At 46.6% G+C, this 144,179-nt stretch overlaps 1 protein-coding gene across 1 annotated transcript; it reads right to left on the reverse strand.

The window, feature by feature from the left end:
- Nucleotides 1-15,580: 15,580 nt before the first annotated feature.
- LRRC73 (leucine rich repeat containing 73) lies at nt 15,581-107,417 on the reverse strand. The gene is made up of 6 exons (XM_085610318.1): nt 106,999-107,417; nt 73,233-73,393; nt 68,798-68,920; nt 66,618-66,718; nt 38,534-38,726; nt 15,581-17,272 (listed from the first exon to the last, which is right to left on the reverse strand). The coding sequence occupies exons 1-6, from the start codon at nt 107,268-107,270 to the stop codon at nt 17,202-17,204; spliced, it is 921 nt and encodes a 306-aa protein (XP_085466444.1). The 5' UTR covers nt 107,271-107,417; the 3' UTR covers nt 15,581-17,201.
- Between the last annotated feature and the right edge of the window lie 36,762 nt (nt 107,418-144,179).

The raw sequence follows: 144,179 nt of genomic DNA on the forward strand, positions 1-144,179 counted from the left end.
GAACTGCACAATGCACGAGTTCGGAAAGCTCTAAAATGCGCCTACATGTTACAGAAATGCATTCTTTGAACTTTAAAGACATTTGATCATGTATTAAATCCGAGCTTAATCACAGCGTCTCAGCTTCCGCACTGTGTGATTTTGGCCAAATTCTTTTTCACGAAGCCGCTTTTGTGCACATCACAAATGACCGCACCTTCAAATGCGCGAGTTCGGAAAGCTCTGAAATGCGCCTACATGTTACAGAAATGCATTCTTTTAACTTTAAAGACATTTGATCATGTATTTGTTTGTGTCACAGCTCGCCAACCTTCACCCCGTCCCTCGCTCGCTCTCTCCCTATTCCCCGCCTCTGCTTTCTCCCTCCCCTCACTTCCCCTTCCCTCATCTCCTCCACAATCCGAGCTTAATCACGGCTTCTCTGCTTCTGCACTGTGTGATTTTGGGCAAGTTGAACTGCACAATGCACGAGTTCGGACATGCTTTCCTGCAACATGCAGCGCCATGTGCTCTTTCACTTTTCAAGCAGCCCGGGGAAATAGCGGCCGCTTCTTTCAAAGGAAATAGGTCTTGCATTTACAGGAGATGAGCTATTGGTATTGTAAATGACAATGTCTTTCATTTATTTGTTAATTATAACAACAGATAAATAAAAGGTATTCTCAGTTACAATGCCAATAGCTTAAACTCTTGCAAATGCGAGACCTATTGCATTGCAAATGCTGGTTTCATTTTCAAGGGGCTGCGGGGTCAGTAGATGGGTCCAACTCCTCTTCTGATTTCAGCGAGAATGACAGTGACCCAGAAGGGGATCAAAGGGGGCGAGCCATGACAGCCCGCAAGACAGGCAAGAAGGCTGTTCGGCGAGTATCAGAGGGGAAGGAGTTAGCCTGGGATTATACACCTACAGAACACTTAACCGGCTCCCCTCCTGGGATGCCACAAGACATTGGAGGCTCTGACTCCCCTACACTGGACTATATCAAGCAATTTTAATGCATCGAGAGGAGACGTGCCAAGATAGCTGCTTTAAGGAAAGTGCAAGGGGTGGTGAGAGAACTTTCTAAGGCATGCAATGTCATTGGAGAACGCCTGACAGATTTAGAAACAAGAATTACCTCGACTGAAACAGATCTTGCCACCATTCAGGCACAATTGGAGGCACACGAATCCCAGCTAGTAGATATACAGTGGAAGCTGGAAGAGCAGGAGAACCGAGAGAGGCGCAATAATCTTCACTTGTTAGGGGTCTCAGAAGGGGTCGGACATTTGGGCATATATGGTGGAAAATGTACGTAAAGCCCTCCCCGAGTTAACAGGTTGGAACTGGTCACAAGAAGTTTAGCAGGCCCATAGAGTACCCTTTGTGTTGAGGCAACCACTTAGGGAGGGCGCTAAGCCACAGGCTATTCTTGTCTACTTCGGAAACTTTCTTCTAAAACAAGCAATCTTTGAGAAAGCAAGGCCTGAAGCAAAGCGCTCCAGTGGTGAAGTTTCTTTTTTTGTGGAACGGGATTTTTGCCACACCACCGTTGAGCGAATATGGCGGCTGCGGCAGCTAATCCAGCCTTTTCAGGACAAATGTGCACAGGCCTATTTGGTTAACCCCACCCGTTTAAAAGTGGTCGGGGGGGAAAATGTATTTTTTTGTTCGAGATTAAGGCTAAGGAGTTCCTAGACTGTATTAAACCATAAGAATAATAAGAATAGGGTTATGCCTGTAACCAATCACATCTATATTAGACATTAGATGCTAGATTTAGGGCTAGGACTAGGGCCAGTTATCTTTTTCTTCTTTTTTTTCTTTCTTTCTTTACTCGGTCCTTCTCCTGTCTTCTCTGTTCATCAGGAAGAAATGTTTGTATAATTTCATGGGTCACACCTGCTGCAGCCATCTCTTCTCAGACTGCACCGCAGCAGTCTGCCAGCTTCTCATGGTTGGGGGGAGGGCATAGAGTGGGGGGAGAGTGGGGGTTTCTGGGAGTTGGACCTGGGGTGGGAGGGAGAAGGGGGGAGGGGTGGTGCGCCGGGGACACAGGGCCAGGGCACATGTGCCGAGGGGCGCAAATTAAAAAACAAAATACTCTGAGATGGAATTAAGGCAAACACAATGTATCCAGTACTTGGCAGCGTTGTGATTAAGAACAGGCAGGTTATTTTAGAATGGACTAGATGGGTAAAATAATTATATGTTCAGTAAATGTGGGAGGGCTCAATAACTGGACGAAACGGTCAAGGGTGGCCGAGTTTGTGAGGTCGATTGCCCCCATAATGACTGTATGCAGCAGACACATATGGCTATAAGGGTGTAGAATTTGTTGTCCTGTTCTTCACAAAGCTCCAACATTCGTGGGTTAGCAAAATTAGCCAATTCCTAAATAGGGCTGATTAGGCGTAAGCACTCTGACTTGCTGGGGAGGTGGGCACTGGTTGAGCTTGAGGCAGGACTTACAGTCTGAGTAATATATGGGTCGAACCAGGATGATCCGATGATATTCGAGGATCTTGAGATTGAGTTAGCATCCTGGCCATGCCTGCTGGTCATCTGTGGAGATCTCAACATACACCAAGCAGCTGAGAAACAACGACCCCAGCAATATCAGGGGAAAAAACCTTGTGTATATAGGACTTTGTCTTCCCTTATGGATAGTCATGGCCTAGTAGACATATGGAACATCAAGCACACGAATGATCCAGGCTATACCAATTACTCCTGCCCCCATAAGAAATATGTTTGAGTTGATTATTTTCTAATAACAGCAGGATTGCGAAGCAAAACTGAAATTAGAAAGCTTCCGAAGGTAATTTCAGACCATAACCCTCTGATCTTGGAGGTTGAGGTTCAAACTGCCACTAAGCGTTGCTATAAGTAGACATTTGATAGGAAACTGTTGGCGAATGCAACCTTTGTCGAGCATATCGGGAACTGAACGCAGGGGTTCTTTGACATCAATAGGTACAGTGCTTCACGAGGTACAGTTTGGGATGCCTTTAAGGCTGGCCTGAGGGGCAAGATCATTAGCTTTGTTGCCCACGAGAAGAGACTGTGTCAGCATGAGAACGAGAGGCTGATGGGGGAATTGGCTGAGGCCGCGCAAGAAAATGTGACACGTAGTGCGCGGGGCAAGGGGTGGCACAAACCCAGCTCAAAACTATCTCCTTAAAAGCAGAGATTAACAGCAGGCTAACTCCAAGATCGGCTGAAGAATTCCAAACTCATAGGAACGAAATATATGAGTATGGAGTATCAGTTGGGAGAAAGCTTGTGCTACGCACGCGACAGAACACAGCTAGAAGTATGATAACCTCTATTAGGAAGGATGGAAGAACCTATTCAGAGACTAGTGACATACTTCTAGTGTTTCAGGGATTTTATCAGGCATTATATAAAGGAGATGTCAGGTTACCCCCAGATATCTCTAGAGCAGCTTAGGAGAGGATATAACACTTGAAGAGGTCCTAGCAGCGTTAAATTATCTTTCTTCAGGGAAAGCTGCCGGTACTGATAAAATACCTCTTGAGTTCTATAAGACACTTCAACCCCAGCTAGCCTTAGACTTGTTCCTGGGGGTACATCACAATGGGTCTCTACCTGAGTCCTGGCAGGGTACTGATATCATTATATTTCCCAAGAAGGGCAAACCCCTGAACTACCCAGCCTCATATAGGCCGATATCATTAATAAATTCCGAAACTAAGATCTACTCCAAACTTTTGACGGGCTGGCTTGGGAGGGTCATAGCCAATCTGGTATCACCCTGGCAGCATGGTGTCATACCAGGCAGAGGAAAAACAGACCATATAAGACGGGCTATAACTTTATTTGATATCATAGCCGAGACACAGGGACAGATGGCTATGGTTCTCCTCGATGCTGAGAAAGCTTTTGATCTGGTGGCCTGGAGGTTTTTGTGGGGGATACTTGAATTAAAGGGGTTTGGCCCCCCGAATGATTACCGCTATTAAAGCTATGTATTCTAATTCATATGCACAGCTTCAGCTTTTGGGTGAAGTGTCGGAAATTATAATTGTGTCGAGGGGGACCAGGCAGGGGTGCACCTGCTCTCCCATCTTGTTAGCCCTTTCTATAAACCCATTAATTGAGAAGATCTTAAATAACCAGGGGATAAAAACCAATTATCTGCGGAGGATATGAGACTGAGGTGCTCGCATATGCCGATGACATTGCCATTGTCACCACTGACCCTGAAGGAGCAGTCGGGAAAATCAAAGCCGTGGCCAGAGAGTTCGGCCTAACCTCTGGCTCTACTCTGAATAAAAGGAAAACACAAATTCAAGATACAAGGCGTGTGGATATAGCTGTGTATCTTGTCCGCATTAGTCACAAGGTAGACACTATAGGAAGGATCAATTTGAATCCCCTGGTAAAAAAAATATCTAAAGACCTGAAACTTATAAATGGGCTACACATAACTATTGGTAGGGGCAATGTCCTAAATATGACAATGCTTCCTACGATCCCTTATTTCTTTCGGTCGCTACCAGTGGCTGTAGATGAAGCAATATTGACAACTCCAAAGTCCACTTTTTTACATTTTATTTGGCAATAGGGGAAGGTGAGGCACTCACTAAAGTATCTGTCTCTCCCACAGGGACGAGGTGGGCTGTCGGTCCCTAATATTACGTTTTATTATTTGGCGGCTATACTACAGCAAATATGAATTTGACTTACTATAGACAATGGTGAAAAGACAGATCAGGAAAGCCATAGTGCTCCGCCCACAACTTATGAGTTAGCCCTAGGGAGAAAGGGCCTTCTGTTGCGGCAACTGGAGCCAAGCTATTATAAGAAAGTCAGATTCAAGATAGTACTTGGAAAGTATGGAGTAAGGCTCGCAGAGTTATGAAGATCCTGAAAAATTGTACATATACACCACTGTGGCGTTCCTCCCTTTTCCCGCCTCTGTTTTATGATGTGATGGGAAGACAGTGGGAGCAGCTTGGCCTGACAGTAATAGGGAATCTTTATCTCTTTAAGCAGATATGTCCTTTTATCCATTTGCAGCAAGGGTTTGACATCCCTAATAATCAATATTTTAAATACCTGCAAATTAGGGAACAACTCCGCAATTTCAGGGCGGCCATATCCCTAGATAAAATACCACTTGTGGAGGTAATCGTCCGGGCTGACTGTAAGATGAGAAATCTATAGCATGTTCCTGGACAGTCTGCCGGATGATCGTGAGAAGACGGAGGCAAATTGGGCTAGGAAGGTAGGTGACCCTGATGCCGATTTAGATAAGGCACTAACAGCCGCAAAGATGTTTTTGTCAATAAACCTGAAAGCCCAGCGTTATAAAATTTAATCTGTACTTCACCCCCACCAAATTGTTTGCGTGGGGTAAGAGAACAGACGATAAGTGTCCTAGGTGTGGGGAAGGCCCGACCACGCTGGTACATATGTTTTATGACTGCACCAGGAAACTGCCTCTTAAGAATGGGCTGGAGCTCTTCTGGGGGGATCATTGGGGCGCAGTAGAAATCTTAGTTCATCTTTGATGATTTTAGGACCTGATAGCAACAGCGGCATGGGTACCACACAGATGTATTTTGTATTTGTATTAGTAGCTGTTGCTAGGATATTAATTGCTGTCGGATGGAAGGATCCAGAGCCCCCCTGGTTTCAAACCTGGCTGCTGGGTATCTGCAATCAAGAGATGGCACTGTATGAATGTAGGGGCAGGCAGGCCAAGAAGCGGGGGGAAAAATGTGGTCTCCCATTATGGACTGTGTAATCGATCTGCCTGCTGGCCACCTATAGCTGTTTTTGTTTTGATTTACCAACGGAGAATACTGTTTTATAGGATAGCCAGCAGGCACCGGAAGGGGTATTATCATTTTATAGGATTTATTTTCCCTAATAAAGGGTGGCTCAATTTAGCTCTTCCTAGGTAGCAGCTGGTAAATTATGTATTGTGAAGATGGATAAATGTATTATTTATGATGTTCTTATCGCTATTTTTATGTATGACTTGTAACTATATTGTATTATGCATGATACTTGTATATGTCTGCATTTTACTTTGTACAACTTATAATATTCATTCTCCGGGTATACAAAAATAAAAATAAAGAGTTAACAATGTACTGTTGTTGTGGTCATCTCTAAGTTAGCTAGACAGTGCCACCTTGTGGAAGACTGTCACAGGCCCCGGTACTGACAATTAAGTGCCGGTGAGGAGCACTGGAAACCACTGGCTCAAATTAAGCACTGGTACAGACTGATGCAGAACAACCACTGTTCATGCACAGCTGTCTTTAAAGGGAGCGAGGACTGTGGGAGGGAGAAGCAGAGTTGACGTCTTCCCATCCACCCCATCGGGAAATGTCGTCTGGCCCTCATGCAGCCTGGGTCAATGCATTCACCTGTGACAACATTTGCCAAGGCATTCATTCCCTCTGGGAGCTGTAGTCAGGGTTGTGTTTTCCCGGTGGAGTTTTTCAAGCCATAGTCCATTAGAGTTACTATTGTGATATGTAAAGTCCCGGAGAGGCTGGCTGTGTGAAAGTTTACTCTATACACTCATTGCATCTGCATTCGTCTACTTTAGTGAGCCACTCAATATCTGAGAGTGGTATCCGGCTTGTTGGTTGCCTCTGGGTTGGTCCAGATAGAAGGGAAATGCCTGCTTAGGGTCTAGGCGATGAAGTAGCTCTTCCTCCTTGAAAGGGTGAGGCGGGACATAGAAAGCCAATAAGATGATGGATTGCCGTATATGGATGGGTGTGACTACCTTGGGACAGGAATGCTGCTTTTGTCCATAGGACTCATTTGTCTATGTAAAAAGATGTATATGTAGGGACTGAGAACAATGCCTGGAGACCGCTCACTTGCTTGGCCAATGCAATGGCGATAAAGAATGCTGTCTTGATGAAGAGAGCAAAAGTGGATGGGTTCGAAGGGAGTGCACATCAGCTAGGTGAGTTCCAAATAAAGGTGCCCCTGTGGAATAACAAATTGGGTTGGCAGGAACATATGGACCAGCCCCATCAGAAAACCCCATCACAATAGGTGATGCAGACCCTTCAAAAATACATCTGGTGACCTAAAGAGGAGCAGCTGGTCAGGTAAACTTCAGAAGGCCGAAAGAGACCAGATGTAACTTTCAACTTTTGCCACAGAAAGACCTTTCTGGGCTAGTGACAAACACAACAGGAGACAAGTATGCATTCAGGAGTTGTATGTCTTAGGAAGAGCAGCAGACAAACTTTTCCCAGTGACCTGCATAAATCGATTTGGTTGATGAACACCTGACTGAAGTTCCAGGTACCACACTCTCCTCGACCAGTCCAGGGCCACTAGGATGAATTGGGCCTGGTCTCTTCAGGAGAAGGCCGGGCAGAAAGGCAGGCAGGAGTTCCAACCTGCAATGCAGTGGAAGGTGTCTCAGAGGGAGCAGTGCCTTGGGAAGTCCAACACACAAAAGTTTTGACACTGCACATTCTTTGCGGTAGCGAATAGATTGAGCAAGGTTTCTCCCTATTTTCGGAAGATGCCCTGTGCCACCTTCGGATGTAGCTGCTATTCGTAATCCACTGGGCAATGTTGGCAGTGAGGACTGGCCTGACCGGAGACCCCCCTCAGTTTCATGAGGCCAGGGGGGCACTCCAGAGGGATCTGGTGTGACACAAATACATCTCTATACAAAACAGGGAGAGGGGGGGGGTGACCAGGAGCTTGTTTTGGTCCAGTGTCTGTGCTCCGTATATCGTCTGTATCAATCAAAAAGGGAGACACTGTTCCAAAAAGGGAAGGCTCAAAAAGGTTTTGGGAAATAAAGTCCTAGGGTATTGTAGGACCCAAGTGTGAAAAAGGGAAGCAGAGCTTAATTTCTCTTGTTGCCCTCACACACCCCGAAGGATGTCATGCTTCATCATTGGGCGTTTTGCTCCTCGTCGGGCCGGCGCTGCAATGCCCTACGGGTCCCCCGAAGGGTCACTTTAGCGGAGATCTTTTAAGAGAAAACGCTGTTTGGTGCATGCGGGTGTGTGATTAGGGTCCTAATAAAAAGCGAGTAGTGATGCAGTGGTGTATGTGACGTGGTGAACTAAAAATGTCTAAGGGTTGCTTGTAGATTTAGGATTTAATAAAGACAAAAAGGTGGCACCCTTGACACACTAAAAAACCCGTAGGTTAGGTGTTACCTTAATGGTGGTAAAGTTCCATCAGATAACTAAAATGTGGTCAAAGTGGTCGACATGTTTCGCGCCCCTGCGGTCCAAACGGATCCGTGGCGCTTCCTCAGGACCAACTAAAGGATTTGTGAAGTGTGAAAGTGAACTGGGGGTACTACCCACAGTATATATCCGGGCGTCCAGGGATTAAATGGCCCTGCTATCTGTTATGTCAGAGTCGCTCCTGGATATAAGCCTAGGTAAACGCAAAGAAAAAGAAAGAGAAGAACATACTATATATTAAAATGTTCATCAGTCCATCAACTGGACACGAGATAGGAAGAAATGAGTACATAATTACAATGAGACCAAAAGCAACAACTCCACTCACGGGTGATTGGCGTCATGGGGTCTCAACGATAAGCCAACGGGTTGCCAAAACCAGGGTAAATATCCTGGAGTGGAGGCCTCCCGTCGCCGATCGGAGTCACCCACTAGTCAAAACACTGGCCGTGGAGGGTATGGTCGTAGATGTACAGGTCATTAAACAGCGTAGGGTAATGACGGCTCATTATCCAATAGTGTCTGAGCTAGCAAGAAAATACCCCTTGGGCCGAAGCTTGACAACAGTCACCTAAATATAGGGAGAACGATGCTCCATAGACTAGGGGACGAGCATACACACCTTCTTGTGATGAGGAGACAAAAGGGATCTCCCAGTAAACCAGACATGCGGACTCCGCGCATGCGTATTCGAACAAAGACTACGGCTGAGAGTAGTTGGAGGATACATATGTGTGGTACACATGCGCAGTGGAAAAACTACCTAATTCCACCGTCTTCTGATTCAGGAATGGCGCAATATATGTGTAAAAATACATACTGATATCCTCACAGCAAAAACGTAGTAAAGCATTACTACTCCACAGTTGGTTACTTTCCAGGACTGTCCACCTGATATCATCACATGAGTGAGCTTTTTCAATGTAGTGATCAGTGAGTCTCGTGGCTGTTCTGACCCGATGGTACTCCTGTGTTCACTGATCCTCAATTTGACCTGTCGTGTAGTCATCCCTATGTAGCGGAGTGCACAAGGGCAGGTAATGAGGTAGACACATAGTTTTTAGTGTTACAGTTCGTATGTTTCCGTTGATCCCATGTGACTTCGTCTAAGTCAAGGGATGTAGTGTGTTTGGTAAAAGGACACGCACTACAACTCCCACATGGATAATGGCCTTTCACAGCTGGGAGGGACCATAACGTGGATTCCTGGCGGTTTGTCTTGGGTCGTGGTCTAGTATTGATCAGTTGGTCACGTAGGTTGGTAGTTCTCCTGGATGCAAATCTAGGGCGTTCCATCGTGAGACTTCCTGTGTTGAGAATTCTCCAGTTGCGATTCACAATGTTTTTGATTTTGTTTGAAAGAGGGGTGAAGGCGGTAACGCATGTGATGATGTTATCAGCCTCCTTGGTCCTATCTTCCAACAATGCCTGGCGGTTGTTATTCCTGGCTCGTTTGCGTGCTTGTTTCACAATCGTTTCCGGGTAGTTTCTCTGTTTTAGATTTCTCGTCAAGGTGTTGGCCTGGGTGTCAAATTCATGAGTGTCACTACAATTCCGGCGGATTCTCAGGAATTGTCCAAAGGGTAAGTTTTCCCTCAATGTTTTAGGATGATGGCTATGAAAATTCAGCAGGCTATTGCGATCTGTTGCCTTTTTATAGATGGTAGTATGGAGTTTTCCATCGTCCAAAGTGATCAAAAGATCCAGAAAGGGGATTTCTTTCTCACTCTCTGTTTTACTGAAGCGTAGGTGGGGGTTCAGATTATTTATCCACTGATAGAACTCTTGGCAAGTATCCGCATTCCCTTTCCATAAGATGAGCTCATCGTCGATGTATCGTTTCCAGGTCACCATATTATCTTTATAGGGGTTGTTATCCGTAAAGATGTTATTGGCCTCAAAGTGTGCCATGTATAACCCTGCCAGGCTCGGCGCGAATGTGCTCCCCATGCTAGTCCCTTGTATTTGATGGTAGATGGTGGTCTTATACATAAAGAAGTTATTCTTGAGGGCTAGCGTAATGAGTTCCGTGATAAAGACCGCTGGAGTATTGGTAGGGAGGTCTGTCTCGTGTAGAAGTTGTTCTACTACTTCAATGGTGGCGTCCTGGGGGATGTTAGTATACAGTGCCTCCACATCTAGGGTTAGGAGGAGGTTGATGGTCTCGGTGTTGTTGTCGTTAATCTCCTGTATGAGATTAAGGACGTCCCTGGTATCTTTTAAGTAAGCTGGAGTGGCTTGGACCAGGGGACGTAAGAAAAAAATTGCTGAACTTGCTCAGGGGTTCCAATAACGAGCCTATGCCTGAGACAATTGGTCGTCCTGGAGGTGGAGTGATACCCTTGTGGATTTTGGGTAACAAATAGAAATACGGCATTCTGGGGTCCTTGTTGATAAGGAACGCCGCCTCATGAGGTGTGATCCAACCTTCAGTTGTTGCTTCATTGACTAAGATACGTATGCGTGACAGAAGTCTCTCAGTGGGATCTGTCTCCAACTTTTTATAGTATTCGGAGTTCCCGAGTTGTTTAACACAGTCTTTATCATAATCATCAACTGATAAGATGACGGTGGCCCCACCCTTGTCTGCCGGTTTTATAATGATGGTTTCGTCGTTGGTAAGTGAGAGTACTGCCTGACGCAGTCTTTTAGGCAAGTTATCATAGACGTGCTGTCTTTTCAGGTTATTAGCCTCCTTGAGAACTGCCTTTTCAAATGTCAACACTTCGCTGGGGACCATGCCAGCCGATGGAGTGAATTTAGAAGGTGGTCTGAGTCCGGTGTCCTGACGTTCTGGGGTGGGACTGTTACTGAAAAAAGATTTAATGCGGATTTTCCGGAACAGTTGTTGCAGCTCTTCGTTCAAACGGAAATTGTCCTCCTTGGGAGTAGGTACAAAACCTAGACCCATTTCGAGGATGGTGGTTTCATCTGTGTTCAAGTGTCTGTCTGTGAGGTTCACTATCAGGGTCTCGGGAGTGTCGAGCTCCGTGTTGTCCTCTGCTGTGTCTCTTGATCCTGCCATTGAACCTGTTTTTTACCTCTTCTTCTTCCTCTGCCTCGTCCCCTGCCTCTGTTCTGAAAAGGAGGAGGTGCATTAGGGAAGAATGGTTGTTGAAATCCTGGGTGTGGACCTGGATATGCTGGATACCACATTGGGCCCTGTTGAGGATAAGGTTGCTGAGCATATCCATACATGGGTGGCATCGGAGGTGGAGGGAGAAGTCCTGGTTTGTTGGTGTTCCTTCCCCAGCTACTGTTGCTGGAGTTGCTGTACATGGAACGTCCTGAGTTGGTTGATGATGTGGAGCCTTCATCCGAAGCTGCATCACTATCTGATGGTCTATAGTCTTCCTTGGTAAAGGGATATACCCTTTCGCTGTCGACTCTTTTGATGTCTTTCTGTAGTTTTGACACTTTCTGCTGTAGTAGGTAATCTCGATGGTCGGTCATTTCCGCATTTATTTCGGCTAGGCAGGTCTTATAGGCTGAAATACTGATTCCGGTTTTCAGCCCGTTCTCTGCAATGTTGATCTTGATGATTAATGTCTCAGAGAGACGTTTTGCAGTACCAATTATTAGAATCAACCAGTCGCGGGTGCATTTCCATGCGATCTGGCTCCATTCTTTGCGGAAAATGAGGTCTTCCAGAAAGATTCTCGGTGCCGTACGGACAATCAGGCCATTGGGTGCAGCACTTGCTCTTAGGTATTCCGTCATAATTGTGCCATGCATGGCAATTTTGACTTGTAACTTTTTCAAGGATGCCATAGAATTCCAATCGCCTTGTGATGATGTACAAGCCATATTACCCTCACTATCCAATAGTGAGGGAGTTCTCAGGATTTCGGCCACAATATCATCATCAAAACCAAGTCCCAGGTTGTCCCCCATATTGGAGGTTGACATGTTTAAGTACTCAAGTGGAAAAGAAGAGCTACAAAGGGAAAGAAAGGTAGGGTCCCTCGGCTAAGCCGCCGTGCTAAATATCTATACAAAAAAGGGAGAGGGGGGGGGGGGGACCAGGAGCTTGTTGTGGTCCAGTGTCTGTGCTCCGTATATCGTCTGTATCAATCAAAAAGGGAGACACTGTTCCAAAAAGGGAAGGCTCAAAAAGTTTTTGGGAAATAAAGTCCTAAGCTATTGTAGGACCCAAGTGTGAAAAAGGGAAGCAGAGCTTAATTTCTCTTGTTGCCCTCACACACCCCGAAGGATGTCATGCTTCATCATTGGGCGTTTTGCTCCTCGTCGGGCTGGCGCTGCAATGCCCTACGGGTCCCCCGAAGGGTCACTTTAGCGGAGATCTTTTAAGAGAAAACGCTGTTTGGTGCATGCGGGTGTGTGATTAGGGTCCTAATAAAAAGCGAGTAGTGATGCAGTCGCGTATGTGACGTGGTGAACTAAAAATGTCTAAGGGTTGCTTGTAGATTTAGGATTTAATAAAGACAAAAAGGTGGCACCCTTGACACACTAAAAAACCCGTAGGTTAGGTGTTACCTTAATGGTGGTAAAGTTCCATCAGATAACTAAAATGTGGTCAAAGTGGTCGACATGTTTTGCGCCCCTGCGGTCCAAACTGATCCCTTTTTGATTGATACAAATACATCTCTTCCATGGCTAACTTAACTTGACGTAGCTGGGAGTGGCAGGACGAGGGAGACCTATGCTGCGATTTTTTTATGTTTATGTCGCATAAAATACCCGAGGCCAGTGACCTCGATGTTGAGCAATCATGGGAGCGCATCCATGCCCTTGACTTCGACCAGGACCGCTTTTACTTCATCCCGGAGCATTTTTTGGAATTCCCATGTCTGGCAACAGAGAGTTTGGCTTCACGTCGCGGCTGGCCTCTTTGTTCATCTCAGGGTAGCACAGAATCAATGCCGAGTCGTGTTTCGAGCCAGGACACCAGGGCCGGCTTTGGGGCTGGGGGCACCCGGTGCAAAAATCACTTTTGGCGCCCCCACGTCTCATGACTGCCTCCTCGGATTCTCTCCCTACCACCTGCAAAAGTGCCCTTCATCTCTCCTATTATAAGATATTGCTAAACACAGCGCCCCTCTGAGGTAACAGTGCCCCCTCCACAGGTCAGCGCCCAGTGCGGCCGCACCAGTCGCACTGCCCTAAAGCCGGCCCTGCATGACACCAGTGTCAGATGTCGTAGGCAGCGCCAGCCGGCACAGGTAAGCGCGGTAGGGCTGGGCAGGGCGACAGAGCAAAAAGAGTACACCACTGCAAAAGCAACAAAAAGCTGAAACTCTTCCGAACTTCAAACAATAGAACTAGCCCACACCCACACATTATGCAAGGAAAATCGATATAATAGAGCGCAGAAATATATATTGCTTGGACTGGAGGAACGTCATCACCCAGAGAATAATGTGCTGATCGGTATAAAGTAATAATCGCAATTGGACATTGGGCAGAGTTGCATCAATGGGGGGGCGCTATCACCCCTCAAGGTAAACCACGCCTCACTCAGCAGAATGTCCCAACTGGCAGAGATAGGGTACTTACACAGGCCCCTAATACCCCTCCCGATGCAAGGCCGAGCTTCCGGCTCAAGTCCAGGCATCCATGGAGTGTGCCCAGGCAGAGTGTGGGGGCAGTGGGAGATTTCCATCTGCGAGTGATCAAGCGCCTAGCAATAGAAGAGCCAGGTCTATGAACAGCACAGTTGCTCTGTTCCTTTCGGTCCGGCAGAACCTAGCGAGCAGGCACTCTTCCCATGTGTGTAGCGAGGGGTTCCCCGTGCACCTTGCGAAGTAAGTTGTGACACCCGGCCAATACCAGGAGAGCGAGGGCCACACCCAGAACATGTGCTGAGCAAAAATAAATGTGTCCTTGTGTAATGCAACTGGTGCCTATGTAAATCGCTGCGATACCTGATACCTTTGGGTCAAGTTTGCGCTATATAAAACTCCTGAAAAAAAAATGTTCAGGAAATCCGCATCTGGCAAGAGACAGATGACGCCGGCTGTTGACGTGCAAGGGAATTGCTACAAATATTTCCGGATCCAGTCTAGCTCCTGGGCAAACTCACAAGGTGAGGAATTTGAGGTTCTATAGCAGGTTCTATTAAAGATAAATATATGTTTGGATTAAGAGGGAGGGACGTGAGCGGAGATCTGGGCCATTGTTAAAAGGGAGGGATGTGAGCAGAGGTCTGGGCCATTGTTAAAAGGGAGGGATGTGAGCAGAGGTCTGGGCCATTGTTAAAAGGGAGGGATGTGAGCAGAGGTCTGGGCCATTGTTAAAAGGGAGGGATGTGAGCAGAGGTCTGGGCCATTGTTAAAAGGGAGGGATGTGAGCAGAGGTCTGGGCCATTGCTGTGCTGTGCGGAGTATTCCAGCTCTTGATGTAAATGCCGATGGGATTCTATCTCACTCCTGCCAGACCTGATAAACACATTCATAAAAGGATCTTGAATTGTTCCTGGTTTTTTGTACACATCACTGAACAGGAAAGTTTATGAAAGCCTCAAACAGAGAGTTGACCGAAATTCAATGAATATGCGGTTTAGTTTGATGGGCATTGTCATTTGTGTCCTTACATATTCACTGGGCTGGAAAAGCACATTTGTGTGTGACCCTGTCAGCAGACATTAAAGCACCCAGATAGAGTTCTCGAGTGTGTGTGGATCGCAGAGAACCGTGTTACTGTTCCAGAAAAGAAAGAGGAGTGTGAATATTTCTATCATCCTTTAGTAGTGTTCTGCATTTCACTTGGGCGGGGGGCGTCTCCTCGAAGGTCCAACAGAGACCACCTCTCACCGTCGCACAGAAGACCAATGACACAACAAGGTTGTTTACAATATAACTTTATAAAACTTCCATAAAGAGAAAGTCCATCACAGATTTTTTTCCGTAAGCATCAAAAGGAACAATATACTATTTATATATATCATTTATATAGAGACTTTGTTAACAAATATACAAATTCTAATAAATATGGTTTTCATAAGTAGTCAGAAATCTATATCTACTGTAGCGTGATGTGTCTCAGCAAAGGATGTTTACTACAAATGTTGGCAGGTGTGGGAAGTGTCCTTAGGGGTGAGTTCAGGGAACTCTGGGGTTTGGTATGAGTGGAAGGGTGTGCGCCATTTCTTCAGGTTAACGGCTGAAGAAGGCATGAAGGCATGGGGAAAAATACTTGATTCACAAGGCATATGTATGAGGGTGTGGGGGAAGCCTGAATGGTAGTGCAGTGTTAGTCAATACAAAACATCTGGAAAGAAGATTAGTGCACACAGTGGGGCTTGTTTTGATTAAAGGTATCTAACATGTGGAGTCCTTTAAGGTGAAGGGGAGGTGAAATGTGACCAATGGGACATCTCTTTAGAGAATGGCCAAGAAATTAGATCTATCCTTATTTTGAGTGTGTGTGTGTGTGTGTGAGAGAGAAGAAGGGCGTTACTTGAGAGGAGGCATAACCTATTAGGGTAGTTAGACATGTCTTGGAAAGAGTAGTGTAAGGACCGGTGTATACCTTGGTTTGAAGGACAAGTGGTTTGTGGGACGTTGGATGAATTTTAGGGCGCTTTTCTTAGGTGGGTCTGGCAACACTTGCAATATCTCAGTGGTCATTCACAGAGTTGGAAATCTCAATGTGAGTGAAAGTGAGGTATGGGACGCCCGTCACATGGGGGTTGTGTGAATCACTGGCCATTTAAGAGGAACTTTGCGTGGGAAAAAAATACAGAATGTTTGGTATGATGAATGAACTATTGCACGTCTTAACAACAAGTTAAAGTGGAGGTTTGAATAGGTCTTTAGGTGACAGTTGAATGAGATATGCGTTATTCCTCAAGAATGAAAGTAGAGTGATACATTTTCCCTGTATTAAGTCGAAAGCTGAGCCTTCTCATGGTGGAAGCAGCTCGAGGAATTCCACATTAGTTTAAGATGAAGGCTGAATGAGGAGTTGATCAATTCTTTGGATGAAAGTTAAGGAAACTGTTAAATGTTTCCTAAACTAAAGAATTGATAATGAACAAGGGACATCTCTGAAAAGGAAGACGCCATAAGAGGACCTTTGGGTGTAGATGACGGATGAGTGAGGCGTCAGACATACGTTATGTTAAAGGATAAGTCAGGAGTAGCACACTCCTTAAGATGAAGGTTAAGTGTGGGGTAGGGGCCCCTTAAAGGTTAGAGAGGCGTGGGTAATTTTCTTAAAAGGAATTTTGAGTGGGATACCGCTTAAAATGAATGTTTAAGATGAAGTCCAGAGGCAGGTAAAGGCATTTCTCAAGATTACGCTGAGGAGTAGGGTAAATTGTAACATGGAGAATCACTGAGGAATGCCACACTCCTCAACATAAAGACTGATTGAGGTACAGGACATTTCTTAAGTTGTGATTTAAAGAGTGGTTGAATATCTTTTGGCAAGAGGATGTGGGCCAGGTGGAGAGCTGTTATTTAAGGAAGGCGGCCGTGATAGCTTGTAGGACTTCTCAGAAGACAGTTGTGCAGTCTCATCAGCAGGTGTGCAGCCTGCCTCATGAGAGAGAAAAGTGCAAGGCCTATCACATGAGGTGGTGTGAGCTCCCTTATGTTTAGAAAGATGAGGAAGTGGATGGAAAACCTGTTTCTCCGTATGTAGGGAAAGGTGCACAGCCTGCCCTACAAGGGGTTTGGCGTCAGCGCTCCGTCCTCTGTGGGAGGGGATATAAGGCCAGTCTCAGAGGTGGATAAGGAATGTTGTTCCACCCTCCCACATGGTGGAGAGTTTTCTAAGGCTTGTCTTGTGATGGGGCGCAAGGGGCAAACAACATGCAGCATTTGTATCACCACAGTCAGTTGACAATTCAAGTAACAAATACAAGCACACAACCAACCCATCACGATGGAAAGAAAAGGGCAAATAAAATGTCATGTGAGCTGCATGTGAAAGCAATTGTGCTAAAAGTAAGTTTTTGACAGTACAGCACTTCCAATGATGAATAAAAAGGTGCACACAGGCTCTTGTGCTTCCAAAGGATGAAGATGATGACCTGGTCACATCTCGGTTTCCGCAAACAGGTTGTCTCCCAGACCAGAGGTCAGCAGCACCATCTGAGAATTGGAATCTAGAGAGGAAAGTGAACAAGACATGGTGGTTAGATACACTGGATAGTGAGCAGAGTTTCCTTTTTCTATTGCCTTGAAACCTGGGTTGGATATCTTTGGAAGTAAGAGACCAGTGCTCTGCAGATGGCACAGTCACTGTTGGAGGCGCCGGGCCCTGCGTACGAGAGATCAATTTTAACAGGAGTCCAATTATCGGATAAGAACCTCATTAACAATGATCTCACACAGCAAGTTTGCAATATTAAGTTGTTGTTCTTCAATAAATCCTGAGCAATCGCTGTATGTATTAACATTGGAGCACGTATGTGCTTGAGGTCATACATAACATAATTTAATATACTTCGGAAGCAATTTATATCGCTGGTTGGTTCAGCAGTAAATTAGGATTCATTTACAGGGTCCACCTTTCACCGATGCTGCTGCATGTTGCGCAAGAGAATAATTTGGCAGCTATCTTTGAAACTATCAAGTAGGGTTACCAGGATAAACATCTCACCTGCTTTATGGCTGGTGGGTTAAAACACATTCCTACTTACAGGACTGCAGTACCCCCCCAAAGGCCCCAAGAGATCCCTGCACCCCCAATGGGCATCCATTCCTCCCTGCCATGCTTTGAGGGAGTGGGATGTTATCTGGGAGATGGGGGGTGAGAGGTATTATGGAGCCTTGGGGTTGTAATAAGACAGCAAGTAGCAGCTTGCTGGGTGAAGAAGAAACCTGCTGGGGGGGATATGATGTCTGCAGAGAGGATACAAGGATTCTGATCACAAGAGCAGAAAGCAGAAGGAGCGGACCTTCACGGTTCGTGCACCATTTGTACCATTTTAATATTTAGGGCGCTTACTGCCGGGCAATGTGGGCGGGTGGGCGTTTGTCACGCATCCCGCCACTGCATGTGGCTACATGGAGAGGGTTCTTTTGTTGTTGTGTACTCTGAACAGTGTGCATGCAAAGCTATGAAGGCACTATGGGTTTGCCCAGTACACTACGAGCACTGCAGGGTTATTCCAAGTTCACACCAGATGGGCATGGTGGGTGTTGTGGAATTGTGTTGTGTATGTGCCATTTTGGGTGATTTGGCAAAGTACTTTGGGTGAAGTGCTGCTTGCCAGGTTTTAGTTTTATGAATGCTGTTAGTGTATGTGATGCTCTTATGGGCTGGTTTTTAGGGTGTGTTTATATATTAACTGTGTCTTTGCCGAGTGTAGGACATTTTCAGTTTGTAGGTGTTGGCAGCGTTTCATTTGCAGGTGTGTTTCCCTGTCTGGTGTTGTCTATGCACCGTATGGCTCCTCCACTTGCTTTCAGCAAGCCATGATCTAGTGTTTTCTCTGTATGATGGTGTCTATGGATTTCTTGCCTGCTCGAGGACATGATACAATGTTCCTCTGCATAAGCGTGTTTCATTTTCTGCTGTGCCCGAGTTGCGTGAACTTCCAATGACAAGGACTCCATGCCAGAATCTTCAAGCAATTCCTAGACAGACTCCAGTCAGACCATCCAGAATGCTGCTGCCTCACCTCACCTCAGAGAGTTCAACTGACTTCCCAGCCACAAACACATCCAATTCAAGCTCATCACTCACACATACAAAGACTTACACCACCCTGGTCCACCACACCTCAACAACCGCATTCACTTTCACCTGTCGGACAGACACCTGTGCTTAGCCTCACTCTCACTTGCACAACAAGCGCCTGGATACCCTCACGGGTGGTTAGAGCGCTATACAAATAGACTTAACATAACATGTTGCAGGTCGTGACCTTGTTCTCATGCAGAGGTGTGTTTTCCTTGCCTGCAGGTCGTGACCTTGTTCAGGTGCAGAGGGGTTTATTGTGCTGGTTGCACATATTATGCACAGGTATGATGCCGGAAATATTTTACTGTGAAAGAAAAGAAATGTACAGTATATTTTTATTGCTGTAGTTATTCCCCCATGCATTGTGCGTTTGTGTATATATATAAAATGGGGATTTTTTATTGTTGTTTGCTGTCTGAGCGATGATATGGTGAGCTGTAATGCTGTAGAATGTGGAAGTGTGGGTGATGGTGCACCTTAGAGGCGTGCAGGGGTGGGAGTTCGGAGTGTGATGTAAGACAGTTTGGCCAGCTCCAGTGGGACTGGTTTTATTTTTTGGCACTTTTATATAGCATGAATGCTTTGCATGAGCACTAGTTACTTTACACAAGGACACACAATTTGTTTTAAATCATAAATACTCCTTGTGTACTATTGAGTGTTAGTGGTCACTTTGTTACAACTCCAAAGCCCTGAAGTGTGGAGGAGCGAAGTTTCGATGCAATCCCTGCTCCTTCCATTAAGGAAGGCCCCTGACAGTCTGCATGGGTCATGGGCGCTGAGCCGGACTGCCCCATTGATTTAGCCCCAGGTCTAGAAGATTCAATGGCAGGATGGCCTCATCGCTACATAACTGTAAATGTAGGTTAAGTCACGCTAGGTAGGGGGCGGGAGTTCTCAGAGGCAAGCTCGACAACCATTTTGGAGCCCCTCCCTTCCCGTGAAGTGATTGGCCCTCAGTCGTCCTGAGGAAGGGAGCTCCGCTCGTTCTGTGAGATCCGCAGAGCAGAGGGAACCGGTGCTAGGTTTCTTCGGGCCAGTGTGGGGTTCAGTCAACTGGCTGCCCCCGGGCATGAGGGGCATTTATTATCAAAAAGGTGGGTCTAGGGGGGAAGAAGAGCCTTAGACTACCACAGCAATAGTATTGTAACGATATTTTTCTGCAAGTTCACTTAGTTAAGCAATAAATGCACTTTTGTTTCCCAATTACATTCAAATAGTGCAGAAACGGTTCATGACGATATGACACATTATTTACATTAGTTGTAAGACCAGGTGCTCCTACAAAGTGACGACACAGTGAGAGTGATAAAGTGTGCTTGTGCTAAACACAAATATATGTACATGTGAATGATTGGGATGATATGTTATTGTATATGGCACCCATACTATGAGAGTCAAAAACCTCAACCAGAATTTAACGTTTCGACCCCTTTATACAATTACTTAGAACAGGGTCATCATCAGGACAAAGTAAGAACAGGAGACACCAGAGGATTGGAGTAAAGGTACCCACAACCATAGATGGTTCAGTCTTAGTTGCGTGGGGAAAACCTCAGCAAACTGTGAGCAAGTAGAACAGTCGGAGTACTGCCATACGTATAGAGTATATTGATGAATGCAGTTAGCTAGTGGGATCCGGCTAGAGGGGGCTGCGAAGGGCGCAGCCTGCTGTTTTCAACCTCTTCAGCTTGGAGGCCACAGATCATCTACCCCCAGGGCCAGCTTGCATCAACAATACCTGTCAGATCTATAAAGCTTTCTAACAACTGATGCCGATTCATAATTACGATATTTTAAATTTGTTGTTTGATCCTGGACAGACCCAGCTCCTTCAAGTTGTGGAGAGAGTTTGTGGGGAGCTCTGTATTACAGCAGGAGCTTTTCAGACATGAGATGCTATACGTGATGGATTAGAAGGTGTGTTTAGTCTGGCTTAGACAAACTACAGAATCCAGGATGTTGCAGCCATCGCTCTGGGAAGAATTTCCCCCAGCCAGTTTGGTGTTTGTGAAACAGCTTTTATCCAAGGACACAGAGCAGAGTTTGTGGTATTGTTCCTCAGATCCCGTTTGAGCAGAGGCCAACCTGAGAGCTATTCTTTTAATTCAGTAAAGTGAAATCCTCCAGCAGAATGCCCTCAGCTTTACTGTTCTCCGGTTGATTATTTTAGGGACTCAGTATGTCCTTAGAGGATTTTTACATGCCTCTCAACTCTGTTCCGATGTAAATCTGTGAAGCGCTTCATGGTAGGTCTGAGTAACCTGAAGCAGCGTAAAAGTGGATTTATTGTTCACACAACACCATAACTGATTAAGACACAGAAACTCTAATGTGCACCTTACACATGTCTGGAAAAACACCAAAAAAGTGTGCTTGCATTCGTAGAAATAGAAGAATATAAATGCAATAAATTCAACATTCTTATGAATTGGGTGTTACAACAAAACAGTTAAGAAAATTATTGATAAATGCTTTATTGACAAAATAGTGTAATTCTCTAAAATGAGACTTAGCCTCTCTATTGCTTCCATTGTAATGTATTATGAAAGAGAAAAATGGTGCAAAATTAATATGCTGAAGGTTACATGAATGGTTTTTTTAGTATTAATACTTGACATCATTAGAATCATAAATACATAAATCGATTTTTGTAAAATGGTTTAAGAATAATTTACATGTATGGCCTAATTCAGCCTCAGACATTTCTATGCAATAGTCACTGACAACGTTACAATTATTTCTCTATATGATATGCTTGATTTATTTCATTATATTTTAATATAATAATGAGTTCATTTTATTGAATAAGAAATGCTATCTTTAAATGCATTGAATTGCCTTTTGTCCCTTAGGCTGCATTATTTCATATACACAAGCAAGAAAACTGTGAGTCAAAGGAAGTTAAATGACCGTGACATAACCACTTCGTAAATACTGATCCAAATCTACCTGCTGTCAACAAGGTGCCAAATATACAAATGGGTGCGTGTATGTATGTATGAGAAAGATTCCCATCACCCACAACAAGTGGCTCGCTTCATCATTTGGGAACCTGGGAACTTCACCAGAGAACCATACTCTACCAGATGGACGTAGATATTGGTTCAATGTGTGTCCCAAATGTATCTGTTGGTATAATGTTTAGATCGAAGGAACCACAGTATAAATGATAAGGAGTGATGTATGCAGTGCTAGTGATGAAGGTATGTGGTAGTTAAAATTGGTTACCCAGGCACAAAAATGTTTTTAATGAAGTGCTACCTGGATACCAAAATAAAACCTGACTTGAAGTTGCTTAGAAAGTGCCTGAGCATGGACTTGAAAACTGTCGGATGCGCAGGAACTGTCCCACTGGGAGATTGTGTCGGAGAGACTTGGGGTGATGGCTCTGAAAACTCAGAAGAGAGTTCTTAGTCTGAGGCTTCTTGTACAGTTCACTTCCCAGTACCCCTGATGTGGGATAGATCATAATGTCCAAAAAGGGGAGTCTGGCTTTATCGTGTGTGACTGTGAATTTGAGAAAATTATTTTGAACATTGAGCCAAGCATGAAAATCCAGCAGGGTAGCAACTGGACCATGCCAGATCACCAGGATGTCATCTATGTATCTCTTCCAGCACGCAATCTGCGCACGAAAAGGATTTTGGTCAGTTAACACACAATTTTGTTCGAAGAGGTGAACATAAAGATTGGCCAGACTGGGAGCGAAAATACTCCCCATAGATGTTCCGGAGACTTGGAGGAACATAGTCTCTTCAAATTGGAAGAAGTTTTCCATCATCGCCAGTCTGGCACATTCCATAATAAAGTGTGTTGGTGTTGTGGTATCTCGGTCTCTATTGTCTAGAAGACCCCTGATTGCTTTGAGTGTCTCTTCTTGTGGAATGCAAGTATAAAGTGATTCCACGTCGAAACTGACCAGAAGGTCAGTCTCGGTGTTGAAAGCAATTTCTGGCAGAAGACGCAAGACATCCTTGGTGTCTTGGAGAAAGGTTGGCATGTCTCTAACCATAGGCCGTAGGAAAAAGTCAACAAAAGTGGACAATGGTTCTAAGAGAGAACCAATCCCTGATATAATAGGGCGACCAGGTGGCGGTCTTGTTGGCTTATGTATCTTTGGGAGTATGTAGAAGTACGGCATAACTGGGAATTTAGTAACGAGGAACTCTCTTCTGAGTTTTCAGAGCCATCACCCCAAGTCTCTCCGACACAATCTCCCAGTGGGACAGTTCCTGCGCATCCGCAGGAACTGTTCCACGATGGACAGTTTTCAAGTCCATGCTCAGGCACTTTCTAAGCAACTTCAAGTCAGGAAATATCCAGCACATTTGGTGAGACAAGCCCGTAAAAGGGCGTCTAACAACAACAGAGACGCCCTTCTAGAACCTCCAGTGGCCAAGGCACCCCTGACGAGAATGACCTGGGTTACCACCTTTAGCACACTATCCAATAGTGTTCAAAAGTCAGTACGAAAACACTGGCGCATTTTGAATGTGGGGAAGGACAGTATCCCACTACCACTGTTCTCCTTCAAGAGAGGAACAAGCTTGCGCGATAATCTTGTGCATACCAGACCAAGGGTGAAAGAAAAAGAAACAGAACCAACACTGTGGGATTTACCACCCGTACAAGGCCACTACCCATGTGGCTCATGCTCAGCCTGCCCACAGACACAGCCAACTAAATCGGTTGATCTGGGGCTAGAAAAACCATGGATTTTACGGCGACATACCAACTGTAATTCAGAAAAGGTAATTTACCAGATTACATGCCCGTGTTCACTCAGATACATAGGAATGACGACACGCAAGATCAAGGTCCGTATCAGTGAACACAAAAGTACCATCAGGCGTAAGAAACAAGCCACAAGACTGACCACCCATTTCCTGGCCCTTAATCACAAGCCAGAGGATTTGAGATGGCTCATTTTAGAACAACCTTTTATTCCATCTCATATCACAGACATCCATAAATTCCTTTTTACAAAGGAGCAGAAATGGGTCTACAAATTGCACAGTGATTGTTCAGGACTGAATGATCAGATACCATGGACTTCGCTCTGAGATATTTACACTGGCCACATCTGCACAAAGGTGTCTTTGAGAACAGCCATTTGTTATATCATGACCAAATCCCTTGCTCATCCCTGTCTGACTCTCCTTAGAACTAGTATACACCTGTAGAGCCATTCATCGGGACAGTTCCTAACAGTAAACAATTACGATAAACACACTTTAAATCGTAATCTATATCTGTATAAATTTCACGGCATAATTAAACTGCCACTGCCACCACTCAACACAATTGGCGGGGCTCAATATTGTCCGTGAACATTCTGTCTCATCTGTAAAGAGTCGAGTGTAGCAAGATCGAAAACACTCACCAAACTACATTTCCCGACATGACATGCACGGCACGCTAACACGCCATTACGTCATCAGCCTGCGCTCGACCTTGACGCTGATCACGCGCATGGCGGCAATGACGTTCTGGGAGTCCTCAAATAGGATTCATTACTATCAGCACACACCTCCCCTTCTCGCTCAGAAGCCGCGAGAGGTACCGACGGAGAGGTAAGGCACAAACGAGCATACCGCTTCTTGACCTACTCTTATTTTCACAATCTTGTAGTTGAAATTGGCCACATCCATCTTATGAGTTGCGTCCAACACTGGTTAGTCATTTTAACTAGAAGGATCTGATCTGTAAGGTATAACGAAACGGTCTTTCACCAACAGGTTACTTAGTCATCGTAACACACGCCTTTTCTAAGTAATAACTTTACTCGAGTGCGTGCGATATTTTTCTAAACTAAGAAGACACACTTACAACTTCTAGCACATTGATTACCAGGACAAACAGTAGCTTGAGCAATCCGCTTATGCCCTTACGACATATTTTTCCCACGATATGAAACACGAGTTTAGTAACGCCAAGTGGCATGTTTTCTCGATGATTTGACTTCCGTGTGATTTACCCGCCTAGTTTTAAATTGAGCGCTATATATTGTTTGAACATTTCAACAACTATGGTCATGTCCTATAATGTTCTACACTTATATTATTCCCCAGAGCGGTGCCTCCTAACCTGAGCAGTTGCCAGGCGGGGTGAGGCACATACCCAGAACTATTCGGGTGAGTGACAACTAAATTACTCTCTTCCATTTGAAATGATGGCTGCATAGTTGTCGTTGTATACTTAAAGGTACCTTCGCAAAAATGATTGACTTAATATCTTTGCGGTTTGTGACCGATCATTAACATTCTACCACTCTGTTTGTCTGTTTAAATTGATTACTGCTGTTATTTTCACAGGTAGTCCCCTGTACCGAGAACAAGGTCCAGGTTGTATGTTTTCTAAGTTTTTGTATTTAACACATCACAAATTTGCAGTAGCTTTCTGGTCCTGACGAAAGCTAGGATACAGTCTATCCAAGAGCTGAAACATGTAGACCAGTTTTTTCCAACACAGTTATTCTTTCAAACTGTCACAGCACTGTCTTATTTTATTTTGGTTTCCAGGTAGCACTTCATTAAAAACATTTTTGTGCCTGGGTAACCAATTTTAACTACCACATACCTTCATCACTAGCACTGCATACATCACTCCTTATCATTTATACTGTGGTTCCTTCGATCTAAACATTATACCAACAGATACATTTGGGACACACATTGAACCAATATCTACGTCCATCTGGTAGAGTATGGTTCTCTGGTGAAGTTCCCAGGTTCCCAAATGATGAAGCGAGCCACTTGTTGTGGGTGATGGGAATCTTTCTCATACATACATACACGCACCCATTTGTATATTTGGCACCTTGTTGACAGCAGGTAGATTTGGATCAGTATTTACGAAGTGGTTATGTCACGGTCATTTAACTTCCTTTGACTCACAGTTTTCTTGTTTGTGCACATGAGTTGAATTGGGGATTATAAACTGTTCGAGTCTTTAAACCACATCCCTTAGACCCCTACTCTTTGTGAGATATTTTATTAACTTGCATTATTTCATAGCCTGGTGTAATTAACATTTGTTACGTTTTCTCAAATGTTGTTTTATTCGTTCCGTTTATGCAACATTCTTTTATGAATAGGACATTTTTCTAGTCTTTCATTGTGAGTGAGAACCCGACCTTTGGACTGAAACCAAGAAGAGCAACAACGCATAAAGCTCTTTGTCAACTAACCTGTGATTATGGAATGGACAGTCGTTTCTCGTGAGCAGCGCGGGCAACTATGCAGGAGTATCAAATTTGTACCTGGTGAACAGAAGAATGATCACATGACGATCAGACCACTGTGGAACGATGACTGATGTCACACACTAATGATCTCAAGTATACAAGGTGACTCTCCAAAGGAGGAGGGAGTTCAGTCTTTTGGGGCTCTTACTACTTGTGGGACTTCTAGTGCTGGTGCTCTTAGCAGATCGCTTGGAATCCTTCAGTGGCGACAGCCTGTTCGGTTACTTTTCTATGTCCCATGCCTTTATCTCTTTGCTAAGGAACTTGCCTGCTGTACTATGTGGAGCTATCTGGTGAGAGACCAGAGCTGAACTTTCCTGATTATTGCTCCATTCCCATTTGCCCATGGACTCTCCTTTAGTGGACTTTAACTTGATCGCTTAGTCCCTTCGGAGAGGACTCTTTGTTGGTGGCATAACCATCCGCTTTATAAATTAGAATACATTGACTAAATGTGTGGTTATATACTACATGCTGCAAGATTTATGAATGAGCCGCTTAAAATGTTACTAAAATGCATGGATTTTGGACCATTAATACAATAACCAAATTACCTAAAACTGCCCGAGTCTTATCAGTGTGTCCTAATGTTCTTTCCATAGAAACTGTGCTTGTGAGCTATTGATGACAGAGAGAGAGAGTGGTGTATTTGAACCTTATTTCTAACTTGTGAGTTGGCTGCCAGTTAATGGTCCCCCATTGAGTGTCCAACGGGTTTTTAACATCCTGATTTCTCACCCCTCACTACGACGATGAAAGATCCACCAGAGGACCATCACCTCTACGGTAAAGTGTAGCGATGCAAATTATCTCATTATATATCAGGGCTTAGTACAGTTAGTAAGTTAGAAAACTCTTCAGCTGGATTAAACCTTTGCAGCATTCAGTGTCTGTGAACATCAGAAACTCCTGTTTCTATGTTTTGAAGTAATTTATCGTCCGTTATTCTGCCACACTATAGCCCGGGAGGTTGGAGCCTGTTAAGAACGCTTCTTGCACCATTGCAGTGCTGTCTGTCTGAGGACGGACACTGCTAGCCTGTGATCATTCCCTTGTCAGCATCATAAAAAATATTTTTAAAGTTTTTGTTATTTTCATTGTAATAACCTCTTCCCTTCTAAATAAAAAAAAAGCAAATGTCCATCACCCACCGCCACTGCTCAGGAGTAGCTGTCTTCGTTAAACTTAACCATGGCTGGCCCCAGGTATGTTGAGCGGAACGAGACCTTATCTCTCGTTAGTTCAATACCCAAGTATCTAAACCCATCCTCTCTGACCCTCAGTTTGCCAGTGATGGAGGCCTCGTCTTGCCACTCGTGTGTCCTGAAAACTACAGACATTTGCCAGTTCATCTTGTAGCCCAAGCACTGGCAGAATTTCTCAATGATTTCCATCAGCACTAGAATCATGCAAGTCGGACAGGTCACATACAACAGGATGTCACCCACAAAGAGTGATATCTTATCTTCTGTATGTGATTGCTGAACCACTCTCTTGCTCTCTCATATCCTGCGTGCTAGGGGATTAACTGCAGGGCAAACCAGCACCAGTGACATGGGGCTTGTGGCCCTTGGATTTTGAAGCATTCGACAGAATTCACCCTGGCCTCTGCTAATGAATATTTGTATAGAAAATGACCCATGATCTAAAACAAAGAAAAATCCCGACAGTCTCCATCGTCTGGATAATGTAACTCCACTTAATGGAATCAAATGCCTTCTCGGCATCAAGAGACAGAATTGCTTTAGCTTCATCTCCTCTTCTCCATCTCGCCATCCAGTGTTGCACCCCTTCCTTAGGTTTAATCTGGTACATCGAATTGGGATAAACCCTTTTGATCTGAAAGTATCAGGTGTGGTATTACTCGAATACGTTTGTTCGCAAGGATTTTTACTAGGAGTTTAACCTTTCCTGAGCTCGTCAAGCAATTACGAAGTTTCTTTAGCTTCATTACATATGTCTAGCAGGTGGGTCCCCAGTAAGGAGTCTAATTTCTTAACCAATTCTCCTGGCAACCATTGCAACTTGGGGTCTTCCCCATTTGAAGCTGCTTTAAAACCTTCTCCAGTGCATCTACGACTATGCGGCTGTCGAGATCTACAACCATTTCTTCCGTAATTTTGGGATTGTACTCTCGCTTAGTATATCCTGTGCTATCTGGTCAGCATTCACCTCCTCATCACTGTACATGTTTTCATAGTATTTATTTCCTCTCCCTCTTTGATTTCTACTGCCTCCAGTCGGAGCTCTTTCTCTTTTCTACTAATCTAGACCAACCGCTTGCTAACTTTATTGCCTGCTTCACATAACTTCTTTTGTGCGGTGAGAAAGTGCGTTTTTGCCTTGTTTTAAGACTTTGTATTCCGCCATCATACAGCCCAGCTGCCTTTAAGTTAGTACCACCTTTTCTATCCCGAACAACTCTTTCTCCAACCTCTACTCTTTCTTCCAAAGCTGGGTCCGTCTGTAGTGATTTTCTGCTATAACCTATCCACTGATAAGGGATTGATATCCCTCCCAAAGGGGTCGGACCCTATCTAATGTTCCTGTGTTTTCCTCAAAGTAGTATTTCATGGCATCGTTGAGTGTCTCCACTATTTTCCCATCCTGAGGGTCCCATGCACTCAGCCTCTAAATGACCTTCCCTAAGTAGGTCTCCTTCTGCAATGCCAGGGAATATTCAAAGACCCACGAGTACTAACTCCCAACTAATAATCATACACCGCTCCAGGTCTAAAGATGGCGGTGGAAAAATGATACTGTGTCAATCTCTATGGCTCCAAAATTTTATTTTTGTTAAGACGAAAACCCTAAGTCACCCTTAGGTGGCATGCTTCATCATATGGTTCCTCCTCACTCCATCAATATGGTGTGGGCTACAACTCTCTCTAAGGAGAGGAACTCTTAAGAGGGGTAATCCATCCCTATGTGGGCTAGTGGTAGTGGTGAAGGGTACAGAGTGCAATGAAAAATGAAAAGAGATTAAAACGACCTCTTGGTGGAAGTGGGACTGACTGTATTATGTCCCTAAGGGATAGGATTAAAAACTGTGGGGAGGACGCAAATGTGTGCGAGTGGTCGACATGTTTCTGCCTGTTGTTATCCTTTATTAGGTGTCGAGGCTTTTGTCAGAACCCATAATGTAGTCACTCAGCAAACATGTATAAAAAGAATTCTAAATAAAATGATGTGTAATACAACTAATAGTCCGAGAACTCAAGAGTTGATCTATTGGTGTCTTTACGTAGAAGAAATAGAAGCATAGTAGTCTAGAGGCACACATCTTCTGATACCGATCTTCTTTCAACTGTGATAATTCAGTGTTAAAACTAAAGTTCAAGGTAGAATCCACACCAAGTGTAGTAAAGATACCGTGCCTATTGTGATCACTGCAAGGTCACAATAAAAGATTCTGTCTGTAAACTTTTATATGTTGGGTAAGAGCCTCAACTTGAGGCTTCTTGGCAAGATCTAACACGGCTATTGTAGGAAAGTGCCCTTTTCAACATTGTCACCCCCACTTTTTGCATGGTATTTGATGTTATTTCGATTGGAAGTGCACTGGGTTCCTGCTAACCATACCCCGTGCCAGATCTCTTTCCCAAAACTGTACAATTGTTTCCCCCAATTGGCAATACATTTGGTGCTCTCTGAAAGTCCCTAGTAAATAGTACCCCTGGTACCTAGGGCCTGAGGACCTAAAGAGAGTCAGCGAGGGCTGCTGCACAAATTGTGCCACCCTAAGGGACCCCTCACCAAGCTCATGCAAACTGCCACTCAATGGTCTGGAACAAAAATTATCATAAGACAGTAAAGAGTTACGATCCAAGGGTTTCCTGGATAGCTCTTTGGCCATTTTTCCTTTCAGGGGATAAAGCAAAAGATCTAGAAATGGTAATTTAGTTTTGCTGTATTCACATGAGAAATTGTGGTGGGAATTTTCCTCGAATTAAGCCATGTTGTAAATTCCGTAATTGTGTCTTGTTGGCCCTCCCAGATCACCAACACATTGTCAATATAACTCTTCCAAAGCTTCAGATTATAAAACAAGCATTTGCAATGCAACAGGTCTCACATTTCGCGAGTTCGAGCTATTGGCATTGTAAATCACAATTCCTTTTATTTATGTTTTCGTTTTTAAAACATAAATAAAAGCATTGTCATTTACAATGCCAATAGCTTAAACTTGCGTAAATGCGAGACCTATTGCATTGCAAATGCTTGTATTTAATTCTATGTGCTGTTATCTAACGCACAGGAGGCCGTGGTAACTGACTCCTATTATGATTAATATAAAACGGCCTCTACAGCAAGGCTCTCTAGTGACTCGTCAGGTACAGAACTGAGGACGCTACAGACACCATGCTATGGTCACTCGGCAGCAGGGCCGGCGAGGAGATCAAAATTGGTCTCAGCAAAAATGTTCAAAGCAGCCCCAGGCTACAGGATGCAGCCACTAAAATGTGGCCACGGGGGGGGATGGGTTATGTCCGCTCTAAAAAAAGCCTACTGGATGGAAAAGGCCAGACGGGCTCGGCCTTGCTATTCAGACTCCATGACTGAACTACCTGGTCTGAATGTGAAATGAGGGTCAGTAGTGGCGTCACTGCGGGGGCAGAAGCCATAAAAGGGTTTAAATGAAAATCAATATGACGAAACGCAGGACTGGTCATTTGCAGAACGGTGTTAAAGGCAATAATGTGTCTAAACTAAAGAACACTGAAGGTGGGGAAAGCATGTTGTAATACTTGTATTTAGATGCCTTTAGCATATGGGGGTAGTGCCTGCGCACAGCCCTTGAGGTTTCTGCTGAGTCACGCACACGAAGAGCCTGAGACAAAGGTCCAACAGCAGAGGATGTTTGTAACGACATGGTACACAGGTCTGTGCTGCCGACAAGACAGATTGCCTTTCTATCGCCCACACAGGACGATGCCAGATAGATTATCAATACCATAGGCGGGAAGGTAGCGACCACCGAACAGCTGCGTAGCTTCCAATCTGGTTGTGTGTGATATTTGCATCCAGTCCGGGTGGGCGGGGCCTAAAGGAGACCGGGCGGTCACCAAAAAGCCTCACTTTCAATCGGAGGCCAGCGTTTACCATAATGCATGACGCGTGCCAATTAAAAGCATGGGCGGAGCTTCCACTCCACTTCCAAATTCAACTTGACAACAATAGATCTGGCAGAGCGAGCAGCGCATGCGCTGTGATGCTAGGCGAGACCTAAAAAGGGATCGGAGTCATTATAATAATAATAATTCCAGGTTTGTAAAGCGCGACTTATCACCCCTAAGGGTATCCAGGTGCTAGGGGCTGTTGGGAATATTAAGTGAGCAATTGCCCAGAGTCACATGATGCTGAGCAGAGCTGCTGCCGGCACCGGGGACCGAATCGCGAGCCCCGTGCTCCAGACTCCACCGTTCTGGCCGCAGCACCACACATCTCCCTTACACATGTGTGTAGTATTAAAGCCGTGCATGTAGATATTGGCCATACTGGAAGCGCCAGTACTGCCCATGGAGATGCTTGACACTTGGAGGTATAATTGATTTGCGAACTGGAAGAAGTTCTCTACCATGGCTTCTCTGGCACAATCCATAACCAAAGACACAGGTGTGATGAAATCAACTGTACTGTTGTCTAGTAAATTCTGTATTGTTGCAAGAGTTTCATCCTGAGGTATGGAGGTATACAACAACTATGTCAAGACATATCTGTAAGTTCTTATCAGCATCAAAAGTGAGGGTCTCTAAGATGTTTAAACAATCGTTTGTGTCCTTCACACAGGAAGGCATTTCAAATACCACTGGCCTAAAAAATAGTCTATGAATTCCGATAATGGCTCCAAGACTAAACCCAAGCCTGGGGCAGTTGCCTCCCAGGGGTGATCTCTGTGATTCGCCAATCTTAAACAATACGTAGAAGTAGGGTGTCCTGGGACTTTTGATTCATTCTGTGTGATCCAACCACAATCTTTAGCTTCTTCTAACCATTGTCTTGATGATCAGTTGTAGTCTGGCTGTGGGATCTAGCCGGAGTGGTGGATAATATCTCCAGTCTTAAGCTTTCACCTTTGTGTGTTGTGATATCTAGGATGACAATCACACCCCTTTTATCCACCAACCTGATGGTAATCGGGGGGGGGGGTGTCTGAACCCAGTCTACTGGACATAACCCTCTCAGCCCATTAGAATTTGAAAAAAGGGCGGGTCGGGATCTTTCAGAACCTCCTTTTCAAATGTAGGATCCTTGGGAGGTGTGATATGTGGAGGTGTGATAAAGTCTGATTTTCTGCTGGGGTCCAGTATTTTCAATTGGCGGATCAACCATATTGTCAGGTCATTCTTTTAAAAAACATTTCAGGTGGATTTTCCTGAAGAAGGTTGTCAGTTCCATCTGTATCTTGAAGTTATCACCACTCTTGGTAGGGGCTAAGCCCAAACCTCTAGTTGGTAAATGTTCTTCCTCCACTGTTGAATGGTGATTAATGAGGTTCACAAAGAGCTGGGCTCGTGCTCGTTGTTGATCCCTCATCGTACTCCTCATCTGGTGGAGAAAGGTTGGTGGACTTCCATGTACCTGCATATTGCTCCTTCTTTTTCCTCTTGGTTTTCCTCTGCCATTTCCTATAAAAAGGAACCTGGTTGGTTGCTTGATAACATAGGGGTTGGAATAGCGGCATCCCGTTGCCCCAAGTTTGTGGTCACCACCACCACCACCAATTCAGGGGCCAAAACTGGGGTCTGGGCCTCGCAGAAACATTGGTCTTTGTATTTTAGGCCAATTATTTTTATTGGTACTAGGTCCCGACTCTTCACTACCTGAACTCGAGCCTTCTGAGTCCAATGCCCATTCTTTTGTATTTCTTTGCCAACCTTTCTGCCCTCTCTTGGTTGTACTATTCTGAAAACTCCTCCTCCTGCAATGTACATAGGAGGGTGAATTCTCTGATATCTCTCTGGTCCTACAGTCTGTGCCTACTACACTTGGTAGTTTCATCGCAGGGACTAACGTAGTCAATCCAGGAATATTTGTGGTGTGCCCCCAAGTAATGAGGGTATTGCGTGGGTGCCTCTTTCTGAATACATCTGTCAGGCTGTACCCGTTTGCTAATTTTGTCAGTTGTGTCTCCTCTGTAGTGTCTTTTGAGGGCTCTATAATATATAATCTGTGCATGACTTCACTAAAGTTCCCTCCAATAACGTGCAGTGATTCTGGTGGGTTTCTATCCCACTTACTTAAGCACCTTATCCGATAGTGATGGAGGGGCTTTTATGCAGACAAATGTCAATGTTTATCAGCCCAAGTGCTTGAGTTGAGCCGGTGGTTGCTGGTGGGGGTCACCTGCACTTATTTTTCCGCATCAGATATTTACCAAGCATAAGAATGGGAAAAACACACATATCGGAACGACGGAGGAAGAGAAAGACTGCAAACCCAACACAAAGGGAGAAAGCAGGTGCCTGCAACGTTGAGATAAAGGGGCAGGGAGCATCTTCTAGAAGTAGATGAAAGAGGCAGAAGGTGGATTTAAGACTACCAGCCTTGGTATTTGGTGCACCGATGTTTAATTGCTCTGGTTGCGGGCTTCTGAGCAGAGCTTAGGACACAGGCCTCTTTCTGTTACAAATCAAGCACAGGTAACCCTTGTGTCCCCGTCACACCACTTTGGGTCTTCCCATTTTGCCAGGGTCATGAAGAGGTGGCCCTTTTTTTTATCACAACCTCCAACTCTCTTGATCCTCTTGTGAAGCCTGCTGAGGCGACTAGCCTCGGCCATGGAACTCCACGCTGATCCCACCATGTGTCTTTCACACCAAGATGACCTCTGGATTAAGTTGCCTCAAATATTGTCCAACTACTCCATGTTTAATCCTGTCTCCCAGGCTGTTTACATTCCATGTCATGAAACTGTTTTTTTTACTTTTGTTCTGTGCGATATTGTTACCCCCTTAAGTGAGCATGTGGCATGGTTGAATTCCAAGCTGCCCTCCGTCATTAGTTTGGGATCTATGAAAATGCTCCCCTCTCCAGTTTCTGTCTGTAAAAAAAATAATCTAATCTTATTTTGATGACAGCCGGAAGCTGATGGAATGGCGAAAGGGTAACAGTAATGGAAGAGAGCCCACATTTTAGAAGTGAAGGAGACATTATATAGGCAACTATTTTCTATTACATCTCAGGCTTTGCCTTCCGCCACCTCTGGGTAGATGCCACAGCAATAGAAATGGAGAGGGAAGACCAAGTTGCACTGATGAACATGGGCTCACTGCATAGGAACCAGGCGCACACGCTGACCTATGGAAGCCAGGGATGCTGGCTCCTGCCTCCATCATCAGGAGGCCCCAACTCTTGCGTACACAAGGTCCCTTGCATGAAAACGCATGATGTTCCAGTACTGAGTTTCAAGGGCAAGGAGAAAACAACAGAATAAAACCATACCGAGCTGTCCTTGATCTTCTGTAGAAAGGAAGGGAATAAGGAATCCAACTGTCCCCGGGGAACTGTCACTTGCCCTTCCGGGGTGTGAACGTCTCCGCGCTGGTTTTCTAGCCGGTAACAGAGGTGCAGATGACTGGGCACCTCGGGTCTTGAAGAATGGGGGACTTCTTGATGGGGTTCACACTGATCCATAGAGTCAGGGTGTTCGCTCCAACTGCCTGGACCACTGCGATGTGAGCGTTCACCAGGAACCCTCACTGTGCAATGGGACCTCCCAGAGAAAGGTGGGGCATGGTTGCCATCTTTATGCTCTACTAAGCATTGAAAAAGAAATCAGACAGCGAGCACAAGACCTGAACTGTGATGTCAGTCATGACCAAAATTTGGGGTCGCTGCAGGGGCATCCCACAAGAAGGTTGGGAACACAGTCAATCCTCTCCAAATTGGTTCTGGAGACAGGTGTGCCAGGGATGGCGTGGACGGGCATCTCCCAGATGTGGCAGCGGGTAGCTGATGTGGAGCTCGGCACTGGTGACCATCCGAAGACAAGACGCCAGCAGAGCCAGATGCGTTCGGGACCATGTCTATGCAGCGGAGTGCTCCGGGATCTGGAGTCTGATCGATGACCGAGAATCTTTACACGAAGCAGGCAGGTCTGAGGTTCAGAATGACCCCGATTAACTGGATCCACCATGAGGGAATGTTATGTCAACACTGTTTGTAAATAGCACTTACAGCCATATGGCTTTGCAGTGCTGAACACAACAGCTCCCACACTCATCATGGACTAACAAAAACATCTTAACTTTCGTCCTGGAGATGTTTTTGTCCTTGAGGAGCCTCACCCTACGAGGGAGACTACTTTATAAACTGAGGGGTTCAGGATGAAAAGTAAATTCCTTTTCGATCTTGAAATTTTTAACAGTGCGATTGCTCGATGTAGGTAACCCAGCAGGAAAAGAACAAACCAACCTCTCTCTAAGAAACGCACATTGCAGCACCAATAACGACAACACACCACTCTGGACACCTCTGGTGACGACATACAGGAAGCACCACGCACCCTTCCACATTTATCCCTAGAATAATTCTACTTGCAACACATCACGCTGCAAACCCATGCCCCTATGGCGTCCAGGACAATGAACTGTGCTTTACACATCTCCGGCGCCTCCGTTGAAATACTGTCGACTCAATGCATTGTGGAGGGTGCATCTAAGCTGGGCTTCTGTGCCATTCAATAAGCACAATGTGGTAAGATGTCCGAAGGTAGGATGTGTCAAACATAGAATGCCAATGGGGGGTAGGAATGTTCATAAGGTTCTAGTAGTGATCGGTATGTCACAATGTGGTAAGATGTCCGAAGGTAGAATGTGTCAAACATGGAATGTCAATGGGGGGTAGGAATGTTCATGGGGTTCTAGCAGTGACCGGTATGTCACAATGTGGTAAGATGTCCGAAGGTAGGATGTGTCAAACATAGAATGTCAATGGGGGGTAGGAATGTTCATAGGGTTCTAGTAGTGACCGGTATGTCACAATGTGGTAAGATGTCCGAAGGTAGAATGTGTCAAACATGGAATGTCAATGGGGGGTAGGAATGTTCATAGGGTTCTAGCAGTGACCGGTATGTCACAATGTGGTAAGATGTCCGAAGGTAGGATGTGTCAAACATAGAATGTCAATGGGGGGTAGGAATGTTCATAGGGTTCTAGCAGTGACCGGTATGTCACAATGTGGTAAGATGTCCGAAGGTAGAATGTGTCAAACATAGAATGTCAATGGGGGGTAGGAATGTTCATAGGGTTCTAGCAGTGACCGGTATGTCACAATGTGGTAAGATGTCCGAAGGTAGAATGTGTCAAACATAGCATGCCAATGGGGGGTAGGAATGTTCATAGGGTTCTAGCAGTGACCGGTATGTCACAATGTGGTAAGATGTCCGAAGGTAGGATGTGTCAAACATAGAATGCCAATGGGGGGTAGGAATATTCATAGGGTTCTAGCAGTGACCGGTATGTCACAATGTGGTAAGATGTCCGAAGGTAGAATGTGTCAAACATAGAATGCCAATGGGGGGTAGGAATGTTCATAGGGTTCTGGCAGTGACCGGTATGTCACAATGTGGTAAGATGTCCGAAGGTAGAATGTGTCAAACATAGAATGTCAATGGGGGGTAGGAATGTTCATAGGGTTCTGGCAGTGACCGGTATGTCACAATGTGGCAAGATGTCCGAAGGTAGAATGTGTCAAACATAGAATGTCAATGGGGGGTAGGAATGTTCATAGGGTTCTAGTAGTGACCGGTATGTCACAATGTGGTAAGATGTCCGAAGGTAGAATGTGTCAAACATGGAATGTCAATGGGGGGTAGGAATGTTCATAGGGTTCTAGCAGTGACCGGTATGTCACAATGTGGTAAGATGTCCGAAGGTAGGATGTGTCAAACATAGAATGTCAATGGGGGGTTGGAATGTTCATAGGGTTCTAGCAGTGACCGGTATGTCACAATGTGGTAAGATGTCCGAAGGTAGGATGTGTCAAACATAGAATGTCAATGGGGGGTAGGAATGTTCATAGGGTTCTAGCAGTGACCGGTATGTCACAATGTGGTAAGATGTCCGAAGGTAGGATGTGTCAAACATAGAATGCCAATGGGGGGTAGGAATGTTCATAGGGTTCTAGCAGTGACCGGTATGTCACAATGTGGTAAGATGTCCGAAGGTAGAATGTGTCAAACATAGAATGCCAATGGGGGGTAGGAATGTTCATAGGGTTCTAGCAGTGACCGGTATGTCACAATGTGGTAAGATGTCCGAAGGTAGAATGTGTCAAACATAGAATGTCAATGGGGGGTAGGAATGTTCATAGGGTTCTGGCAGTGACCGGTATGTCACAATGTGGCAAGATGTCCGAAGGTAGAATGTGTCAAACATAGAATGTCAATGGGGGGTAGGAATGTTCATAGGGTTCTAGTAGTGACCGGTATGTCACAATGTGGCAAGATGTCCGAAGGTAGAATGTGTCAAACATAGAATGTCAATGGGGGGTAGGAATGTTAATAGGGTTCTAGTAGTGACCGGTATGTCACAATGTGGTAAGATGTCCGAAGGTAGAATGTGTCAAACATGGAATGTCAATGGGGGGTAGGAATGTTCATAGGGTTCTAGCAGTGACCGGTATGTCACAATGTGGTAAGATGTCCGAAGGTAGAATGTGTCAAACATAGAATGTCAATGGGGGGTAGGAATGTTCATAGGGTTCTAGCAGTGACCGGTATGTCACAATGTGGTAAGGTGTCCGAAAGTAGGATGTGTCAAACATAGAATGTCAATGGGGGGTAGGAATGTTCATAGGGTTCTAGCAGTGACTGGTACGTCAGTTGCTGCCAGGACGTTAGGAGAAGAGGATGTAAATGGCTGCGCTGGGTCGTGGGCGCTTAAGATTCTAATACACCTTCATGTTCTACAATCATATGGAGTCCGGCTACTTACTTCACAGGACCATGCAACTCCCATCTCAACCCCCTTTTGTACATGGTCGTCTGGTGCACCCAAAGGGCTGTGCTGCACCACCCTCTGCCTCTAGCCCCACCTTCACCTAGGACCCCTCAAATGCTCGTTCCACCTATCTGCTCCCAGAGCCCACGCCACAGCTACCTGCTGGAGTTCTTCAACAGGGGGGGTTGATATAGTGCAAACTCAACCCGAAGGTATCAGAGACCAATATATGAGCACCAGTTGCATTACAGACGGACACATTCATTTTGTTAGACACAGGGAGATTAAGTGATTTGCCCAGAATCACAGGGTGTTGAGCGTCGTTGCCGAGACTAGAACCTGGGTCCCCAGCTTGGAGATCGACCACTCTAGCCGTTAAGCCACATTCACAAACAACACCCAGCTGCTGATACAGGCTTTGCTGCATAAGTAACTTCAGCCACCTCTGCCCGCCCTCACCTCCCAGCCCACCTGGCAGCCTTACTTTTCCGCTGTGCAATCCAGGGGTGCTTCTCCCGCCCCTGTCCGTCTGGCTCGTGCCCGTCGCCCTCCTCCTCGTCCTCCCCCTCGGACAGCAGGTCGGAGATCTGCTGTTGTAGGTCTGTGCTGATGTCGTTCTCCGCAAGGATGAGGGTCCGCAGGGTGGTTGGGTAGCTCTCCACCATGTCCAGAAGGATCTAGAGAGCAAAGGATTCTGGTCAGACAATCTGTCGTAGATGCAGTGTCGCAGGGGATTCTGGGAGGCCAGTACATCAGTGATCCTCACCTCCTTGAGCCCGAGCTCGAGCTCATTCCAGCTACAGAAGCAGGATGCAATCTCATACACACAATGAACACAGAGACATTTTAAGGCATGGGCAAAGTGGGCTCTGGCCTGGGGCCCCAGCCTTTCAGGGGGCCCCCTGATAGAGCTAGCTGTGTTATGGTGAGAGTCTTGTCCCGATGACCTTGAATAATTTTTAAACAGATTGTTTTAAATGCCGTTTTCCTATAGTTTATTCTTAATGTGGGTGATGTAGGAGTCTATTGCAGACATTTTGCATAGAAATGTTGTGTTTGTTTCATGCAACATCCATAAAAATGTTTTTTAGATCAAAACAGGGCCTGACATCTGAGAAATGGGAGAGTGTCACAGAGATTATTTGCAGTAATATTAGTGAGCTTCTGCTGTGTTACAATATTGAAAACACACGTCACTAGCCCTGAATATTAGAATTTGGACGAGTGTGCCTGTGCACTGCCATGACCTGGCCAAATAGGGCATGAAAAGGTTGAAATTGGATCATAAATTCAAAGCTGTTCCCAGGGGCCACCAAAGTACGTTTGGCTCAAGGCCTCCAAAATCCTTGAAATGTCTCTGAATGAATACATACAAGCAGGAGCACTCACACCCCCCACGCCCCATCTGAAACACAAACACCTGCCTGAGAGACCCACCTTGAGATTGCTCTGCGGAGTCAGTCCCACTCTGACTCAGATCCCTTGCTTCCACCCAACGCAGTGATCTTAGCAGCACTGGACTGACCCACAGAGCTGGATCGAGGGGGGCCGGTCTTCCAGTCCAAGCAGATGGACAATTTCTGGGGCAGAAAAAGTGGAAACCCCACAGTCTTGGCATAGATTTATTTACCGAAAGGGATTCGAGCAGGACCTGGGGCGCAAGCACAGCACATGTTTGGCAATTCCTTCTTTTCTTAGTTGTGGTCTATCAGGCACATGCATCATGCTATGATTTTGCGAGTCCTTAATTGTGAATATTAACGATTCGCAATTATGGACTTGCAAAATCCTATGCATGTAGGAATCGCTATAATAATAGCGATTCCTACACATTCCTTATTTGCGACTCGCAAATAGCGAGTCGCAAATAAGGAATAGCTTCCTATTCATTCCTATGGGCCTACAGGCCCATAGGAATGATTGGGAAATTGCAAGCGCAAGTTGCGAGTACCAATTGGTACTCGCAAATTGCTCATGCAATTTCAAGGGTGCAAGGGTGTCAAAAGGCCACCCTGTTGCACCCCTGAAATTGATCTGTGCACAAATGTTGCGCACACACATGTCCCAAGGACGTGCGTGTGTGTAACCTACACCTTTGAAAAATGCACTTTAGTGCATTTTTCAAAGTTTTTGCAAATTACCATGAAGTTCAACTTCATGGGGTAATTTGCGCCCCCAAGTAGCGAAATCGCTACTTCAAAGTGGTTCTTGCATTGCATTTAAGGAATCACAAAATGCGATTCCTTAAATGCAATCGCAATTTGAGAACTCGCAATTAATTGCGAATTCTCAAATTGCGAGGGCCTTGACCCTTGATGCATTGCAAAAGCTAATTTTGCGATCGCAAAAAGCTTGGATCCATGTGACATATTCAGTATACAAGAGGCCTTTGGAATTTAAAGTGTCATTGCTCCCTTTTGATATAGTTCTTTGTGGGGATGATTGTTTAAGGCATTTCCTATGATTTCTGAAGGGAAAATGAAGCCAGGGAAGAAATGATGGTTTGTCCCGGATCGCACCGTTTTTGGTTAGGCTGGAAGATGTGTATGATCTCACATTCTACAGTCCAAAGCGGTCTTGTATTGTGGTACATGCATAAAGGTATAGATCTGCAAGGTTCAGATGTGTTTCTGAAAGAGGGTGGCGGCGGCGGGGTTTGGAGGAAGGGGCACAAATACCGTAAATTGGTTCTAAAGTTATATTTAAATCACTATGACCTGGGCTGTTGTGTTTATATATTGTTACTAGCAACTAGTGATGTCATTGGACCGGAAGTAAGCAGTGTGTATTCAGCAGCTCAGGGTATAGCTCAAAGCTCGCCCCTCCTGCTAGTTTCACAAGAGTAGTCTTACAATGTGGAGAAGGGAACTCGAGGTGGGGCCTTTCACCGTGTGTTCCCCTGCGCTTCTAGGTTTCTTGTGTGGTGTAAATAACACCAGGCTAGACACGTATCTTCTCAGAAGAATGGAGACTGCATTCTCCCCTGGCTAGACACGGATCTTCTCAGAAGAATGGAGACCGCATTCTCCCCTGGCTAGACATGGATCTTCTCAGAAGAATGGAGACCGCATTCTCCCCTGGCTAGACATGGATCTTCTCAGAAGAATGGAGACCGCATTCTCCCCTGGCTAGACATGGATCTTCTCAGAAGAATGAAGACCGCATTCTCCCCTGGCTAGACACGGATCTTCTCAGAAGAATGGAGACCGCATTCTCCCCTGGCTCGGACCACTTGTTCTCCTGGACTCCTTTGGAGAGTAGACACCATCAGGCTGGTGAAGTATCTTTGCACTATGTGTGTCATTAAGCTGGAAAAATGCAAATGTGCAAACATACAAATAGATTGATGCTCCCATCCAATCAAATTGTAAATGCAGGTAAATGTCCGAATCTTGCCTCAGTTACATCAGCACATAGGACAGCTGTGTGAGCAGTGCTCACATACTGGAGACATCTATTGTTTGTTGGGGACCACAGGTCTGGACAGCATCCGTTTCCATTTAGTGAACCATACATTCCTTGTCTGAAACATTGTTTACATTGTTCAATTGGTGATGAAAAAGCTTCGATGACCTGCACTGCTTGTTAGCCTGTGCCTTTTCGATGACTGCAGCCCTCAGCGAACGGCACACAAGGATAACTCCTTTGAGTTCTTCATTTGTGAGATTTTTATCAAGATGTTCCACCTTATTTGAAAGTGGTGATGTTTGAATGTATAGTGTCTACCTCTGTGTGCCCTTTTGATGCCCTCTAGCGGACAGTGCCCACATACATCTTATTTATTCAGTGATGTGTGGTGTTTACTGTAAAAGAGTCATGCAGACACAGTAAATATAGCTTGGCAGTATCCTTTAATGGAGCTTGTAAATCAGCTTCCATGTCAATCCTAGTACATCAGTTAGGTGCCCCCTGTGCATTCCGTAAGCCTTAACATCCTTAACATTCTTTAGAATTAATGACATCATAATGTCATTTACACATTATTACATTCTCCTCCCTTCCCCCTAAAACAGATAAAATAAGATAAACAATATAGATAAAGTAAATAGACCAACATTGTTCAATTAGTCTTTTCGGTCTTTTTGAAATTCTTTCTGATCTTCTCTGTATCCATTCATCTTGTTGATCATTTGAATGTGTAATTCCTTGTTCAACATTTGGTGTAACTTTTTTAAAGAAAGACTTATTTCTTGTTATTGTTCTATTATCATTTCCTGCAGTCATTGCTGTACCTTGTATTCTTGTAATTTCCAAAGGTGTAGGGTGAAATCTGGTTTGCGATTTTTTTCACTTGTTGTTGTCGAACTAATACCAGGTCACCAACTTGATAATCTTGACTTCCTTTTTCTGCATAATATTTCATTTTTTCTTTTGCTTCTTTGTCCTTTTCTAGTACTTCATGGTGTACCTTTGGAGGAATTGAGGGCAACTGTGGTAGACGAGTTCGCCTTGATTGCCCAAACATTAAATCTGAAGGGCACTTTCCAGTTGATACATGCGGAGTATTTCTATAATCTCTTAAGATTTGCTATAGTGCTTGATTTACTGAAATTTGTGAAAGTTTCGCTCTTTATACTGCTTTTTTAATAGTTGCCATCAATCTTTCTACCATTCCATTTGCTCTACGCCACATTGGAGTTAACTTTCTGTGTATTATTCCCAAATAGTTCATACATTTTCCAAATTCCTCTCCGCTAAACGGTGGCCCATTGTCTGTCTTCAATATATTAGGTATTCCCCATGTCGAGAATATTTCATCTAATACTGGAAGCACCGTTGAAGTGGAGATAGAAGATATTAGTTTTACAATTAGAAAACGAGAATATTCATCTACTATAGCTAGCAAATAATGTCTAGAGTCTAATGGTCCATACAAATCTGCTGCTAGATTTGACCATACAGCATCTGGTAGATCTGACATATGTAATTCTTCAACTCCTTTTTCTTTTACAGTGCATTGACAGACATGACAAGAGTGAATAATTTATTCTACCTGTTTATCTAGCCTTGGAAACCATAATTTTTCTCTTAGAATTTTTTTTGTTGCTGAGACACCTCAATGACTTTCGTGAGCTAAATCAATCACACGACATTGAAGACTCTCTGGTATTATTATTTTAGTTCCTCTGAGTAGTATTCCTGATGAGGTTATAGACAGTTCTGAACTTATGTTTTATGAATGCTAGTATATCATTTTTTTTACATTCCTTTGAAATTGACTTCCATTGGTTATCAATCTCCACTTGCTTTCATGCAAGATTCTTTTTACTTCTTGGAGAGTACGGTCTTTTTCTGTTTCCTCAATTAGTTCACTTTGTTTAACAATTCCTGGAACTTCTGATCTTACTATAAAATGTATGCATTCTTCCACCTCTAGCTGATGTTCATCTATGGCTTTAGATGGATGCCTGGATAAATAATCTGCTGGATTGTGTTCTTTTCCTGGTTTATGGATAATTTTGAAATCATAATCCATGAGACTCATTTCCCATCTTTCAATACTTGGGGGCATTTTTGTTTTAGGATTTCCAAAAATAGAAACTAGTGCCTGATGATCAGTGATAATCACAAATGATTTTCCATAAATAAAATCATGAAAATGTTCACATGCCCAAACAACAGCTAAACGTTCTTTCTCGGGCTGCGAATACCTTTGTTCTATTTCAGATAAACTTTTACTAGCATGTGAAACTACATATCTTGGACTTTCTCTTCCAGGTTTATGCTGTACTAATATCGCACCTAAGCCTACAGGACTGGCATCCACTATTAGTTCTGTACATAGATGTGGGTCAAAATATTTTAAATTTGCTGCATTTGTTATTTCCATCAGTATCTTTTTTTGGAACAATGACAATAGGACTTACCCAAGGTGTTGGTCCTGTTACCTCTTCAATTATGTCTTGCCCAAGTAGTGATTTTATTTCTTTTTTTACTTTTCCTTGCATGTGGATTGGCACTCTTCTATGCATTTGTGCTATTGGCTTTATTGCTTCATTTATGTGTAGGGTAATTTCCTTTCCTTTAAATTTGCCTAGTCCTTCAAATAATTTAGGATATTTCTTTAAAATTGGATGATCCGTTGAAATATTACAATTCATTGCCAACAAACCCATTAGTTGAGCAGTTATATTGCTTAATAAACAAGGACCTGGAACTTCACCTTGCAACACATGCACATCTTCTTTACTTGTTGTGTTTCCATATTTTAAAATTTCTTCAAATTTTCCTAGGCACAGAACTGGATGTTTGGCACCCCATTGAAAAACACTAACATTTGATGGCGTCAATATAGGTTGCTTTTTTAATTTTCATATATTCAGTTATGCACATTAGGTTACATGTTGCTCCGCTGTCCAAGACAAAAGGGACTTCTTGTAACCCAACTAATAAATTTACAGATGCGTTTTTAAAAATATTTTTTCTTTTAATCATATTAATTTGTTGACAAATGCTATTTTCTTGCATTGTGTTACTTTCTTGCATCATATATAATTTTTCTAATTGCTCAACTTCTTCTTCAGATTCTCCTTCAATCTCTTCCATGTGTCTTATGTATTTTGTACTTCCAATTTTTTTTTAATCAGATTGGCCTGTTTCCAACTCTCTTTATTTTCTTTTTTAAATCTGCACACACTTGCAAAATGATTGTATCCTTTGCATTCTTTACATTGTTGTCCTATTGCTGGACATTTTTTTTTATGTGGGAACTGAAATCCACACCTGTAGCACGATCTTTTCCCTTTAAACTGTATTTCATTTTTTTTTCAACAATTGTTTTCTTCGACATTTCTCTAATTTGTTCGATTGCTTTGATTCTTCCTTCTTCCATATTTGTAGCATGTTTTTGAGCCTGTGTTTCCGTTTTTGCCATGTAAATTATTTCTTGTAAATCATATTTTTTTCCAAGAGTTTTTTTCTAGATTTTATTGAGTTACATCCTTGTATCACTCTTAGTCGAATGGCTTCTTCGTTATTAAATTTTTCAAATTCACAAAATGTAACTAATTTTTTAAGTCTCGTAACAAAGTTATCCATTGATTCATTTTCTTGTTGGCATGCTATGTTAAAATTATATCTTTCAAAATCTATGTTTCTCTGAGGATCACATTTTGCATTTAGACATTTCATAATTCCTTCATAGGTGTTTTTTTCATCTTCTGGAAATGTGGTTATTAGGTCTTCAACATCATCACCAAAACTCCTTGAATAGTTCTGTTTTTGTTGTTGTTTTTTTTAGGAGGAGGTCACTCAGTAATCTGCTTCTTGCGCAGGTCCAGTGTAGTCCATGTAACTCCTAGAATCATATAATTTTGGTTGTAGTACTCTGAAATTTTCAAATGGCCAACGCTCAGCAACAGTCAGTAGTAAAAAAAAAAAATCTTTAAGAAACTCCCACAGCACGTTTCTTTTAGCAGAAAATCTTCACTTTTTGTAGGTGTTCTCATCCCATCCTCGTCGCCATTGTATAAGAGTCATCCAGACACAGTAAATATAGTTTGGCAGTATCCTTTTATTGGAGCTTGTAAATCAACTTTCGTGTCAATCCTACTACATCAGTTGAGTGCCCCCTGTGCATTCCTTAAGCCTTAACATCCTTAACATTCTTTAGAAATAATGACATCATTATGTCATTTACACATTATTTCATTTACATTCTTTCCCTTACAAATCAAAGTAAGCTACATTGAACTAATCTCTAATCTTCAGTAGGGTGCTGTCCGCCGTAAAGCGCTTCAGTGCATTGTCAGTAGTACTATCTATGCGCTATACAAATACATGACAATACAACGTGTTCCAAATACACCATTACGACCACTATGTTTGGCGACACAAATGTTAAGAGAAGTGTCCTAGAAATGGTTGCATAAAAGCAGCGCAAACCTTTAGCGAAGGCCAGGGTCCAGCATAGCTATGCAGACCTACTCCGGTGGTGAAGGAGTTAAATAGGTGGCGCTACAAATGCTGACAGTGTTTTACATAAACTGTTTCTAATTAGCTTTAGATGTGCCTGTACGTACTGCCTGCAGCAGAGGGTTCCTCAGCAGCAGCGCTTCATCAGCGGCACGTGCTGTGGTGGCTCGAGTACAAGAGCACGCGGGAAGACAAGGAAATAGACAAAGGACCACTGCACTTAAAAACAACAATTTTCCCTCCTGTGATGTGATCGAGGCCGTTGTGCCATAAAACCCTCCAGATTCTATGTGACAGACCAGCGGCTGCGGGGAACTGAGGCGAAATCATATGGGAGCCGGACCGACTCCTACATACTGCATCATGGAACTGAGGTGGGCTTGTGAGTCCGTGGCTGTACATGAGAAGAAAGGCCGGGTCTGCCGCGGGTCCCGCGCGGCAGCCAGCGGAGGAAAATCGCGGACTGCGGGTTTCTGACTAAGCGGAACGAACCATCTTGACCCCCCCCCACCCCCCGATCACTCCTGAGGTGAGGAGTGATCGGACCTGGCTTCCCTGAGACCCGTGGGAAACCCATAGGCCGCTGGGGATGCTCCTCCATCTTCCGGGCGGACCAGGTGTGCGGGCCCTGCGGCAAAATGGGCACGGCCCCCCCCGCCCCCTTCACCCCCATCTGTAGTGTCACACGGTCTAGTTGTTGAGAGACCGCCACACTGCATCCGCGTGGCCTGCGGGGTATGAATAAAAGGAGCCGCCTGCTCGGGGGCGTGGTCTCCAAACTCACTACGTGTTGTGGGCTCCATGTGTGTTCGCCGGCTCCGTGCTAAGCGGCCTACTGTGTGCCCCAGAGCCCGAGCATACGGCACGTTACACTGGCGACGAAGGCGGGACGTCTAAAGACCCGTGCCCCAGCTACCGAGCGCCCGCCGCGCACCGGAGAAAAAAAATACAAAACAAAAGTGGATCGGAGTGCCGAAAGTCAGCGCGTGCGCGCATGTACACCAGGCCTCACAGAAGGCACCCGGCCTCGCAGCATCGTCGAGAAAGGGGGAAGGAAATACGGTGAGTGTATCCGCACACGTTTCCCCACAAGGACAGCCAGCCTATTACAATAGGGAGCTACAAATAAGTCCAAGGCCGAACTGACCCCAGTAAAGGCCCACCAAGAGTTAACTGAGCCCCAAGGGAGGCTGCTGAAGGAAGAAGGAAAAGGGAAAAGACAGAACACATGTCCACAGTGCACCCCACTTGGGGATCCACTACCACCGAACTGCAACAGGCCCAAAATAACATAGAGTCACAGGGTAAGAGGCATTGCTACTCACTCTGAGCCACCACAACCGATATCACCAGCAAGCAAGAGAGGGATAAACCACCTGCCCCACGAAGACAAGGTAGCGACCAACAAGGGGCACAATGGGAGACAACGACCAGGGGGCAGCACCAGGCCCAGGGGCCGCACCAGGCCAAGCAGCAGTGCCAGCCCACGCTCCATTCCAACACGTGGCATCAGGAGTCCTGCCCCCGTTCAGTGAGCTGGAAGACCCTGCGACAGCCTCTCCCCGATGGAAGATCTGGATAGAACGGCTCAACAACTACTTTATCGCAACCAGGGAGACGGACGACGCAGTGAAAAGATTCCTACTCCTGCATTATGCCGAGGACAAAATCTTCAAGCTATCAAAACATTTGCCCAACACAGGAGCAGCCGCTGGTTATAACGCGGCGGTGGCCGCCTTCGACGCCCATTTTGTTCCTCAGTTGAACCCAGATTTCGAACGGTTCAAGTTTCGCCAAGCTCGACAGAGAGAGGGGGAGTCGATGGACGTATTTTATGCCTGGCTTCGTGAACTCGTCAGCACATGCACAGAAGATGACCAGCCAAAGGAAATACGCGCGCAACTGATCCAATGGTGCCGAGATAAGACGTTGAGAGGACTCATCCTGCGCCAACCCAAGATCGCGCTCGAAGATATGCTAGTACTAGCAAGGTCACACGACCTATCAGCAGCCAGAGCAAACGAGATGGACCAAGCACTTGTCAAACCCCAGGGACGGTCCGAAACTATCAAAACAGAACGGGCAGACGCTCTCCGAGTCAAGCCAAGAGGAGACTCATTCAGAAGTCCAAAGCCGGAAGGGACCAAGCCAAGGTGTGGGTACTGTGGACATGAACCACACGCCGCAAAAGACTGCCCCGCGCAAGGAAAAATGTGCACCAACTGTGGAATACCCAACCACTTTGCCTCCGTATGCCGAAGACGCATCAGAGGCCGCGAAATCAGTAACCGAAGGAATGCCGCCAGAGGACCTGAAAAGGAAGGGTAGGAGATACCAGGAGGCAAGTGAAGACCCGTCGGACGATGACGACGGAGAGGCGTACCTGATCTTGTTTGCGCGGGAGCTCAAGTTACGCCACAGGCCTCAACCAACGTGCGTGGTCCACGTGGCGGGAACGGAAGTGAAAGCAGTCATCGACACAGGTGCCACAGTCAATGCGATGGGCCTCCAACAATATCGACGCCTAAGACCCTGCCCTCCAGTGAAGCCATCCAAAACCAAGATCTACCCCTATGGAGCGGACACCCCTCTTCCATTGAAAGGAAAGATAACAGTTCCCGTCAAGGCAGACGACTTTGAAGTAACGACGGCAATCCACGTCATTGATAGGGAAGCGGACACCCTACTAAGCAGTCACACCGCAGAAGAACTTGGACTGATTTCCTTCGCAAGGAGAATCCAGACCCATCAAGTAGAGGAGCTGCTCAATCAGTTCCCTGAGCTATTCCAAGGACTGAGACGTATCAAATGCGACCTGGTCAAAATACACATTGACAAAACAGTCGTCCCAGTCGCCCTGTGACACAGGAGAGTTCCATTCCACCTGCGGCCGCTAGTGGAAAAAGAGCTAGAGACCCTGGAGAAACAAGGCGTTATTGAAAAAGTGTCGGGACCAACACCCTGGGTGTCCCTAATGGTCATCGCGGAAAAGCCGAAGCAGCCAGGAGCCATACGACTCTGCATCGACATGAGGTTGCCCAACATAGCAATACGGAGGGAACGCCATATCACGCCAACAATGGATGATATTATCGCAGACGTAAATGGGTCAAAGTCGTTCTCGAAAATCGACTTAAACGCAGGATACCACCAGCTCCCGTTATCTAAGGAAAGCCGCTACATCACCACGTTCAGCACCCACCTGGGGCTACGAAGATATAAAAGACTCAACTTCGGAATATCTTCAGCAGCGGAAGTGTTCCAAAACACGATACGAGAAATGTTGTCAGGTTTACCCGGGGTGTTCAACGTCAGCGACGATATTTTAATCCACTCCGCGACGGCCGCGGATCACTACAAACACCTCCGCAACACCCTAACACGCCTCAAAGAACACGGGGCGACCTTACACAAGGACAAGTGCCAGTTTTTTCAGCCTTCCCTGGAGTTCTTTGGGTATGTGTTCAACCAAGAAGGCATCCAGGTAGACCCAAGGAAATCACAATCCATCAAGGACGCACCCGCACCGACAACACCGACCGAGGTGCGCAGCTTTCTAGGTATGGCAACATACTGCGGGAGATTCATCCCAGGATTAGCCACTCGAGTAGAACCCCTACGAGCCCTCACAAGATCGGACGCTAAGTGGCAATGGGGACAGAAAGAAGAGGAAGCATTCCAAGGAATAAAAGATGCTCTTCTAGGAGAAGCCACGCTGGCATATTTTGACCCAACAAAGCGAACGGAAGTACTCGTGGATGCAAGCCCAGTAGGGCTCGGTGCAGTGCTGGCCCAGGAACACGAACCAGGTCGCTGGGTAGCATTATCCTTCGCCAGTAAGTCCCTGACACCTACAGAAACCAGATGCGCTCAAATTGAACGAGAAGCGTTGGCCATCAAGTGGGCCTGCAACCACTTCCATCTATACCTAAAGGGACAACCGTTCACGATGGTCACAGACCACCAACCACTAGTGCCACTTTTCAGAGGGACGGCGCCGCACCCACCTCCGCGTATCGAGAGATGGGCAGTTCAACTACAACCGTATGAAATGGAGGTGGTATACCGGCCAGGAGCCAAAAACCCTGCAGACTTTTTATCCAGACACCCCGTCCCGGTTGACACACAGGAGGACATGGAAGACGTCGAACAGTACGTGCACCTAATATCCACAGCGGCCTGCCCCCAGAACATGACTCTGGAGGACATCAAAGAGGCAGCCACCACAGATGGGGTGTACAAGAAGACTCTGCAAGCAGTCCAGGAAGGATCGTGGACAAACTATCTGCGACAAGCTAACTCCTGGAGTCAGGAAGAGCGAGAACACACAGTGAAAATGTGGCACATACGAAACGATCTCAGCGCCACAAGCGACGGAATCCTGCTCCGAGGACCCAGGCTGGTGATACCGCGAGCCCTGAGGCACAAGGCGATGCAGCTGGCCCACGGAGGGCATCAAGGAATCACAAAAATGAAAGCCAGAATGAGGGAGAAAGTCTGGTTCCCGGAGCTAGAGAACATGGTGGTAGAATATGTCCGGCGATGCCCGTTGTGTCAGTTGACCAGCAGCCCAGAAAAACCTGTTCCGGTGATCACCGAAGACGTTTGCACCGTCCCATGGTCAAGAGTAAGCATAGACTTTGGGAGCTTCCCCGGAAGGAAACACACTCTGGTGCTCGTGGATGCGTTCTCGAAGTACCCCATAGTAGAGCCAGTGGCATCCACAGCGTTCGCCCAAATAGAACCCATCCTAGAGAAGGTGTTTGCCATGTTCGGGTTCCCACACGAAATCCGCAGCGACAACGGACCACCATTTCAGGGAGCCGAGTTTGCCACCTTTCTAAGACAAAGAGGAATACATCACCGGCGGATAACCCCTCAGTGGCCGCAAGCCAACGGCGATGTAGAACTCTTTATGTGCACACTAAACAAAGTGTTTCGCATTGCGGGCGTAGAACAAGCGGACCCAGAAAAACGACTCCACGAATTTCTGAGGGAATACCGAAGCTCACCACACTGCACCACCCAGAGAAGTCCGTGGGCACTGATGCTTCATGGCCCACGGAGAGATCTACTTCCCACCTGCCCAGGGTGGTCGCCACCCCCAATGGAGGCAGAGGACGTGCAAGACCGGAGAGCCCACCGAAATCAACAAGCAAGTCTCCGTCGCCGGGCCGCACCGAGGACACTCCACAGGGGGACCACCATCCTCCTGAAGGACCGCCGACCCGGAGGAAAATTTAGAACGAACTATGAACCAGGGCCCTGGACAGTCACCGCGAATCGCGGGACCATAATAACCACCCAAAAAGGAGGAGAGGAGGTATCCCGAAACGTGTCCTGGTTCAAGGAAGTGTCCCCAGAACACCACGGGGGCGTACACCAAGTGACCAACAGATGGCGCACCGACACCAGAGACCGTGGAGACCACCACCGGATCTGTGGTCAGCCCAGCCCTAGAGAGCAGACTTCCCACCAGTCCGCGATTGCGATGCTCTCCGCAACGGTATAGTCTAAGGCCGAATCCTCGTCCCAGCCAGCGGTTGAAGGACTTCGCCTGCTGAAGACGTCCCGAAGCGGCAGGCGGAAGACACGCAAGTACCACCACTTATGTGGTTGAACTGTCTGAACTATTTGAGTGGTGATTTTGTTTTCATTTGACCAAGTTGGATAGGGATGTAGTGTCTCACGGTCTAGTTGTTGAGACACCGCCACACTGCATCCGCGGGCCAGGCGTGGCCTGCCGGGTACGAATAAAAGGAGCCACGCGCTCGGAGGCATGGTCTCCAAACTCACTGCGTGTTGTGGGCTCCATGTGTGTTTTCCGGCTCCACGCTAAGCGGCCTACTGTGTGCCCCAGAGCCCGAGCATAGGGCACGTTACACCATCTACAGTCCGGGCCCACAGAAGCCGCCACACAGGGGCTATCATTGTACTTCTCGGCGGCATCTCGATTCACTCACCAGAGATCGCCATTAAATATTAGCATACATGTCAACATTTCAGATGAGCAAAGTGGGAGATTTTTGAAAAAAAAATCGGGAGAATGGGGCCTTGAATCAGGTTACTGTCATGTATGGGCTTTGGAAGTGTGCTGCTGTAGGACTGGACATTTGAAACGCAAATGCACGTTTTTTTCTTACCTTTCAGAAGCATGGAGAGCAATGGCAGGCAGAGAGAGGGTGATGCAAGTGTTGTGCACTGGCCTGCTGGCAGGTTGCTGGCAGTGCATACCCTCCCCCCCCCACCCCCCCCCCCCCTCCGTGTGTGGCAGCTCGGGTTGTAACAGCTTCCCCAGCCGCCCCTGACAGGTCTTTAAAAGACCATTCGCTTGTTAATTGGGCTTTGTTGGTTTTTCACCCCTTCTATAGTCCCTGCATCGCCACTCTGACTATTGCTGGAAGAATTAGCACGTTACACAATACCAAGCCCTGTCAGCTGAAACCCGAGGAATCAGGTTTTTGCTTGCAGGAATCGGGAGGCGGGAGACTAGCCTTGAAATCGGTAGTCTCCCGCCTGAATCGGGAGGGTTGGCATGTCTGTATTAGGCTAAAGACATTCAATATCCCTCCTGGCCTCCCCCCAGAAACTACGGAAGTCGGAGGTGGCGTGGAGGGTTGTGGGGAGGAGTTGAGGGCCCAGGGATTGACGATAGTTGGACAGTGAAACCTACGAGTGGCTGTTACCACTAGCCCTGCAGGAATATTCTTTCCAGTCTCTAGCGCTGTGCGGGGACGAGGAACAATGCCTCCCATAATTTAGGGTGAACACAGCGGAGCACATAGAGATGCAATGCCTGATTCCAACATGGCGGCTGTCCGAACCACGAACAATCCACTTTAGAGCAGGTAGCGGCGGGGCTGGTGGTGTCTGCAGGGATACCAAAGGGGCACATAGAGGCTTAGTGAGCAGTTCGCTCTGGTTGATGGAGGCATCTGGGGGCACCACAGGAGGTACACCTCTGCATCTGCGTGCCTGACTTCAACATGGCCGGTGCAAGAAACAACCACAGGCACACTGAAACCTACCTACAGTCGTCGACCCCCGCTTAACCATCAGACAGCGGCCCCAATCCCCCACCCCCCCACTAAACCTAATAAACCGGTGATGACCAAATACCGCGAAGCGGTGTGAGGGAGCTGCCACTGTATTTGGAGACACCCTACCTGAGGTGAGCTCAGCGGAGGCGCGGGGGATGGGCGAGATGCAATACAAGTGGTGCGCCCATGCCAAATAAGCTGGAGACTGGGTTGTCCTACAACCTTGGAATCTGTCCCTTCCATCTCTCCTCTCACCACTTTTGTCCTGAGGACCAGCTGGAGAATGTAGCGGACGGCACTTCCCAATAACACCAGGACCGGTGCCTTTCGATGGAACTTTGATGATGATCCCCTGGGTGGATACCATAACTGTTTGTACTTACCTCGGAGACCGAGCAACCTTGGCCGATGCCCGGTGGAGCTGTCCTATGCAGCTATAGAGGAGTTTTGGCTCTGGTTCACCCCCTCGGCCGACACCTACCCAGCTGGACATCTGACATTGTTTTCCTCGTTGCCCCGTTGTGTTTCCTTCCCTCCCCCGCATATCATGTTTTTGTTTTCTCCTATGTCTTTACTTGAAGCCTGTAATTGATGTAACTATGTAACCTGTAACACTTTGATCCTCATGTAAAGCGCTCTAATACCTCCGGGTCTAGCCAGCGCTATATAAAACTTCGCAAATAAATAAATAAATCTTTATACAGTGTCCCCTTTCAACCACCTTAAATGCATCCCATTATGTAGACATGTGTGTGGCAGTTCCCTCATTGGAAGCAAAGCAAAAAGAGTATTTCCTCTCTACAGGGTGACCATGCCTCCAGGCATCCCTAAGGCACATGCCCGCCTGCCAATCTTTGAAATCAGCGGGCAGCCCTATGTACAGCCATTCCTGGTAGTGGAAGAGTGGTGCAGTCTATAATATCTCTTACACAGTTAAAGTCTCCCCAGATCTGGGGACACATTGATCGTGCAACAGCTCAGGGGGCAAGTGGCTAAAAACTCTATTCGTTGCACGTTCAGGGCTCAGAATGCTATAATGGACAAAGGTTGGCCATCTAGAAGCCCCTCCAGCACCACGTATCTGCCAGCGGAGTCTATCTGTGTGCGCTGCATCACATAGGGGAACCCTGGCGCCACCCAGATCAGCACTCCTTCCATATACAGAGTATGTGGGGCCTGCCCAAGTCTGTTTCCTTTTTTTATTATTAGAGGGGAGGGAGGCCACGTGGTCCTCCTCCCAGAGCCTTAAAAAGGGCCTGGTGACCCCATTCCCCAGGATTGTGTGTGTTTTTTGTTTTAAAGGGGATGGGGTACCCCCCCTTCCTGAGCCTTTTCCAGCCCTGGAGCCTGCATTATTAAAGGTGGGTGACCTCTGCCTACCCAGGGCACCCAACATACACTCGCGGGGGGCTGTGGGGGAGCCCCAGGGCCCCCACGGCTCCAGCCAGCTGCCCACATGTAGCAGGAGCCGGCATTACCCCCCCCCCCCCCCCTCAAGGAGCAGCTACTTATGCTGCTCATTCAGGGTGGGAGCAATCTCTTGATCTGTTTCCCTGCCCCTATGAGTGCGGGCAGTAAAACGGATCAAAAGTCTGCTCCTGCATGGCAGGAGATTTAAAAATTCTCCCGCCAGACGGAAGCAAACACAGGTTTCCCTGCCCACGCCACTGCGGACAGGGAAACCAATGTGTCCTGGGGTTGGGCTCACCGGAACACAGCTAGTGAGCCGACTCTGGGGGATTGGCTCCCTAGGGCCATAGAAGGCCAAGATAAGTGGGGGGGGGGGCGCACGGCCCCCTTTTTTTTTCTTTCATAAAGCTTATCGACCATGGGGAATGGGGTCCCTGAGGCCTTTAGAGGGAAATTTTGGCCCTAGGGTTGGGCTCCTGGGAGCTTGTGATGACTCGGGATGGGGGGCTACGTGGCCCAACGTGGCCCAATAAAACATTTAACTTTCCTGTGATCCATCTTGGGAAGAAGAAAGAAAGAACAAGGAAAAAGTATATTGATGCAAGATTGATGGAGAGCAGTTCATAACTGGTAGGCTGTTAGGTAGGTTTGTGTGACCAGATGAGTGCACCCATGTTCTTTTGCACACACTGGGACAATCACTGCACAATGTTTTGTTAAAAATGTTATTTACCCTTATGTTAGCAGAATTCAGGAGCCGAAGACTTGGAGCATCTCACTCGCTCCATGGCGGCATACGGGACCATAAGCAAAACATGTTTCCTGGTGCAAATTAAATATTACGTGCCAGATCTGTGTGCCTCTCGCACAGCCAAACAATATGTGATGGGTCCCATTGTTGATGCACACAATCCTGAGTGCGATCATTGCACTCGTCTGCTGTGGCGACGCCAAAAGGCGGGCCACTCCCACATATAGACTCCGCTACAAACAAATGTACCCCTTTGGACTGGAAGCACAGGCTACCACCGCTCATCACTTCGGCATGTATGTACTGCCACACAATAGTTCACACTATGGAACAGCACAGGACACAACTCGAGGTCTGACACACTAGAAGGTATTCGCTGCGCACCGGATGAGTTGGTGACGGGAAACATCCGAAACAACAGGGCCAGAGCCACGAGTTCCGAAAGCCCGCAAGCTGAACAACGACTTTGCCTTAACCACGCATGTTCGCGTTTATGGCAAAGTCAGTCTAGTGTTCAGGATGGGCGGGGAGAGAGGAGCGTCGAAAGTTAACAGGGCAGGTAAGAGGGGTGTCAGGGTAGTTTTCAGGTGGTGGGGTGTTCGGGGTAGTTTTTAGGGTGTCGGGGGTTCGCGGTAGCTTTTAGTGGGTGGGGGGTTAGGTTTAGTTTTTAGGGGGTGGAGGGGTTTGGGGTAGATTTTAAAGGAGTGGAGGGGTTCGGGGTAGTTTTTAAGGGGTGGAAGGGTTCGGGGTAGTTTTTAGGAGGATTGGGTGTATTTAGGGCTCAGGGGAGAGGGAGGGGGTGGTAACCTTAGCCATGGATAGCCGTTTGCCATGCATGCCTTTACCATGAAAATTAGTAGTGAAGGAATGCGTGGTAAAGCAATTCATGGGTAAGACGCGGTCGTTGTAGAGACCGCATTGTAAAGGTAGATGGGGTAGAGGAACTCGTTGTTCCAACATACAACTGTTGGTGACTGACTAGCAGGACTCAGTCCACACGAGGGTAGATTGCATCCCAAACTCATTGCCGAAAGAAAGGCGCAGTGGGTAACACGAGACCGCATGCAGTAACGTCATTTATAACATTAGGAGCGCCTAGCACCAACGGGCATGAATGGTCATAGAACGAGTCCTCAGCACCAGTGTTCCAACAGCACCGCGTGCTAGGGAAGCGCGCGCACATCCACAGGAGGGAGGGGCCAAGGGGGGGGAAAGAGGCAAAGGATCACTGTATTTGATAATAACTACAATATTTAACAAGATACTACGCATTCCCCAGTGGGGGATGCTCAGCCATGGCTCAGTGGCAGGGATCAGTCATGGCTGCAAAGATTTGATGATCAGTCCTGATCCAGCCACGGGATCCTTTATCGTGGCTCCTACTGCAAGGTCATTGCTCCTCCTCTCAGCGCAGGGATCACAGACTGTTTCCAAGTGGTAGGATCATTGGTGGTGACCTACCACCAGGGTTCAGCATCCGTGGTCCAGCCACGGAGTCATCGGTTGGGGCTCACCGGTGGAGACCGTCCGTTGTGGCCAGTCATTGGGGTGAAGGGGCGGCAAGAGGGGGCAGCGCGGGGGAGGGCAGTTGAAATCAGTGGCGTCCCAGCGTTGAGGCCCATTGGCCGTGGCCCAGCAGCCGGTACGGGCATCGACTGAAGGCGGAGAGAGTCTGTGGTCTTTACTGTGGGGATCCATGGTAGTAATACAAGATGGTGGTTGAGGAGAGGCCACTTACAGGCAAAGCCTTTACACGAGAGGGCATACTCGAGGCCTGGGATACTCCCCTCGGAAGGTGGGCACTGCTCACTGGGCAGCGGGGGGCTTGTATCAGGGCTCACCTCCTCATCAGAGCTGGAGGAGGGAGAGTGAACCAGGGGAACTGCATTACCGGTAAATATTCCAGGCTTTTCCCTGTAGCCCAAATCTTCCATCAGGCTTCAAAGATTCAATGCTCGCCTGAAAGAGGTGCTCGCTGCTGTGCAATCGCCAGATGCTCCAGCCCTCGACCCTTCATCTGCAGACACCGAACCCTGTAAAGCGGATCATCGCAAACTTCCCCATCACTTCCTCATAAATAAGAGAGTTTCCTGGTTATTGGGGATATTAGGTACAGGGTGCCACAAATGCATCAAACCTTGTAGTTCTCCCATCTGCATCATCAACCCAATCTCTCTACTCGGCAGGATTCCGACCCTCCCCTCACATTTAGGACCAAGGGGATCCGGATCTCATTGAAGAGAAGTGCACCACAAGCCGGCAGGGGCTGTCAGACCATGAGAGCGGCTTCAAGGGCTGCGGCCAGTTTGCCTCCTAGCCAAAGGGGCTTTCTAATCACTTTTTTTTCACTTGTGCTTCATACTGCACTTCTTTTTCTAAGTGCTGTAAGTAAACGGTGTTAATTTAACCGGCTTTAATGGTATTCAGTTTAACTACAGGCTACGGACAGATGGAAGGCTGTGTTGGCCTTGTCAGGTTTCAAACATGCGACTTGTTGGTTACAGCAGAAGTCTGCAGCAAGTGTTTAACTCGCTGAGCCATATTCCTGCAACCTTGCTTCTACTTATTCTCTTCACTGTTACAAACACTGCTCGCCAGGAACGTAACATAACGTATTTGTAATGCGCACATTCACAGGTATCTTGGCACTAAATACCAGATGTTTATTGTTACCCAACTCAAGGTACTCATTTTATCGACCTCGGAAGGATAAAAGGCTGAGTGGATCTGCAAGGATTTGAACCTGTGACCATGAGGTCAAACACAGACTCCTACAGTGGACTCATTAGTTCAATGAGCCACCAGACCGGGTCAGGACCCAAAACAGGTGGAGAATGCGGCTTGCACGTTTCGCTGACTTTTGAAACGCCTTGGCCTCCACTTTGGATTAAACATTAACTCATGGAAGCCAGAACAGGCTTCAGCCTGGTTCCACTTGCTCTCAGTTGACAATAAATTGTAAATTGAGACCTTCAAACAGGAACGCGGAGCAAGACACACCCTGTGCACACTCGGCGAAGTGCCTACCAACACTGCAGAGGAATCCACCCCCACATCTGATGCTCAACAGTAGGCTGGTTACCGGAGACACTCCTTCCACCCATACACCACACAGCATACTCTACAAGAGGGACGCATGTTCAACTTCAAAACCCTTTATTCGGTTGAGACAAACCATAAAAGCACAGATACAAAACATGAGCAATTTTAAAAGTACAATCGATTTAATAAAATAAAAATAAAACCAGCATACAGTATATCCAAAAGACTTTTGTACATTAGAAAAATAAAGTGACTTTTTGTATTACGAACAATTGCTACAGATCTTTTCTTCTCTGATTGATATGCTAAACACATATGCTACAACACTATATGGATTCTAATAAATGACTAGAACCCACCAGTTTCCACGAAAAGGGGTACTCAATAGATGCAAGCAGCTAGTTCTCAACAATGCTCCTGCAGTTGATCAGTGGGACACTTTTTTAGTGATCGTTTGAGACATTATCTTTCTCAGGAGAATTATGGGTTGCTGTTTGTTCCACGTTGGTGCTGCTGCTTTGGATCTTTGTGCTCTTGGACCTGTAAGCAAATGCTACCTTCTTTAAAAGGAAACGCTACCTCTCACGGCCCCCGCTGCGCGGGAGCCGTTCGCCTGGTGAGGAGTGAGGGAGGACTTCAATCTGCTCCTGGTCACTGACTCCCTGAACTGCAGCGGGACTGCGAGGACCAGCAAGCACAGCGGCGCTGACTCGCCGCAGCTGGTCCTCTTCCCGCCCCCTGCCTGGATATAGTGCAGCCTGAAACAACTCTGATCGGTTGCTGTTTGTTCCGCGTTGGTGCTGCTGCTTTGGATCGTTGTGCTCTTGGACCTGTAAGCAAACGCTACCTTCTTTAAAAGGAAACGCTACCTCACGGCTCCCGCTGCGCGGGAGCCGTTTGCCTGGTGAGGAGTGAGGGAGGACTTCAATCTGCTCCTGGTCACTGACTCCCTGAACTGCAGCGGGACTGCGAGGACCAGCAAGCACAGCGGCGCTGACTCGCCGCAGCTGGTCCTCTTCCCGCCCCCGCCTCCTGCCTGGATATAGTGCAGCCTGAAACAGCTCTGATCGGTTGCTCTTTGTTCCGCGTTGGTGCTGCTGCTTTGGATCTTTGTGCTCTTGGACCTGTAAGCAAACGCTACCTTCTTTAAAAGGAAACGCTACCTCTCACGGCCCCCGCTGCGCGGGAGCCGTTCGCCTGGTGAGGAGTGAGGGAGGACTTCAATCTGCTCCTGGTCACTGACTCCCTGAACTGCAGCGGGACTGCGAGGACCAGCAAGCACAGCGGCGCTGACTCGCCGCAGCTGGTCCTCTTCCCGCCCCCGCCTCCTGTCTGGATATAGTGCAGCCTGAAACAACTCTGATCGGTTGCTGTTTGTTCCGCGTTGGTGCTGCTGCTTTGGATCTTTGTGCTCTTGGACCTGTAAGCAAACGCTACCTTCTTTAAAAGGAAACGCTACCTCTCACGGCCCCCGCTGCGCGGGAGCCGTTCGCCTGGTGAGGAGTGAGGGAGGACTTCAATCTTCTCCTGGTCACTGACTCCCTGAACTGCAGCGGGACTGCGAGGACCAGCAAGCACAGCGGCGCTGACTCGCCGCAGCTGGTCCTCTTCCCGCCCCCGCCTCCTGTTATTTAAACAACAATCTGAACGCATACGCGGGACGCGCGTGGGTCGCAGCGCGGATCGAAGCCCGGGCAAAGGGCGGGCCCTCTAAGGCCCTCATAGGCCGGAGTAGGCTGGGCTGGGGCCTTCCCTTTTACATTTCGAGACTGTAATTCATCTTTTATCTACTGTCTTTGGTTCGTGTGGGTAAAATGTTGTTTTGTGTTTAGTTGTGTTTCATTGTGAGTAGTTTTCGCACAAGTTAGGGAAATTAATAGGAATAATAGCTGCTTTTATACTTCTTTGATAGTGGAAATGACCGCCAAAAAATTAAGGTCTGGGAGGTTGTTGGTGGGCAGAACCTGCTCCAAGACTAAATCTAACCCCCTATGTAATAAGGATGCTCACGTTGCGCTGTTAAAAGGTAAATGTCAGTTATTTAGCTTATGGGAAAGGGGTAAGGAAAAAGTTCCTATAGTGGGGTTTAAGTCAGAAGATAATATTGAAAGAGGAGAAGATGAAGGCCAAATTTCTGTGAGGAGGTATAGCAATCTTGCTGTTTCAAGTGATCAGGCAAATAAGATAGGGGGTGTTTACCTTCCCACTGATGGGGTGGGCGGACCCTTAGCGCCTTTAAAAACACAGGTGCCTTCACCGCAAACCCCCAGGGATAAAATTATAAATGGTACTTTGGCCCTACAAGGCTCACTGGATCCCACGCTTAAAACAGTGGAGGTTTTAGTGCATAGTCACTTACCTCCCCCCGATGAATTATTATCTAAAGAATCTCTTGCTCCGTCTCTGTCTGTGGAAGAGCAAAGTAATGATTTTATGCTCCCAGACCTAGATATGGAGCTTTGTAAGAGATATATTGTAGATGACTCTAGCAAGTCCATAGCTCCAACAAATACCCCAGCAGTAATAGCCCCTACAGGGCTTCAATTATACAGTAGTACCCCCTCTAATAAATCTCAATTCTTTATATCTCAGTCAAATATTTCTACGAGCCCTGAACTTGATAGCACAGATATCCATCTCAATCAGTCTATTAGGTATGATAAACCCGTCTCTGACTCTGTGTCATCCTTAGAACATTTGCTTTCTTCTATTTTATCGTTACTTGAAAAATTTGTTGGTGGTTCCGATTGTGTGTTGGACACTGTAACTCAAATTCTGAAGGTACTACTAAATATTAAACAGGGGAAGGATTCTAGTTTTAAACACGAGTCTATTCAACCAGGGCTCATAGGGATGGAAGATAAATTGGTAGAGAATGAGCCTGAGAACGCCCCTCAAGTTTCGGTTCGAATTGAACATGATGAGAATTACCAACTTACAGATAGAAAGAAAATAGTAGTAACGTTGAGGAACATCCTCGTAACTCCATTAAAAGTTCCTGTAACTAGCTGTGGTATTGAGCCTGATCAAGATGTGGAAATTTTGACTGAAGTTGAAAAAAGGTCAGACAAGGAGTTATTCCCTATCTTTAAATCCCAAATAAATGATGGAAAAGAGGGTGTTCTGGATCAACCATATGAGGGGAAAAAGGAAAAAACAGGGAACCCTAAAAAGAATAAAGGAAAAAAGAGGAAACCAACTCGAAGATTTGCAAAAAAAAGGCAGAGGAAAATTAATTTTGAAGAACATTCAGATATTTCCATTGGAAAAGATCTCTTTCAAGGTTCCATGATTAATACCTCCCAAGATGGGATTCAGCAAGTTAAATCAGATCAAGAGATCCTGTATCCAGCCGATCAGGGTGTTGATTTGCAGGATCTACCATCGTCCCATAATGACCCACTGCTTAACCCTATACCCCCCATATCAGTTGCCTATAGTACTGTAACGGGGGGGCCTTCCAACTCTAATCCTTCTGTGGAGTTGACGAAACCTACTAGTTTCATATTAACAGCTCTTAATCCCCTAGCTAAGTCATTCCCTGATATGATTGGAAGAGAAATGGTTCCTGAAAGGTTAAATGACGTCCCTGAAAGGGATAGTATAGATACTCTCCTTTTAGACTTTTTTCCTCTGTTTGATACGGATTGTATACTAAATAGATCTTCGCTCCTTAAATGTTTTTGGGAGATCGAAGGCCTAAAACTTATACAAACTAACGATATAGATGTAGTAACGATCGTGAAAACAGAGGTTGGGATTTTAGCGAGGGTAAGGTTTTATTCCAGACTTATTGTAAATCATATCCTTCAACGGTCAGAAGGCTTTCAAAGTAGAGGGATTGATGTTATGCCTTTCCTAGAGAAATCCCAATCCGGAAGATTTGTAAATAAGCTCCGGTTAAACCAGGCTATCTCTGATAGCATAGATCGCCCTGCTGAAATTGAAGACCTAAAAATCTGTATTTCTAAAAATGCACGTCATGTGACATATAAAAGTTCCCGTTCCTTCCCTACCCAAAGAAACGCTGCTGAAGAGAATCCTCAATGGTATTGGTTGCCCGGCGTTTTGTCGAGCAAACCTAATAATAATCCTAAACCATATTCTCGTCTTTAGCAACGATTTGAAAATAATATCGTGGAATGTCGCTGGATTAAACAATAGCCCTGAAAAATTACAATTCCTACACACACTAGAGGCTAATGTGATTTGTCTCCAAGAGTGTGTAGAGAATTTATTCGTAGGAAAGGATTATTTTTCGTTGGAGGGTGGAGCAATCCCCTCTAGGAGAGGACATGCAAGGGGCGGAGTGGCTTGTTTACTGTCTACCCAGATAAAATGGAATTTTTCCCACTATATAGATTCTAGTAAACTTTTCCAGGCAGTAACGTTGTTTAATTTCGCCAATACTGAAATCTGTAAACCAATCGTTTTGATAAACGCCTATATCCCCCCAGATGCTTGTTACAATGTAGTTTTAAAGAAGGTTTTCTCCTTTATAAAGAAATTATCTGATAAAAAACCTCTTCCCCATATAATTTTGCTAGGGGATTTTAATTGTAAAATCTCTAACTTCAGTCTAGAGCTATTTAGAAATAAGCACAAAGAGGAAGCCTTGCAGATTCCTCAAGCCCTTTTTCCAGGAAACATCAAAACAAACAAGAGAGGGAAATTGCTCCTTGAAGAACTGACAGTAGTCGATGGAATCATAGTAAATGGTAGGCTTCCTTCAGATACTCCGGCGAATTTCACCCACAAATCAAATCATAGTGAATCCATTTTAGATTACGTGATGGTGGAAAGCACCACTTTTTGCCTTCTGAAGGATCTTACGGCCTCCTATACATTATATAGTGATCATAAAGTAATAACTGTTACTGTAAATTTAAATCCGCCCTTGACGGATCGTTGGTCTTTAAACAGCGAACTTGTCAGTTTTGGAGATAAATCAGAGAGATGCTATTGGAATATTAGGGCAATTAGGGGCTTGGAAAGCATTTTAGAGGTTGCAGTAAAAAACTTGGTGAACTGGAAAGGACTAGAAACAATATGTTTCGCTGATTTCATGAATGCGGTGATCTCCATTGCAAAAAAATCGAATCTAAAAGGAAAAACCAAAGTAGTCCCTAGTTCTGTTTGTTTACTTAATACTGAAATAAACAAATTAGTAAGGGAACAGTATTTGAGTTATTCTCCCGAAAGATATCATAGAATAGTTTTACTAAGGAGAAGGAGGTCCAGGGTGAAGGTCAAATTGAAAAAAGAGAGGGAAGACAACTTATGGATTAAATTGCGGGAGGCTGCATCCAAGGGTCGAGTAAGATTATTCTGGTCGCTCATCGGGGAGGGATGTGGAGTAAGATCTAGACCACTTCCAGTTCCCATCGAAGAGCAAATTTGGGTTAACTATATTGAGAACCGAAATTCAAGTAATGGAACAGTGATTGGGGCTAGTAGAACAATTGAGGACAGTTCTTTAAATAGCCCCCCTTCTGAAAAGGACATTGAAATTGCTATTAAGGGCTTGCGTTCCTCTGGGGCTATGGGTCCGGATGAGCTTCCCATTTCGGTCCTAAAACAGGATAGTGAACGGTGGAGCAAAATTCTTTTTCCGGTGTTTAACTTTTGTTTTTCAAGTAAAACCGTTCTCCCTTCTTGGAAGGGGAGTATATTAGTACCCCTTTTCAAGAAGGGTGACCGGGATGCTCCACAAAATTATCGACAAATTGCCCTCTTGGACGCTATAGGTAAGGTCTTCGCAAAATGCCTTTTGAAGTTAATTAATGATTGGGTGGTCAAGGGCGAATTATTACCCCTCAAGCAGACTGGGTTCAGGCAAAGGCATGGTACCCTAGATAACTTAACGGCATTACAAGTTATATCAGAAAAACACCTCAAAGTCAGAGGAGGGAAAGTCTATGCAGCCTTCATAGACTTCTCCACAGCATTTGACAAAGTAGATCGTCCTTTGCTGTGGAGGAAATTATCGGACCTGGGCATGCCATCCACGATCCTGGAGCAGGTTCGGGCTCTTCACTCTGATACCTGGTGTAGAGTTTTATTGGGAGGGGAAAGAGGTCTCTCTCAAGTTATTTCTTCAGTTAATGGACTAAAACAAGGTTGTTTATTGGCCCCTTTATTATTTTCCCTATATATCTGACCTCCCCCATGCCCTGTCCTTAAGCGATGGTATTGCCCCTGTATTAGGGGACAAGCCGATTGTCTGTCTGTTATACGCAGACGATATATTAATATTGGACCTAACTCCAAGAGGATTAAACAATCGTCTACAGGCACTATATGATTACGCAGAGACACACTATCTGAGGATAAATGTGTCTAAAAGTAAAGTAATGTGTATGACGGGAATGAAAAAGCTGAAATATGGGAGCTTTACTTGGTCTGTAGGTGGACAGAAGTTGGAAGTTGTAAATTCTTATGTCTTCCTAGGAAAAACAATATCTGGTAATTTAAGTGATAAGGCCCATATAGCAAATAATACCCAGAAGGCATTGGCACAATGTAAAAGTTTAAGTTCTCTTTATAGATCTACTGGCAGAAGACATTTTGCCCTTCTGCTAGAGGTCTTCCGTGCCAAAATCCCAGCTTCCCTACTGTATGGCATTGAATTACTTGAATTGGGCAAATGGGGTTTTTTGAACGTTACGGAGGGCAAGATCTTGCGGTATTTAACTACGGTTAATACCGCTTGTACCGTGGCCGCTCTTAGGTTGGAATTTGGCCTGCGTAGCAGTTGGGTCCAGGGCCTCGCTGGGCTAGTGCTATGGGTCTTTAATATTGTAAAGGGAGAACCCGGTACTCCAAGATATCTTATTCAAAAAGAACTACTGGGATCCCTAAAAGAGCACTCCCTAATTGTAAAGAATTTCAGAATTGCAGTTGATCTTTTACAATTGGATGAATCAGCACTTTTTACACTATCTGCATATCAACTGAAGTCCACCTTGAAACTAGCTACATGGAAATTAAGTTTTGGGATGGATAGGGAAGCCCTCATCTTAAAGAAAGGTGTTTCCCCGGCCATTGATTCCTGCCTAATAAGGAAAATACAACCCTATGTTACCTGGAACCTTCCTCATGGTGTACGCCGCTTTTTGTTTCTATTGAGGCAGGATCGTCTTCCTTTGAATAATTTATTGTCTAGATGGTATGGTTCTTCAGCAATGTGTAATCTTTGTAATAATGCTTCTCAGGAGATCACTCATGCAGCTTTGCTTTTACATCGGCGTAAGTGGTTGAGACCAATTTGTTTAAAATTAAATATTTTGTCTGCCACCACATTCTTAGACGCCATTTATAATCCCCCCAATGAAATGTTTTGTTATAAAATCTTCAACTTTTTTAAAAGCTTTCTAGATATATACTAGAGGTTCCCAAAATGTTCTTTTTCTGTTGTTTTTATTTTGATTTTAAATGCATGAAAATGTGTTTTCCATGTGTTATCCTTTTATGTGGATCTCATTTGAGTTCCAAAATCATAAATAAAATTAAGACTAACTGAGAATTATGGGCCAGTTGTATGACCATGTTTAGCAGTCACAAACAGGAAATTGAACCATTTGGACTGTAAAAAGGGTTGTAGTATGTACGAACACTATTTTACAAGTTGGTAATCTGTTACCCACTCGCAAAATGGGATTTGCGAGCTGCTATTAGGAAGGGGCGTACCAAGGGCGCCCGTTCCTAATAGCGAGTCACACTGGTATGTACAATTGATTTGCGACTGCAGTTGCGGTCACAAATCAATCGCAGTTACCACCTACTTCAAGTAGGTGGTAAGCCAGTCTCAAATGGGGAGGGGCCCCCAGCGGACCCCTTCCCCTTTGTGAATGTATGCAAAAATATTTGTTAGACCATTGCCTGCCCTTAAAAAATGAAAAGATTTTTTTTTTTTTAAATGCATCCCGTTTTCCTTTAAGGAAACGGACTGCATTTGGAAAATCAGTTGCTTTATTTAAAGGGAAACACAGACATGGTGGTGTGCTGTCCCCAGGAGGCCACCATCCCTGTGTTCTTGCCCATTCCTAATGAGTCGCAAATTGCGACCTGCATCATGAATAATAATGAGGCAGGTCATTTGCGACCCCATTGGGAATCTCTAAGTGTGTCCAAGACACAATAGTACATTCCGTTTTGCGATTCGCAAAAAAAATCGCAATTTGCGACCAGCAAACCGGAATGATCGTACATCTAGCCCATTGTCACAATTGGTGCATTGACCTAGGTGCACTGGACGCAGAGACCAGGCAAGACATGCGTAGTACAACCAGTGAGAGTTGGTCATTCAGGGTCAGGAGTAGCGGTAAGTCACACACAGAGCCCACCAGGAGCCAGGACCCGGACCTCCTCGCCCAGCACACCCACTGACAAGTCCCTACACAGTGCATTACCTGTGCCGACGTGTTTGTGAGGCCCGTCCCTTCCAGGTCCAGCACCTCCAGGGTCCGGCTGGACGCCACCGCCACAGTCAGCATCCCTGCGATGTGGTCACCTGGAGGCAAGCGACAGTCATCAGAAGACCACGTGATGCGCAGGCCATCGGCATCAAGTCACAGGGCTGCTCATTAGATGTACAGCAACCCTCATCATTGAAAGAATGTACAGTAAATAAAAGCTGAGTACAAAACAAAAAACAATATTGCATGGCGCAGACATGCACACAAAACCCCATGCTTTTCTGCATTGTTCGTATGCGATAACTTCAGCAGTCCTGAGGGTTTTACAGGAAGAATTGGTTGCTTTTCTTCCTGATGAGTATTCTGAAGGGCCCATCCCATGCCTTCTGCCATCCTGAGCAGAGGAGCTTTGCCACAAAACCCCCTCAACCCTCACACTTCCCTGTTTGTTATGGGTACCCAACTGCCCACTGTGAACCTGCTGCACACTGGTACCTATTTCTACCAGGGTTGCCAGTCCGGAATATTACAACCAGGGCGATTTATTCCAGCATCGCTCGGAGCTGGTGAATATTAAAGCACGTGGAGTTGTGAGGATGAAACAACTGCCAGGTCCGGCTTGTTTAAGCAAAGATGGGAGTATGGCGGCAAGATGAAATGTGGTTCACTACCGCCACTCCACTATGTCACTACAAATACTTCAGAAGGACATGAGAGTTGAGAGGGTTGTGAGTTGCTGTGGTACTAAGTCTCAAGTGGTGTTGATTGCGAGTTGCAATGGTTGTTGTTAGTTGTGGTAGGAGGTCTGTGCTGCGCGTTGTTATGGTGGGAGTTGCGAGTAATGATGGGTGAGTGAGCTGTGACAGCTGAGAGCTGCAAGTTGCCATTTAGAAATAACTGGATTTGTGACATCCATTTACATTGTGTTGTCAGAATATGCCAGGTTATTTACTTTATTCTGACTTCTTATAGGTGTTGGGTTATATGTTCTTTATGTTCTTAATAAATAATTCTATAAAAAAATACATTATCTCTTTCCATTAAAATGATACTGGTCAATTTCCCTTAAATTGCCTGAAAACAAGCATATCAGATGCCTTGAGGAAGCATGCGGGTGCGAAACATGCTTCGAAACACAGTGGGTACCAATGCACATCTTTAAGAAACAGAAGGATTTAAAATTTTCTAAGCAGAATCTCTAAGATCATTTCAGATGTTTTTATGATTTTCAGATAGTTTTTATTTTTTTATGAATTTAGTTGATATATTTGAACTCGTGCAGATCTTTGTTCGTGCTAGCCTTTCAGCTCACCCTTTATGGGCACAGGTTCAGCTACCACTACAGCAGCCAAATGTTTTATTAGGTCTCTGTAGAAATGCAGCGTTGTTAATTCTGCCCTTCACATTCTGTGCTATCACCAGACTTTGAAGTGCTCACGTGCCTCCATGCCACCCTTGGATTCAGCACTTCCGTTCTGAGTTTTTGCCAGACTTGAAAAAACTACCCCTGAAGCCTCCCCCAACCCTGACATCTACCAATTATAGGCTGAGCTTTTGCACGACTGAGAACATGGGAGACATTAGGAAGGTGCTGGCTGCTCCTGCCACCCATTCTTGATGGTTTGCAAAACAGTCGGACCCAGTGCTTAATTTGTAAAAACATAAGTGCCAGGGCCCTCTCAGGAGGTCACTTCAGATGGGCGCTTGTACCACCCAGTGCCCTTAACAGTGCTTGCCAGTGACAATTGACTGTGACAATTCAGACTATTCCAAGCCCCCAAAGCTATAAGAAAGGCTTTGACAGCCTATTAGTCATTTTTTTTTTAAAGTAGATTGACTTAATAAACAGCTTTTGTTTAAATTAGACCTACAGCGCCACCATGTGTCAGACTGTCATTAGTGGGGTGTTGACAATTAAGTGGCGAGCACCGGAAACCACCGGCTCAAATTCAGCACTGGCATTTCCATGATATGGATTGTCCCAGGGCGAACGCAAATTGAGGATTTGTGGGTGCACTAGCATATAAACATTTCAAATATATTTAAAGCGCAAGCAATGCCAGACAGAAAAAATAGAAATATGGAGCTGGGGCTCAAAAATTGCCATGCAGATAAATCCAGAAAACATGAAATGTGAAACTTGGCAGAACTGAGGTTACCACCCAGTCTCTCACCTAAGGGGTTGTAGTCCAAGTTCAACACCCGGATCTGGGAGCTGTGAGCCACTGCGATGGCTAGTCGAGCCCATCCCTTAGCCGTGACCGCAGGGTTTGCGCTTAGGGTCAGTTCCTTCAGCCCTGAAAAGAGAAAAAAAAAATACAAACGTCATTATACAGTGGTACATAGATAGTGACCTCAAATAGATTTGTATTCAAGCTCACAGTTTGACACGCCTCAAACCAGAGCCACAAGCATTCTCAATCGATTCTCTCAGTCTCCACTGGGGCAACTTGACCCACCTCAAATAATGGAAGACCCATGAACACGGAATATGACCAAGATAAAGAGACAAATACATTTTTTTAAACTTCAGATCTCTACCTGAGCCCGAAGATAGGCCCGCCTCATCTGGGGTGACCACCATGTTCCAGTCCTAAACATTTTACCTTCAAGTCATTGTTATCGGGAGTGTCACTCAGTCTATTTAGTTCACTGGAAACAACTCAAGGCTACAACATCCAGAAAGGACTAAGTTGCCTGTGGGAAAGTAGGATCTGCTTCTATGGTTACCCCATTTGTTGCTTGATGTGCTGCTGTTTTTGACCTAGTCTGACTGGGAGCCTGCTAATCAGGACCCCAGTCTATCTGCTTTCTCCCTAAATTGTTGTGTTCAGTACTTCTGTACATCCCAGATTCGATACTGGGGTACCCTTATCAGTCCCTAGTAAATGGTACTAAGGTACCCAGGGCATATGTACCCCAGAGGTCTCCCAAGGGCTGAAGCATGTATGATGCCACCCATGAGAGACCATTCAAAATGGAACTACAGGCCTGCCATTGCAGCCTGCGTAAGCTGGTGCTAGCACCACTTACTAAAGATATAGGTTTCTATATCTAGTGTCACTGAACTTAAAACCTGTAAGTCACCCCATAGCAGGCCTTTCCAATGCTGAAGGCAGGGTGCTTGGTTCCAAGTGAGAGGGTGCCCCTGCATGAGCAGGACACCCCTGCAGATTACAGAGTCCATTCTCCTGGGCTGGAAGTAAAAAAGCCATATACTATATAGAGGGGCACCGCGTAATTACGTGATGACCATCTCGAAAACGGCTGCAACGAATCCTATCATGTTTGGTATCAAACATGTTGGAATCATACCCCAACACCGTAAATGGTGTGAGAGGTATGATTCCAAGCACTGGAACGGGCTTCCGTTAGGCTCTCCATGCTCTCGGTACCAGTCTTCTAGACCCAGACAGCACAACATGGCTGCTGCCGACCAGAGATACCAGCCTTCCCTCTTGCTGCTGAGCCAAGCTAGAGCAGGGGAAGGCAGAACAATAGGCATCTTGTCACAGGGAGGTGTGACCACCTCCCAGACAGGATTTAGTGTTTTGGGATGAGGTGGGTGTGCTTGCCATCGCCACTCAGTCTGCATGATGGGCACATCTGGTGTCCCTGTGCATAGTCTAGCTCAAACCAGTCCTGGGAGCCGTTGGCTCCTGCTCTGACGCGAAACTGGACAAAGCACATGGGAGTAACCTCGCCCCTGTCCAGGACCTCCCCTGGGAGGGTCCCCTGAATCTTCCTAACCCTTTCCCTAGGGTACTTAAGGGCTTACCTGGGTGTAGGTCCCTAGATTCATCGTGGGATAAGATTCAAATCAGACATCACTGCTCTTCTACCGTCTGGGCACTCTGGACTTAGCTGGGCTTTGTTTGGGCCTTACTTCGTCTCCATTTCAGTGTACTGCATTGTCTGTGCCTGTGCATCATACAGGAACCTTCCACGGCCTGTGAAGCATTAAAAACACTTGAAGAAATCTCCCTTGGAGTGAAGGAGTCACTTCCCTGCATTCGCAGGCACTGCAACTAAGTCGACCGGTCTGCTGATCCTGAGCTCCTCCAGACTCCGTGGGCTCTGCAACACAGGTGGTGGTTTTCCACAGCTCCCGAGGCCTGCCCTGACCTCTCACCAAGTTTGAGGCCAGTATCCCTTGTGGGGGTTGCAATAACCGAACCCCTGTGCACCACATCCAACTTGCAGTTGCAAAGGCTGGTTGTTTTCTTTCCAAGAAGATCTTCAGGCTCCAAGTAGCCCAAACCTCGAGCACCTCCAGTGACCAGAATCTTCAGCAACACTGCATCGTGTGCATCGTGGCCTGCATCTTTTGGTGAGCCACTTGAGGTCCTCTTGTGACTCCAGTGCCTCCAGCCTGTGGGTCCACTTGTGTGTCACACTTGTTTCTTTTGGGCTTACCTGATTGCTCGGGGCCTGCCCTGACTACCCTGCCTTTGGTGAGTCCCCTGGACCTTGCTGGTCCCGATGTTACTCCTTCTTTGATTCCTGCGTGGCTTCCCTTTGCCAAGGCTTGTTGGTGTTCCCGCCGGACACCAACCCCTCAGCACTCAACATCCTTTGTGGGACAGCTTGTGCATGGCTCCTTAACATTGCCTGGTCCTCACAGCTGCAGAGTCAAGGTCATTGTCATCCATCCTGCAACCCCTAACATAGGAGGGCATTCGTCTTCCACGTCTCCTGGTCCCCCCTGAGGCACATAGACTCTGTCCCCTCTGCTTGCAGGTACCTCTCAGCTAGAATCCATCCTTGGATTCCACCGGACACTTTCTCCTTCTTCAACAGCGGCACTTTCCTGAAGTCCTTCATTGGGTTCGACGTCGGTTTCGGACACCACTTCACACATATGCACCCGGCTTTCTTGGTGTAGGTAACATGGATACTAGGGTATCCACGGGTGGGGTGGCTCTCCAACCGTCTGTCTTCCACTGGGTTTCTTCAGGATCCACTGGGAATGGCCCTTAATCTGTAAAAAATCCAACCGCGTCTTACACGTAGAGTTGTATGGAGCACGCGGTCGTGTTCCCACACTGCACACACTCTCTGTGGGGTCCCTATCTACTCACCTTGGGTGATTCCTTGGGTCCCCAGCACTTCTACGTCCTCTCGGCATTGTCTTGACCCAAGTTTTGGTTCATATACCGCTTTCTTAATATATGGTTTGATCCCCCTTGGGGTCCACTGTGTATTCTGTGCTATTTACTGTGTTTCTTGCTGAAGTATTGTGTGCATTGTGTTTATCTCCGAGTTGGAGATATTTGAACGTGCTAGAGAATATTATATAATAAATACATATTTTTATAAATACTTGGTGTGGCTCTTTTCACTTAATCTATACTATAAGATTGCATTCTGGTAAAACAAGCTGATTTACACTCCTTCTGGACTAAGCCCGAAGGCTGCTCTCCACAGCTATCACTTAGGGTTGTCTGGACTGGTGCAAGGTGTTCACTAACAAAGTCTACATCATATACCAGGCCAGCTTCTCACATTGCCCCACGAAAGCTCAGGACTGGACAGTTTCTGTGATGATGCAGATTGAAGTAGCCACCGAAAACCTCATCAGAGCTCCTAGCCGTAGTATCCAGCGGAGCTGGGGCCCTTAAGGAGCGGATCACTTTTGATGATCCATGTGTGAACCAGTAACGTCTGAGGTGCTTGGAAGAACTCTTTCATCAGCCCTGGATACGGGAGGCAGTCATGCTACAAAAGAGCGCAGGACGAGGAGGTGATTGGCTGCTGGCTGCTGCTGTTCCTTTTCGGTTGCATTTATCACTATCATCCTACCCTAACTTTCCCTACCTTCCTATGTCTGCTAGAAGAACATTAGTCCAGGCCCTCGTAGTTAGTAGACTGGACTATGGTAAAGCCTTACTGACCGTAGCAAATGAGACGCTGATGGTAACATTACAAGTAGTGCAAAATACTGCGGCCAGGCTTGTTCTTAATATTCCGTCCGGGACCCCCTTGGCCCTGTTGTTGAAAGCCTTACATTGGCTACCGGTAAGGCAGAGAAGCATTTTTTAAATACCTTGCATCACCTACAGCTCTTTAAGGGGTAAAGGCCCCCGATATCTTCACCAGAAACTTAAACACTACTAACTTACTAGAAACCTACGGTCTCAGGATAAAGCTTTGCTAAGTGTATCCGTCTAACTAGATACAGAGGCAGAGCCTTTTATTACCTGGCTTCACTCTACTGGAACAACTTACTTCTTCATGTTCATGTGCACCTCTGTACTGATTATTACAAATTTAGGAAATTGCTGAAAACGTCCTTATTTTAATTGCATTCTCTTGAATCTTATGGCAGCGCCGAGATGCCCTTGAGTAAGTCGTGCACTATATTAAATTTAATTAACATAACAACATAGCATCCTAGTGCAAAATGCATTCTTGCATAATTTAGTGGAATTTTGCGGAATTACACAACAGCAAATTATGCGAGGTACACCCAACCCTAGTTATCATCTTGATGTATTGCGTTCTACGTATAGTGCTGCCATGGTACTCTTCCAGTCACTAGCACCGCCTCTCTCAGAGTTACGAAGCCGCCACCCATGCTTCCCCACTCTAAATCTATCCCAGCCTTACCTGACTTGGCTCCGTCGGGAGGCAGGAGCCCGCAGATTAGGTTGACGCCCTCATCGCCCAGCATACAGTCGCCCAGGTCGAGCGACACCAGCGAAGGGTGCACTGCGAGGGCTGGGTTGAGAAGAGCCAGCCCGGCATCGGTCAGAGGGCTTCCATGGAGGCTGCGGAGAACAGGAGGACAGAGGGTTACCTGATATGTTGCATAGAAGTGTGGTGGAAACAACAGTGGTCAGTAACACAAGAATTCTTCTGATGCCAAAACATGCAGATATCCACCATTAGAGGTTTTGGTTACCATAAGGAGTAAAATGACTTTGTGCATGGTCACAGTGTCCTGGCCTCGGAAGAGATTCCACTCCAGTTTCCAGTACATGCTGATCTGGACCTTTCATCATCATCCTCACTTCTTGCTTCCACCTTCAGTGCACAGAAGGACCTGTGTCTCATCGACTATGATCAGGTGAGGCTCAGTGCATGCAGCCGTTCTAAGAAAAACTCCCATGCCCTAATACACATGGAAGCCCAGAGTCAGAGCATTCTTAAGCTTCATAACATATTTCCACACCAGTGGCGGCTGGCACGGATTGGGGGTGGCGGGCAGTGGGGTATAGAAAAATAAAAGTAAACGTACCTCATCACCCAGTCTCTCCTCCGTAGTCTGTCCGTGTCCGGCCGGAACAGAAGCAGGACGCACACAGGCTCCCCTTAGCCAATCACGATGCTGCTGTTAGCAGCATCGTGATTGGTCTGAGTGGTTCGGCGCTCAGGAAGGGACTATGAGCCAGTGCATGTTCTCCACCCAGGCTTTAATATAGCCTGTTGGAAAACATGCCAACTGAGCATGACTGGCCAGCAGCGCCTGGTTGAAATGGCTAGGGAGAAATCAATGAGAGCTGGGTACGGTGATCAAGCAGGATGTGATACCAAAGGGTTGCTTGCGATGGTTAGAAACTGCTTGATACCCATGGCTGGTTGCAATGGTTACATAGGGCTCCATAGTTGGGGTTGGTTCCAATCATCTACTGGTTCTAATCAAGAACTCTCTAGTTTCTCGGAGTCAACACGGATTTTCCATCCCCGCCAATCCGGCTTTCGACCAAATCACTCGACTGAATCTGCGTTACTCGAGATATCGCACACCCTGAAATTTATAACCGACAACAGCAAGAAGGCAGTCTTGATCCTTCTAGACCTGTCTGCCGCATTGGATTCCATCTCGCATCACATCCTGCTAGCCAGATTGAGATCTTGTGGCATTTCTGATTCTGCATTGGCATGGATTACATCTTCCTGTCAAATAGGAAGCAGGTCATCTCGTTGGGATCTTTTCTTTCACCAGCACGTACCATTTCTACGGGGGCCTCGCTTAGTCCACTTTTATTTAACATATATATGGCCCCTCTTTTCTCGTTGATTTCGACTTACGGGATCGAAATTACATCTCATGCTGATGATACTCAGCTGATGCTGTCATTGGATAAGAATTCTACCGAAGCCGAAGAAAATTTTAAAGCGTGTTTTACAGCAGTCATCAAATGGATGAAAAATAATCATCTCTGCTGTAACACTGACAAGACAGAAATTTTACCCATCGGAAAAAACAACTCCTTCCAACCAAAGGATTGGTGGCCAGATAACACTACAGCCCCCCCATCAACGGTGGAGGTTGCAAAAAATCTAGGTATTTGGTTCGACTCTTCCCTCTCTTTTAAACCTCATGTTCTGAAGGTAACTGAGACTTGTTTTGGCCTGATAAAAACCTTGAGAAAGTTCTTCAATCTGATCCCGTTAGCCGCTAGGAAAACAGTGGCAGTGGCTCTCATATTATCGCGGCTGGACTACTGTAATAGTCGTCTTGCAGGGATTAATAAAACCACCCTGAGGAGACTACAGGTAGCTCAGCATGCTGCAGCCAGATTGGTCCTAGGGCTTCCTCGTAGAGCGTCGGCCCTGAAGACCCTTCATTGGCTCCCAGTTCATAAAAGAGTTTTGTTTAAACTACTACTGACGAATTTCAGAGCATACCTCCACCTGGGCCCGGCATATCTTTCAGCAAGATTTAAACCATACACTACTGCAAGAACTCTAAGATCTAGCGCTGCAAGCTTGCTCAAAGTACCTGGCTTCAAATTAACAACTAGAGGTGGGAAATCAGCCACGGTTCTGGGAGCAAAGGCCTGGAATTGCATGCCAAAGGAACTCAGAGTAATTGAACAGGAGGGGCAGTTCAGAAAGGTTTTAAAGACACGGATCGTTGGAACACCTGATGCCTGCTGCCTGGACCTAATTTAGGTCCCAATCTACACAACTGATCCTTGTCCTTTACAGCGTCAGGAGACTCCGTTAGGAGTGACAGACGCGCTATATAAGCCTCACTTTTCATTTCATTTTCATTTCATTTCATTCATCAGGCAGTGTTTGATTGCTACAGCTGGGTGCAATAAGCAAAGCCCGATATTTGCAATAGATTGTTATGTTAATGCAGGTTATGACTGAGTTGGTTGGGATAGTCGGGCGGATCTCAATTTTTGGGTTGGATTGCAACAGATAGGTAGGGCTCGACACTAGGGCTGAGAGGCACTGCTCGATATTGGGGGTTTATTGACTTGTTCAGCCATGACTAGGTGATTGGAGTTGGGCTTATGAATTTTTTGACGTGGCTTAATACAGGCTTCCCCAACGAGTAGCTTTGGAACTGCTGGTAGCTCCCCAGCCTCCTGTGTGCAGATCAGCCTACTAAATCAGAGCATTTGGCTTGGTGGATTTCATATATGTATTCCCAAAATGTAAAAAGGTTTATCCGAAATGAAAATGTGTGTATTTTCAGAACTTATAGACTGATTGTTGGAGAAAAATAGATTTCTAAAATGTATCCAATGTACATCAGTGTTGGTTAACCTGCCTGCTGCATTGGGGAGATCTCTTCTGACCGTCCAGCATGTGGAGTTTGATTAACGTGATCATCATTATAAAACTAATATCAGTTCAGGGCGATTTTACTTACTGTTCCGTTAGTGCCGGGACACTCTTTTGAGTAGCTGTGCGCTTTATAAATCCCACATAACATAACATTTTCAGTGAACAAAAAGAGCTCCTGTTACCGAAAAGGTTGGAGACCCCTGGCTTAACACATGGGAGTTTGCTGTCGTGGTCAGGCTGGCTCGATCCCTGTGACTGCTTGTAATGGTCAGCGAGGGATACATACTTGGAATAGGCTATGATGGGCAGACAGATACAGACACTTATAAACAGCTGCAATATGCAAATAAAGCCATGAGGCTAATTTTGATGGCCACGCAGGGCGCGAGACCGAGTTACGAAGCTTTGGCGGGTTCGGAGAAAGATATATGAGCCATGGGCTAGAGGGAGGTCATGAATTTCCACAGCACAGTGATATGAGAGGAGAGTGATGTCTCAATATGTGCTGCTGACAGGTTAATGGAGACTTTTAGTGAGGGCTGGGGTGCTGAAGGAGATGTCATCGCCACTGCTTGCGTGTTAATCGGTGCTGTAAGCGATGCCGCTCATCATATGTCACACTCTGTTGTTTGACGGATAATAGCTGTGCACCTACAAAGCAAGGTTTGGTATCTGTTACCGGTTGTTCCTGCTCTGTTTCAAAGAGCGAATCTCTCCCATCTCTGGGATCCAAGCCTGGGATCCTCTACTAGTAATACAAGACAAAGATGGGTCTCAGGACAGAGAATAAAAGCATAACTGGAGAGCAATAGAAAACAGCAGCAAAGCCCTTTCATACAACAACAGGAAGAACAAGCCCCACAAATCCCAATAAAAACAGGGAAGACCACTCAGTAGACAATCTTAACCAAAATTGACTTTAAGAACTTTCACGATCTTTGAGTCACAGCCTGCAGTCGTCAAGCTGCATTGATCGGGAAGGTTTCCGGGGGGGTCCCCAGACCATTTATGCGACTGAATCACCAGGGTTAATTCATTATTTGAACCAAAAGGGGATAATCATAAGGAGTAAACAATGGGCCATATGTACAAGGACTGGCGCTAACTACTGTTAGCAGCAGATTTCCTACCGCCGTGTACCGCTGAAAGACGTCGCTACATGGCGATATTTTCAGGGAGCCGCGGTGAATACTGCCACTAACACTAACGTGAAGGCAATAGAAATTCTGGCGTTAGCGGGCAAAAACTGACGAAAGGCCCAATAGCGGCAAAAAAATGCACGTTAGTCAGCCCAACGTGCGTTTTTTTGCCTGTATAGGCAAAAATAGTCTATCAGTTCACCTCCAAAGAAAAATTGGAAATAAAACCAGTGGAATGCAGAATTGAGCAGCCAGGGCCAAGTGCAGCACACATCAACAACCCCCTCAAGCCCCCCAACCACCAGGATGACAATCCAGAGTACCAAGGGAAGAGGAAATTCAGGGCTACATCTATGAAAAGAGGCACATCTCTGCGCAAAACCAGTGATGCATCACTTTTCATTGTGCACTCCTTGCAAAACCATGGCATCCAAAACCATGAAAGCACGGGCAGTCCCCAGGGCCCGGAGGCCTCGCTAGGCCTGCGTCTGGGACCCGAAGTGGGATGCGGAGATGCTGTGGAGTCGCTGGGCCGTGGCGGTAGACATTGAGGCACGGCGATCGCCGTTACCTGGGGGTGAAGTGTGGCAGGTCGCATGGAGACACTTTGCAGACATGTGTGAGAAGACCACCTTGAGCCCCTTGGAGATGTGAACGGTAGAGGCGCTCCTACACACCAATGTAGGGAGGTCTGCATCACATACTACGATCCAACACAACACCAGGGTGCACGGAGGAGACTACCAATAGTGGGCGGCACCTCTTTGAATCACAGTCCGAATGATGATGTGCTGGCCGGACGCTGTGGAGGGTGACGGCTCTGAGCTGCGCAGAACATGTGTGGCAGGAGCGCTGCAACTTCACGCCTAAGGGGGCCCTGTTGCATCACCTGCATCGGGAGGTTCCCCAGTGGACTTGGCGGCGACTGCTGTACCCAGGCTTGTGAAATCCCACCTGGCTGAGGCTCCTGCTGGCTGAGTCAACGAATAGGAGAGAGTGCAGCGGATTGCACCACAGTGTCAATGTCCAGGTAAGGAGAAGGTGGGACGCGTAGCGAAGGAGGCCCGGGGGTTGAGTCGCCCAGGCCTAGCACCTGTGGGTGACGCACCCCCAGTGGCAGAGCATCCGATATGGCGGTAGAGTGTCGCCCCACTGCTTTCAAACAGTGCAAGAAGAGGCGAAATAATAATATGATGATAACTTCCTGATGCACCTATGCTATGTTTCCTTTGCAGGCGGGAGGGTGGGTAGGGCTGCTCCACTCATGGAGCAGGGCAGGGGTATGCCCACTCAAGTGCGCAGTGACTGTTTTGTCAGCCTTCTCAGGCCACCCAAAGCAGTCATGTGCACTTCCCTGTTTGCAATGCAGGCTGTATTACAGCCTGCATGGAGCACATGCCCACCCCTCCAGCCCCTGGCTGAACGCCTTGTATCACAATGCCGCATTGCAGCGTTGTGATTGGCTTTGGGGAGGGAGCCTGGCTGCCTGCTTCTGGAAGCAGACTCAGGAGAGCAGGAGCACAGAAGACGCGTGACCCGGCCTGGAGGTAAGAAATCTTAAAAACAAATATTTACAACCCCCGCTCACACCCAGCCCCCGCGTCCCCGCCCTCTACAGTGTCCTTTCCTGCGTTTCCAGCCTCCCACCAGTCCAGTCCCCCCACAGCACTTCTCAATGGTGGCCGCTGTGCACCCATGTGCAGTGGGCGTACCACTGGTGTGCCAAAGGAATTTTAACGTTACAACCCATACCATTAAATCGCATTCCATTACAATGCATACTAATACTACGCATATTGCAACAGTGGGGAAAGTGCTGGATAGCGGAGGGGTAAAATTACTATTCCCACTCCTGTGAGTGCAACCCTAAAACTAACCCTTGTACCCCAAAACCCACCCTGAACTCTCAAATTAACCTTTGCACCCCAAAACCCACCATGAACCCTCAAATTGATCTTTGCACCCCAAAACCCATACCCTCCCAAAAACACAAAATTCTCCATTACTAACCTCACAATGCGTTGTAATGGTATGCGTAGTAAAGGCACCTTGCGTTGTAAAAGTTGCGTTGTAAAGGCATTACGATGTGATGCCTGTGTTGTAATGGTCGTCTCCTGTGCCAAAGGAAAGCCATAGGCAAGCCTGTCTGCGTCAGTCCGCCCCTGGACCGCGCCCAGCACCAAGGGCCACTCCACCACTACACCAGCACCCTCCCCGCCATCAACTCTGGACGCCACATCGCCTGCCATCTAGCAACACTGTGGAATTCTCTTGAAGTCTGCGCCTGTTGAAACTTCAAACGCACCTTCTGCCACATCAGCACACCAGTGCCTCGTGCCACCCAGCCGACCAACAGCGCACCCGACCGGCTCAACTGCTTCCTCCGCAACTTGCGGTTCCTCCACAAACACGCAACAGAAATCTGGGACCTCCTTGACGCCACCTCTACAGACATCACCTCTTCAGGGAAACCTGGACCAACCTCTGCTCCGTACCAGACATCGCCATCGCCATCCCTGACGGCTATTAAATCACCCACAAGGACCACCCCAACCGTCCAGGAGGAGGCATTGCCATCTCCTCCAAAAGCACACTCCGACTGACCACGCACTCTAATGACCCAACGGTGAGCATGGAATACCTCCAGTTCCAGTTCTGGACCAACCCCAACACCATCCTCTGCGGCACCCCCATCTACAGGCCCCCCGGGCCATGGTCCCCATTCACCGATACCATTGTAGACCTCATTGCACCCCAGGCTCTCCCATCCTACTCTGAGCCCTCAAGTTCCACCTGGACAACCCCAGTGACCAGAACACCACCCCCTCCTGGGGAAGCTCGCCAACATCGGACTCCAGCAGCTAGTCATCGCAACAACCCACATAGCCGGACACACGCTCAAGCATGTCTCCTCCGCCAGCAGGAACTTCAACTGCAGCCACACCACAGGACTCTCCTGGACCGACTATCGTTGTATACATCACGTCTTCACCATGCCCACCGTACACAACCGCCATCATCGCCCCCCTCCCTCGCAGCTGGATCAAAGCCATCTTAGAACTCTCGTCAACTCCCTCAGCACCACCACTCCTCCAATGCTTACAGAAAATAACACCGCAGCACGCAACCTACACCAATGCATTTCCAAGTGCACCGACACCCTGGCACCCCTCAACAAAAGACCAGGCAAATAACACCCCAAGAAGGCAAACTGGTTCACTCCAGCCCTCCACTAGTACAGATACCCTGCGTCTCGAGAAGTGATGGAGCGACAACATCAATCAACTCCGCAACACAGTCACCCTTGCACCATGGCGCAAGGGTGCCTACATTGGTGCTTGGCAGCCATTGTGCGTCAACGTAGGAGAAAAAGACAGGGGGGCTTATTCATGTGCCCCTTCTGACAGTTTCACCCTGACTGTGCGTCAGTTTCTTGACGTACTTCCAGCGTGATTCTTGCACCACGTTGCACTGTATTTGCAAAGTGACGCATGTAGGCATATGCGTGACCTTGTGAGGCCTTGTGCCACATTACACCTGCATCAGGTATAATGTATGCAGGGTGTGTGGTCCCACGCAACAAAGCCTCATAGGAGTGGCACAGTGAAATTCATCAGATTTCACTGCGACAATTGTAGGACGGCACTGCGTCAGTACCTTATCCCTGCCTCATGGCAGGCGTAAGGGTGACGCAGTGCCACAAGGATAGGCTGGACCCATGCATTGCTGGAGCTGCATCATGCTTGTGACACAACTGCAGCAAAGCGTGACTTTAGCGCTGACAGGTACGTCAGGATTCCATATGTACCTGTCATTAATTGCGACATGGAGCGCTGTACAGTGCATACAGCACATCCATGGTGTCGCAAGAAGGTGTAGTGAAAAATGTTGCAACGCTGTTTTGTCGCAGCGCTGCAACACTTTTCCTGAATGAGGCCCAGGAATTTGCACTATCTTGTTGATGGTACGCATTCCTGCCCTGTAGTTTTGTTGCAAGGCAGCGCAGCAACATTCTTAGCAGCGCTGTCCAGCACCAAAACCTGCTGAAATGAGGCCCCAAGTCGTTGCACCATTTTTAAGACCAGCTATTTTCTGGTCTTAAAATACTGCCTCTAACTGCAGTTAGAGGCAGTTTTTTGGGTCTTGCTCTACACAAGGAATTTCTTGTAACTATCGCAAAGTGGGGTTAGCTGCTGTTTTTGCACGGGAAGGCCTACCTTGCATCTCATTTTCGTTAACTGGTGCTAACAGAAGTGGCAATCTTTGAAATGCACGTTTTTGCCGAAAAACTGCCGCTAACTGAGGTTTGCAACAGCTTGTGCATATGGCGATAAAAAAATAGCCGCAATAAAGTGCCGCTATGGCGGTGTTAACTCCTTGTACATATGCCCCCAAGTGTCTTAATATTACTTTAAGGAGAAGAACTCTGAGGTAATGTGGCCAAGTTAACCTTAGTTTCACAACCAGGGGAAGAATAAGAATGTTGTGCTGCACGGCAAATATTGAATATTCAAGGCACCTGAGACCCAGCATCATCGGATCACGCCATATTGAGGCCTGGTTCAATCATCGAACGGCTTTTGCTGTACACAATTCCTTTGCATCAATTACTCAAAACTTAGCAAAATGGATCTCCGCTTTTGAATGTGTTCAAAGCAACACTAGATAAGCCAAGAAGTGCATATGCAAGAGAATTGGATCTACAACAAAGGCTTATCATTCCAAGATGAGGGATCATAGCGTACATAATACCGCTTCCTGTGGGGATACAGGACTGCGGTTTTCAATGGTCGAATATTACCTCATGATTAGGAGTTGCACAGAGTGGATTAGGGAAAACGCTGTACTACCACACCTTGCTCCACCACGCTCAGATTCAAAACTCTGAATCTTGCTTTTTTTCCCTTCACAAATTACCTGGCGATATCTGTGTGTGCAGACACCTGGTCAGTCTGCACATAACTTGTAATGCTAATACGGGCGCAAAACCCAGCCAATGAGGAAAAAGTGTCAGAATATTAAGACCTATCAAATCCTGAATACCGAAATCTGAAACTGGATCAACTTTACATCCCTTAGCCCCAATTTGATTAAATGACTATATCTTTAAACAAAGGCAGCATGGTTCTGAAGAAACCAGTTTAGATCAAAGAGGCAAGTCTGTATTTCAAGATTCAAAAGTTAATGACAGAATTGTGAGATATTAAATCTCAGTTCTATGCTGCTTACATGCACTGATCTATTTTCAGCTACTGCCGGCACCAGCGCGATAGACAGGGCATCCTCTTCTACACTCTCTGCGTAAAAGAGATGTAAACTTTATAGACCAGTAAGACTTAGGCCAATAAAATGGTGACCTGCTTTAAAAAAAAATTAACACATTCTATTTTGGGATAAGAAAATTACTTTGTAAAGTTTCAATTTAGCAACAGTGGACCATTAACCTAGGAACATTAGGTGCACTTCCTTTGTGGTACCCTTTGTCACGATGGCCTCTCAAATCCCCCGGCCTCTTAAATCAAGAAGCGGAAATCTAACATCAAGAAACGAGTGGATCAATGGTGATCCATTTCTAATAAAAGAACTGTCAGATTTTAAAGAGTTATAAAATGAAAGGCCCCACAAACCTGAATATATGTTAATAAAAATAAGAGAATATTCTAGAAAGCAATGAAATCTTTGTGCCTAAGCCATTATTTCAAACACCATAATACAAAGCAAAAACATAAATAAACCTGTGTTTGCTCCAAAAAGAACAGTCTGTTTCAGGCACAAAACCACTATCCTATGTCTTGTCAATATCCAAGGCTCTCAGTTTTCCGTTTTTACTGATTATTACAGGCAATACAGGTAGAAATGCAGTCTTTCCTGTCTGTATTTATAAACTGAAAAATACAGAAAATTGGTCTCTTCCATGATTCGCTAAGTTGCCATTCACGACTTCCATGTCAACACCTATTCAAATTGACAGCATGGAGAGTTAAAAAAAAGTGGCGATGGGCAGCTTACCGCGGAATTGATTTGCCCCCTGTCCCTGAGGACGACCCCTGAGTTGCCCTCCCCGCTCTTCGGCATGCGTCCCTTAGGGTGGCAACGATGGCCTGTTTTATTATTTTACTAGGTTGTCTGTTGTGAATCTGCTGAATCATGTATTTTTTATTTAGACACTGGTCCATTGTCTGCACAATGTTTAGATTATTATTTTCCCTGCATGTTCTGCAAGGTTTGTTTCTTCACATAGAAATGGTTATCGATGCACACATTGTTCAACTGCTTCACTGTACCATTGAAGGGCCGTTGCCTTGTGTATCGAAATATGACAAAATAAAATGTGTTTTAAAAAAAAAAAAAGTGAAGAAATGTTCTTAAATACCTTTATATGTGCACTTGTACTAAAATGATGATATTTTCATATAAGTTTATTGTTATATTATATTTGGTTGCTTTGAGTACTAAAACTCAACAGGCATTAAGGTGCGAGTACACATATATTGCTTAAATAAATATGGAAATACGCTAGGTACAAATTCATTTGTTTACAAACCACAAAATAAATACTAATAATGTGGCCAAAAAGAAATATAGATATAGACGAATATTTTTTTTTTAAATACCATAAAATTGGGAGTCCTTACTGTAACAAACGTTCAACTTTTTAATAGAAATGAATGACCGGTATTTGATAGATGACGATAGAGATTAAATGTAAATTCCCACGGAAAAGGAAACAAAAAGGTGTCCCCAATTTCCACCACAGTAAACTTCACAAGAGGACCCAGTTCTAACACTTTAAGACAGTGATTGGACCTTAGCGTTTGGCAGGTGGCGTACTAATATGTAAGGGCTAACTCGTCCGCCGTATTACGAGTGCAGTAGGTTATAATCATGGGCCACTGGAATTATGCGATTGTGCGGCTGTAGCATTTTTCCACATAATTATAGATTTGCTGCATTTGCTACACAATCCTTCATCTGCTGCATAATCTGCAGATTTAAACCAAAAAAAGTGTTTTTAACTCAAACGTTCAAAAGTTACTAAAAACACAGTGACAAATGTCACCACGCAGTGGAAGGTCATTATTTACTAGCTCCACAACAACAGACAATGGGTGCAGTTGTAAAACAGCCATAAAAAGTCCAAGTCAGAACTTGAATCTGTCTTTTTAAAATAATTTGCTAACATGTTATGCTGCCACCGCAAGGACATGGGTACATTTTGTTGCAGAGTTAAAATATAATGATGTGGTGGCGATGAAAATCATTCTTGTCCTTAAATAGCACGATGCTCTGTACCAGCGTATTCCAAACTGAGGGTTGGTCACAAGCCGATTTTTGATAGGTCAGGAAAGTCCCAGCAATAATTAAAGATGCATTTACATTTTGTATTCATCTTGTCACATTTGCTGGTGTTTCGAAAACAGAGGTCAAAACCAGGATGTGTCTTCTGACAAATTGCTGCTTATCCTTTTAACATGGGGATTGCTGTGTACTTTTTTTCTCCGACTGCAACGTGAGAGGAGTTTTTAAAGTGAACTATGTGGCAATCTTACTGAAATGCAGGGAGTGCGAGGGGAAAGGCTGTAGGATCTTGGTTTTTATGGAAACACAACAAAATGTGCATAATTGTAAGTGACCTGTATGCATTTAGCTGTTAGGAAAGCAAAAATGAGCACATGTTGTCCTGATTCTGAAGTGTGCTGGAAACAGATTTTAATAGGATCAAAGCAAATCAAGACACTTTACTTCACTTGGGGATACACAAATGCTAAATATTGGCAGAAAGCCTATGTCCACACACTGCCCTTGTGTGCAGTATGGTTCTAGCAGTAAAGCTGTGGGTCTGTGCTCATGTCGAGGCCTTTTCATTGGAAATGTGCTGTCTGTACCGGACAGTGCGCTACCTCACAATGATTTAGTCATATTGCAAAATCGCCCTGCCTCACATGTAATTAATTGTGGGTGAGTTGCGAGTGTGTCTTTGTAAAAGTTGGGTTGTGGTTGTAAAAGGTCTGGGAAGCACGGCTATGTACCATTATTGGGCATTAATCTGGTCTTGTTCTTCCAAAAATTGTGAGGAGTTTGGGCTTTTTTAACATTTGAGCTGGGATTCGTTACAGGTCGGGTAATTCCTTAAATTGAAGATGCAGCAGTCTGCAAACATAAGACGTATTTTTTAATTTGGTTTTGAACAAAAATAAGGCAATGTAAAATCAGGAAGTCCACCATTTCCCTAATCTACAGCAAGTTCTCGGCCTGCGATTCACTGGAGAAGGCGGTCCTTCGCCCCTGACAGGATCTACTGTAGAGCTGCAATAGATCAAGAACTGATGAAGCACCATGGATCCCTCAAATACCTGGAAATTCACTGTAGTCCTTTCGGGGACTGCAGTCTAGCAGCTAGAAAGACCAGGAGAGGGTTGGCTAGAGCTTCCATTAACCGCCAAGCTGTGGCAGGATCTGTGGCAACATTGCTTCATGATTGTCCTTTTTAGGTCTCGCCTCACCCAGCGCATGCGCTGGTCTGGCGAGACATTTTGTGAGGGCTCCAAAAAGTGCTACCAGGCCAGCCTAGAGCTACAGTGCATGTGCGCGGGCGCGCTTGCCGCGCTTTACCGCGATTACTTTCACTTTTGCGGCCGCTTTGATGTTTAATCGCGATCACTTTCGCGGCCACACGGCCGCTTTGATGTTCTCCGTGAGGCTTCAATAGATTGCAGCAGTTAAAACAAGCATTGGCATAGCCAATAGGTCTTGCTTTTGGGACCTTATAAGTGTTTAGTTATGCAACTGTTGCATGGCTAAACACTTATAAGGTCCCAAAGGCGAGAACTATTGGCTATGCCAATGCTTGTTACACAGGTTAGCATTATCTGGACAGAGAGTACAGCTCATTAGTGTCGATTTAGCACCTAAATAGAGCATCATCACCCTTCAACTTTGGTAAAGTACCTTCCAAGGAGCGACAGCGCGCGTGACAGCGCTTTTAGTAACATTCGATCCGTTTGTTCAAATGTGCAAATTGTGCAGCAGATGATGTATTTATTTATATACTAAGTTTTATATAGCGCTGGCTAGACCCGGAGGTATCAGAGCACTTTACATGAGGATCAAGGTGTTACAGGTTATGTAGTTACATCAAGATAAATCGTGGTAAAGCATAAAATACTGCAGCCATATTATCCCATAATGCCAGTGCCCCTGGCTGTGCTCGAAGGACCAACGTGTGCATTCCTGCACGCCAGGGTAAACTCAGGGGCCCTAGCGATGCTCTATCAGCCTTCGCCATCTCCCACAGCACCAAGTACCTGCAGAGGCCAGCGCTGTTGTACCCAAGTGCAGCTTACACTCTACTGACAGAGCTGTAGGATCTGATAATGTGGCCCTGGTGCAGATGGGCCACGACAGGCAGAAGGGCCTTCACTGTCGCTGCAGCAAGGCTTGGAAATAATGCTCCCTCGCCCTGGCACCGGAAGGTCTCCCTCCTGAAGCAGTCAAGGAAAACCCTTACAACAAGGCTGTATCCTTGGCTTCTGCTTGTTTTTCAAGCTGTATTCAGTTGTGATGTCAAATCTGCTATGGTTGGATTGAATAGCGTGGGTGCCAGCACACATCCCTGCTTCACTCCTCAATAGGTATTGATTTTCCTTGATAGGTATTTCCAGTCTCTGATGTTTACCCTTACTCGGGTGTTACTATACAACATTTGGATCTGTCTTACTAGTTAGGGTGGTATATCCTGAACAGCGGTGTAGAGTTGTGCATTTTTTTTACTGTTGGTCCATGATAAGTGAGAGCGTTAGGATCTTTGTCGAGGTTCCTACACCTCTGTTGAAGCCCGTTTGATTGATCGATATTATCTCTTGTTTGTTGCTCATGGTGACCGGTCTTGGAACAATAGCGTGGCTAAATATTTAGCCTTGTTATCCAGCAAGGAAATCAGTCTGTAATTCTCCGGTTATGCCCGGCCTCCTTTATATATTGGGTGAATGACCGACCCTCTCCAAGAGTCTGGTAGAACTTCTTCTGGTAGTATATAGCTATGGACTGTTTTCAATTGACCTGCCCAGAACTCAGGTATTTGACTTGGTGTTGGCTTGTGGTTTCTCCCCTTGGTCCTGGTGCCCCATCTCCGCAGCCTCCTTTAATGCTTTTTAGAATCTTGCTCCGCTAGCAGAGGACCGTGCTAGCCTCCACCGTTTTTGACGGCCCTTTTCTCCAACCACTGTCTTGTTCTACAGGACGCGCATGTATGCTAGAGTGTCCTATCTGAAACTTTGCCCAGCAATGTTCTGTAATATTTGAGTTTTTTAAACTGTTTGGGCACCGTCCTAGGCGGTTGGCTGTCATTCAGTATTCTTTCGAGTTTGCATTTCCACTAGAAGCAGCAACGTTGTCCAGGAGATTCCTTCCCTCTGTTTCCTTTCTTCCCAGATTAGTTTCCTGTATTTTTGCCTTTGCTCCTGGAAGTGGTTTCTCAGGTCTTTGTTTTGCAGGTCCTTTCATAGACATCTCCAAGCTCCGTTTACTTCTTTTTCGCTAGTCGTCCTGCTTGCGATAACTTGTTATAGTCTTTTGCTGGAACCAGTTTCCTGTCACTTGTTACATTTGCTGCATTCATTTTACCTGTTGTTATTAGTTTCCCTAAAAAGGCCTCCCAGTTTTCAAGTGGGGTTTGTTCTTCATAGTTATCTAGACTCAATTGTCTGCTGTTTTTTTCTAGGGCAATTATTGTTTTTTCAAACCACTTCAACATCTTGTAATCTATTGTGTGAACTGTTCCAACTCTTGGGGCTGGTGTGCCCGTTATGCTTTTCACAATTTATAGCTCTATTCTCTGAGGGAAGTGATCACTCGTCTCTTTGCTGATTTGAGTAGGATGTTATATACCTAAAAAAGGATGTGAATGTTCAGTCCAGGGTTCTCCAAAGTCGGTCCTGGAGGGCTGGATCCATGCCAGATTTTAAGATATCTACATTTATCAAAATGGAGATATGCTAAAAATCTGACATGGATCCAGCCCTCCAGGACCGACTTTGGGCACCCTGGTATAGTCTATTATGGTATGTGTTGAACCAGAGTGATGACTTGGTCCATCAGTTCGGCACCTCTCATTCAGTACTCGTAGGCCCAGCGGGGCTACCCCTGTGGCACTATCCGCTCCCTTCTTATCAGCTCGAGTTGGATGGCACCTTCCCTGTGGTTGGACCTTCCACATTTGATCTTTGATTAGTTGTTGTTCATCATCCTGTGGGCTGTGGAGTAGGTTCATGTTGAAATCCCCTGTGATAGCAAGAAGAGTGGTGCCCTGGTGTTTTTGTAGTTCTGTTATTAGCGCTATTAACTTCTTCCCTAGGTCTTGCTTTGAAGCCTGCTTTGGGTGTATGTGTACATTTATCATTGCAAGGGTTGTTGCTACTTCCATTATTACCACCAAAATTCCCGCGTCTTCTGAAGGTCTTAGCTCACATTTTGCCTGGATTAATTTCACCAAATTGAAGAAATTATTAAAAACGTTATTTTAATTCTGTCTTTCCGCGGAGCCTGACATACCCCGTTAGGGTGATTCGTGCGCGATATCAAATTAAAATAAAACTAATGTGAGTTGCCAGCCCTCCTTTCGGGTGTCTTTTCCGTTCAGATTTTTTTAATTCTTTAAAGCCAGGGATTGGACTAGGATCCACTAACCAGGTTTCTTGCAGCATATTTATTCGGTGCCCCTCCCAGTAATTCACAGCCTCCATGTTATGCGTTCTATGTGCTTGACCTCCAATGTCCCAGGAGCGCGTGTCCGTGTTCTGTAAGGCTGGGGCCAATGGTGATTATTAATTCCCACAGGCTGGGGCTATTAACCAATATTCGCCGGGGGACCCATTGACACTCTGAGTGAGGCGCCATTATTGGCATTTTAAGCTGGAGTCAATAACGATTATTCTTACCAGGGGACACTGATAATCAGTTAAGGACAGGGTCAGTTGACTCAAAGAATATTGTGTCAAAAAAATAACACAATTCACTGGAAAAACGTTAGTTAAGGTTGATGGGAGGTCAAAGTGCCTACAGCCCATCACCTGGAAAGATTTACAGCAGTTACCCTAGTAAGCCAACCTTAACTTCCATCCTCACGGGAAACATAGTTTACCCTGCATTTTTTACTCCGTATGCCTTTACCCCGCATTTTTTACTCCGCATGCCTTTACCCTGCATTTTTTACTCCGCATGCCTTTACCCCGCATTTTTTACTCCGCATGCCTTTACCCTGCATTTTTTACACCGCATGCCTTTACCCTGCATTTTTTACTCCGCATGCCTTTACCCTGCATTTTTTACTCCGCATGCCTTTACCCCGCATTTTTTACTCCGCATGCCTTTACCCTGCATTTTTTACACCGCATGCCTTTACCTTGCATTTTTTACTCCGCATGCCTTTACCCCACATTTTTTACTCCGCATGCCTTTACCCCACATTTTTAACTCTGCAATAACTTTTTTACAACGTTGGGCTTTACACTGCAAAACTGTTACAACGCATTCCCCAAACTAACGCCCCTGGAGTTAGAATAGTAATTGCGTTAGAATGGGGAATGCGTTGTAACGAATTGCGTTGTAAAGCTCTGCGTTGTAAAAGATTTTGCGGAGTAAAAAAATGCGAGGCAAATGCATGCGGGGTAAATGCATGCGGGGGTAACGTCACATAACCATCCTCACAGTGCCACGTTTAGAACCTCACACATCATTTCAGACTCTCTGTGCAACATTGTACTGCCTGAAACATCAGTCAAATGATGGGCACCGTATTTCTAGCTGGACAGACTGGCTTCTAGGGACGATAAACCTTTAAGCTACAACCATCCAATGTAGTCAAAGGAAAAATTAATTCATAACATAGTGTGCCACCCCCAGCAGACGAAGACATCTAAGCTTCATATAAGGAGTATAAGACGCGCTGAGTAAACTACAAGACATATGAAAAAGGCAGCCGTACAGTTATTGCATTTATGGTTAAATGTAAATTTGATACTTGTATAGCGCACTACTCACCCGCAAGGGTCTCAAGGCGCTTGTACGAATACCGCTGTGGAACCCATCCTGACTTTCCCTGTGAGGCGTCCACTCCTGGGCACCCCCAAGGTGGAGGCCAGGCATCCTTAGCGTTGTGGGGGCCGTTGTAGAGATTAAGCAAGCTATTGCCCAGAGTTGCAGAGTGGGACTCCATGATTGGAATAGGCACCGAGGCGAGAATTATCAGGTCCGTGGAATTTTTGAGCCCAAGACCCGCCGAGGCATTGAACCCTGGTCCCGGGCTATACCTCTGCATCAGGGTCTGCCGCTCTAATCGTTGAGCCACACTTCCACCAATATAACTCCATCCTTCAGGTGTCACCGTGTCAGTCAATCAGCGACACTCACTCAAGCTCTTACTGCAGAGAACCTGCCACCTTTCAGACACAAAGCTTCACTGAATGTTCTATTTCATGACTTCCCACAGTTATGTCTGCATTTATGACAAACCTGTTAAAATAAATGTGGCCCCATAAACTATGTACTAGGAGCAGGCATACTTATTAAGGGACATTGACTCCTTTATCGCTGCAGGGCAAAGGTCAGAGCCTGAGATGGAAAGGCACTGCTGACAGGGGAAACCTGCCGGCGGAAGCAGTGTTTCCATCCGATTATCTATCAATGCACGGCCTTAACCCTTTCAGCCCTGCTTCCAGTGATACAGCTTTGGTTTTAAGTCCCACACATGACAAAAACATCCTGGCATCCACCACGTGTGCAGATCTGCAGAATCTTTGGGTTGTCATGGATCCTGGCCCCGCCCCATATTCAACAGTGGTAATAAGTTGCATATTACATGATGCGCATGCGCACATAGAGTCAGTAGACACGTATATACACAGCCCGCCTTCGCTCCTCTGGAGTCTGGAAACTGGGGCGTGTCACCCCCAATTCTAAACCAGAAGAGGAATATGTGGCTTGCAAAGACCCCTGGCCGGGCCTCGGCTTCGGGGGGAGACGGGGCCAGGCCTTCCCTTCTTCAAAATGTGTGAGTGGAAAATACTGAATGTACACTTCAGTCAGCAGAGAGCTCGAAAATTCGGAGTCCGGAAAACATGCGAGGCCTGCAAGTGTTTAATTTGTCCAAAAAAATAAAAAATAAAAAAACAGGTGCCAGGGCCCTTGTCAGGAGGACACTGCAGCCTGCACCACACACTGTAGTATCATTTGCTGCAAGGGCAAACCCTACAAGTGTGACAATTCAGCCTCTCCAAGGCCCCCCAAAGCTACAGGAATGGCTCATTTTTAATGTATATTGAATTAATAAACAACTGTTGTTGTGCTCATCTTTGAATAAGACAGACAGCGCCATCTTGTGGCACACTGTCAAAAGCACTGGTGTTGACAATTAAGTACTGTGCACCGGACACCACCAGCTCAAAATAAGCACTAACCTGGTTAACAGCACATGTTCCCTTAAATTCTGTCTCATTCCTGGAAATTCAGGAGTATGCTGGACATGTCAGAATCAAGAATCAATCAATCACAGAAACAACTTTGGGAGTGGGACCCAGAGTTTGAAAATATGGCAGGAGGAACCGTGGTCAGTTAGCAGATGGAATGGGAAGAGACAGAGGTAGAGGGCATCCTTGGTTTGTAGACAGAATTCCCAGGACAGAAGATGCCTGCGTGGATGAGGATGCACAGATGCAGAGAGGGCTCTAATAACAGTGCTACTTATATGGGAACGATGTAACGCAAGCTGCGGTATTAAAATTAACATCCTATGTTCTAACGTTATGTTTTTAAATTAAATGCACATTACATAGAAAATTTGATTTTTTTTCCCCCTTAACTAAATACTTCTCTCAGATCAGTTTATCTGGGGGGCTATGGACCTCTAGGACATTCAATCAATCAATCAATCAAGCATTTGTAGAGCGCACTAATCACCCGTGAGGGCCTCAAGGCACTAAGGGGGGGGGGGGGGGCGGTGCTGCTACTGCTCGAACAGCCAGGTCTTGAGGAGTCTCCTGAAGGTCAGCAGGTCCTGGGTCTGTCGCAAGTGGATGGGGAGGGTGTTCCATGTCTTGGCGTGGAGGTGGGAGAATGATCTGCCACCGTTGGTCGTCCTGTGGATGCGTGGGAAGGGGGCGAGGGCGAGGTCAGCGGAGCGAAGCTGGCGGTTCGGGGTGTAGAAGGCGAGTCGTTCGTTGAGGTATGCTGGACCGGCGTTGTGGAGTGCTTTGTGAGTGTGGGTGAGGAGCTTGAAGGTGATCTTCTTGTTGACGGGGAGCCAGTGCAGGTCTCTCAGGTGGGCTGTGATATGGGTGTGGCGGGGGATGTCGAGGATGAGGCGTGCGGAGGCGTTCTGTATGCGTTGTAGTCTTTTCTGGAGTTTGGCCGTGGTTCTTGCATAGAGGGCATTGCCATAGTCCAGTCTGCTGCTGACGAGGGCCTGGGTGACCGTCCATCTGGTTCCGGGGGGATCCATCTGTAGATCTTGCGAAGCATGCGGAGGGTGTTGAAGCAGGAGGAGGAGACGGTGTTGACTTGCTGGGTCATTGAGAGCGATGAGTCCAGGATGAACGCCAGGTTGCGTGGTTGGTCGGTGGGTGTCGGTGCGGCTCCCAGAGACAATCTGTTTGACAAATATTGCCACTGTCCTTGGAACCATGTGATCCTGGTACTACCGTCAGCTCACTGAACTGCTAAGTACTACCACTTTGGGCTCTGACTTTCAGCGGGTCACAGGGTCAAATATGTGGGGCTTGTTCTTAAAGGATGGTGTGGTTTAAATAGCACGTTTAGTCCTTCTAATGTATACAATGTCCAAGCATTTTATGTTATTCCTTGGTAAAAGAAATACGACTTCAGTGGCATTGATGAAATAGACGTGGTAGCCTCAGGAAATATTATGTGCACGCTCACTACTCTTGTGAGCATCCCAGATAATCTGTAGCTAATAATGTGTCACTCAGGCCTTCCCACAAATGGACCAGGGACACAGTACACCACAGAAGCCTCAATGTTGGACCAACGTGGGCATGATCAAGTTCTGCAGATGGAGCCCACTCACTACTCTTGTGAGAAGCCCAGATAATCTGTAGCTAGTGATGTAACACTCAGGCCTTCTCACGATTGAACCGTGAATACAGTACACCACAGAAGCCCAATGCCACCAGCAAACTAGAGTGTCAGACCACTGTGGGCATGATCTCAAGTTCTGCGGATGGTGCCCACTCACTACTCGTGATACTGTGTCGCGAAAGCGTGGGATGCGCTGTCTGGGTGCTCTCTGTGTCGCCAGTGGAATCAGTTATTGCAGTTCTGAGGAGCGAAGAAAAGATCAAGCACGTGATCGAAGCACACGCCAGGTAGCGCCACTAGTGGCAGGGACACAAGATGCTATGGGCAGACGCACGTGCCTCCCCCCCCCCATCCTGGGGTCCAGAGCCACTGGATACCTGCCCAGGTGAGATGTGCGCTCTACAAACAGTCATAAGATAACATAACAGGTGAATGGGCACGTGTGCCCCCACACTGGGGGTTGGTGTTACTAACAGAGACAACAGGCGGTGGTGGTCCGCCATTGTGGGCGTCCGGTCTCTGCAAGCTCGGCCCTTCAGAGCTCCAAGGAGAAGGTGAGCTCCATAGGTGAGAGAGTCCTTCCAAGCAAAAAGTGAATACCCCTCTTCAGCCAGGATAGCTTGACTCCAGTGACATAGTGGGGGTGAATGTTTTGCCAATGTGCAACATTCCGTCCATCATCTTGTGTGTTTTGCTGTTCACCCTATGTGGGAAGGGTATGCCCAGACGTGGGTCCCGTGCTCACTACGCCACTGGAGTCAAGCTATCCTGGCTGAAGAGGGGTGAAACCCCGAAACCGGTCCTAGGATGCTTGATTCCGGTGCAGGGAAGACATGGCTTGACAGTTCGGGCTGGACTGTTCCCATGAGGCACAGGGTCAAGACTGATTTGCATATGGCTATGTCTGAACTGGGGTGGAGTGGTGAGCAAAATAACGATGGATTAAACACAGATCTGTGACTGGGGGGTGAATGTTTTGCCAATGTGCAACATTACGTTCATCATCTTGTGTGTTTTGCTGTTCGCCCTATGTGGGAAGGGTATGCCCAGACGTGGGTCCCATGCTCATTACGCCACTGGAGTCAAGCTATCCTGGCTGAAGAGGGGTGAAACCCCGAAACCGGTCCTAGGATGCTTGTTTCCGGTCCAGGGAGGACCTGGTTTAGCAGTTTGGGCTAGACTGTTCCCATGAGGCACAGGGTCAAGACTGATTTGCATATGGCCATGTCTGAACTTGGGTGGCGTGGTGAGCAAAATAACGATGGATTAAACCCAGATCTGTGACTGGGGGGTGAATGTTTTGCCAATGTGCAACATTCCGTCCATCATCTTGTGTGTTTTGCTGTTCACCCTATGTGGAAAGGGTATGCCCAGACGTGGGTCCCATGCTCACTACGCCACTGGAGTCAAGCTATCCTGGCTGAAGAGGGGTGAAACCCCGAAACCGGTCCTAGGATGCTTGATTCCGGTGCAGGGAAGACATGGCTTGACAGTTCGGGCTGGACTGTTCCCATGAGGCACAGGGTCAAGACTGATTTGCATATGGCCATGTCTGAACTGGGGTGGCGTGGTGAGCAAAATAAAGATGGATTAAACCCAGATCTGTGACTGGGGGGTGAATGTTTTGCCAATGTGAAACATTCCGTCCATCATCTTGTGTATTTTTTTATTATATGTTAATGATCATCTTATCTCCTTACCTTTCGTTCTCAAGATTATTCATAAATATGCTGCAGTTTCTGGATACTCAAGAAGGACAAGCCGCCTCTAAAGAAAAGGGCATGTCTGACATTAAAGTGAAACCGTGGCATGGGGACTTTCACAAAAAAGAACCATCTGTTTGTCAAGTTGACAAACAGATGTTTTTTTTTTAAAAAGCGCCCATGTCGCGCTTTCACTTCAATGTCGGCCGCATATCTTTCTTTAGACGTGGTTTGTGTAAAGAAAGGGGCGCGGCCTCTATGAATGTGAAAGTGCTGCATGGGCGCTAGGAAAATAAAATAAATAAATAGGCATGGCCGCTAAATGTGGACCGCGCTGCTAAAACACATAAATAAAAAACCGTGGCCACTATAGTAAAAGCGGACCGCTTTTAAAATTAAAATAAAGGCGAGCAGCGTGCTGCGAGGTAATGGGTGAAATAGGGGAAGAGCATTAAATAAAATAGTGCTCACCAACTTAGAAAGCAGACCACGTAAGAACACCAGTAAAAGGTACATTCATTATGAGAGGTAACAAATGCAGACAAGGCAGTACCAAGGAGGGACGAACAAGACTAATAACGACTCAGTAGCCAGCGTTTACAAAGGACAATGACACAAGCCAATTAAAAATATGGGCGGAGAGTGTGCAGTACTTCAATGCTATACCTCACTACTCCACACCTCGCACCAGCGCATGCGATGCCCAGGCCCGACCTAAAAATACAGGCCGGTGTGAAAGCCTCATTCAAGGTGGGCACACATGAAAATTATGAACTGAGCTGGGACTTACAGTTATTCTAAATCTGGCATATTCAGAACATAAAGAGAGGATAGGGCCACCCAAGAGACATTACTTCCAAGTGTAAACAGGATAACAATCACAAGGCCATGCAGGCGTCGGTATATCAACCCATGGAATTTTCTAAGTAAGGGGACCCATGCTATTCAGTGTGTCATATTTAATTTTGTGTAGAATTTATATAAAAATACAATACATTACCAGTTGCAGAGATATGTGCTGGTGCTGGGCCGCCTGAGTGTGAGCCAGTGCTAAGCAGAGTGCAGGACAGCGCCAGGTCTTATTAGGTATGGCGCTGTTTTGCTCTCTCCATCACTGGCAGGCAAGCAACTTTGGTTGCTGCGATGCATTGTGTGGCATCATTGTAAATCTTTCCCTTCGAAACAGGTGCTTCTTATAGCACGAGCCAAAGTAGAAAAGGCATCCACAAACAGGTGCTGCTTATCGCACCTTGCCAAAGTAGAACAAGCATCCACAAACAGGTGCTGCTTATCGCACCTAGCCAAAATAGAAAAAGCATCCACAAACAGGTGCTGCTTATCGCACCTAGCCAAAATAGAAAAAGCATCCACAAACAGGTGCTGCTTATCGCACCTAGCCATAGTAGAAAAAGCATCAACACACACATGCTGCTTATCGCACCTAGCCAAAGTAGAAAAAGCATCCACAAACGGGCTGCTTATCGCACCTAGCCAAAGTAGAAAAAGCATCCACAAACAGGTGCTGCTTATCGCACTTAGCCAAAGTAGAAAAAGCATCCACAAACTGGTGCTGCTTATCGCACCTAGCCAAAGTAGAACAAGCATCCACAAACAGGTGCTGCTTATCGCACCTAGCCAAAGTAGAAAAAACATCCACAAACAGGTGCTACTTATCGCACCTAGCCAAAGTAGAAAAAGCATCCACAAACAGGTGCTGCTTATCGCACCTAGCCAAAGTAGAAAAAGCATCCACAAACAGGTGCTGCTTATCGCACCTAGCCAAAGTAGAAAAAGCATCCACAAACAGGTGCTGCTTATCGCACCTAGCCAAAGTAGAAAAAGCATCCACGGGGTCCCTATTCAGTTTTGCCCCCAGGCCTTGCAATACATTTTTACAAGCCTCTGTATACCCCAATCCAGTCTTCAGGAGGTGGGACAGAGGCTGAAAGAAAACACCCTATAAGTATATGACTTCGCTGTAAAAATGGGTAAAGATTTTCCCTTTCTAGCTCGTTGTGGCTGGCACTGTGCTACCTCTATGCTTAAAACTGCTAGAGAAACAGAAATTTGAGATGAGCAGATTCAAAGGGTCGCTGGTGTTGTAGGATGCTCCGTATAAAAAAGCTGCTCTCCGTCTCAACTTGGGAACTACCCAGAGTTCCTTGCTTCCTGTTTTGCATCATTTATTCTGCACTCTTAGCCTGAAAGAGTATTGTATTGACTTATACTGGGTGCTCCCATGTGTCTGGGCAAAGCTGTATCTTTCTGATGAGCTCTAACTAGAGTAAAATATGCTTCAGGGGCTGCTACCAAAGCTGTAATGCTGTGTCTGGACTTGTAAAAGGCGTTTGACATTTATTAGCTCTGCATGGATGCACGGGGCAAATCCTATGTTCAAATCCATTGCTATAAAAATGGCAAAAGGCTTTGTCACTGTCGAGCTCGCTGTGACTGGCACTGTGCTAACAATATGCTTAAAAACTCTGCTAGAAAACAGATATTTGAGGAGAGCAGATTCAGAGTGTCGCTGGTGTTGTAGTACAAAGGAGCTGCTCTCCACATTGACTTGGGAACTACCCAGAGTTCCTTGCTTCCTGTTATTCATAATTTATTCAGCACTCGAAGCCTGAAAGGGTATTGTCTTGCCCTGTAAGTATATGAACTGGCCTATCTGGGGTGCCCAACCCCTGAAATCAAGGTACAGTGAGTTGATTTTTTTATGTGAAGTTTTATATAGTGTGAACTCCACCCGAAGGTATTCGAGGGCTGTACATGAGCAGCAGTTACATCACACAAGGGCACATTCATTTTTGGTAGGCACGGTGAGATTACGTGATTTGCTCAGAATCACAGGTTTATGAGCCGCCGCTGAGACTCGACCCCGATTCCCCAAGTCGGCAGCTCTGGTCATTATGTCACATCCTCTCCCTAAAAAGTGTTTGTGATGGGTATGGACTAGCCGTTTTTAAGGCTGGGGATGTCATTGCCTTTTTTAAATGTGGGGAACAACTTGAAAACATGCAGAAGCTGCAGTGACAAGGGCACAAAAATCAGTTGAGCTGCACAATTCCAGCTTTCCAGGTAAGTAGTATTACCTGAGGCACCTCAAATGGGGGCCAGTGCGGAGTGATCGGGTAGGTATTATGTGAAAATCCCTCCCCCAATACCAAGAAACCCTAAACTATGACCCCAAACGTTTGGGGGTGATGAGGGTTTGACCACAAGTGAAAGAGGGGGCTGAGAGGAGCTCCTACAGCCCAAGGAAATAAAAGCTGCAGCAAAACAATACCTTGTATATTTAATATAGCGCAACAGCGCACTTCTAAACGCTGTGATTAACAGAGTATACCATTACTCCATTTACCGACCTGGAAAGGATGGATAGCTCAGTCGGCCTGCTTGGGATTCCACCTCGTGAGCTACTGAGAACGGCCTGTGTCAGCAACGAGCGATAAACTCAGGGTCATGCTGGCAACAGTGACTTCTCGGACATAAAAACAATGGAACCAGAAGGGAGGGAATGGATATCGAAATGGATTCACAAGCACAGCTGCTGCCGGAGCTTTCCATTTTCAATGTTATAATGTCGCATATAAAGGGACAACTAAGTATGTGATTCATCACTGGGATATTGATGTCTGATACTAATTTCAAAAAAACACCTCACAGTACAGAAACTAAAACTACTTTGCAATAAAATGTCGAATTGTAAACAGAAAAGAAGAAAGAAACTTGGAAAAATCAAAGAAAATGACAATAAGAACATCTTGACTTGCATGGAAAGAAAGCACAACGACCAGGGGCGGCTCCTCCATGTGGGCGGAGGAGCGTCGCCCCACTGCTTTCGAGCAGTGTGAGAACCAGAAACATAAAATGCAGTGCGAGAAAGCAGAAGGGTTTGGTTGGAGGCGGGTGGGTGGCCGGATCTGCTCGAGGGCAGGGGAGGAGTGGCTAGCCCAATGTTGCAGGCCCTGACTGTTTGGTCGGCCCTCTGCATGCAGCCTACAAGGAGAAAATGGCCTGCTCATAGATGCCTGTGTGGTCAGCGTCCCAGCCAATCACAACGCTGCCATTGCAGCATTGTGATTGGCTGAGGGGAGGGAGGCTGCCTGCTTCCTGTTTTGCAGGACCCGGCTAGGAGCTGAGACGTTTTTTTTTTAATTATTACCCCCCCCCCGCGCACGAAGCCCCGCGTGAACCCCCCCCCCACCCACGAGTCATGCCGGCCGCGGCTGCCTACGACGCGGCCAGCATTGACATCATAACAGTGTTTTTTTTCTTTTTTTACAGCACAATGTACAACATGACTAAAAAACATTGACAAAGTCAATAGATCTTGAACTTAAATATATAGTGACCCGTTTACCAAAAAAGGAATAAATCTCCACCAAAAAAAGCACTCCTTGAATGGGTGGAAGTGTGTTCCTTTTTTGGAAGTGGTAGGCTTGGTAAGCTGGGCCAGTCACAGGTTTCCAGGCATACAACTGGCATTCACACACCCGAAGGGGATGGGATGAAAACCTGCAAATAGTCTAACCCAGGGTTCTCCAAAGTTGATCCTGGAAGGCCGGATCCATGCCGGATTTTTAGCATAATGAATGAATAAATGTATTTGTTTCAATTAATAAAAATTGTTACAAAACCATAGCATGATCTACTAAAATGAACACATTAGTTACCACATTTTGCTTCTAAAAAGGCTTAAAAAAAGATGAAAAAAGTTCATGAGCCGTCACTGTAACTTAAGTTTGCGTTCCAGTTTGGGCCGTATCAGGTTTCTTCAATGTTAATCGATAGTCACGGGCCTCCTTTTAAAAGATTTGGAAGCTGGCGTGCAAATTTAGCTAGCCTGGCCAATTCCATTGGAGTTTTTAAGTTAAAAAGAAGTTCTGTTGCCTGTTTGCAAGTGCGGGTGCCATATTTTAAAAACAGAGGTTTTGGTAAGGTGCGGCGTGCATTTATCACACTTGGGCAGATGCAGAGAAAATAAGCCAAGGATTCGTCATTTGATTTACACAATCTGCAGGCGGTGACTAGCTCTAGGCATTTTCAATGTGTGTTTATGTCTTTTATTGGAAGCGACGTTAGCCAGATTGTTAAAATTTGCTTTAAAATCGGCTTATTCAGTGCACTGTTTGAGTAAGGCTGGCATGATTTGTCCCTGTAGAAATGAACTAGTACCTTCATGTTGCTTTCAGAGGTTTTCTTTTGTCGGATCCCTGCTTGCCAGGATGAATGTCTAACTTGGCCCTTCAATACTTTTCTCAGGATCCCGGGTTGGTGGATACACGCGCTCCAGCTTGTCATGTCTAAATGTAGTTTGCTGCAGGCAATCCGCGGATGCTCCGGCCAGGGGTTATTCTCCTCAATGAAGACATCCTTCAAAACTTCTTTCATGGTTTTTGGGGGCGCTGCACAGATTCTGCGATAACATTGCACCATGGACGCCCAGTTTTCGTATGTTTGTTTGATCTGAACTCCAGTCTTACCAGTGCATTCTGGGTGTAGCGGGAATTTGGAAGAGCCTTTTAAAAGCCCTGCAGTGTGCAGTTTCCAAAACCCCTGGAAATGCCAGCTGTCCATATGCAATTGCCGGCAGTAGCTTGGCTTTTATCACTTTTCGTATTGCCACCGTGGATGGGTTGCACACTTTTTAATTTACTTTGCACATGGCGTAGGCCCGCACCTTAGCCTCTATTTCTATGGCGGCCATGTGCGGGTTGGGCCTGCCCTTGCTCGTGAAGCACACGCCCAGGTAGTTGTACTTAGGAGCGCTGCTTATTTTCAAGTTGCCCAGCCTCCAGAGTTGCTTAAGTTTGTTAGCAAAAGTTCCAAATATCACCGCCTTAGTTTTGTTGGCGTTGGCCACTAGATCATTAACGCTGCTGTACGTGTTTAGCGCGTCTAATGCCTTCTGCAATCCCGTACGTGTGTGGTCTATTAGGACCGTATCGTCTGCATACTGCTGTTGTGACCTCTGTAATTATGTCCCTGCGCGAACACCTTATTGTTATCGCTCCTGTGTTGTCACAGCTGGGACTCCGTACCAGCTGTGAGGTCATCAGCTGACAACTGTCCGTTGACAGTTGATCGCTGAACCGCTCTGACGTTGTTTTCGCTCCAGTGATTCCTGGAGCCTGTGTTGGCGATTTATACAATAAAGTACTGCTTTACTTACTCCGCGACTTGCATAAGTACTTTACAAAGTGGCGACAAGGATGGGATGTGTGTGGCTACAGAGAACTCAATTTCGCATACAAAGGCAGGGAGTCCGCTGGAAAACTATATGTATCTAGGGTTCTGGGATGGATGAACCAAGGTAATCTGGGAATAATCCTAGATCCAAAGAAAGCGGATCCCGTATTGAGCGTAGCACAGAACGAAGATTATGCTAAATCCTTGCTTGACAGATATCCACGAGTATTCAGCGGAAGGGTAGGCGCCTTAAAAGGGTACCAACACAGAATCAAGCTCAAGCCAATAACAACCCCGGTGGTACATAAAGCAAGAAACATTCCTTTTGCAGTAAGGAATGAAGTCAAAGCTCAACTTGACAAGCTTCTTGAAGAGGGTACACTAGAAAAAGTAGAGGCATCAGAATGGGTCGCACCACTTGTCGCAAAATGGTCCAACGGCAAATTGAGACTCTGTGTGGACCTGCGTGACCTGAACAAGAACATAGTTGTGGAGCAATACCCTCTCCCCAAAATCAGTGAAATGCTGGCCACAACTAAGGGAATCAGGTGGTTCTCCACAATTGACTTGAAGTCTGCATATCACCAGGTGCCTCTTCATAGGGACAGCAAGGAATTGACAACATTCATAACACCCTTTGGGTGTTTCAGGTTTCGCGTGTCCCTTTCGGTCTCGCCTCAGCAGCCGCTATGTTCCAAAGACTGATGCATAACATTTTTGATGGGGTCCCTGACATTTTATTCTTTCAGGATGACATCCTTGTCATGGGCAGAACTAGAGCAGAACATGACAAAAGGGTCAAGCAGGTGCTATAAATTCTGGACGATAAAGGGTTAACAGCAGAACATCTCAAATGCCAATTTGCTAGTAACTCTGTAAACTATCTGGGACACCAAATAACTGGGGATGGCATAAACCCTAAAAAATAACTTATTCAGGCCATAAAGGAGTCGCCAGTGCCCACCAACAAGGACGAACTGCGGTCATTCTTGGGAATGGTGGAGTTCTACGCGAAGTTTATAAAAAATATTTCACACAAGACTTATGAATTGAGGCAACTTCTAAAATTAAAGAACAAGTTTGAGTGGACGGAAGACTGTGACAACATTTTCAAGAGCCTTAAAAGGGATATGTGCACCGCACTACCCCTACAAGGATTTGACACATCTTTACAAAATGTTGTGACCACAGACGCAAGTAACAAGGGTTTGGGTGCGGTACTCTCCCAAAAAGACTCTAAGGGTGTGGAGTATACTATAGCCTTCGCTTCTCGCTCTCTCACTCCTGCAGAAGAGAACTTTTCAGTAATTGAGGGTGAAGCACTTGCATGCGTGTGGGCTTTAGAACATTTCAGGCACTTTGTTTGGGGCAGAAATGTCACTTTGTGCACTGATCACAAACGCCTAACAAAAGTTTTCACCACCAAAGGTCTGTACACAGCCTCCCCGAGACTAGCCAGACTATCCGTCCGTTTATTCGACTACATGTATGACATCGAATATGTGCCAGGAATAAAAAAACGTAATAGCGGACTTTTTAAGCATAATGCCAGTAGGTAAAGCAAGCAATGAAGAATGTTCCGAATTGGAGGAGTACTTTACAACTGTATTAAAAACAATCGAAATCGGACAATTTCTGGAGTGAACAGATTGGGGGGTGTTAAAAAGTTACCTAAACCCGCAGTGCACAGATTAAAAAGTAGGGGTGCCAACACACAGCCTCGCTTGAGTCCTTGGTCCGTGAACACCTTTTTAGGTCTCGACCTTGCTATCGCGTAAGCGATCGCCAAGCGAGACTATAGAAAGCGGGTTTGAAAAGTGCTCCCAAAAAGCGGATTGCATGGCTAGCACGCGCACAATCACGCGCATCGTGCCGCCATGCAATCCGCCTTTTGGGATCACTTAAAAGGGTCTGCTCCCCCGCCCCCAAGCGCGCGGGAGCAATTTAAAGGGTCCGCTCCCCCGCCCCCAAGTGCGCGCGCGCCACGCTCCGCCGGGCTTGTTACTTTTGAATTTATACACCGTGTTGTCGACTGCAGTAAGACATTCACTCTCTTCCGCTTCCTCTTAAATCCTCTTCATTATCTGGAGCCGCTCCTAAACTCTTCCTCACTCTGCCAATTCTGATCACGCCATCAGTATTACTACGTACTATTTTTACCACAAGTTGCTCAGCAGCTTCCGGTCACAGACGTCACTCGCAGTGGCAGCTGGCTGTCACTCGGAAGGGCTACCAGCACCCTCAGCTGCATGTCAGCATTTACCTGAGAGCTCTGTGCAGCTTCCTCTGTTCTGTTAGCCAATTAAACAACTGTTTGCACTTGTATGGAACCCGCTTCAAAGCCACGACCTCTTGCCTGCTTTACTCTCCATAGGCGCTTGGGCACTGCGCCCTCCAACAGCTGTGTTTTAAATAGCGCTGTGTCAACAGTGTGAGGAGACGGGCTTCCACCCCTGCGGAGAGAGATGCAGGCCCAAGGTCCAGCACACAAAACACTTAACACACGGGGCGCTTTCATCTGGCTGAACACTACAGGGCAGAAGTGATGAAACATTAGAAGATCGGAGATGGGACCTCCAGTGCAAAAGGGAGCACACAACAGATGATAAAGGACGGCCCCTACTTCAAACAGCGACGCCTTCTCCTCCATCTCTACCTGTTGTAATAGTAACATTCTGTCATGATGGCATCAATGGGGTGGAGGGATTCTGACAGCTTTAGCATGCTATTTTTTGCTGCAGTTTTATATAGCGCAAACTCAACCCGAAGAGTTTGGAGCGCTTTACATGAGCAACAGTTACGTTTCACAAGGATACATTCATTTTTGAATAGGCGCAGGGAGATTAAGTGATTTACCCAAAATCACAGGACGTTAAGCCTTCCCCCGATATTGGAACCTTCCCCATGTCCAATGTCGGCAGCTCTGACCGTTAAGTCACATGCTGCTTCCGCTACTCGTATGTTAATTTTTGTTTCTAGCTCAAATGGATGTAAGTCACGTAAAACGCAGCGACACGCGTTGATGCGCTGTGGAAACCCCTTCGCAAATGTTTACTGGTCACACCTTTCTTTGGCTTATTGCTGTATTTGAGTGTTACACTGGTACTTGTGAATAGCCGAACAGTGTAAGTATGTTAATTTTGTATGTGTACTGCAAGGCAGGAGGCAGCTGCACACGTCGCTGGACTGTTGTAGGTAGGTAGTGTTCTACTACATTCAGATTTCTGTTTGTCCTTTTAGATTTTAACCCTCATGAAACAGCTCACTTAACAGCAGATATAACCACATTGGTATTAGTAATTCACTCAAACCCTCTATTGTCCTAAGTGACAAGGTGTGCACCATTCCTGATCGATATATTATTTGTTGCTATAAATAAATACATCAATAATTGCAAATATTCTCTGTAAAGAGCTTCTTGGAATTACGTCAATGAGATCCCCCCAAAAATAAAAACCATTAAAAAGGTGAGTTTTTTCCAAAACAACTTCTGGCTATGATAATTCTAGTGGCGTGTTTGCCATATGCGGAATTTCTCATCAATCTCGAACGAACGCTGCTAACAGCGAGCAGGCCGTGTGTGTGTTACACGCTGGGAATGGCCTGGAGTCCTGGTGCAGAGCTCCGGGTTTATTTTGTTGTAAATCATGTTGTGTTGATTCTGTGCCACATGAAAGGGCCCTGCGCAGCCAGACATGAAGGCCTGCTCTGCTCACACTCATTCATCCGACCGTACTCCTGTGCACGGTGACTTAAGGCCGTCGCACTCGCAAAGATTACTTTGTCTAGCCATTGCTTGTGTGCTTGTGTGCGCGCTCGCGTGTATGTGTGTGACTGAGCCATGGTGGCAGCGTATCTGTGTCTAACGCAATCAATAATTTGGTTTTAATGAGTAACTTGAAACCACACATATTGGCCTAATTATCTTCTCATAAAAAAAGCGTAAGTTGTGTACTGAGTGGGAATTTAAAGTACCAACGACAAGCACAAAGGGCAGCTGGGCAGGTCTGGGTCGACCGTTTTGTGTCTAGCTGGCATATCTTTTAAATGGATGGTGTTCACTTTTTGTTTCACAACAGAAGTCATGGACATTAAAAAGAACAATACACACACACACACTCACGTCTGTGCACGCTCGCGCGCACACACTCACACACACAATCAAACATTCCCCTTGTAAACCGAAGGAATCCGCCTGATTGAAGCGCGCGCCCATCCGTCTAACAAAGGGACAACGAGCACCATGGACGAGAAACAGAGCAACCCTCAGTGTGTTTCACATTTCCTCATAAAGTGTATTTACACAAGGCCAGGACTGTGGGAAGAAATGAAGCCCTCGGTCCGAGTTGTATATGCCCCCGCCTGGATTACAAGGTAATTTACTGTTCTCGTCAGGGGCCATTGGCTTCACATACTCTGCAGTTTACAGCCCTCAGGAATACCTTAATTCACGAGCTGTCATTCTTCCATTTTATATACATTATGTCGGCAACTTGTTTAAGTTTATGCAACTTGCGACCATCCAGCGCCTTGGTCCTGTGCAACAGTTACAGACTTGATAGCCCTGGAAGAAAAATACAAAACCACAGGGCACTCACGTCCGTTAATTCTCCAGCAGGGGAGGAGCTGAGGGTGGAATTCAGGGGCGCAGAAAGAGGTGGTGGTGGACAGCACAGTTCTTAATCTACCCTGTTATGTCTGCACACTTCAAGGCTGCAGCCAGGGCAACAGTCCTAAACAAGCATTTGCAATGCAATAAGTCTCGCAGTTACACGAGTTAAAGCTATTGGCATTGTAAATGACAATGCCTTTTATTTATGTTTTTAAAACGAAAAAAAATATAATAGGCATTGCCATTTGCAATGTCAATAGCTCAAAACTTGCGTAAATTCGAGACCTATTGCATTGCAAATGCTTGTTTGTTGTGGTGCTTGACGTACGTTTGACCCGTACCCGGGTTTTTGTGTAAAGCGCAGGGATTTTTAGCATATCCTCATTTAGATAAATGGAGCTATCTTAAAATCTGGCATGGATCCGGCCCTCCAGGACCGGCTTCGCTTGGGGTGCACTGTGCCACTGTAGACAGAAGGCCCGGTTTAAGGGTGGTCTGCAGAGACCTACGAACTGGCTATACCTACTGCAGCTGGCGGCACTAGGCGCTATACTCACATACACACTGATTGTAGCAGTTGTAATCATTAGTAGCAGAGAGTGACATTCTCAGGGGCGGTTGTCTGCACATGTGTACGAACCTGCTATATTTAATGCAGCTGGCGGCACTAGGCGCTATCCATATAACATATTGTAATTGCAGTTGTAATCAGAGAGTGATACTCACAAGAGGGACTGCACGAGTGGTTGGTCTGCACATATGTAGGAACCTGCTATGCATAATGCTGCTGAGGGCACTAGGCGCTATACCTTCATACACACATATTAACATTACAGTTGTAATCCGTAGTAGCAGAGAGTGATACAAGAGGGACCGTATGAGCGGTTGGTCTGCACATACCTACGAACCTGCGACAATGAATGCAGCTGGCGGCACTAGGCGCTATATACACACATCTGTTGTAATCAGAGAGTCATTGATACTCACAAGAGGGACTGCGCCGAGCTGTTGTCTGCACATATGTACGAACCTGCTATAAGTAATGCAGCTGGCGGCACTAGGCGCTATACACACACATCTGTTGTAATCAGAGAGTCATTCATACTCACAAGAGGGACTGCACCGAGCGGTTGGTCTGCAGGGCCTCGGCCAGCAGGCGCACCCGCTCCAGGCTGCCCACCACCCCCAGGTTGAGGTTGAGCTGGGCCAGGGAGTGGGACTCGGCCAGGCCCCGGCAGACGCGCCCGAAGTCCCGGTCGGAGAGGCGGCAGCCGCGCAGCGAGAGCAGGCGCACCGAGTTCTCCCGGAGGCTCTCCACCACGTCCTTCACCTCGGCGCTGGACAGGCTCTCCCCGGAGATCTGGATGGAGCCGGGCAGCATCTTCAGGGGGGTTCGGGCGCCCGCGGCGGAGATCCGGGTGCAGCCCGCGGGTCACAGGCTCGACTCCTGGGAAGCTAGCCCAGTGGGGTTATGCACCTGAGGCGGCGACCCGAGATCACGGGGTCCAGTTCTACGATGATGCTAGTCCCGTGGGGTAATAGGGAAAATCAAAGTGACAAGCAGTTCAAATTCCAATATGAAAGGCCGGTGGGTTAATGCACCTGCCACTGGGAGGTCCGAGTGCAATGTGAAGGTCTTAGCTCAGAGTGCAGTGAGGGAGTTCAGAAGCGTCGGTGCAAACCAAGAGTGCCAGCTGCAGAAATGCGTGCACCATTTGCGGGCCCAGTGCTAGCAAGGTAGTTCGGCAGGTTTGGAGTTTGCAGTAACGATAAGTCTGCAACCTACAGCTCACAGGCTTCCACTACTGTCAGATCGCACAGCTGTTCGCCGCAGAGGTCTGGATGCCACACGTAAATCCATTCCAGTCCTGGTAAGATAGCCGAGTGGGTTGTGCACCCGATGCCGACCTCTGTTTGTTAACTACCGGTAGAAAATTCCAATTCAGATAGCTGAGCGGGTTGATGCACGGACTCCGGAGATCCGTGAATGTGTAATATGCCGGTCCCACGTTCGAATTCCAGTAAAACAGCTGATTACGCGCAGAGCTGGCAGTGGACATCTGGGGGTACCTTGCAGGTCACTGGTGGGAGTACTGCCCCGGCTCTTACTCTGTCGAGGCGGGTGGGGGTGGCATTGTGGGGGGTGAGTCAAAGAGGTCAGGGGAGGGCTCTATGCAGCGGCGGCAGGGGGGTTGCTGAGGCAACAGGTGGGTGCTGTGCTATTGGGAATGGTGGACGCTGGGGCGGGAAGGGTGATTGGGGGGTGCCAGGGCGGCGGTGGGTGGTATTACGGGGTGCTGGAGGGCTAGCGAGGAAGGGGCAGCGGGTGCCCCAGTGGCTGGGTGGTTGCTATAGCAGCGGGTGGGCACCTGGGTGATAGCGGGTGGTGGTTTCGGATGCCGGGCTGCCGGGGGGGGGGGCGGGAGGTGGGGTCACTAGAAGCTGTAAGAGGGTATCCCTGTATAGGAGTGCCAAGGCGAGGTGACTGTTAGGACAGAAGAGGTCCCTTGGGGGTAATGTGGAAGCCGTGGGGGTGTTGCGGTATGGGGAGGGCAAGTGTTGTGGGGGGCTAGGGCAGAAGGGGACGCTTTGCTGCAGCGGGAGGGGCTGCTGTTGGGGCAGCGGGTGCCCCGATGGCTCCTGGAGGGGGCTGAGGCCGGATGCCAGGCTCTGCTCGCTCGGTCAGGGAGGCAGCGCCGCCATTAATCACCGGCAGCTTCCTTGGCAGTGATGGGCAACCAGGACGGGGGCGGGCGGCGTGAGTGTGCGTGGAGGGGGGCGGGAGGCGTGAGTGTGCGTGGAGAGGGCACCCTCCTATTATTCCGGGTGAGGCGATCCGTCCAGAAGGAGCGCTCCTCCACCCGAGAGCCTTCTTTTCAGAGAGAACAGGTGCTTTTCAAAGCGCCAATGGACAATTCCGCTTGTTGTGGGCGCTATATGAATCATTAAAATCGCTCCTTTCTGTGACAGGAGTCCTCTTCATGATGCCGGTTCCCCTCTGCAGGTGGAGGCGGGGGAGTTGTGAGGAGGGGGGGGTCCTAGATCTCCTCAGATAGGGCCTGCTCAGTAACCCCCAGGCCCTGGTGCGGTGCGTGCAGCGCCGCCTCGGATGGATGCTGCTCGGTCCTCACCTTGCCCCCGTCCCCAGGGCCCTGGAGGCCTTTAGACCCTCGGCAGAAGCCCATTCTACTGCCCTCCAGTCCCTGCCTACTGTCCTCCCTCCCTGCCTGCTGCCCCCGCCTCCTGCCTGCTGCCCCCGCCTCCCTGCCTGCTGCCCCCTCCCTGTCGGTGATGCCTGTGCGCTGCAGGTGCAGGCGGGCTGGAGGAGGGGGAGCGCTGCCCGGCGTTAAAGAGACAGTGGACCTGTGAACGAACCAGGGAAGGAGGGAGGAATCTGTGGGTGGCAGCTGGTCAGAGGGACAGGTGGGGGCAGGGCGCTGGGGATCACGGGGTTAAAGGGACCGGAAGTAAAAGGGGGCTCTTTTGACAAGAACATAAAACAGCTCACTGCAACTGCGGGCTAAATGCCTGGGATTGAAATGCCCCTTTGCCGCCAGTGGAGTCTGCCCTAGGGGCTGCGCGGGCCTCAGATAGTTGGGGGTGAGCGAGATGGCGCCAGTGGTCACCCCTCGGCAGGACCCCATGTTGTCCTTCCTCGAGGTCGGGTTGACTGGGGCTGCTTGATGGAGACAGAGGGATACACCGTGTGCTGTGGCCTATCAGGTGGATACACCGTGTGACCTGTCAGGTGGATACACCGTGTGACCTATCGGGGCCGTTATCACTGAGCCCTTCTTTGAGTAACTCTGAAGGGGCGGCCTATACACGAAAGGCGGGGTTCCCCCGGCGTGTTTGCTGTCCACTAGGGACCCCCCAGTCAGCCACGTCGAGGTCTGATGACTCCCGAGCTGTGGCCGGCGCTGATGGCTCTCTCGTCTAGGGGTGCTGGTCTAGGGGTGCTGGGGTCTTCCATACATCCCTGAGGGGTGGTGTTCCAGGCTGCTCTTCCGAACAGGGCATCAGCCGGGCCCGGCGGTGGTACTCTGTGTGCCCCGAGGGTCCTATGGAGACGTCTGCTCCCATTTCCTGCTGTTCTGTTCCAATCCTTATGGCTGTGTTGAGCGTCCTCGTGAGTCTTTCTCCCTCCCGGTTGGCCTGAGGCCCCCAGGGCATCGCCTTCCTGTTCCTGACAGCGAGTGCTGCACCCATGCAGTCTCGGAAACCCCGTCTCTCGAAAGGAGGGGCCATTGTCACCCTTTAATGTCAAGGGGGCCCCAAATGTTGCAAATGCTCTGTCTCGGCAGCACATTGTTTGTTCAAAGTTTGTGTTGTAAGCAGTTCCCCTACTGGGAATGTGGAGGGTCCCCCACGCCACCGGCATCTCTTCGCTGATGATTGGCCGCGGACCCTCTCGGGCTGTTCAGAGATGATTGGGGCCCTGCAGGTTTGGCACCAGTGGCACCGCGTCACTCGCTCACCAGTGTCTGAGTCCATGGCACGGGAACCAGACCTTGCCCCTTAATCGTACTTTGGTTTTGGTTGACCCGCGATGTCCAGAGTTGGGCTAGACTCAATATTTGGGGCCTCATCTGTCGGGGACTCCTCTGTCGGGGAGTGACAGTCCTGGGTCCTCTCAAAGGGACCCTGGTTCAGTGACGCTAAGCTCGTGCTTGACGTTGCATAGGGCGGTTAGGCCGCGTTGGTCAATGTTATCATGCTCGTTGACGTTCCTCAGGAAGTCCTTCTACTTGTTTAAAAGTGTTTGGCCTATTGGCCCCCTGAAGGCAGGGATCGCAGTTCCTCACTGTGGCGATGCCAGTCAGGGTTACTGCTCAAGGGCATCGGATTTCTGTCACCCACTGGACATAGTCATCTGCTCCCACAGCGAAGTCTTGCTGGGAGTCACGAGGTGGCCCGGGTGTCTCGAGAGATAGTCAGCAGGGATGGTGCACCCTAGTTTGCAGCTTAATGACATTTGGTACTTTTGGATTTGGAGAAGCACATTTTCTATGCATGGTTGCGGTTAATGGGCTGTCCCCATAAATAGTGGTGTTAGTGGTTTGTGCTCCATTATTACTATAAAGGGCAGGCCAAAGACATACAGGTGGAAAGGATTACGCCCCATTTGATTGCTAGTGCCGATTTTTCAATGTTGGCATACATTTTCTTCGGTCTCCATGAGTGCTCAACTGACCAAATGCAATGGGCGCCCATTACTTGTCCTGTAGGACTTTTATCTACTACAAGTTCTGAGTCCTTGGCCAGTTCGAAGAGTGTATGCTTGATGGCTTGGAAAGCTTGGTCTTCTCTTCCACAGGTCCATGGGACAGAGGACTTTGTTAGGTGTCGTAGCAGGCCGGCCAGCATTGCCAGATTCGGAATCAACCTCCCACAGTAGGTTGCTAGCACTAGAAAACTTTTAACCTCAGAGGGGATGTCGGGTCGCCGCGCCTCTGATGTCTGTCCTTTTTGTGAGATCGACCTTAACACCCCTTACTGAGAAGATGTAGCATAAGCACTCCATTTGTTGACACAGAAACTGGCACTTTTATCGATTCAGCAGCATTCCTGCATGTCTCTGAGTCTTGTGAGGGTGTCTTGCAGGCTGCTCCGTTGGCTCTCGATTATGGAGGCATGGATGAGAATGTCATGGCTGATATTTGTGTAGCCCTCCTGCCCCAAGAGGACCTCGCAAATGGCATTCTGCAACACCTCCACCAGTGAAGAGATCCCAGAATTGAGGCCCCATGGCAGCGAAGGCCAACAGGGGTGAGGGGGGGCTGAAACATGAGTTGAAAAGGTGGTGATGTACTGACAGCCTTCCCAGAATTTGATATGATGGTAGCCTGAGTTGAGATCCAGCTGAGAGAACCAGTGAGAGCCATTTAGGTCCGCAATGAGGTAATCAGTGGTTGGGGTGATGTGGTGCTCTCGTTTAATAGTCCTGTTGGGAAGCCGCATGTCAACGCATATGCGGATGCAGCTGGGCATTGTGGTTTGTATGCTACTACTATCGGCGACACATCTGGGGTCGGGATGGAGCTTTTGTAGTTCCTTCCCGACTGCAGGGAAAAGATGAAATGGGACTCGTCTGTGGAGTAAGATCAAGCATTTATAGTAAGCAGTTTAGAGATTGTGTTTTGGTGATAGTGTGACTTTGTTTTGTAGAAGAGTGAGCAGTATTTTTTGAACTTGTAGCAGGTGTGTCATTAGTGCTGATATAAACTGATAGCAATAGTGTAGCTTTTCAATATAGTATTCCTCGCCCAGCAGGATTAGAGGGCATTTTGATGGGTCTGTGTGTGTAGGTTGTGGAGATGGTGGTTGAGAGCGAGTTGGTGAGCTGTGTTGTTTTTGTAGAGTAGCCTTGTGTGATAGACATGGAGATGCAAAGTTCTGAAGAGTGGCATGTTGTTGATTTTGTTGGTGTCTGTTTAGGGTGGAATGTGTATGAGTAAGGGGTGGTGGTGCAGCATGTGGGTCATATTGTAAGACTGAACTGTGCAATGAATGAGAGGCGATTGACTGAGAGTTGTTGTGTTGGTGTATTTGTGTTCGGTGTGGGCAGAGAGAAAGCTTGGCAGTAAAGATGGTTTAGGATGTGTGTTATTTGTGTAGTCAAGAGGGTGGGAATAGGTGTATGTTTTTGTTTGTGATGGAGTACATTATGAACTAGTGTGTGTGTGTGAGATTTTGTTGCCCTGGTGTGTGTTTTGTTTTGTTTTTGTGGAGTAGTGAGAGGAGATGATGATGTAGGGGTTTTCTGAGGAGGATTTGTATGTAAAGTATTGTTGGTCAATAGAAGATGAATGATAAAGGGGACGATGATGTGTTTTGGAAAAGAGTATGTGTGGTGAGCGAGAGGGGATGGGCAAGAGTTATTAGTGTACTTGTTAGATTTGATTAGGTTACTTCACTCCCAAGGACCGAAGAGACCACGTCGCTTTAACTTTTATGATCGTTTTCGTGAACACTATTTAAAGAACCTTGCCTTTAAAAAGCCCTCAGCCTTCTGGCCACCGGGCGAAACACGTGTTGGCTGTTTCTCTGTTCGTTTTTACAGTGACGAGGTGCAATCATGAAAATAAAGAAAGAAACTAAAGTATAAGGATACTACCTTCTTCAATTATTTCAGAATGAAGGGGTACAAACCTCCGCCTACTGTCTAAAATTACCCTTTCTACAATGGCTTTTGGGTGTAGCCATTTGTGAGGCACGTACCAGCATCATATTGGGTCATTTCAAAGATAGCATTAATCCCAGTTTTACCAACACCCTGGTCTTTCTACATGAACATGTTCGATTTGATAGCTGGTAGAGGTAATATGCATGGAGGGTAAAGATTATTTTGTTGTGAGTTTTGGGTAAAAAGAGGAGGAGCATGTCGGTGCATGAAATTATGGATGTCTGTGTATTGGTTTGGTGGTAACAGAAAGGGGCCAGTTAGGGGTAATTAGAGGGTAGAGCTGGTGTTTTGTATGAATAGGGAGTGTGTCTTGATGGATTAAAGTTATATATGGTGTGGCTTTGTTGATGTGGGGATTTGTTAGTGGTAATAGACAGAGTGGTGTTTTGTGTGAGAGAGATAGTGCCATTGTGTGGTAGTTGGTGTAGAAGGGTATATATGTGTGGTATGTGGGGTTTTGTAGTGGTTGTTGAGACATTGAAATGTGGTTAGGGTTTGTTTGTACTAAAAGTGTAGAGTGCATTTGCTGTGAGTGTGTTGATATGTTTATGGATGTGGACAGTTAAGGTGGTTGCTGGTGATTTGAAAAAAGGGCAGAATTTCTGTCCCTAGGCCTGACTTGTTCCAAACAGGCCCAAACAGGCACCTGTCCTTGTCCTCTCCGCCCTTAGCTTCAACACTTGGGCTGAGACGTCCTAAGCCCTAAGCTTAAATAGCAGTCGCGAGCAGAGCCGAGCAGAGCGGATTCAGCAGACTCAGCAGCAGTAGCGACAGCGGCGACGGCAGAAGGAGAGGCAGCTGCCGTCTACGCTTCCGTGCCTGCCGAGGCGCCGTGACTCCGTGAAAGACGCCACAGGAACCGTGGGGGGCCGGGAGTTTGTACCCCCCGCTCTTGACCAAATCGCGGCGAAAACAGCGGTACCTGCTCAATCAGCAAAACCGGAGCCTCCGCTTCCAGTCAGTTCCACAGCCCCAGGTGAGCTCAGCCTCAGAGACTGCAATCCCGCAAAAAAAGAAAAAACTTTAAAATCTAAAACCCAAAACGCCGACTTGAGGACCTGGGGGGGCTGGGGGAAAACGTGCCATCTCCAGATCTGGTTACCCTTGCCCCAGCGAGCTCCCAGCGGCAGGGGAGTAACGGAGGATAACGGCGGCGGAAAATTGCATGCTAGCACGACAGTGACTTAGCTGAGGCTCAGTGGCTTTAGACCTCACGCTCCCTTGGTCCCATATCAGCTTCATGTAAACTCTCTATAACTAGCCTGCCTTCCTGCCTGCCTGAGCTTGTGGCTGATCCAGTGGTAGTGTCGCCCAACTACCTAACTCCCTGCCTCTGTTGCTCCTGTTGTGGTGGTCGGTAGCCACGCTCCCTTACATTAACGTTTCGCGGCAACACACAGCAGAGAGCAGGACAGTGAGCAGCAGATTTAGACATACAGCAGCAGCGGGGAGCAGCAGCAGCGGCGGGAAGCCACAAATCCCCTAATAAAGTGAGAGCAGAATGAGATCAGGAAGGATAAGGGAAGAGATGCCGCCATTGCCGTCCAAACTCAGGCGGGGGAGAGAAAAAAAGCAAACCCACGCTCAGTCCAGCTCAGTGCCTGCGCTTATCAGCTGGAATCAAGAGCAAGACTGTGCGCAAGTTCAAGCAATAGCAATAGAGCAAGAGCAAGAGCTCACGAAGGGTAAGAAGCAGTGCGCTTCTAATATCACCACCAACGCAATTCGTTTTAATCAGCCCAAGATTTACACAAAGTTTCACTTTTTAAAAGACATCGGGTCAGCGCTGTACTCCAGCAATGCCGCACTTACAGGATTGCAATCTCCCATGCTGCCTATGCAACCCAATGTTTTAGGGAAAATCTGCAAAGAGGACTCATACCAGGATATTCAATCAACTACACAACAGCTAACCAGTCGTATCCCACAAGAAGGGCCTACGACGGATCAACTGGCCATCACAGCTTCCACATCAACAGAGACCACAGGGATAACGCGCGAGATGCTAAGCACAAGGGCTAGCCAAAAAGGGCGGACTCTGGGGCCTCTAAGCGCTCATCCCATGGTTCAAGCATCAAAACAAACTTTAGAAATTGTGGCAGCCCCAAAACCAAAACCAATGAAGACGGGCGGCATGAGTCTCGGAAAACACTCTGTTAATGAACACGACACAGAGACTACAGAGACCTCTACCGCAGAGAAAGAAGAATCTAAGAGCGCAGTAACCTTCACTGGCCACACTAGTATAAACAACAGTTTATTCTTTGGCAATCTCAGTGACGTTAATACCAATCTTAGCATGGGAAATGACTTGGGAAGTGGAAATCCAAGTGGAAACCCAACAGCAAACACCACCCTAAACTTACATCAAAGAAACGAATTGGAGGGTCTAGGGCCAACAGACACATCTCTGACTGAAGATAGGAGGATGATCACGACCACGACTGCGACACTGACTAACTCAAATATACTACAATCAGACCCTCAAGAGCACGGGCAAGCTAACAATTCGGTGGTCTACCAATCAAATCCAGAAGACGCACCTGATCAAGGGCAGGCCAGCCCCCAAATTTCTTCTAACAACTCAAGCTGTACAAACCAGACGAGCTTTACCGTCAAAGATTCCGAATCGGCAAAGGCACAAAATATCAGCGCTTGGGACTCCTTACTGAATACAATCCAACTGGCCGTAAATGCCTTGCAATTTCAATCTGAAAAAATGGAGATTCAGTTAACACTGTTAAACACTTTGGCCGTCTTCACTGCTGGCATAGACGAAAAACTGGGTAACTTAAACAACTTGATCATAAGAGCTCAAACATCCTCTAACCTCAAATGTAATTGCGATCAGGTTGTTGAAAAATTATCTACTTTACCCTCAATGTTTAACAGCATGCTATCAGAAATCAAAAGCGTAACGACAAAAGCAACTGCGACAATCACTCAATACACGCAGGCGGTCCCGATCACCGCGGAGCGATCGGTAACAGACTGTCTGGCAGAAACTCCACAGCAGGGCAGTGCCATTAAGGCAATGGTAAAGGCTACCTCCAGTGTCCTTAAAAACAGCGACGAATCAAAACTAAATGCCAAACAGTGCCGCAAGCAAAAAAGGAAAGGTCGAAATCAAAAGTCAGACAAAAGCACGTCTTCCTATTATCCCATCTTTGTACATCCGCATGACAGTCACGCAAAAAATGAAAATTCCCCAGACACCACAAGTAGCCAATCAACACGTGACTTTTCTCCTGCGGATACTTTAAAACAATCCCCGGAACCTGAAAGTATTCAAAACTCGAATCTGCGCATCTGCACACTCGTAAACAAAGATAAGTTAAACCAAATAACAACTACGTTCACTTCACAACAAGAAGCAGGGAGAAGTCAAAGTGATCCAACTGACCCAAAAACTACAAAAAACCCGATGACAATTCTAAACAAACAACAAAAACAGATTTCCGACCAAAAGAGTCCACTTCGTACAGCCCAAAATATACACACGCGATCAATAGAAAAGGGCAGTCCCCTGCGTGCACCTATACCGGTCAATCCAACTCAATACAACCGGAAACCAATACAAAACCAAGAGATAACAAGGGACGCCCAAGGAAGTGAAGTTAGGCCTGACTGGCCAACGCAGGCGCCATTGCTAACTAAGTCTACGCTCCAGGAGCAAGCCAATGAATGCTCCAGTTTTAGGCTACCGGACAACAAGCTACAGTGCAGACGGGGAGGAACAACACATCCAAACCCCATACAAGGAAACTCAGAGTTACCCTCAGGAAACTATAGGACTGAGGCTGCAAACAACTAGAGGGATATACAGCACAAAGATATAATCAGCGGCCTGTTTCAAACCGATCAAACAGACAGAACAAACCCAATACCTCTAGAAATACAAGAACCAACGCAAGAGCCAACAGTCCTGGTTTTTCATCCAACATATGTTTCTCGGGGTCCTCAGGATATACTCACTCGCGGTAACATCTTAAAACTATGTAAAGCAATTCCAACTTTAGCTGTGATTAGATCAACGGATTTATCATCCATAGAGTTTGTAAACACCAACAACCCTCAACCTATGGAAGCAACAGAAACAACATGGTCCTCTAGCGGATCTGCAAAACTAATTCTGGTTGAACTACATGTTTTCAAAAAATGGGGCTTCGAGATACTTCCATTTCAAAATCCAGCATACCCGGCACCACTAATAATTACTGATGGCACAGGTCAACAAGTGGATAATATTCCACCAACCAGCATCCTCAAGGGCGCCCGTGGTAGATCTCGCCAAAAGAGCATTGATGACTACAGGCATAAACAGGAATTAACATCTCAACCACGGGCTCCAATACATCAGGTTCGAAAAACGGAAACAATTTTACGTACCATAAAAAGACACATAGAGCTGGATTGACCAGATCAACAAGTTGGATCTACAGGCCTTAAAGTCTGTTCATGGAACAGCAAAAATAACTGATCCAGACTTTCTAAATTACATCAAGGCCCACGACATAATACTACTGCAGGAAACTTGGCTCATGTGCCCGATACAAATTGAGGGATACACGTGCTTTTCCACACCGGCAAAAAGATCCGGAAGATTTGGCCACAGCTCTGGGGGGCTGGCCACTTACGTGTCAACAACACGTATATCTTCAGTAACAACGATGGATCTAAACTCAAACTCATTTATAACAGTCAAAACTCCAATTTACATTGAGGATAAAGAAACTGAGGTGACCTGGATAAACTCATACATCCATCCCAAACGTAAAATAAAAGATGCCACTGAGTTAGTGAAACATGTGACAGAAATATACATGGCGCCAGAGAACCCTCTGATCATTTTGACTAGGGATTTTAACCAACATCTTATAGGCTCAGCTCAGGGTTATGAGGTAGTGCTGCATACTGGCCTTTATAATATCCCCAAACAACACGTACCACAGCAGAAGAAGAAGAACCTGTGCAACAACCACCTACTAGATGACCTGGAACACTTACACCTGCGTGCATTAAACGGAAGATTCTCAGATGACACTCCACCCGTAGCCTCATATTACTCCTCAACAACCAGTTCCATCTTGGACTACACCTTTGTAAATCTTGCACTTTTTGAACACATCGGTGGGTTCAGAATGGGGGAAAAAGGAGACAGTGACCATCGCCCACAAGAATTTTACATAACCTGCATAGCCTCAAAAACAATCACGCCAGAAGCAACCCAGGAGAGTTTTCATACCTCTAACCTACGGAGGATTAATTGCACAACAACAAATACAGTTACTAAAGCAGATGCTGCAATTCAACTTTTTAATAAACTAGCTGAAAGCCCAGGAAATCAAATAGAAACCTGGGAAATATTCACTGATACACTCATAAGTCAATTAGCAAAAAACAACAACAACCGGGAGCTACAGTTCATACGAAATAAGTACAACATCTCGAAAAAAACCCGACTAGAGATAAAGTCTCTTAAAAAAACAATTAATGCAGCCCTGCGCAATTTAAGACATTCACCGTGGAACACTTTTCTTCGAACAAACTTAAAAGAGCAAAGGGCAAAATTGAAGAAACTTAAATGGCACATCACAAGAGATTCTGAGAATGACCACTGGGCAAAATTACTATGCGACATAAAATGCAACAATAGTAGTCGCTTCTGGAAAACAGTTAACTGAATCATCCGTCCATATCACACTGGAATTGGGTCAAACATAACAGAATCAACATGGATAAACTACCTGTCAAGCCATTTTAACATCCCTGCTGAAACACCTGGCAATTATCAAATAAGCTCTTTTTCGCCGCAAGCATATATCAGCCAGACCTCAACCTACCCAAGTAACCTAGATCTCGGAGACAACGAAAACAGCCAATTAGGTGTCGCCAGCCATCACCCCCTGGAAACAATAAGGAAACAAATCGCAAAAGGAAGAAGAGAAGGAGCACCAGGCCCGAACGGCATTCCTCCGGCACTTTACAAAGCTAAGCCTGATGCCTGGGTGGTTATTTTTCATTCTTTATTCACGGACATCAGGCAACTGGAAATAATACCAGAACTTTGGAAAGGGTCAATCATAGCACCAATCCATAAAAAAGGGGACAAGGCTGATCCTAACAACTATCGCCTAATAGCTCTGATTGATAATGAGGCAAAATACTTTGCAGGCACAATACTTGAAGAACTAACAAACTGGGCAGAGGCTAGTCTTACTATACCGTGGAATCAGACGGGGTTCCGTAAATCAACAAGCACCACCACCAATATCCTCACAATATCTCTAATAATCGATGCAGCCAAAATCTCCAAGCAACCACTACACCTGTGCTACATTGATTTTAGTGCTGCATTCGACAGCGTGGACAGAGTCAGACTGTGGAGGAAACTGGATCAATGGGGTGCACCAGCACCTACGGTAAACTTGCTGAAACTTTTACACACAAATACCTGGGTGCAGGTGAAACTAGGCGATGGTAGTCACATCTCCAAGAAAATTTACACCTCAAAAGGCCTGAAACAGGGTTGTGTGCTTGCACCAACCCTGTTTAATCTATATCTGGCTGATCTGCCAAAAGTACTTAAAGCCTGTAACTCTCATTCCCCGCGGTTAGGTGAGACTGTACTGTCCAACCTTATGTACGCAGACGACGTAGTCCTGCTTAGTCATACACACGTCGGTCTACAGAACCTCCAGTAATGCAGAACTACGCTGCAGAAAACAATTTAAAGATAAACCTGCAAAAAACACGGATGATGACAATCCAAAAAAACAAAAGGACACGCCAGAGGAATTGGTTCTTCGGTAACAAAAAAATTGACGCGGCAGACGAATATAGATACTTAGGAGTAATAATCGATAAAGGAGGCCTGTTTAAATCTCAGATGAAGGAGGAAAAAAGAAAGGGCTTGCTAATGGCCATAACTCTGAAAAATCTTGCGCACAAACTCACGGGGCCGCTCCTGACCCCCTTACTAAGGGTAGCCCAGGCGAAACTTCTTCCCACAACTGCATATGGTAGTGAAGCAATGCGGGGCAGAGACGCTAAGCAATTAGACATCCTTCAGGTTCAAGCCTATAAACAAATGTTTTGTCTTCCGAACTATATCTCTCCAGCCCAGGTCAGGTTGGAGTTCGGGCTTTTGCGACAAGATCTTGCCAGACAAGGAGCATACATCATCTGCTGGTTTAAGATCAAAAGCTCTCGGTCCCACATGCTTAACAGTTTGCTGTGGCAAGAACTGCAAAACAGAGATAAGTCCTAAGCCAGAGCTTACCTCCAGTCAGCCCTGGAATACACTAAACTACAGGAACTCTGGGACACCCAAATTGGATACTACGCTTTTAAAAAACTAGCCTGGAAGGTCATTAAACAAGCGTCACTGATTGAAGACAAGGCAACCTTCTCTAAAAGAGCCCATGCCTGGATGACTCTGAACACATATAAGTCTCTGACCCCACAGTCATATTTCAATCAGGGGTACTCTAAAGCAGTAAAACTGAGCTTTATGAGGTTCAGACTGGGAGTTCTGCCTTGTGCCCAACATCTTCCGCCATGGCAACGGCGGACAGGTCAAGACTCCTGTAGCCTGTGCAAAGCCAAGCAAGGTGACATTTTACACTTAATCTGCCTATGCAAAAATATGGCCCACGACCGGCAGAAACTCCTAAAAAACCTATTTAACACTATGGGTATCCGAACAAGGAGACAAGCGATACTAGCATGTTTTAATCCAGAAAATACTCCGTTAAATTGCCGCCTAGCAAAATTTTTAACGTTTGCTGAACACAAACGGCTAAAAAACTTGGTAACTGTCCAAAAAAGCATCAACGCTTCTCCATACCATGAAGGAGATACGGTTCCGTCTTAGCCAGACCTTACGGACTTATTCTCAGCCACAAGAAAGCCCCATTGAACGAACAATGAACTCGTCCGTTCACCCTGCTGCTGTTGTTCATAAATGCTTTTTAAACTTAAATTTTTGCACATAATTTACATTATTTATAATCAAATTGCAAACGTGTATGTTTTAACATTAAGTTATTAGCACGATGGCACTTCAGAATTAATTTCAGGTAACAGCCTAAATTTATTGACATATTGACTATTCGTACAAGGAAACGGCTTAGAACTTATTGATAAACGTCCTGTTTTATATCACCTTTTAACTGATTTTATCGGTATTATGCACTGTTAATAAATGTTATATTGCTTTGGTTTTTACTAACTAAACAATAAAATTTATTCTAAGCTTAAATAGCCATAGTGATCAGGTGACACTTTTGGCCAGTAGGAGCCCTAGCACTAACCCTAACGCTAACTATTCAGAACACTAGCCCTAAGCCCTCGGACCAATAGGAGACCAGGCTATTGCAACCAATCACAGCCCTAGTCCTAGCAGCCAATCAGAAACAAAACCCTAAGCTCTAGGCCCAATAGAAGCCCTAGCCCCAAGAACCAATCAAAACCCCAGACCTCTCAGCCAATCAGAAACTTAAGGTGTTTCCCGCCTATAATGTCCTACTCTTCAAGGTAAGTCAATGAGGAAAATCAATACCCCCGATTTTTTTTTTAAAAACCTCCCTCTTACCAGACTCAAAATGTTGGCATGTATGATTTCTATACTTACAGCCAGACAGCAGTTTCTCCACCACTTCCACTATTTAGAAGCTCTAGAGAGAGATTCTCTGTCACCCTTACAGGCGGCAGCAGCTCCTCCCCCATTTACAGGCACCAGACAGCGGATTCCCATCCCCATTTAAAGTCGCTCACGCCAATTTCTCTCACCCCAGCCCCCTTTTGGAAGAGTTAGAGAGATATTTCTCCACACCGTAGCACAGTTACAGGTGTAATCCGCAGCCTCCCATTTACAGGCACTGGAGAGCAGCTTCTTTATGACCCATTTATATATTTATGGCGAGTATCGATAAGTCTCTCCACACTCCCTCCATTTATGGGCACTAGAGTAGTTTCTCCAGCTATCCCCTATTTACAGGCACACAGTTTTTCCACCACATTTATAGTTGCTAAAGAGCAGTTTCTCTCTCACCACCTCCCCATTTACAGGCACTAGAGTGCAGTTTCTCCACTTACAGGCGGAGAGAGCGCCCCCCATCTACAAGCACTAGAGAGTAGTTTACCCCCCATTTACAGGTACTAGACCAGAGGTCTTCAAACTTTTTTGCTCTGAGCCCCCCTAAGCAAAATGTTTTGAAGTTGGGTCCACTCCAAAACTTTATGGCAAGAGTTAAGGTAGTGGGGGTGGCAGGGCTGAGCGTAAGGGGCGGGCTTCTGAGATAATTTGAGGGATACTTTTCTATAGCTTAAAATTGATACTAAATGTAAAAATTATAAAACCGCAAATGCATAAAACAGAAATTGATCATAAAAAGTACATGTAGTGAGCTGGCCCCACATGTTAAGGTGATGAAGTAGACGTAGCCGAGATGATTTTATGTAGTTTATTAAGTCCATAAGTAGAAGTTACAGCAAGCTAGAACGAGCCCCACCAGGAGCAGCCTCCTAGCTGCTCAGCCCATCTGCCAACTGACACAGTCACACACCAGGCACACAAGCATTCCACTCATGTCACTCACACCAACATTCTACATGGGACACTCACACTGGCTGAGCAGCTAGGTACAGGATGAAAGGGAACATATTAACATGACCTGAGGATACTACAGTACCCCCTTACAATTGGGGTGTTATGAGACCCTCATAATCCTGTGCCCCAATACAACTGCACCTGATGAACTAATGATAGCCTGCCCACGGAGTAAGTGTATTGGATACAGCGAGAAACCACAGTGAACGTTCAGTAGGAAAAAACTTTTTTCCTAGAGACCCCTCACCCACCAGGGTTGCCCCTTCTTGGCATGCTTCATCATTGGGGTTCATCCCAATCCTCTACGGATTGAGGTGTGCTACGACATAGCGATTACACAGGAGCACTTATTGGTGTATAAAATGATAAAGGTAGTAAAGTGGGACAGAGTGGGAACTAAAGTTAGAAATGCCTGACTAGTAGGACAAATGTTTTATTCCTGCCCCTAGCCAGTAAAGTTAAAACCAGGGGTTATCAATCAATCAGGGAATTGTATGCGCGCTACTCACCCGTGAGGGTCTCGAGGCGCTGGGGGTGGGGGGGGGGGGGGAGGGGGGTCTGCAGATCTCTTTAGCCGAAGAGCCAGGTCTTGAGGGTCTTCCTGAAGGTGTTCAGGGAGGGAGTGCGTCTGATGTCTGCCGGTAGCTCCTTCCAGGTTTTGGCTGTAATGTGAGAGAAGGATCTTCCCCCTGCTCTGGCTCTGTGGATGCGCGGGGTTTCGGCCAGTGCGAGGTTGGAAGATCGGAGGTTTCTTTTGGGTACGTGGAAGTTGATTCTGTCGTTGAGGTATTTGGGTCATGTTATTGGACGATGGCTGCGAGGGGGGCCATGTAGATGTTGAAGAGGGTGGGGCTCAGGGATGAACCCTGTGGGACTCCACAGGTGATTTTTGTGGGGTTGGAGAGGAAGGGTGGGAGTCTGATCCTTTGACTTCTTCTGGTGAGGAATGATCGGATCCAGTCCACGGCTGTTCCTTGTATGCCTGCGTCATGTAGTCTAGCGACTAGTGTGCGGTGGGAGACGGTGTCGAAGGCCGCTGATAGGTGGAGTAGGATGAGGGCTGCGGAGTGGCCTTGGTCCAGGAGGGTGCGAATGTCATCTGTGGCGGTGAGTAGGGCAGTCTCTGTGCTGTGGTTGCTTCGGAATCTGGATTGGGACGTGTCGAGGACGGCGTTCTCTTCAATGAATCATGTCAGTTTCCTGTTGACTGTTTTCTCTGCAACTTTGGTTGCGAAGGGGAGGAGCAAGATGGGCCGATAGTTCTTGAGGTCGGTGGAGTCAGCTGTGGACTTCTTGAGCAGAGGTCTGACTACTGTGCGCTTCCAGTCATCTGGGAAGGTGCCTGTTTTGAAGGTGGTGTTGATGGTGCGTTGTAGTTTGGGTGCGATGGTAACCGCAGCTCTGTGGTAGATGTGAGGGGGCAGGGGTCTGTGGGGGCCCCCGAGTAGATGCTTTTCATGGTCGAGGCGGTGTCTTCGGCCGTGATCGGTGTCCAGTGGGAGATGGTGGGCTGGCTGGTGCTTCTGGGGTGGGGGTGGAGGCGCCTGTGGCGCCTGGTGGATGGTCGATGAAGTTTTCGTAGAGGTTTTTAATCTTGAGGTAGAAATAGGTTCCAAGCTTGTCGCAGAGGTCTTTGGATGGGTTATGTCTGTGGCTTTGCTGCGTGGGTTGGTGAATTCTTGAATGACACTGAAAAGTTCCTTGGAGTTGGTGTAGTTGGACAGGATTTTGTTGCGTATGAAGTTCCTCTTGGTGGCTCTGATCTAGTCCTTGTAGGTGGTGTGGTTTTCGGTTGTCATGGTGTTTCTCCAGTTCTTCTCCAGGCGTCTGCAGGTGCGACTGGCTTCTTTGAGAGCGGTGGTGAACCAGGCGGCTTTCCTGGGGCGTTGTCTGTCAGGGTTGAGTAGCGGGGCGAGCTAGTCTGCGCAGTCGGAGATCCAGGTGTGGAGTTCTCTGGCTGCGTCGTTTGCGTCGGGGGCCCAGGTGTGGTTGTCTCGGGTGAGGGTGGAGTTAAGTTCCTCGTTGGTAACCTTGCTGCAGTTCCTTCCTGGTGGGCATGGGGCTGGTTTTGGTGCCTTGGGTTTGTTGATGACGAAGTGTACACAGTGGTGGTCGGTCCATGGCAGCTGCGTTGTGTGGCTGAATTGGATGCTGTTTCCTTCCGCGAAGATGGGGTCGATGGTGTGTCCTGCTCTGTGTGTTGACGAGTTGTTTAAGTCCGATGCTGGCGAGGTTGTCACAAAGGATAGTGGAGTCGGGGTCTCTGGGGCTGTCGAGGTGGAAGTTCAGGTCTCCAATGAGTATGTATTTTGTTGAGGCGATGGCGTGGGGTGCGATGACGTCGGTGATGGTGGTGGTGAAGGGTGTTTGGGGGCCATGGGGTCTGTAGACGAGGGTTCCTCGGAGTGTGGCTTTGGGGATGGTCTGGATCTGGAAGTGCAGGTGTTCTGTGGAGGGGAAGGTTTCGCTGGAGGTGGTGAGGCAGAGGGTGCTCTTGTTAGCGATGGCGAGGCCCCCTCCTGGGTGGTTGGGGCGGTCTTTCCTCTGGATCTTGTATCCTTCTGGGATGGCGGTTCTGATGTCGGGGGCGGAGGATGCGTTGGTCCAGGTCTCTGTGAAGAAGGCGATGTCGGCCGAGAGAGAGTCGAGTAGGTTCCAGATTTCACTGACGTGTTTGTGTACGGAGCGTACGTTGAGGAGGATGCATTTTAGGGTGTTGCCGGTGCTGGCACCAGCGGTGTTGGAGGCCAGGATGGCAGTGAGGGTCTGGCAGCAGTAGAGGCAGGAGAACTGGCCGTGGGTCGTGATCGGCGAGGCCTGTTGGCATTCTCTAAGTCTTCCAGGGTTGAGTGCGAGGAGGGTGGTGGTGTCGTAGCGATGGGTAGTGAGAGGTCCAGGGTTCCTGGCAAGGGCCGCGGTTGGGTCGCGGATGGGCGCAGACGGGCTTGCCTTTGGCAAGCCTTCGGCATGCCAGCGGCGCGCCCACTGTGCAACCGCGCAGCGGCCACCATTAAGTAGGGAAGGTGGGAGGGAGGAGAGGCGGGAGTGGGTGAATTCCGGGGGGGGTGAAGGGGCCACAGGGGCAGCAGTGGCGAAAGGGGTTATGACTGAAGGCATGGACTGTAATGAGTCTGTTTAATTCAGATATAAGCAGTCAACATGTTTTGAGCTGTTCCCCTATTGACTCTTCTTCAGGACTTATCGGGAATCTAATCCCAAGAGTACCACTCCTCTAGATCCTCTAATAAGGAAACACTGGGCCGCATGCCATTGCGCATGCTCCTAATATACATACGGTTACAAATGAGTCATTCCGTATCTGTAATGACAAGAAGAAAATTTAAAAACATCGGCTCATCAGCCTGGCTGACAAACCCAAATGCTGTCAAAGGACATAGATATTCAACACCCTTATCGTGTAGGTGCTTAGAAAAATAAACAAGTGATCAGATATTCAGAAATAAAAATAGCTCTGAGTAGCTCGCCACTTTTCAGCAAGGGTTTCCTCAGCTCTAATACTAGCAAAACCCCATGCCTCTTCTGGAAAGTAAGACAGGCATGATTCTGATGCAGTGGGCCCCTCACACCCCAGTGCCACTGTACCTGCTACCCTAATGATGGCTGATGCCTTTCAAAGCAAGCAGTCTCCTCTGCTCTTTGTTGAAAGCATGGGCTCGATCTTGCCCCATCCCTTCTCTGCCATCTCTCTGAGGCCCATGCGAAGGCGTCTCCTCTGCTTCAATAGCTTCAATATTCCATCCCTTGTGCCATTGGTACAAGGCTCGAAGCAACTCTGGTACAAGGGTGCACTGCGCTATAATGCAAGCAAGGCTGGACAGTAAAAAGCACACTGTGCCGTTTGAAGACCTCTGCACTAGACACTAATGGCCACTGGAACATCACTATTGTTTGGGTTCCGGTGGTGCAATGCTCTGCACCATATGTACAAAGCTGCATTAAGCCACTTTGCATGGTTTAACACTGCTTTGTAAATATGGTACCCTTTCCGTTTTCTGTGTTGAACAGGCTTGCAATGGGTGTTGCTGTGGGTGTCCACCGCAACACTGCGTTGCTTTTTGACGCTGCCCCAGATTTACATGGATCTGTAAATCGGAGGCAGTGCCAAAAACTAATGCCATGCAAAAGCATGCATTAGATTGGCGCAATGAGGAGAAATACTTTTATTTCTGGGGCTTGTCCAAGATGGTGGCGTGAGCGGATGCTTCTCCAGCTCGTTCCATCGCGACCACCAAACATCCTGCATCAAGCTTCCGAAGTCCAGCCAGCGGCCCACAAAAGCATTGCAGGACGCGCCCCGGGTGTCCCACAATTGAACTGAGCCCTCCGAAAGCAGCTAAGCACACGAGGAAGTAACTCGGAGCAGCGGAGACTCTGGCTTCGGGTTGTGGCCCTACCCCCACCGGACCTCTGGTGTAAGCGCGCCCAGCCGAAGGCGCCTGATCCCCTGGACATTACAACGTGCACGCAGGCTCGCGACCGCAGCGGAGGATCGACACAGCGTGGCACGGTCCAGTCGAATGCCCCCGCCTCATTGAAACAGTGAAGGTTCCTCTATGCCACTCTGGGGTCTGGCCCATCCACGGACCCAGGTAAGCAGCGCATGCCTAACACCCCTTGGAGCCCCTCAGAGTGGGTACCTCTCACCAGTGACGGCACCCAGGGGCCGGATCTCCACCCAGGGGCATCCCCTCATACTGCAGGACGAATCAGACTGGGCCTCCATTAATTCCACCGTGCACCCTGCTACTCCAGCAAGGCACACAAGGCCGGTCCATACCCCGGGTGCCTACCAGGCCTGCCGTGGATCGGCAACAGACACAGCCCTGTGGCCCACGCACCACATTGACTAGCCAACAACCCTCGTTGCTCCTGGGCCTGGGAGGCCCCTTCGCGTTCGGGGGGATGCAGTGTGCTTGGCCTGTAGCAGCTTCCCCCCGTGAGCCCGCGTATAGCTGCCCCACAACGACTCAATGCTACATTCCCTTATCACTTGCTATGGGGTGCAAACGTCCAAAGCTTTCAGTGACACTACAATTGGCGTGACGTATCGCTCCAATACACGGCAATTTCTTATAGAGACTGCACTGTAGGCGCCTTCCTTTAAAAAAAAAAAAAAAATCTAGATAAGGCCGAGCACCTCTCTACCGCCCTGCAAATGGCATCCCTTAAACACTGTTGTATGAGCCCTGAAGTTTTCCTCGCTTTGCCTCTCGCATCACACTCAGCACCACCACTCAGTGCCCTGGTTGAGGGTACCGATCGGACATTAGTGGGACAACCCATGCCACAGGCTGACCTCTCCCACCGCCTCGACGAGCTAAGGGCGGCGGTGATGGACATTTAATCCACCCTGGCACCCTAAAATCGAAACGCTATGCGCTGAATGCAGTTTCCTGCGATAGGACCACAAGAAACTAAAAGACAGAGTGGATGATGTGGAGTCCACAATCGCAACTGTGAAACCCTCAGTGTCCTCAACGATGACCCAAATTAAGACACTACAAGAGGAAGTGGAATATGTCAGAGACCGTGTTGACGACCAGGAGGGCAGGTCACACCGGAATAATGTACGCCTGGTGGGCCTGCTGGAACGCGTCGAAGAACGGAGTCATATCTGGAAACCTGGTTCTCAGAAGTCATCCTCCAAGGCAAACACTCCAAGTTCTTCTACGACAAGCGTGCTCATAGAGTTCCGGGAGGCCCTCATCGACCGGGCTCCCCCCCTCCCCAGACCGATGGTCGCATGCCTCTTTACCTACCGTAACAGGGACCACATCCTGCAGGTTGCAAGGGCCTGGGGTCCATGGGTGATCGAAATTGCAGATGTGCACATATATCCGGACTACACGCTGTCAGAACAGCATCGCAGGGCATCCTTCATGGACGTTAAACGTTGCCTTCGTGAACATGAGATAAAAAACGCCTTGCAATACCCGGCCTCACTGCGAATACAGCATAAAGGCAATACAGTCTTCTGCCACTCTCCCAACGACACCTGGAACTGGGAGGAACAGAACGGGGTGACGAAGGCTCCATAGCGTAAGCTGGGCCTACACCAACAATGGAAAAAGGCCACACATCGCGGACGCCGCGGCCTGACTCACGGATAGAGCCTCACCAAAGCCCAAGCAGCACAAGAAAGGAAGCAAGCTCTTAAACATGCCAAAACGCACGGAGCCACCGCTTCCCCCCTCCGCTCAGACTCAGAAACGGAGCCCTCCCCGGAGCAGGAATCAACTCTCAACCACAGTTGATGCTGGGCGAAGGCCCCACCGTGACTCTGCAAACTTCAGATGAACTAGGCTGATCAACCATGATACTGGAAACCACCAGGAGGACTGTATCACACTAATGGAACATTGTACTCAAACAGGAAGCACCCACTGGATTTAAGATCTCATTGACCCCAGATCGGCCTACTAACGAACACTCTACTATGGTAGTCCTGGAGAACATGGTGAGAACAAGCGAGAATCTACATGCACCACACACAATAAGTGACTGTTATAGACTTATTTTGAGTTCTGTGATTTACTATCTTTCTTTTTTCTTTAATTTACGATGTTTGAATATAAGTGCATATGGCCTCTTGCCCGTTGGCAATTAGGCCTGGGGTGGGGGGCATGGTTTCTATTGTGCCACAAAATCCCAGTGCAAAATTTAATCCTGCACGCTGTGTTGGGTTGAAGAATGGTCCTGTACTCGTTATTTAAAATTATGTTGCATAAGGGGAATGCATATCTACTGTTACTCCTTTTTTCTCATCGATGTAAATGCAAGGGAATAATTATTTACTGTTGACCCAGTTGTGTCAAGCGGCACAAAGTGTACCAATACTTACGTAGGCACAACATTGCCATAGCTTTACTCCAAGAGACCCATTTAACACAGCAAACACTACAGTCGCTTAGTAAACGATGGCGGGACACGGCAATTGGCACTACCTACTCTGGCTACACCAGAGGGGCTCTGATATGGGTGGCACCTGTCACTCCACTCCAGATAATACACACGCGCATCGACCCCCAGTGCCGCTATGCGATATTGAAGGCTTCTCTCGATGGTCGTGCACTGTCCCTGGTTTCCCTGTACGCGCCTAACTCAGGGCAATCCACATTCCTTGAGACATTAACCGCAGCACTTCTTAGGAACCCTTCAGCCCCTACCTACTGGGGGGGCGACTACAACGGCATACCTGACCTAATCCTGGTTCGCTCCTGCCCTCCTCTCCCTGGTGCCTAGGCCATTGGGCTTGCACTCAGTATGTCCACCTGGGCCACACATATGCAGTTTTTTGATGGTTGCCGCGCCAAAAATCCCACAACCGTATATATTCACACTATTCCACTCTCCATGACCTGTACATGCGCATAGACGCCATTTACTGCACAGAGACGGCACTGGCACATGTAGCCCACGCTGACTACCTAGCTCGCACGATATCGGACCGCAGTCCCCTGCAAATTCAATTGAACTGGGGCACGTCCAGACCCAGTATTCCAACTTGGCACCTCCCTTTGGAGGCTCTCCATGATCCCGTTCTGAGTGCCACCATATCGCAGTCCATAACCTCATACTTCCAAACTAATGCGGGAACAGCCACACATGCAGGCATTGAATCAGACGCCCTAAATGTTGTCCTGCGCAGGCAGGTCATACCTGCAGTATACGGTGCTCGTATGACACTAACTAGAGAACTCCAAGAGTTGGAAACTGAACAGCATAGTCATAAGGCCCCCATGGAACCGTGCATAATACCAACACTTAGCAAAGCCAGACTAACACACAAGGAAACACTGGATAAATTATGCGCCCCAGATTACAAGCAATATTCAGCTAGATGCCACGTGGAGTGCGACAAAGCAGGCAAGACGCTCGCATGGTTACTGAAAAGCAATCTCACACAACCATCCATTACTACAATTTACACCCTGGAAGGTAACTTAGTCAACACCCAAGAGTTAATAAGCGATTCCGTCTACAAATATTATAAGAGTGCTGTACAAGGCCCCAGAAACAGGTGACCCTCAAGAGATGCAACTCTTCTTGGAACAGGCAGCACTCACGCAGATAACGTATGCCCAATATACAGAGCTGGAGGCCTCACTCACAGAGGCCGAAATCTCCGACACTATCAAACAGTTAGCCAGAGGTAAAACCCCAGGATGGATGGTTGGCGCACGGAATTCTATACTACATTCTCGACCCAGCTGGCTCCCCGGTTGCTCGCCATAAGCAAAGGGTCCTTTGATAGGGGCACATTGCCTCCTTCTCTACGTGAGGCTATGCTAGTGGTTCTCCCAATACCTGGTAGGGACCCCCTTCTCATGAGCTCGTACCGTCCACTATCATTACTTACCTCAGATAACGAAATCCTGGGAAAATTGCTGGCCAACAGGCTACTTGAGATTGTCCCCTTACTGGTCCACAGGGACCAAAACTGATTTATCCCAGGCAGAAGTACAGCCCTGAATCTTCGTCGCTTATTTAAACTCCTAGAATGGGCCCAAACGGCAGCTGAGCAGTACTGGATAGCCGCCCTCGACATAGAAAAGGCCTTTGACACCCTGGGATGGGATTACTTACTGGCGGTGTTGGCTCGATTTGGTATAGGCCCCAAGTTCCTATGCTGGGTGAATATATTATACACCAGCCCACGCGCCCGAGTAAAAACGGACTGTGTTATTTCACCACCATTGGACATCGAGCGTGGCCCCAGGCAAGGCTGCCCACTCTCACCAATCCTATTTGCTCTGGCGTGTGCACTACACAGCCACGTCATAGACTGGGGCATATGAACGCACACGCAGTGGCACATAGTGTCCCTTTGTGCGGATGATGTACTGATTTACCTCCGTAACCAGGATGAGGCTCTCCACGGATTAGTTGCTCTACTAGACGTCCATGCACGGCTATCGTGCTTAAAAATCAACTGGGACAAGTCTGTCCTGTTCCCGATGTCACCCATCCCAATCGAACACCGTCAGCGGCAACCTCATGCCCCACTTGCTAGAGCGTATGACACGTTCAAATACCTAGGAGTCCAGGTCTACCATTCTCCGTCCGATTTGATCGACGGTAACCTGGGTAAGGCACTCGCCAGCGCCAGAGTGTCACTTCCGTTCTGGACGGCTCTTCTGCTCTCCCCTATGGGCCGGATAGCAATATCCAAGATGCTCCTCCTCCCCAGGCTTCTATACTTTTTCACTATCCTTCCTTACAGACCACCTCAGAAGTTATTTAAAGAATTAAGGTCATTATTAGTATCTTTGATATGGGACAACTCCAGGGCAAGGTTAGCACTCTCGAAACTCCATCTTACCATATCAGAGGATCAGAGGGAGGGCTAGGAGCGCCTAATTACGAGCTATATCATGCAGCCGCTCAGTGCCAGTGGCCCAGGTGTTGGCTCCCAAAGAAGAACTTAGCAGAACTAGACACCTGGGCCATGGCGCAATCGCAATCCGACCTGCTTGAATGGCTATCAGGCTCTAAAACCCCGCTCCAGAGGATTAAGGGCTGCACTCTGCTGCAGGCAGCCCACATTGCCTGGTCGAACTACGTAATACCCAAACGTTGTTCTCTACCGTATGCCCCAGACCTCCCCATTGAGACATTACCAGGAACATATACACGTCTAAAGCGCCCGGAATTGGCCGAATGGCAGGCAACCAGCCTGGCAACATGGGGTGACCTATTTACTGGCTCCACACTATGCGATTTTAACACTTTGACAGATGATTATGGTGTGTCACCTGGGACGTTCCTCCTCTATGCGACATTAACGCAGCAGGCAACACAATTCTGGGGAGACATAAGCATGGTACCCCCAACTTCTGAAGCCCTCCAGACACTACTGACACATGGACAGACACATGGACAAAAACTCACAAGAAAAAGAGGGGTGAGAGCATAAAGAACCCTCTTTGACCTTCTGCTCAGTAATTATATCTCACAAATAGAAGAGGGAGCTTTGATAATAACACTACGTGAAGGTGGATGAGTGTAGGGGAAATGCACCAAATTAGTAAAACTGCCCTCACACACAGCAAGCTGTGTCATGCTTCATCATAGGGCTGCTAACACACCTCCGCCCCAGCCCAACGCTGGAGGTGGAGCAATAGGGAGGGGGAAGACAATACAACATACAGTGTAAGATCACAGGTGAGAAAAAGGTGCAGAGACAGTGATATAAATCTGGTAGCAGGGAGTCCTTATCATAATTTTAATATTAGGTACCCTGTCCAGATTTAAAACAAAAAATGTGGTTGCTGGGTTGGGGAGCTTATAATGAGACGCCAACCCCTCCACTCTGCAAAAGCGTCCACATGTTTCAGCCGGCAAAATTAATACCCCGGCTTTCCTCAGGACTTATACAGTGACATCTGTTGACAAACTCGGAAATTAATCATGTCGCTGTTCAATATCTGTAATGTAGAACATAATGTTTTGCCCCCCCCACCTAGAGGGCACAAAAATGCAAATGGAGATGTACTGCAATCAATGTTCCCTCTAATTTCTTTCCTCTGTGGAGGGTCTCTGTGCGCTGCAACCATGGCTATGTGTGCCAGGAACCAGAACGCGCGTTTGTGCAGCGCCAATTGTCACGCCAAAAGTTTACTTAAAAAAGTGAAAGGATGGTGCATTTTCACACATACAGCACCGTGTTAAGGGTCTTAACGACAGTTTGCAAATTGGATAAACACGCCAGGACATGAATTGGTTACACAGGCAAGTACACTTCAGGTTTAGAAAATCACAAGACTTCAACGGTGGTACCATCATAAGATTTTAATACATATTCTTAATTGGAGCACTGTTCATTAAGTGGGGAAATGTTGAGAGCCTATACAATATCACATATAAACAATAAGGGAGACATGTCAAGTGGCATCACTAGAGGGGTGACAGGGTTGCTTCTCACGGCGATCCTTGCCATTTTTCCAGTCCTGATAAACTCTATCTAGGTCAACTTTCCCATTCAGGAGGTAGGCCTTTGTCCTCATCAGCATATCCAAATGCTTCTGCTCTAGTCTATTCCTCAATTTACTTTTGATAATATTCATGAGGCTGAATCCTTGTTCACAATCTGCACTAGATGCTTGAAACGTTGCGCAGACATCAACAAGCTGAGACACCACACTATACTGAGCAGCATTGCGTACAGTGAAGTTCACCATGTCTTGAAAGGTGGTAAATAACCCACCCTTTACAGGTTCTGCCACCACATATTTATAGTCTCTGTATTGTCGGTAACATCTTCTGGTATTTCACAATGACCCAGGACCAAGACATTTTTATACTTTTCAACAAGTCTTTGTATATTCTCAGTCCCAAAATCAAAATGTGATTGTGTTGCTATTGCCTGGATTTCAAAACTTGCCCATTCTTTCAGTTCATGTTCAGGGAACCTTTTTTGCATGTGCTCACAAAGAAGGGAAACAAAAGATAAAATAGGCCCACTGTCAAACTCTTGCCTTTCCTTGTACAACACCATCAGATCTCTTACATTGCTGCTCTAAAAGACAGTGTCCCCCAAATACTGTTGCTTAATTTGGCCAATCTTTGCTCATGCATACTGTACAGCTTCAACAGTAGTCAAAGAGCTTTTTTGGAATTATTTGTACAAATATGCAGATTCACCCAGAATGTCATTAAGTACTGCGAGGGAAATATGGTAGTTGGAGTCTGATAGCTTTTTTTAACAATATTTAGCAACTGGATCATTCTCCTCCACTTTCTCATGCTCAAAGTACTTAAGAACAGCCTCGTAATTACGAATTAGTGCACCAACAGCAAAATGCCTTGAAAGCCACCGGACTTCATTCAGTGGTCGAAAAGAGACCACTTCACATTCAGTGACCGATGCAATTTCATCCAGCTTGGACTTCCTTGCAGGAGAACTGAAGAACACAGTGTAGACAGTCCTCAATAATGTCTCTGTCTCTTTAATCATTGGAACCCTCTTCCAGGCATCATCAACTCCCAAATCTTCTCGATGGGCGACACAATGCTGCTCAACTAGATGAGGAATGGATTGCTTAAGGCGTGTAGCAACACCATTATTCTTACCCAGCATCACAGACGCACCATCGATGTAAACATGACCATTTTCATGAGGTCCAGTTCATTGGCAGTGTAGAATTCTTTCAAAGCAGTAGTGATAGCCTCAGCATTACAACTAGTCAGCTTCACTATGCTCCCATGTTGATATTACAGGTCGGAACTTGAAGTACAGGATGAGCATTTTTGTAACAGAAATATCTGTGCTCTCATCAATTATCAATGTGTGATACAAAGCGTGCTGAAGTTCTGCCATAGCTTCACAGTGTATCACGCTATTAATGGCCTCAAGGAACTCAAAGGCACAGTTCTTGCTCCTCCAGCTGTCTGGTATCTTGACATACAAAGCTAGGTGGTCATGGATGTCTTGTACAGATAACATTGAAGTATTCATCTTGACTGCCAGCAACACGTTGTTGATGAGAATCTTTAGCTCCTCAGGCATAGATCTTTGGCGTTCAACTACTTCCATTCTATTTGCTTTGTCAGTGGCAGTTTCTGTCAGCATTGCCCGCACTCCATAACCAAACCTGGCAGCAGCACTTCTGTTACTCAATATCACCATGGCAGATTTGTGTACTTTGCTAAGAAGATGGCGTTTCATGTAATCCAGTTTCCAGCTATCACTCTATTTCTTCCCTGTAGAAAAGTCCCCAACAATCTTGGCTTCGGCACATGCTTTGCAAATCAAGCCTATGCTGAACTGTTTTGGAATAGTTTCCCGAGTTGCACGCGAACATTGCTTCGTGATTTCTGTGTCTCAGCCTCCACAATTTCTTTCATCCACTCTCCCTTGAATACAAGGCAACATTTCTTCCTTTGTGGTGAAGCACCGCACTCTCCCAAAGTTACAGCTTTGCGCTTGAACATTTCCGTGCCCGCCGGTTTGAACCTGCTGTGCCACAAAGTCTGCAAAATAAGGGAACATGGCTTACGTTGACACCTAGCTCATGAATGCAATCTGTTATACTACAATGTACTAGATGCACCACAGTTTAACTCTCCCAAACAATTACCTCTTCTGCTTGTACTCACGCACGCCCGTTTAAATGTATGGGGTTCTGGCTGCGAAACCTGCAACAGAAGAAAACATGGGTAAGTATATTATAGTACAATGTACTAGATGCACCACAGTTTAACTCTGACAAACAATTACCTCTTCTGCTTGAACTCACGCACGTCCGTTTAAATATAAGGGGTTCTGGCGGCGAAACCTGCAACAGAAGAAAACATGGGTAGGTATATTATACTACAATGTACAAGATGCACCACAGTTTAACTCTCCCAAACAATTACCTCTTTTGCTTGTACTCACGCACGCCCATTTAAATGTGTAGGGTACTGTCTGTGAAACCTGCAACAGAAGATGCACCAGTTTAACCCTACCAAACAATTACCTCTTCTGCTTGTACTCACGTACGTTTGTTTAAATGTGTGGGGTACTGTCTGCAAAACTTGCAACAGAAGATGCACCTGTGTAACTCTACCAAACAATTACATGTCTGTTCTGCCTGTACTCACGTCTGCCTGTGAAATTTTATTCGTAGTACGGTCTCACAAAGTTGCAAAAGAAATGGGGTTCAGATTGTGAATTTACCCAGTAACCCCCAACCCAACGAGGAACGTAAACAGAATTACCTTGTCTTTGTGGGTACTCGCACCTGATCACTCAAATCCAAATACCTTACAGACTGGAAACCTGCAATTGAAGACAAGATAGTCAGTAAACGCTCGAAGAATTACAAACTATGAATGGGACCGGTCTAGAGACCCCAATAGTAAAAATGACCAAATAATTACCTGGGATTCCAGACTAGGACAAACAGGCGCGTGCCCATGTTTTCCATTATTAGCATCCATTATCTTAAAACTGGTCTTTAAATCTGTATTTTGCATTACACCTTCTGTGATGTAGCTTTTCCCTGGCATTCAAACTACGCAAACGGTTGAGGTGGGTGAACAAGGAAATTCACAAGGAGGACTGAGCAGCATACAGTCCATCAAAAGATCCCACCTGAAGATGATGCAGTGGCGTGCAAAGAATATGCTAACTACTTTCTAGCAATTTTCAGGCAACCATAAAATCATCAAGATAACTCTGAAGAATGATGGACCTGCTGCAGAGCGATCTAAGTTTTGTCTAGTGGAAGTTGACTCATCATTAAGAAGCTGGTGAACCATGCAGATCACAAATTACATGCAATGTAAATAGGTCAGTGCATTACTGCTTCTATCAGACAGCTCTTTTTGTTACTTGCAGTTTATAAATTAAATCCTAACAATAGAACAGTGAGCTATTAACTACCAAAGAGCTGCATTTCCATTCATTGCAATGGAGAAAACCTGCGACAGACCACCCGAGCGGAAGAGTAACATAGCTTTTGATTGTAAGAACTTAAGGGCGGTTTGGAACAGTAAATAAAAAAATAAAAAAATCCAGCCTAAAATTTAAAAATCTGCATCAAGAGGAATAACCTTCAATCATGTTTTACTTGCAGTTATTTTTATATATTTCCCGCATCTTCATTGCTTTGATTTTGTTCACAAGAAAATGTCACCCTTAGCCATTGAATGCTAGTCAAATCAAATCAAATCAAATCAAAAATCACTTTATTCGGTTTTGCAAAGAAGACCATAAAAGTTCATAGAAATACATTTCATACATTAGTTCAATTTAAAAAGACTGTTAAAAAATCATGAGTTTAAAATGCATTTTGTAAAATCATTAAAAGAAGAGGTTAGACTCTTACTACCAACCCTTGTAGTCTCTTCATACATTTGATTTTCAGAGATTAGACCTATGGCGTATGCAAAATTTCAAAAAACGTACAGTTGCTTTTGCTATCAATTCATTTTCTAGATATTGTAACGCCAGATAGGCTGGGCGACATTGGCGTAGACCCCAATATTTAAATATGGGCAATAGCCATTGTCTGCGGGGTGCCTCAAAAAATGTACAAAATAAGACTGTATGTATTGTCGACTGCTTTGATTGGGTGTCACAAGGGCACAATGACATTTTTGATGACCAATCATTTTGTGTGGGAAAGCAGACCATTAAGTGGAACATGTTGAACCTGAAGCGTGTCAGAAGTAGTTTTTCAAATTGGGTCATGTTATACAGCAAATAGGGTTCAATGGATGATACTGTTTGGACTAATAGACTTTGTTGTACAGAGGATTTATGGATTTCTTTTAGCAGACGTGTTTGATGCAGGTGTGATAGACATGCTTTCCTCAGATCTCTTTTGGAAATACTGTATAAAGATGATGGATCTGTAAAATAATGACTGTGTCCCATATCTGTAAGAAAGGCTTTTACATAATGCTAGTCATAATAAGTACATTGAAATTATGAAAATGTCACGCATAAGCGATCTGAAAGCTTGGCAGCTATGCTCACTTTACTAAGAAAAGAGTAGAGAAGTTTAAAAACAGAGCATGTGCTTTCAGAAAGTACACGCTGTGTCTTTAAACTTGCTCTACTCTTATGTTGGTGAACCGTGTGTTGTTAAATGCAGGCTTTGTGCAAATCAGTGTAAAAGCTACAGGGCATGATATCTATCACAAACGGAATGCATGCCTTTTGAGAAAAGTATTATCAAACATGTGTAGGTATGTAGGACAACACGCATGCTATTGCTCCTGCCTCATCTGTGTTATGTCGATATGTTATGGTGCTGGATATTTGTATAGGTCAGCACAAAGCTCCGCATTATTTAATTACTTGGCATCTTGGCACATACACACACATTGATTTATATACATTTGAAATGGCTGCCTTGTGTGACCTAACGTGACGACACACTCACTGCATGTCGTTCAGTCTTCAGTGCATTCATCCCATCTCACCTTTATTCCACAGGTGAGCACAAAGTGAGAGTAAGACCTCTTCTACCCCGGTCATGAAACTGGCCCTCCAACCCCCCCTCTCAAAAGAGTAGAGCCAGTTGATAAACACAGCGTGTACTTTCAGAAAGTGCACGCTGTGTTTTTAAACTTGCTCTACTGTTATGTTAGTAAAGCGCGGTGCGGCGACGATTGTGGGCTTTTGTTTAAGTATTGATGTTAATCAGAGCCCCTTCACGGGCTGTGATTAACATCAATACTTAAACAAAAGCCCACAATTGCTCTCGCAGCCGCGCATTACTATACAACATGCATGTGTAGATTTCTTGGGGTTGCCTCCCCTAACAGTTCCATAAATACCTGGGATCACAGCACCTACTTTCAAATACAATCTATGTAGAATAGGCCCCAGCGCTCTCAACTGGGGGAGGGTGGTCCAAAAACAGTAGCGAAGTGAAATAGCATATCAGTGAGTTGCGTACTGTCTCAAAGGTTTCGGTGATCTGTGGAGATAAAGCATGTGCTTTTCTAGAGCCACAGTTCATCATAACTCTGCTATCCACAATGCCACCAGCGTAGGGTCAGCTTTTATCCATAATATTGCAATACATCTTTTGCCCGTACCCAAAATGTACATAATCGAACGTTTTACAAATTGTAGCACCTCACGATGTGTTCACAGTGTGTGAGCAGCCTCGTGGCCCCCGACCCAGCCGGCCATAAACACTTTGGGGCAGATTTATGAGCCCCTTGCGCCACTTTTGCGTCACTTTTCCCATGTTAAAAGTGACGCAAAAGTGGCGCAAGGGGCTCATAAATCTGCCCCTTTGTCTCAGCCTGGCTGTAGTGACTGGGAAGCATTTTTATTGCACAGTCACAAGTCAGTTCAGCGCAGCTCCGCTCAGCCTGGCTGCATGACTCGGGAAGCACATTTATCATGAGATAAGTTTTGTTTTTATGAAACTTCTGCCGCACACTGCACCTGAAGTTCACTCAAGGGGCGGAGGGTGCCTCGCTTAGATAACAGGAGGTTAAAACCAACTGGTAGAGGAGCTGAATTGTTTGTGTGCCCAGGAGTTTTCATGCAAAAATACAAATGTCAAGATAATGCTGGTGAATGATGACGTGCTGGGGCAAGATCAGCATTTGAGTGACAGTTTTCACAAAATAATATGAACCATGCATATTCGCAAAACTCTATTTTATGAGGATTAGCTATGAGTTACTGCTGTTTACTAGGTTCGTGCCCTTCTATTTCTAGTGGTTTGCAGCAGTTTAAGATCTTAGTTTCTAGTTGCTCAAAAGAGTGTAACTTCTGATATTTATATACGGTTCCCTCGTTGTCATTACTTGATTTTTCTCCTGAGAAAGTGTCACTCATAGTCATTGAATGTCACTCCTATTTACAGTGAAATTATGAAAATGTCACACAGAAGCGATCTGAAACCTTGGCAGCTATGAAGTTTAAAAACACAGCGTGTACTTTCAGAAAGTGCACGCTGTGTTTTTTAACTTGCTCTACGCTTATGTTAGTAAAGAGCGGTGCGGGGACGATTGTGGGCTTTTGTTTAAGTATTGATGTTAATCACAGCCCGTGAAGGGGCTCTGATTAACATCAATACTTAAACAAAAGCCCACAATCTGCCCCGCGCTTTAACAGCAGCCACATGCCCACGAGCCCCCAAGGCAGCCTTACCTGAACTCCGTCCCCACTCTTCCTGCACACCGCATCCAAGGAGTGCCTGCTTTTCGCGCCACTCGCTTTTTTAAAGCAGCTGCGGCACGACTCTCTCACGTGATGACCGGGATGTGTGCGCGCTCCACACACGGCAGTGCGCGCTGATGTCAAGAGAGGTGCGCACGCGCACCTTAAAGGGAATGGTGACTGAAATATATATTTTAATACGTGGTATTTACAGCGGTAAAAAAAAAAGGAAATACTTTTATTTCTCCTCGTTTTGGATTCTGCAGCACACATAGAAAGAGCAAGTCGCCTGTAAGGATTGATTATGTACAGGAAGGTGGCCAAGGACTGGAGGATCTATCCGGATGATGCGTGTTCTCTTCAATTGCAAATAAACAATGTTGATCTCCATCTGTTTGTTTCATCTTAGACTGCGGACGAAAAACTTTCACCCTCCCTCCGGTGAAGGGTGAGGCTGGCAGTCCAGGCTCTGATCTCAGAAGGATGGGCCACTGCAACAGTCTCCATCTGGGAGTAAATCCATCTGAGACCAAGGCGCTTCAGTCAATCCAGAATTGAGTAGTTTGACTGATTTGTAAAGTGCCTAGGGAGGTACACATACAGAAAGGCGCTACATTGACTTCCGCTTGCACCAGAATTTGTTTTATGGCCTTCTGCCCGGTACATCAAGAATAAAGGCCTCTCTGTCCCCAGAGCAGAGTTCAGGAATGTCACCTAACTAGTTGTGTTCAGTCAGCTTTGAAGAAAAGCATGGGATGCCAGGACTCAGACGTGTTGGCTATGGAGGGCAAACCTTCAGCTCCTTAGCTAGTAAAGCCTGGCACACTCTGCCACCTGCCCCGGAGGGGCTAAAGATATATCCTTTAGAAACTTTTTAAAAACTGCCTTATTCCGTTGATTCCGTGGGGTCCTAGGGGTGGCTTTTCACAATGTGTTCTGCGCCAGGACGTCCTTCGACGGCAAATGTAGTGCTTTAGATACCATTAAAATGTAGCATAACATACAGGGTGGTGGGGTGGGGAAGTGGGAAGCAGGTTCTGATATTAGGAGAAAAAACTGTAAAACATCAGCATTTGGCCCGGAAAGTAGGAGAGGTTCTTTAAAAAGTAGCGCTGCGAAGGGCAGAAAGAGACAGTGTTTTCCCTGGCCTCCATTTTCTTCTCCTGCCTTCATCCACCCACCCTCTTCTGCCCTCTTCTCTCTGTCACTACAGAACTGGAAATAACAGGGCCAGTTGAGGGCAGGTGGGGGCCTGTGGTGGGGCTCACCAAATGCCCCCTAAGGTGAGGGTTCTGGGCGGGGCACGCTTCGAGGGCTGGGTGCGGGGCCACTCAGGATGTCGAAATAAAGTCAATCGTTCCAGGGTTAGCAGGGGCAGGCTGCCAGTGCACCAAGCTTTGCACCGCAAAGAACAACTCAGATGGGCACGAACAACCCCTCTTTTACCCTCAAATCTTCCAATCTTAATATATCAAGCGCTACCTCACTCGTAGACCCTCACTGTTACAAGGACCCCTCAGTGCCTTGAAGTAGAATCTGACGGCTTTGGCACACCACTAATTAGCCAGACCTTGACCTGCCCTCAAGAGACCATCGTTCACTCACCAATCTACTTCTGAGACAACTCAGGTATTGTCTCTCTCTTACTCACCCTCTTTCTCTCTTCCGGTCTATCTCCCCCTCTTGCAAACACCACAGAGTTGTTGTTCCATTAACATCTTCCTGCATCATCACAGAGGCTCCTGGAGCTCCTCTCAACAAACAGAGGGAGAGAGAGAGAACTGCAAAGTGTTTGCCTTTAACCATGACATAATGATCCCCTTAACGGCTCCTAAGGGCACCTTCTGGTTGAAAACGAATACCTGCGTCCTGTGCTCAGTAGGCCGCCGGAACCAAGCTACACCTGGCTGATGAACCCTAGTGAGGGCGAAACTGGTCCTGGGTTGCTTGTGTTCTGGTGCAGGGAAGACCTGGCCTGGCATTTCAGGCTGGACCAGTGCCATTGGAGCAGGGTCAAGACTGAGTCCAAACTGAGGTGGCGTGGTGAGCAAAACAACGATGGACTGGGAGGCAGACGTGAGTAATTACCAGCAGCTGAGATTAATGCAAGCATTCCATCGATCGCCTGGTTTTTGATGCCCTGGGACAGTAGCTGCATGCTTGATTTAAGAACTCAAGGTTGCTAACAGCTGCACACCCAAGCTTCATCCTCCTGTAGGACTCTCTGTAGGTCTGCTGCCGCCGCCCTATCCTGTCAGTGTTGCCTACAGCTGTGCACCATCGCCACAGGACTGGCCCGACTGCTGCTTCCATGTTTGTAAAGATCTTGCATGCAATGAATGGATGATGACATTTGAGGCACACACAGGCTTGTTAAAGGTCTCTTGGCCCGGCTAAGGGAGTCTACAATAGACTGGGGTTCAAGGCTGCATTAAAGCTGATGAATGGACCTCGGTAAAGGCTCTGAGAGGAAGGGGGTCCATACAATGGGACCGGCAACTGGAAAATCTCATCAGCCCCCGGATGTAAGCATATATGTCTATGTTTGAGATAACACTGCCCCTCACTGGCATCTTTGGAGGGGGCCAGGTGGGACCATGCACCAGCTCCATTTGTCTAGGCCTGCCTGTGTGCCCCACCACCAAAGCTCAGTACTCCTCTGGGCTGAGCCAAAACATGAATGACAAAGTCTCAAGCCAATGGCTGGAAGAGGCTGACGGGAGAAAGCCAAAGGCTGAAAGGAACACACCCAAAGCCACTCCACGCGTATTGTAAGCAGTATGCCTGTTTGACAGCCATGCTGTCCAAACCCAAACCTAAAGCACAAACAGCCCACAAGACAAGAGGTAGAAAGCTAAAAACAAGGAAAAAAGGATAGCCAATCCAGAGAAGGTTAGATGTGCTGCGCAGATCAGCCCTCACTAGGGAACAAGCACTGCTGCGCCACATGAAAAAAAAGTCACATCCACAGGCAACAGGGAAAACAAAAACAAACTCTTGAGAAAAAGTGGCATAGATGTATATGATTAACTGAAGAGTTTGTCAGATGTAACTCCAGAAACGAATTTGGAACCACTAGCTAAAACACAAAATGAGTATTTCCACCCTCAGACAAAGCTTCACTACAAGAATTTTAAATTATTAGATTCAAGAAAATGCTCAAATAAACAAATGGACCAATTCCATGCATGCCTGCGTCATCACATGGTGTTAAATGTTACGTTCCGTGACCCACCCATGGACAGTCGTGCACAAAAATCATCTTAGAACAGTGAGCAATTCAGACTTCAGAAGAGGAGGGCTCGTCCGCCAAATGCCAGCCTGGCAAGCCAACTATGTGAGGGAGGAGGACGAAGAAAGGTTTTTTGATTTTCTTGCAACTTTATTTTGGGTTTTATTGGGAAGGGGGAAATGCATGTGCTAGAGCGGGTAGTACAAAATTGTGTATACCCCCCCATTCTACATGTTTATATTAATCTGAATAATTAACTAATAGTAATCATATTAATTGGTTTGCAGTGAAAACATTAATCAATCATACTAACGAATGAATTACACGTGGGAATTGCACCTTGCATGGCTATATTAATTGTAAACTAACTTGAGTACGCATATTAATAGTAGAAAATTAGAATATTGCATGTTATATGTTGCTTTGGTGATGTATTTATGAATTGTGCTTTATTTCGTAAGTATAAACCATTCTAAGTGTTGCTTCTGCTAGATAAATACACACACATATGGGTATTAGCAAGGGGATAACATTCGATTAGCCATTTCTATGTTTTAATTACGTTTTTGTGTTTCTTTCGCTTAAGTTGACCATTTCGGCCTAGACAAGATGGCTGAACGA

The sequence above is a fragment of the Triturus cristatus genome, chromosome 6, assembly GCF_964204655.1.
Source record: "Triturus cristatus chromosome 6, aTriCri1.1, whole genome shotgun sequence".
NCBI classification, from domain to species: domain Eukaryota; kingdom Metazoa; phylum Chordata; class Amphibia; order Caudata; family Salamandridae; genus Triturus; species Triturus cristatus.

Excerpts from the sequence above, each read along its gene's own strand:
- LRRC73 (XM_085610318.1), bottom strand. The coding sequence starts at position 107,270 with ATGCTGCCCGGCTCCATCCAGATCTCCGGGGAGAGCCTGTCCAGCGCC. Across the intron at positions 68,921-73,232 it reads TCCCGACGGAGCCAAGTCAG|GGCTGAAGGAACTGACCCTA; the intron begins GTAAGGCTGGGA and ends TTCTCTTTTCAG. Across the intron at positions 17,273-38,533 it reads CTGGATTGCACAGCGGAAAA|ATTCCAATTCTCAGATGGTG; the intron begins GTAAGGCTGCCA and ends TTTCCTCTCTAG.